This window comes from Lygodium microphyllum, chromosome 3 (genome assembly GCF_053477565.2).
Source record: "Lygodium microphyllum isolate KBCC chromosome 3, Lygodium_microphyllum_v1.1.10, whole genome shotgun sequence".
Taxonomy (NCBI): Eukaryota; Viridiplantae; Streptophyta; class Polypodiopsida; order Schizaeales; family Lygodiaceae; genus Lygodium; species Lygodium microphyllum.
The window spans coordinates 13,871,362-14,015,540 of record NC_141137.1 but is presented as its reverse complement, the minus strand read 5'-3'; the positions used below and the strand labels follow the sequence as shown (position 1 = coordinate 14,015,540).

General features: G+C 40.2%; 1 protein-coding gene across 3 annotated transcripts; it reads right to left on the bottom strand.

Moving 5' to 3' along the window:
• Positions 1–63,954: 63,954 nt before the first annotated feature.
• LOC148038070 (peroxisome biogenesis factor 10-like) lies at positions 63,955–143,959 on the bottom strand. Of its 3 annotated transcripts, none has more exons than XM_087668618.1 (12): positions 143,863–143,959; positions 143,564–143,741; positions 116,776–116,807; positions 85,344–85,433; positions 84,393–84,484; positions 84,133–84,256; positions 83,934–84,003; positions 83,771–83,849; positions 65,003–65,136; positions 64,676–64,761; positions 64,471–64,553; positions 63,955–64,298 (listed from the first exon to the last, which is right to left on the bottom strand). In XM_087668618.1, the coding sequence occupies exons 2-12, from the start codon at positions 143,676–143,678 to the stop codon at positions 64,196–64,198; spliced, it is 1,008 nt and encodes a 335-aa protein (XP_087524744.1). In that variant the 5' UTR covers positions 143,679–143,741; positions 143,863–143,959; the 3' UTR covers positions 63,955–64,195. The 3 variants fall into 3 exon arrangements, with proteins under 3 accessions (XP_087524744.1, XP_087524736.1, XP_087524750.1); XM_087668610.1 differs by having other exon boundaries at positions 143,815–143,925; XM_087668624.1 differs by lacking the exons at positions 116,776–116,807; positions 143,863–143,959 and having other exon boundaries at positions 143,564–143,702.
• Between the last annotated feature and the right edge of the window lie 220 nt (positions 143,960–144,179).

The window sequence follows — 144,179 nt, the reverse complement described above, 5'->3', positions numbered from 1 at the left end:
TGATGATATCTAAGCCAAAAAGAGGTCGGAGGGGAGACAAGTTCTCTGTAATGAGTAAAAGCTTCCTACACACAATCCATCAATGCTGTAACCTTTCCACCTTGGCAGCAAAGGCATCACACAACCTAGCCTCTTTCTGTAAATTCTCCAGCTCCTCCTTAGAAGGCACAATAAAAGGAATAACATGAGTAGGAGGGGGAACATAGAGGTAACTATTTTAGACTACAACTAATCAATATGCTTCAATTGAGATTCCACAATCACTAGGATATGTTTTAATTCACCCTCACAAACACTAATCTTTGTGGTTAAAGTAAGCATGCCAAAGCATCATTCTTCTCTTTAGTAATGGACACCTTATCTACCTCTAAGCTTGCACTTTAACTTCCAACTCTCTAATAGTAGCTTTATGAGAATCCATTAAAACTATAGCTCCTTGTATTTGTTATGTATGTCACTTAGGGAAGACCTTTCTAAAGCCAAATCTTCTAGTGCCTTGCTCAATTGACAGGTCAAGAAATCCACCTTGCCCTGTAAAGAGGCAGAAACTCTTGTGTAGATAGACTGGAGACAAGAAGTCAAAGTTGTTTTCATTATAGTTTGGACATTGGACATGAGCTAGAAAAATAGGATGCCAATAATCAATGTCTGGAGGGATGAAGGAATTTGTGAATCTAGTGTACCCTCCCTTTGTACTACAAACAAATTAGGACATGCAAAGAATGAAGGAAGGGAGCTACCAGACACCTCAAGTATCAGGATCTGGACCATAGGCAATGGAACAAGGGCAGGATAAGGAGGACCTTGTGTGTGGCACTTCTTACGAATGAACCTGATAGGGGGCATATCTATTGAATTTGAGTTGGGTTGCATAGGAGGAGGAGAATGAATAGAAACAGGATACTATTGCGGAAGTGAAACAGAATCAAGCACAGGAATGCCACCCAAGGGAGATGCCAATTGAATGATCTTCTGTAGAAAAGCCCCATAGGGAAAAATACTTACTGAGTTGACCCTTCTTTACATGTTGAAAATGTTGATCCATTTTAGCCAACAGAAATGTTGTCTAGTTAAACTTAACCCCTTCAAGGATTTTGACAGACACAGGGAATAGTTCTCTAACAATAACTTAGATGTATGCTTTCCCAACATAAATCAATCCTGGAGAAATTGGCATAATTGCTTCCATAAGGGAGATGAAATATGTGCCAATGATGCTCTTGAATTGGTGATAACCTTATTCGCTACCAAAGGAGTAGAGGTCTCGTTCTGCAATAGGGAAAGAATCTCTATAATGGATAATAAATGATTACCACTAGGCACAGGGGAAGCTGCAAAGGGTAGGAACATGGCCTCATTGACAGTGGGGCAGGGGAGGATAAATAGAATCGAAGGCCATAAACCAAGCCCGAAAGCTTATTGTAAGTCTCCAAAAAAGAGTAACAAAGTTTCACATCTATTGGAGGGAACTTTAGGGCCACAAAAAGATGAAGACCAGCCCTGCAAATATAATCATCATGTAATAGGAGAGAATGATCATGGACCAAAAGGGGAAGATGCTGAATCACTAACGTAGGAGGTTCAAGAGGTGCCATTCAGACTATTCAAGAAAAAATACACAAAACCAGGAAAAACAAAGGAGGGAATTTCTACAAAAAAACCAATACACAAACCACAATCGAGATAGAAAAATTAAGGAAAATTTTAATATTGACAAGACTAAAGAAGAAAACCCCAAGCAAACCACAGGCTACGAAAAAATTTTGACATGACCTACATACACATGCGATCGAAAGCTCAGACAAACATGCACCCTAATCTCCCCGTAATCAAGCAATCAAAATAAAATATAAGCAAGTCATACTGTATCCCTGACTTGGACTTAAGCAAAGAAACCATAATAGACCCATGATAGAACTACTGACAACAACAGATAGGATTGACAAGACTACCATTTTGACTGATAAACCCCAACCCCAGTGCATGTCGTCCAACCTATAATGCGGTGATGTGGATGGGTGAAAACTACACGAATTCCTTTTAGGAGATGATATTAGCAATAGTTCATTATAAAATTATGCCCTTAATGCATAACGAGTCATAGTTCGCAACCCAAAACCCATGTAGACTAGATTCAACTAGACGATGGTCTCTATAAATGCACTTCCTTGTTACAAATTAGATTATGTTTGGCGCAAAGTGCATGCATGAGTGACGAGGGGGGATTAATTTTTATTTATAATTTAAATGTGTTTGTAGTGCATGTGCATGTGCAATGTGAACATTAAGGGTTAATTTTAATATACAAAATTATGTGGGTTATTGTATAAGGTGCATGTGCAATGATGGGGGTTCCTTTTACAAATTAATAGTCAGTTGATTTTAATTTAAAATTTTATGGGGGGCATTCTATTAATTTTGTGGATACAACGATTGAGTTAATTTTATTTACAAATTAAATGTGTGTTATGGTACACATGAAGAAAAGAAAAGGAAATGGAACCTATCGTGTGTACGTGTGGCACTCTCAAGGTTTGATGGCATAGTGGAAAAAGAAGCAATGTGACTCTTGCGTCCAAAAAACGCTGCAAACAGGAGTGCAACAGGTTGACCAACAAAGAGTCGACCTCTTAGATAATGGTAAAATAAAACAAAACCATGATGGCTAATACCCATCATACAAAACAAAACAATAAGAGGGTCTAGTTTTGTTTGTTAGTTATGGTTTTTTTTTTCATTTTTGTGGTTTTTTTCCTTTTTAAAAAAAAGCGTGTTTATGTTTTTTTTTTCATTTGTGATTTTTTTAAAAAAAAGGTGAGGTTGTACTGTCATTTTTTTGTTGTGGTTTATTTTATTTATGTAAATTGTATATGAGTTGAGTTATGTTTTATTGGGTTTTTTATTTAAATTTTTTTGGGTATTGTGTTTGTGTTGATGTTTGTTTAGTTTCAATGGTGATGTCATGTTGGTAAAAAGAAATATTCAACTAAAAATGGGTGGAATTTATGTAGGGGAGTGTGTTAGAAAATTTTAACTTTTTAAAGCTATCTTTGTGATTTTTAACGGATTTTTCATGAATTTTACCAATTTTGATCATAATTTTCAAATTTGTTCTTGAATTTTGAATGTAATTTTTCATTTGAAATGGGTTGTCCCAATTGCCAAATTTTTTTAAAAAATATTATAAAAGTTTACTAAAATTTTCCATTTAATTTGAATTTAATGGATTTTTATGTGTTTTTAGATTTTTAAAGTTTTTTAAAAAATAATAAAAAATAATAATGCGGGTATCGGCTATATGACGTGTGAACAGTAGCAAATCCACTGCACAAAGACAACCACATGTCGTCCTCACGCATGAACGCAAGCTTAGATGGCACGTGCACACGAACCAAAAAAACCATGCGTGAACGACCATGTAGTGTAAATGACGTAGAAAGTCGCCCGTTCGAACGAGGGTATGCACAAACATGAGCACGACACGAAGAAAAAAAACATAGAATAGGCCCGACATGATCCTGTACGCTAATGCCCGCTACGCAACACAAGGGCAACCAAAGGGGGGGATAGAAAACGGGGGTGGAGGGGCCAAATTTGGGGGTAGGGACCAAATTTGGGAGAGGTCAAATGTGGAGGTGGTGGGGGACTAAATTTGGGGAAAAGTGCCAAAATAGGGGGCATTGATACATGGGGGGGGGGGGTAAGGGGATGAGCGGTTGGAAGGGGGATAGTGGGTGCGCGGGTAAGCAGGGTGGGGGGTAAAGCAATCAAGGCGGGTAGGGTAGGAGGTTGGAAGGGGGGATGATGGGAGAGGTGCAAGGTAGGGGAAGTGGGGGAGGAACCATAGTAGGTGTTGCCATGGAGGCAACGGTGGTGGCAGAAGGGAGCAGAGAAGGAAGAGAGGGAGGAGAAGGAAGAGCAGAAGTAATGGAGGGAGAGGAGGGAGGGAAGAGGAGGCAGGAGAATAGATGGAGGGGGAGGTGATGGCGAGGAAAGAGAGAGAGAGAGAGAGAGGAGAGAAGAAAAGAGAGAGAGAAGAGGGGGAGGAAATTTTTAATTTTTAATTTTAGATTTTTGTCTTGTTTTTTTAAAAGTAAATAATCAAAAAAGAAGTGCCCCTTGTCTCGCGCACCTATGGGGGTGGGGGTAAAAAAAATTGTTATGATGGGATCGACGGGAGTGGGAGAAGCATGCTTAGGTTGGATGTGACGACATGGTGGATGCTCGACATGCAGTGCGAGTTGAAAACCGGCGTTCACATGGCAAAAGAATAATAATATGTACAAAAATGCACGTAAAAAATTAATAACCTAATATCTGTCGATCGAAACGAAGTGCAAAAAGAAGGAAAAGTGTCTGGGCAAAGGTGTCGCATAAGCTTGTCAAGTCAAAACACAATTTCAACAAGAATATGACACATTCACATGGAAAAAATAGAAAAATAAACTTGACAACGTAATCGAAAATGAATAACAAAAAATCGGGTGGTTGGAATGGAATGTAGCAAGAAGGAAAAAAATTTGGTTTGACGAGACAGATTAGGCTATTAAGTTGAAACATGGTTTGATGACAAACAAGGTGGGTTGCATGAAAAAACGACCACAAAAATTTGAACAAAAATTAATTTGAGACAATCCATCAAGCGAAACAAGGGGCAATGAAAAGGAAAGATATCTAGGGAATAGAATTTGATAGATTTGTTAAGGTAGAATTATATTCTGGTAGAAGAAGGGCACATTCGCATGGAAAAAGAGGTAAAAATATGTAGGAAAACCCAATTAAAAATTAATAACAAAATTTTAGTGGCCCAAAATAAGGGGGAGGAAAAAAGAAAAATGTCCAAGGGGACCAACAGCTTGAGATTATCCAAGCAAGATGCCATTCTAATGAGAAAAGAGCATGTTCGTATGGAAGAGTAATGAAAATCACATTAAAAAAATTCGATAAACACACAAAAATAAATAACGGCCACTCCCTGCATTGAAAAGATGGGCTATAAAAAGAAAATGTGTTCAAGAAAAGGGAAGATCAGGGATATCATGTCAAACTACAGTTTCGGTGTAAAAAAGACAAGTTCTCATGGAAACACGCCTGATTCATGTAAAATTCTTCAAAAATTATTAACTGAGGAATTGTTGCTCAAAACAAAGGATAGTAAAAAGGAAAAGTGTCTTCAGAGGGACGAACAGGGTTGTATGGTCAAATGCCAATTTTGGTGAACATAAGGGGCATTCACATGAAGGGTGAACAAAATGATAAAACAACCGAAAGGGCAAGAGAAGATCATGGAAATGGGTTAGAATAGGACAGGTGGGCGAGGAAGGGATCTCAATAGGGTATAAAGAAAATATGATATCATTTAAGAATCAATTAGCAAGGTGTTCATGAATGTATGCAAATGAGATGTGTAGGGATGCGTCCGCAGACTTAAAACGTGAACAAATCGATTTTGACTAATCAAGAGGGGCCTAATACATGAACATGACCTGTACCCTTGTGTCTCCACACTTAAGACATGACATACACATAAATAAACGCAAGAGGTAGGGTTAGAAACACTTGGTCCATTTAGTTGGTCAATATAGATTGTCGTCGGAGGTACCATGGTTCGCCACAACATGGGTAAGTATGATGTAGCAGCACCTAGGGAGATAACATCTTTGATGAAGACTTGGTAAGCCATCGATGGCGAAGAATGCAACACTCAATCTCGACAGTCACTCATGTTGGGATGATAGATTAGTCGCTCGCCCCATAACTTACGTTGCTTGGAGAGGAGTGGAATGGAACCCATATCTCATGCTTGCTTTAAAAATCGACAAGGGGAATGATACAAAGGAAGTATGCCAACGTGCATAATTGATGGTGCATCAGTGTGTCCCAACCCATTTGGCATAAGTGCAAGAAGGAAGACCAAGGAGCCTTGTAGTGCAGTGCACAAAACAAAGTGATGTATCCTATGATGGTGAGAGAGGCATGTCATGTGTGTGCATAGGGAATGGAAACATACCTAGCGCTAGTGTTGTAACGTCCCTCAAGTCTCACCTCTCTGTTGATTAAAGGAAAAACCAGTCATGCTCAGTTTCCCCTCTATCTCATGCTCTATTAATTAATATAGGAGGGCAACCTGATTCCTGACATCCATTGATTTAATCCTCACTGCCACTTATGTGAAGTTATATGCATTGTGTGCGATTGATGGTGTAACAATGCATCCCGCCCTCTGCTGGCATGCATATAAGAAGCAAGGTCGAGGAGTCTTATAATGATATGTACAAGAACATATCATGCTTTGTGCATTGAGAGGCCCGACTCGTGAGTGCAATGCTCCATTCACACATCTCACCTCTCGTTTTAATTGAAGGGCAAGGACTGGTTACTTATCCCACCCTCTGTCTCACGCTCTATTGATAAGTACAGAGGACATCCCATACTCACATCCCCATTCGGTTAGGATGAAAGCTCACATCACTCAAGGATTTGTCGATGAAGATGAGCTTGGGCTTGTTCATGATGTCGAATAATGTCTATTGAGAGAGAGGCGTACCTAGGGAGGTAGCCTACAGATCATAAACATGTTTTGGATGTAGGAATTTTTGTCTATTGGAGGAGTTAGATGCTGTATAGAGAGTTGTAGCACAGTGCACCAAGGGTAGTAGCTTCGGAATTGGATCCTAGAAGTTTGATTAAGGAATGAGCTTGTTTGGACTATGGGGTGTTACCAACTTTTCCACAGCCAGCTTTCCACCCAAAGGTATTTGCCACCTTTTCTTGGAGTGTGACCCATTATGATAGGGAATTGCTTTCTTTTCTCCCATAATAGTTTTTGTTTGTTTTATTTATAATTATTATTATTGGTTTTGTGTTTTTTTTTTTCATAGGGCTAGAACATTACTTATAAGAACCATCTATGCCACGTCCATTGGATTGAATAGGAAGATAATAAAATAGAAGATAGAGGTGGAGGTGAGGGGCTAACAGAATGGTGCCACCCCTTCAGACTGTTGAGAACGATGGATATCGATAGCAGCATAAAAAGTAGGAAGGAGTGACGCCTTCGAGAGAGAGGAACTATTGGATGTGGTGATTGTTAGGATCCCTAGGGAGGGAAGAAGTTCTTTAGGCAATGGAAATTGATTAGGAATGGATATTCAAAGGCGTCCAAAGCTTGTATCTAAATAGAGCCGTTAGGGTTGATAGCAAGTACCTTGTAAGGGCCCATCTAGCATTGTTGGAGCTTTCTTGGGAACTTGCCAAATCTTGAATCATAGGCGAGGATGAGGTCACCTTCCTTGAATTCCTTATGCTTGATGAAGCTATCATGGTAAGCCTTCTATCAACAAGCTTGGGTGGCTTCCATACATTGTAAAGCTATCCTTTAAATTTCGTCCAGACATTCCAAGTATAGAAGACGGCGTTGCAGTGACTCAGTATCTCCCAAGTGCTCCAGATGCAAAGAGGGTAGCTCTAACTCGACAAGGAAGACCGCTTCAGTGTCGTCGTACAACACCAGCTGGAAAGGTGTCTATCCTGTAGTAGTCTTATGGGTAGTTTTGTACACCTAGAGGGCCTTTGTAAGTCAATTGTCCAAATCATGGCAATGTGCGGCAATTGTCCTTGTCTCATGATTTAGTAGAGGATACAATTTGTAACTTTGACTTGGCCATTAGCTTTGGAATAGTAAGGTGTGGACTTGCAATGGCATATCTTGTAAAGCTTTGTTAACTCTTCCATAATCTTGTTCAGAAAATGAGTACCTCTATCATTGACTGGCTCTAAAGGACTACCAAAGCGTGTGATGATATTCTCATACAAAAACAGGGCCACGCTATTGCCATCATCTCGTTTGAGAGCTTTGGCTTCACACCACTTCTCTCACATAATCCATATAGACCAAAATGTATGTGTTTTGCTTTCTTCTGATTAGCGGATCGATGGGGCTGACAAAGTCGATGCCCCTCTTCTCGAATGACTTTAGGGGAAAGATGGGTTGTAGTGGTATAACACTAGATTTGAATCACAACGTTTGTAGTAGCAATCATAGGCATCTTTGTGTAATGTAGGCTATTAGTATCCTACGAGTAGAGGCTTTATGGTTATTTCTTCTCCTGAAAGTGTCCTCCACAAGGCTTGTCATGGCATGCTTTTAGTACTATCCCAATCTCGTCTCGTGCAACACATCTCTGTAGCACTTCATCTTTGCCTCTCTTGTACAGATCACTGCTTAATAGAGTGTAGGGGGCTGATTCCAACAGAAGGTTCTTCTTCTCACAGATAGAGATGATAGGAGGATATTGTTGAGTGGCCAAGAGGTTGGCTATGTTTACATACTAGGAAGTTACAGTTTCAACTAGAAACAATGAAGCATCAGGGAGGTTTGGATCATCCTACTTCTCTTTGTTGCCCTTTGTTGCCATTTGAGGGATACACGAAAAACAATTAGCTAAGACATGGGAGTGACTGAGTTTGGTAACCACTTCAAATCAAACTCTAGGAATAGAAGGAGCCACCTCATCGTTCGGCCTTTCACATGTACCTTGTTCATTAGGAAGGATAGTGCCTCATGGTCCACATAAAAATTGAAATGCGTCGAGAGCAACATGTAGTGTCAAAATTTCTCTAAAAGGCAAACACCATTGTGAGGCACTCTAACTCCGTCAATTGCATAGTTTCATTCTTGATCAGTGACCTTATGGCTTGTATAGTAGATAGACTGATCTAACTTTGAGGAGCCTTTTTGATATAAGACTGCATCTAACCCTTCTACAGATGCATCAGTGTGCACATGGGATTTCTTTGTCTAATCAGGAGGTTGCAAGATGGGTGCTTCAATTGCACATTGCTTCAGAGTGTTGAATGCTTCATCATAATTAGCTGTCCATATAACCTCTACATCTTTCCTCAGGAGCTTATGGAAGGGGGCTACCTTTGTTGCAAAATATGCAATGAACCTCCTGTACTAGCCCACATGGCCAAGAAATCCCCTCAACTATTTGAGGTTGGTTAGTGCACTTAGAGCTACAATCTTCTCAATCTTGGTAGGGTTTGTTGCTATCCATTGTGTAGAGACAATGTGGCCTAGAAGAACTCTTGAAGAGACTCGGGGTTGAGGGAGATCCTATACTCTCGACATCGATCAAAGCATTGCTCCAAGTGTTCCCAATGCTCACATATTAGGCTATAAACACAGAAATCATCCATGTTTACCTCAATAAAATCATGCAGGTGATTTTGGAATGCGGCCATCATCACTCTTTGAAAGGTAGGAGGGGCATTACAAAGCCCAAATGGTATCACTATATAAGCATAGGTCCCCCATTTTGTTGTGAAGGTTGTTTTGGATTGATCTTCTTCTGCTATCTAGACTTGGTTGTACCCACTAAATCCATCTAAGAGGGAATAGAGCTCATGTCTAGCCACCAATGTGCCCAATAATTGGTTTGTGAAAGGGATAGGAAAATGATTTTTCTTTATCTTGGAGTTCATATTGCAAAAGTCCACACATATTTGCAACTTTCCATTCATCTTGGGTACTACTGTGATGGGCGAAACCCATTCTCTATTAGCCACTCGATAAATAAACTTAGCTTCAAGGAGCTTCAACAATTCGGCTTACACTAAGGGCTAAGTAATTTGGAATTATATGCCTCTATCTTTGCCTCACAATTTTGGCATCAGGCTTGAGGTCAATGTGATACTGACACACCATGTGATCAATCCCCTTTAGATCTTTATACGACCATGCAAACACGTCCAAGTTCTCCTTCAAGTAGATCATGCAGGACTGATAACTCATCTTTTGGAAGATTGATACCCACCTTTAGGTGACGTTCAGTGCCATCTATATCCATAAAAGTTAATTGCTTTTAACATTCCACTTTGTGGATGAAGGCCCCATGGACTACTTCTGGGTATTTAAGGGAGTGGCCTCCTTGTCTGATGCTCCACTAGAAGCAACTTCTTCTTTCCATGGGGACTCTACTGACTCTTTGGGATGCTGAAATGATATCATGGTTGTTTCAGATTTTATGGAAGAGTTAATTACTTCTTGACTTGAAGACTCATCTTTTGAGGAGGCCTCCATGAATGTCACATAACATGAACCATCTAAGTTTTGTTTGGGTTGTAGGACTAGTGTTTATTGGTAAGGGGAATCATCATCGTCCTTCCTTGAGAAGGGGAAATTAGGGAAATAGGGGCCACTGCTAAAAGAGGGCCTATTCTACTTAATCCATTTCTTATGGAGGGTTTACACATGATGTGACTCATTAACTAGTCTAAAGGATACTAGAGTCATTCTGTCTTATTTCATGGGATCTTCAGCTTCAACCGCTTCTAGGTCTTCATCCTCATTAGTATTCTCCTCTGGTTGTATAGCTTATTTCACGTCGCTTTCATTATCTTCATCTTGACTTACATCCTCATCTTCAACAAACTCTATCTTTGCCTTGGTAAGGGCTTCATAGTATAAGAAAAATAGACTCTTTGTTGTATCCTTTGCTTTTGCTTATGCCTCTAGCTCTACTCTCATGTCTATCTTGTCTCTGCTTTTGCTTATGCCTCTAGCTCTACTATTGTGTCTATCTCTGTCTACATTTGCTTCTGCCTCTGCCTCTGCTCTTGTGTCTGTCTTTGTCTCTGACTCAACTATGGCCATGTAACAAGGAGAATAGTACATCCATGCCTCTATCTCACTATTAGAAGTAATTTCAGAAGTCATTTTGGGTTCAGATAGTAGAGGTATTCACCCATCGACAAGGACTTTACTTCTTTTGGGAATTGGCTTGTCAAGGACGGCGCCTCTATTTTCGATGGAAAGATCTGTTTGATGGCCTCTTTGTCTATTGATATACCATTTATTACTTCGTCGGAGGAGTCTGTTAAGACTTCGACAGAGGTGGATCCATTACCTTTTTGTAAACTATACAACTTGATTACCACCTTGTTGGGTCCTATACCTAGGTTTAGGGTTCCCTTGAACCAATCCATTCATGCTTTTGCTTTAAAAATCCATGGTCTTCCCAATAGAAGAGGGTATGAGGTCCCATAAGAATTTGGTTTTACCATAAGATATGTTAGCTAATAGTCTCATTCTGTGAGAGTTGTCTTCACATATGGGAGAATATCCAAAGGCTTAATTCTACTTTGGTATGTGAGTCTAATAAGCCATTGTGTAGACTGTATGCCTTGCAGGCTTATATCCTTGATTGTCACATTTGTCATTATATTCACTGTTCAACCACCATCAATCAATTTATCCGCTATAAAACATCCTTCAATCCAGACACCAATCTCTGGAGTATCAAGATCTAAGAAGGTGTTAGCCATATCCACTTCTTTCACATGCTCTAGGGCTTTATTAGACTTAGGGACAATTGTGGGGGCAATCCTTAGGCCTCTTCTTGTGAATATACTTCTGAATTTCTTTCGACAACAGCAGCTGGGGACAACATCAGCAATTGTCAAAATGTTAGGTTTGGTTTGAAGGTGTCTAGGTCTTTGACCAAGTCATACTCTTTGATAGGATCCACGGGCTTTCTTCTGACATGGGGAACATCTGCACTCCTTCCATCAATGGGAGTACATATGCATCCTCCAACTCTTGGACCTCTGGTCCTATCTCTATAATTGTCTATGTATCCTTCTGTGATACTGAACTGCTTTGTAGTACTGTAATGTACTATTCTATTTCTCTTTTGAAAGATTGAACTTTACCATTTTGACAAAATGAACATTCTCTTTTAGAACTGTGGATTCTCTTTTCTTGGTGCATGTCATTGCGGCAACTTCCAATTCCACCAAGTTAGAGGCGAGTTTGGGTCTTCTGTTAATTATCAGTGGTGTTGGATTTCACAGGAGCTAGACTTGGATAGTGTTGAATAGTGTGTTCTCCTCCTTTGCTTCGACTGCATAAGGGTTTGTAGTCCATGGACTTTCTAAGGTTTGGACAATTTGGTAAGATATATCCCTTTTCTCCACATTTGTAATACTCCACTTTTGATATTTGGCCACCTCTAGAATGATGTTCTCTCTATAACTTTGAGAGGAAAACCTCTGAACTCTCTAGGCTTTGATCCTATATCCTGGGTAGTCATCTTGGATTTCAACAAGTTGAATCTTGCTTTTTTGTCATTCTTCCTTTGTTCATGCATCTCCTTCAAAGAGTAAATATCTTTTGTATGGTTCTTCCTTGAATAGTACTACAAACAGAAGGCTCCAGGGATAGTTAGTTTTTGGGTACATTCAGTGGCTAAATGTCCTGTCTAATGACACTTTTTGCACCATGTATTAGATCACATTTTGATTTAGAGCTTCTGTTGAGACTAGTGGTTGTTTCAGTTGGTAGAGTTCCATTGTTGTTGTTGAGTGGCCATTGGGGGAACTATTTGAGGCCACTATTGTTGTGGTTGAACCATAATTTGAGGTAGTGTTGTCTGCGGTGGCCACTGTGGATTCGGTGCACTATACTGTGGCATTGTGTGTATCTGAGGATAGGGGTAGGGGTGGGGAACAACCCTTGGGACTGCATTTGGCAAGTATACTATTCTTGACATGGGAGGAGGTAAGACTTCTCTTCATGAGATCATCGACAACCTTGCTTCAACTTTATCGTACAGTCTTGCACCTTCCACTGCAACTTGCAGGTTGATTGGTCTTCTCAATTTCACAAAGTTACAAACTTCTGGTTGTAGGTCTCTAAGAAAAACTCCCTTTTGGATGTATTCGTCCAAGTGATGGTTGGCCCATGTCTTCAGTATGGATTCCATTCTAGAGACATATGCTTCCACCCATTCACTAGATGAGTGGCTTAAGTTCTTGAACTCCTCTTGCATCCACTCTTCAAAACATTCATACCTAAATTTAGTGAGGAATGCCAACTTCAAGTTGTCCCATGTGCCAAAAATTCTTGATGCTTGTCTCTTATATCACTGAAATGCTGCACCTTTGAAAGTGGTGGGGAATATCACCAACCAATGCTCGAGGGTTCTGGCAGTGTTGGCTACACAGGCTACCATGAACTCAACTACATGAAGATTAGGGTCTTCATTGTACTCCCCCTTAAAGATTAGCAATGGGACTACATTCATTGGCATGTCATTAATATTTCTAGGATAGATCTGACTAGGAGGGGAACCTTGACTTACCATTGGAACTTCTATAAAGAGTACTGCAAGGGTGTCAAAGAAGGCTTCTATTGCTAGCTTGTTCTCGGCTTTGATTTTCGCCTTCTCTCTTCTCACATACCTCAGGACTCATTCTAGTGCTTGCCTCTTGATCATGTCATTGCAATATTTCCACGCAATAAAAGTTAGTTGGTTAGTTCAAAATTTAGTTAGTTAGTTTAATAAGTTAGTAAGATTACTAACTAAAGACTAACAAAGGTAAAAAACTAACTAACATTAATAACTAATAATTTTTATTTAATTAAAAATATATTTTAAAAAAATGAGAGTCATAAATTTGATATTTTTCTTGGATTGACAAGGACCATAGCCATCCTTCACGAAAGTTACAACGTAAATGAGACTTATGAGCCATATTAATCACTAGTATTAATGTGTATAGTTTGGATGGTCCAAAATTATTAGATTTTTGGGCAAAAAACTAGTATATTTTAGATATTATCCTAAAAAGATAGAACAAGATGTCATTTAAAAGAAAAGAAAAGTGATATTTTAGTTAGTTTTGGAGATTTTATAAAAAGAAAAAAAGAAAAAAATATGATTGGCGAAATCATGCACGTCGCGATCGCAGTCTACAAGCAGTAGACAACACTTCAAACAGAGAAAAGAAGAAGGAGTGAACTGAGAGCTTTCTAAGCAAGTCTCTTGGAGTTTTACCCTACCCCTTCCCGGGTATGGTGTTGATACCCCCAATCACTCACTTGCCGATCTTAGGCATCACAAGCAAGCTTTTTACCATTTTTTGCACGATTTTTGCCCTGTTTTGCCATGTTTTGCAACAATAAACCCTATCCTTCTCCGGTGTGATTTCCTAATCCTAACCTACGCTAAATGCAACAAGAATCGAAAGCAAAAAATTGAAATAATTTCTCCATGTTTCCCAATCATCAAACAAACAAAATATCCCAAAATACTTACTTGTTTTGAAGATCAAAAGCACCCAAACTTCCTACCTATCTCAAGCTCCATTTCGGGGATGAATCCCTTACTTCGATGCTTGATATGAGGCGCACAAGTGCTCAAGCTTGAATCCGTTGGTCCCGGCGACAGAACCAAGATGTAGTGGAGAGCTCACGCTCAACCACCAAGACCCACGGACCGCTTATTGCTTCAAGCGTTTCAAGCGAGCTCTAATGGCTATCTCTCACCTAGCCGACGCGCCGTCGATCCTATGAGTGTAGTGAGCTTACCTTCATGCCGATCGAGTTGCCTCCTCTCCCGCGCACTCCGATAGCTCCACGATCCAAGTGCAAGCTTCAAGCACACTCCATCCTCAAGCTCCACGCTCCAAGATCCATTGCCGCGAGCAAGAGAAGAGAAGAGAAGAGAAGAGAAGAGAAGAAGAGAGGAGAAGATGGAGAGCTTCTCCTCCCCGGTCCCTCACCCTCATACACTCACTCCCTCACACTCTCACACACACTCTCTCTCAAGCACAAGCTCAAGCAAGCAAGAACAAGAAGAAAAAGAAGAAGAAGAAGAAGAGGAGAGCCACTTTTGGCCACACACAAGAATGAGCTTCTCATTCACTTTTCAACTTTATATACAAAACCCTAAATCCCTTTTGGGTGGTCATTCCCTTTTCCCCTTTTTTACATGGTCGGCCGTAGCCTAGGCCCTTTTTCCCATTGTCTTTCTATCTTCCTAGCTTCCTTTCCACCGCCCGTGTCTACATTTACAAATTGCACGGGTGAGAGCCCAGCGTCCTTGAATTAAACCATGATGTGCTTGCACTCTTTTACAAAAGTTTTGACTTGCACTTTTCCTTGTGCGCCTTTCTCCCTTATTAAGGACTTTTCTCCTTGTGCGTCTTTGTCTTTCGTTTCTCTTTGCCTTGGCCTTTGTCTTTGTCTTGTGGTTTAGCTTTTTCGGATTTTCCACCTTCGTTCGCTTGAGGGTTAACAACAGTGCATCCCTCTCGTTTTCCATTCTCTTTAAACCAAGTGCAGCATGGGTATGCTTCGGCTTGGGTATCTTTGCATAAAGTAGGATCTTTAGGGTTCGATGCTAGAATGTTGTTAGGAGACCTTGGCCACTAGGAGCCCAAATTTCAAGTCGATCCTAGTGGGTTCAACCGTGAATGTTCCATTGTGAGGCGGATTCGGGAAACCTTAGGCAACAAAACTTGAAACATTCCATGGGAGTACCAGGCAGCGACGCTTAGATTCTTTTCTCGATAGACCACTAAAATTGTGCTTGGATAGCCAATGTGGGACACCTTACAGTTGGTATCAGAGCGAAACTTCGTAATGATGCGTGATTGATTAATGTGGTTCATAGACATATCCTAAACAAAATAATCTAAGTGGTATGACTTGATTGTCAAGCACATTCTGCATCCACAAATGCTAACATGCAAGAGAAGAATTTTCTTCTCAAGCAAATTAAGGCACCCGAGTTTGATGGAGAAGGAATAGACATTGTAACAGAGGCAGAGATATGGATTGAGTCGATGGATGATTATTTCTCTACTTCGGAAACTGCTACCACCAATCGAGCAATAATAGCCAAACTTAAGCTAGTTGACCAAACTTGGATATTCAAATACAATAGTTTGTTGTTTCAAAAGACCACATGCTTATGAGTGATTAGAGTAGTGTAGCGAAAGTGTGGTGGGCCCATAATCCACAGGTTCCAAAATGATAACCCCAGTTTCTCTCGAGATGAGGACATCTCGATTTCTCTAAGGGGAGGAGGATGTAATATTTCCACACAATAAAAGTTAGTTGGTTAGTTTGAAAGTTAGTTAGTCAATTAATAGGTTAGTAAGATTACTAACTAAAGACTAACTAAAGTAAAAAACTAACTAACATTAATAATTAATAATTTTTATTTAATTAAAAATATATGTTAAAAAATCGAGAGTCGTAAATTTGATATTTTTCTCGGATTGACAAGGACCGTAGCCACCCTTCACGGAAGTTACAACGTGAACGAGACTTATGAGCTATATTAATCACTAGTATTAACGTGTATAGTTTGGATGGTAAAAAAATACTAGATTTTGGGCAAAACTAGCATATTTTAGATATTTTAGATATCATCCTAAAGAGATATGGAGATTTTTAGAAATGGATGTCATTTAAAAGAAAAGACAAGTGATATTTTAGTTAGTTTTGGAGATTTTATAAAAAGAAAAAAATAAAGAGAGAGATTTACAAAATCGCACACGCCGTGATTGTAGTCTATAGACAGAAAACAACACTTCGAACAGAGAAAAGAAGAAGGAGTGAACTGAGAGCTTTCTAATCAAGTGTCTTGTGGTTTTATCCCCCTTTCGGAGCCAATGGAACCATCAAATTTATGATTTGAGCATCAGATCACTAATTTTTCCAAGATCCCCCTCCACAAAGAGCTCCGCTTCTAAGCCACAAGCCTCTTCTCTAATTCACTATAAATATGAGGCATGGGGAGGCACAAGCAGGCATAAGGAGACCCCGAGAGGCTGCGAGAGAGAGATAGAGAGAAGGACACCCCTCAAAGAGAGAGAGAGAGAGAGAGAGAGAGAGAGAGAGAGAGAGAGAGAGAGAGAGAGAGAGAGAGAGAGAGAGAGAGAGAGAGAGAGAGAGAGAGAGAGAGAGAGAGAGAGAGAGAGAGAGAGAGAGAGAGAGAGAAAGAGTTATCCCGAGAGGCTGCAAGGGAGAGAGTTAGATTAATTCTCTCTACCTCAATCCTTGACTTAGCTATCTTCTCTTACGCTCCCATCTCAAATCTATTCTGCCTTCTTAATCTCTTGAGTCTACTTGCGGGGCGGACGATGGTCTCAAAGAATGTCACATGTGGATAGCAATCCCATTACCAACAATGAGGCTTCGAGTGAAGGCATCACTGTCAGTCCCATTGCGGTATTGGTCGTAAGTAATATATTTCTAAATTGATAGATGCTTGTTTTGATCCTCGTATGAGGTACGTTAGGCCCTATACTATGATGCACAAGTATAGGTCATTTCATCTCACGTATTCAAAAGATTGAGCTTGCAAAGTGCATGTATCAAGGGAAGTTAATTGCACCTAGTTGCATATGGATTATTCATTGATAGAGCAATTACAAGGAAGAATCGGTTAGGGGTTATGAATGGCATAATCATGACATTAACAATTATGCATACAAGTGTTAAGTAAATTTTACATAGAATCACTCTTTGATCCCAAGGGGGAGAGCAAATAGGTGATGGAAATGTTATTGTGACTATTCTTGCATTGTTTGGGAAGAATACAATTGGTTTTTTGTTGGTTGATCGAACAATATCCTAAATGCTTTTACATTCAATTGGTTGTTAGTTTGTTGTTTGGATGATTGTTCCAAGTGCTTGTGATTTATGGTAAATGGATGGCAAGGGTCTGCGATGACAACTTGCCATGGGGATAAAGGAATGTTTTCGTAGTAAATGATATTAGGGCTGAATGCCTTGTTGTGCTGGATTCCTAAAGGATTTAATTAAGGAAGGATATTTTGCACGGGTGGATCACCTCCATGATTACACCGCAGATTAACCCAAAGAGGGCACTACTCGATTCATGGGCCGAAGGTTGAGTGGTGAAAATGCCAACCACGGGAATGATGTTTCACTCCTAGACATCTGGGAGTCATGTGGAGCTATGGACACCCCTTGCTAGGTCTAGAATGGAGTTGAAGACCTCCGTGGCCCCCAACGTCTGGGCATGTTGGGAGATCCTATTCTAGATAAAGGATTGAATTTATGATGCCATGCGATTTGGACCAGCTAATTCTGCAAGGTAGAAGGGATACTTCTGTTGGACACAAGGGATACATAATTTCTCATGTATGGGCGGGAGACAAAGATTAACTTGAAGATAAGTTAAGGAACTTGTTTGAACTTGTTTGTCAATAGATTGCTTTGCTCTGTTTTCGTGTCTGTGTTGTAAGTTATGTGAACGAACCATGTTCCCTAAAAGGCTTAATTAATGAAGCTGTCTTTAAGTGTCACACATAAATGTGGTAGGACCTAATTAGAAAACTAAAGCTATTCAGGGAAGCGGGTGGGTGGAACCCCCGATGGGTCCATCCTATGGCAGGGTGGTCTGAGAGAACTGGGAGGCTTCTCACAAGATTTTACCATCGTTCGACCTTTAGGTATTGTTAGGTTAGAAATGAATTCATGCTGTTTTAGGGGACCAGAATGGGACTATGCCCTATGGATAGAGAGGTTGAGCAGTGCATCCCTCTCATTTCCCATTCTCTTTGAACCAAGTGCAGCATGGGTCTGCTTCGGCTTGGGTATCTCTGCATAAAGTAGGATGTCTAGGATTCGATGCTAGAATGTTGTTAGGAGACCTTGGCCACTAGGAGCCCAAATTTCAGGTCGATCCTAGTGGGTTCGGCCGTGAACGTGGTTGTGAACGTTCCGTTGTGAGGCAGATTCGGGAAACCCTAGGGGACAAAACTCAAAACATTCCATGGGAGTGCGGGGCAGTGATGCTCAGATTTGTTTCTTAATAGACTACTAAAAGTATGCTTGGACAGCCGATGGGTAGGCACCTTACAAATTCAAAGAGCCCATTATATATGACATGTGTAGCATAAAGGAACACGACAAGAAAAAATGGAAAAAGGAACCTGATATGCATTTTAAAGATTCAAATTTTAGACGAATTTTAGATATTCCATTGTCGAGAGTCTATACCTTCATAATGCATGGTTTGTGCAAAATCATTGAGAAACTACTTTTCTTGTATATATGTTTTACATGGAAACATGTAGATTGAAATGAATGAGAAAAGATCAAAGGATGGTCAAGACATGCCCGAGTAAAATTCCATTGCAGATGGGAAAGCACATATATTTTTATCCACATTAACCTCAGATAATAATTCTCATCAAGGAAAATAGTTCACTCAAAATATTCAATACAACATGTGGAAGTGCATCCATACATTGTAGACCATACTGTTAGTGGTGAAGCATGATCACACAAAGCTAATGTTTGTTGGAAGTATTTAGATATAATCTTTTCTATGATATACAAGTATGGAATACATTTGAATATGATGCCTTTGAAATAACATTAGATGAGTTCAAAAAGTCAATGATTAGTGCATGGATAGATCAACATATCACCCACTATGTGATACTTTGTCTTCATAAAGTTTCGTAAAGTTCAATTGTTGAATTGCAACTCCTTTACTAATCCACTCTTGTTTATACTTTGATAACACATTCTATACAATCACAACTCTTGGTTTGCCAAGGAATATGGTAGTCTATCAATGTGGTGAACTCAAGGAATGGAGAAAATCCATTTTGAAGCTCGTATTGGTTATTTTAGCCATATAAGACACTATAGAGGAGAGAGAAAGCTAGTAGTTTAGAAGAGTTGCACCAATGGACCTACTCAAAAGCTTTTCTATAGAGCTAACATGAAAGAAGCATTAAAAACATCTAAAATTAACAAAGAAATGTAACATTTTGGAGAGACAAAGAAGAAAGGAATATTGGTAAAATTCTACTACACTAATTAAATATTCTAAGTAGCAACAAACTAGACAAAGATAAGGAAATGCTTAGATTCCCATAATCAACTGTCCCTCATAAGCTCGTATACATTAAATACTTGAGAAATTTTGTAGAAATCCTAATACATTGAAACATTTAAAATCATCAAGTTAATTTGCTATTCCTGGCCTTTTTAAAGATGATCTAGCTTCATCCTATAATTTTTTTGATGATTGTTGCTCTAGCTCTTCTAACGATTGTTACTCAATTTTTGAAATTTAAAGCTAGCAATTTAGAAGAGCTATACCAATGGACCTACTCAAAGCTTATCAATAGAGCTAGCAAGAAAGAAGCATTAAGAACATCTGAAATTAACAAAGCAATGCAACATTTTGGAGAGACAAAGAAGATAAGAAGATTGGTAAAATTCAACTACATTAATTAACTATATCAAGTAGCAATAAACTAAACAAAGATAAGGAAAGGCCTAGATTCCCACAATCAACTATCTTTCAAATACTTGAGAATTTTTATAGAAATATTAATACATTAATACACTTAAAATCATGAAGTTAATCCACTATTCATGGCCTCTTTGGTTTTAATGATTGTTGCTCTAGTTCTTCTAATGATTGTTGCTTAATTATAAAAATTTATCTAGATCTAAGTAGGTGTTTTTTTTCATGTTTTGCAAGAAAATTGGGATCCTTGATCTTGCACATCATGCCAAATGATGCATATGTGGTATTTACTTCATCATGTATGGCAAGGGTCTTAAAAAAGTGATTCTTTCATTTGAATTTTTTCAAACTAATTTTGGATTTTTTGTGAAAAAATCAAAATGTTTGAAATATTCGGAGTTATTTTGGAGCTTTCAGAATGCATTGGAGTAGTTATGAGGCTACTTTAGGGTAAAAAGGTAATGATGTAGAGAGATACAATGTTCACATTGTGCTCTCTATTGTACTTATTTCAATAGGTGAGCTAAATAATTAATAATGGATAATAAAGTCATGCATGTGTGTAACGAGACCTTGTGCATATTTAATGCATCGTAAATATACCACTCAATTATATCCTTCAAATCACATAAGAATTTTCATTATTCATAATAATAAATAATGCAAATATTGATTTTCATTTAAAAGTGTCATAATCTAGAGTGAGGCTTGTAAACACAAGAGGTCTCATTATTCATAAAAATAAACCACTCAAATGTATGGTATTTTTTATATGCTATATCTTCGTGGTCTTAATAGTAGTTATAATGGCCAACAAAAGTTGGATCCTAGGCAAGTCTGTGGCTCACTAGAGACTCTGTCACACCTCTTTGATCATATCATCATCCAACATGGTTATCATGCCATAGCTATGCATGTATCCAACTTCAATGGGCATGATCATCTCCAACATATCCAAATAAGCCATATCAGAACCTTCTGTGCTTTTAATTATATTTCTAAACAACTAGTCCACCTCCCTTATGCTTTCAGGCACTTGGCATATCCAATCTTGGTCATCATAATTGGCTTTTTCTAGCATGATAAAGAGAGCTACATTTGTTGTTTTGAGTGTTTTTTTTATTGAGACATCCTCTAGCATTGGAGGCACCATTCTACAAAAAGGGATAAAATGCAGAGTCTGATGGTTAGTCCCCTATTCCTAAATCCCACCACTATTGTAACCAATCTCACAATAAACATATAAAAAGATAGGTTATGCGGGAGGTATGACAATAGTATACTTACAAATGATCCTAAAAGACAATGATTTGTTCTCCACATAAGTCTCAATTCTACATTAGAAAGGCAAAAGTGTTGGTTTCAAAATATCAAATTCAGAATACCAAGTGACTAGTATGATTATTTGCATGACATTCATAAATTATGCCTTTCTACATTGGACAAAAAATATGAACAACTTGTTTTCATTAATATGTGCTTGGCCTCTTTGTAGGAGAGAAAAGGCCCATTAAAAAAGGGGGTTCCCAATAGAAACATATCCAAAAAAATAAAAGGGACAAAGAATACGTGTTAAAGCTAATGACACTCCACCACAATCTAGTGGAGATCTTTGAATTATCTTATCATATTCTAGAACGCAATTCTGAATACACAACAATTGCATAGACACACAAAAAAGAAGATTGAAAAAAGATAGGATGTTATATAAATGATTCTTCAATCAACAACGGGAATACATGAAGTAAATAATAGTTGTAATTTGTTGATAAGCTTTCATAAATATTTGACAATATCAACATGGCATAAAATTAGTTACAATATTACCATGTCAAGGGAAAATGTTACAAAATCGAGATAAATCCAAGCCTTGAGAGACTAAATATGAGCTCAACCATTGATACTATACCTATCTTTGACCTCATGGACAATGCCATTGCTTTAGTTTATTAAGAGACACTAGACCTCAATCCTATTAACACTACGGATGATTTTATTTTCCTAGCCACTCTTCCATAGGAAGACTAGATTTTCTCATATTGCTACAATAGAAACTACACATTTTAATGCTTCAAAACTCATAAATGAGGGAATGGAGGAGAAGATTCAGACACTTAAGGATTAGAGAGCTAGCACTTTTAGTAACCTTCTTGACTATATTGAAAACTCAATAATAGTTGATGGCCATGCAAGTAAAATTGGATGGAATTTGGAATATGTGATGAATGCAAGCATGATAGTATCATCTACTCTCTCGGACCTTGTCCAAGATAGAATCTTTGACCACATTGATTTACTTATAGTCGGAGGTCACATGGCTCATGCTTTGTGGATCAAAATGGACAATACACTAGCACAAAGAGACAAGAGTAAGTACCCTTGATAGCCGAGCAACTTGAAACATATCGAGCTGGGGATGATGTCTATAGCTTCATTGAACAATTTGAGCATGTGCATGAGGATAATGACCTCATTGAGGGTTCCAAATAGGCATAATCATTCAGTCTGTGCATGGGCGGGAAAGGATGCACATGGTTTATAGGCCTTGATGCCACTAAAATTTCCCTCTTTTGCAACCCTAAAAGGCCTCTTATTTAGGCATTTCACCAAAGTGGACGGTATAAGAGAATAGCAAATACAAAAAAGCTACCACCAAGGCAATCAAAGCTTTCATCAAAGGAATCCATGATGAAATGTTCTATGAGGAAATGCCTAGACACTCTATCCTTCATTCATCTAGACATAAAGGGAGTTTTGGATGAAGCCATCATGATAGAGGATTTGCATAAGGAAAGAAGTAGAGACAAGAAGGATAAGAATCCAAAATCAACATCCCAATATAGCATATTCAAGATTAAATTTGAACCAACCCAAATAGAAAACCTTATGATAGATGATCCCTTAAAAAATTGTGTCCTTATAGATAGAATGTGTAGTGCATACATTATATGGTTGATCATCTCCCATCCAAATGCTCTAGATACACTAATTGTGGATGTTTTGGGCATGATGCATGCTTTTTTAGAGCCCTAGGTGGCATCCATATCTTCCTCCATATGCTAATGTTAGTACACAAACTATCTAATTGAGGAATTATTTATCGAGGTAGAAGCAAGCAGCATTGCTTTCTCTACTTGACTAGAAGCTAGTAGCTCCTACACCTAACACCAATCCCTTAGGCATCCCATGGCCTCCTAGACTAATTGTAACTCATCCCCCCTAGTGATGATCTAGTGTATTTCAGTAAAGTACTAGTTAAAGATAAGGAGTACACTCATTTGTATGTCTTATATGACGAAGAAGGCAATGTTGTTCTCATGGACTACTGCTCAATACAAATCATGATGTTGGGATGAGGAAGGGGGTGAGTAATGACCTTGTCTCAAGATATTTTTGCATGTTGGACTTGCAAACAATTGCAACACATATCCATAAGATGTCCTCTCACAACAACAAGGACAACCTAAGGAAAATGGAGACAATCAAAGATGTTAGAATGTGGAACCACCCACTTATACGTAGACTGTCCAAAACAAAAGGCCAATGCTATAGTAAGGCATGCATTCAATGCCCTTGAGCTCCTTTGTATAAAGATGTTGAATGATAAGGAAACCATTCCAATTCCAATCAATGCTATTGCTAGAGCTCAAGCTAAGAAAGCAGGAGTTAGTATTCTCCTTGGACCTTCATTAGCTTAATAAAGAACTTGACAAGGAGGATGGATGAATTTTGTGACTTTACTTCATTCAATAACTCTTGTTATAATAAAGAGTTAGTATGGTTCAATTTGGTACCTAGTCAGGTCCCTCCTAGATGTTGTGTAATTTGATATTGGTATTGTTACTCAATGGTAGCTTTGCATGGTAGTTGATTGAAAGATGTCTAGGTTTTCCACACCATAGAAACAAGTAGGTTTGAATCTTTTGTGTTGGGTCTTAAGGTGGTAGTTATTGGTTTCTTTCCAGTATCCTAAAATTTTTTCCCACTCCATTTCTATCAGAAGTTGGTGGCTATATCAGTGGAAGAGAGTTAGGTGGAAAAGAGGTGAAGGGTCTTTTAGGGTTGTGATTATTACTTATGTTGTGTATTGTTGAGCTTGCTTGGGTTGTTGACTTCAAATCAGTTGAGTGATGGTTTGAAATTCCTTTTTTGCATCACGGGGATATGAGAGATAGCATCCTAAAGAGACATAGGTTCAACAAAATTGAGCTTATCTTTGATGATGACTTGAAGACCATCTTCATCTTTACCTTGCATTGTGCTCTTTTGAACTTCCTTGAGCATGCAGAGAAAAACAAGTCATTGCCAAAATCTTTTCATATAGATGACCACATCATCACCTTCTTACTAAGATTAGCCCAATTTTACCTCGCATGTAGGTGAAACTAAGGAGTAAGAAATGTTTCTTTCATTTTGTTCTAAAATTCATTCTGTGTAGTAATCAAGAAATCAAATCCATGATGAAGTACAAATCTAGCAAAGCAAAGCTTTGTTTGTCAAATAATTGGTCACACACTTGATTATGACGCTAGAAGAGAGAGCTTTGGGTCTTGGGAGATGGCCATTGTTACTTGATTAAGGAGGTGAGAGCCTTGTTAAATAGGAAGGCTCCTATCCCTTCTATTAAAAAAACAATGGGCGACCTTTTTTCTAAATAAATTAAGGTTAAAGTGAAATCATTTAAGGTTTAGAACAAAGCTTTTAAAGCTTTGACAAATTGTATCTTCCTCACTAAATGAAGTGTGGGTGAATCTGTCAATCACTATCAATTCAAGGTGAAAATGGATGGCAAATTGATAGGGAAAACAAAGCAGTTTCCAAGGCATGATCCCAACACAAATCAATCTATGGCCATGAATTTGGATTTCCTCCCTTCTACCCAAATGCTTCTCTATCTATTGCTAACACTCTTATGAGTGGTTTTTGCTTTGATTCATGGTCTTGAAAAGAGGGCTCCTCTAATAATTGTTCACACTTTTGTCTACTTTGGTAAAAGAGGTACAGCCCCTATCTATAATCCACAAGGTAAAGCTTTTGTCCAATAGTTAATTAATGGGGGCTTAATGTGTCAATGATGATGACTTCCAAGGATGGATTATGGCTCTTCCTTTATATTGAATTGTAGACCAATCACCTTGCTTTGTTAGCAATGTTGTAGCTTTTCACCATATAATAATGATGCCCAAAAATCAAGAACTTGCAAGTAACATAAGAGAGAAAATAGAAATCGGAGTGCACAACAAAAGAATAGGTACAATCTCCTCCCAAGCATTAGTGAGCACCTCTCTCATGCATGTGTTTATGGATTTGTATTTCTGAACTTTTGTCCTTGAAATTCATGAAAAGTATCCTTCTAGGCTTTTTGCTTTCCTTGCATCAATGACATGCTTTTGGCTACTTATTTTCTCTAAGTCCATTTAATAGACTTATTCTAAGGTCACAAAATAAGTGTCTAGTCCTTATGCTTTAATATAAAGGTTTAGATCCATAGTAAATAAATTCACATATGTGTACATACAATCATAAATAAATTCACACAATCGAAGCACATAAAAATAATAGTAATTCCTGTGTATATCAAAATGCACTCTTCTAAAATAAAAATACTTTATTTGGATAACTCCATCTAACAATCTACTCACACCAAAAATACAAATTACATTAGTTCCTTGCCATCTATCTACCAAACACGATGCGATTAGTACTACATGTGATGCCGTGCATAATTAATACTATTATACTATAAATAGGTCAATGAAAATCCATGAAATTGAATTGATAACATCTTATTTTTGTCGTAATTGATGTAACAATTGTAGTATCAACAACCAAGTTTCTAAAAAGAAAGTTAGGTAAGAATTTCAAAAAACTAATGAAACTACAATGTCCAAATACCTATCATTTTCTAAAGTACCTATGGTGGCTTACAAAGTATCTATATTTCTCTAAAGTACCTATAATGGCTCACAAAGTATCTTAGGCACAACACCTATAAAGCCTCAATAAGTAATCAACAAGAAAATAAAAAACATGAGAAAAAGTAGCTTTCTTTCTCTAAAGTACCTAAGTTAGCTTATAAATTACCTTAGACATAGCAAGGTAAGCATAAGTGCCTCAGAAGCATCTAACAAGAAAAGTGCTCTAACGATAATACCTACCTTTTTTGAAATTACCTTGGAAGATAGGCATATGTATAGCAAAATAGACGTAGGTACCTCATCGATACCTAATAAATGCTTAGTAAAATGTTGCTCTTCTCTAAAATTCCCAAGTTATCTTTTAAAGTCCCATGGGCACAATATAAGTATACATAAGAACCTCAAAATACCTAATAAACAAGAAAAGTACTCCATCATTAATACCTATATTCCTCAAAACTAGCTTATAAAGCACCTTGGCATAGAAAAATAGGGACATGTACTTCAAGAATATATACCTTCCTCAAAACTAGCTTATGAAGTACCTTAGCATAACAAAGTACATGCAGCTTAAAAGTAACACCTTCGAACAATCAAAGTAGGTTAAGGTGCTTTGGAAATTTAGTCATTAGGATTAGATAGTTCATATTATAGCCACTTATGAAATACCACATTGCCAAAGGTATCTTAAAAGCTACTACTAGTATAGAAACTATCCATGCCTTTTACAAAAATGTGCAAATTTTCTATATTTGAGCACTCTTAATAAACCTATGGTAAAATCATTGTGCCAAAATAGAGTTAACAAAGCTTTACGCTAAAACATCCCTACAAGCACACTATGAAAAGCCCCAAATGCATACACCCTTTAATATATAGTGTTACAGATTACCACCTTATAGTAGAAATGCTTACTTCACTAGATACATACTCATTTATAGTAGCATGCAAATAGGAAAGATCCTATAAGACTCCTCTTTTGTCTCCTCCATTCATCCCTTTTTCTCCCCTTTTTCTATTGACATGACTTCACTCAAAATAAAAACTAACTATTGATAAGTTTACTTTTTTAATTCTTTTCTTAGCACATTCATATTCACATTTAAACCTCATTTCAATATGCACTAATAGAGACATTAAAGCACAAGTGAAACATTATCTGTCGACCACATTTGTATAGGTGTATTTTAGCACAAGCATAGATAGGTCCACTACAACATGACTATCTATATTTTCCTCGATTAGATTGTATATGAGAATTGCACAACAAGAAGAAAGAAACCAAGCCAATGAGGTTGAAGATGCTAATCTAAATCTAAATAGAGGAAAATGACTGATAACTTGTGGAGACAAGGAAAAATGAGGTTTCTAGTAGAGAAATCCCAAGGGCATTTGGACAAATACACTCTCTTGTACTAGGCATAACCTAAGGGAGGCTATACCTAAGGTACATGCCCCCAAAAGTAAATTGGGCACACCCCCAATTTAAGATACTTCTACACCAATGACAGCCTGGCTTGCTTTGTGCAATTGGTTTATTCTATGATCTCCTTTTCCCCTAAGATGTGATCGCACTCCAAATTTAAGATCACTTTTGCACTAGAATTCTATCTACTTTTAGACTTTTGAACCAATGCAACATGGCTTGCTTTACTACAATTGATTTATTCTATGATCCTCTTCTCTCCTGAGGTGTCATCTCCTTCTACCACACTAAAAACTTGCCATTCATCCTAGTTAGGTTTACTGTTTTGATATATTTCCAAAATCTAAATATATTGACCTTTAACTCATACGTCTACCCTATTATTTCTTTCATATTAAAGTCTAGATAACTTGAATAGCATTTGAATGTATATCATCTCTTCCACTAGGGATAGGCCAAGGACATATATTGCTTACATGTGAGATGTATGAAAAGAATTGGAGTGAGTATCTCTAATGGCAAAGTTCAGACCATATGACCAATTAACTCATACACTAAGAACGTAACATCCAAGAAATTCCTCAATGATGGGATCCAAGAAAATTCAAAGGTGTGTTTAGAGGTGTTTGAACATCCTTGACATCATCCAGGTAGTCCATTAACTTTAGCTTTTTGGAAACAACTCAAGTTTTGGTGAATGAGGTAAAAAGATGGTATGATTTTGCACAAACATTGACTCATTAATGTATAACCCAAGTAATTGTATAGAATGCTAAGTAGTAAAAAAATTGTGGGTTTATTAGAGATGATTTTTCATATGCTACAGAGCATAGGATGCCAAGCATGCACTATTGCATCTTATCTTCATGTGAAACATCAGGAGCAAGCATAAGTGGAGGTAGGAGACATAAGATGCAATAATCCTCATCTAGTGTGGAAGAAGGACCTGAATTATTATAGAGCAGATCATAAACCTTTCCATGCCTCCACTATTTTTATTTTATTTTCTTAATTAATATATGAACATTAACACAATATATGCGCTTTGAATTGCAACTTTTGTCAAGCCTTTGTAGGAAATATTAAAAATTCAAATATACGAACACTAACACAACATCCCCACTTTGTAAAACCTTCTTATTAAGGCATGCATGAGATGCTTGACATGCAAAATCTATTCTAACTATTAAAGATAAGTTCAAAATCATTAAAAGCCTTTTTGAGCTTGAGTAAGTCTCAGCTCTTTTTTATTTTTTAAATCTATTGATGACATTAGGAGAAATATTTTAAGGCTTCTCCACATTGGTACAAGAAAGAGAAAGAAAGAAACTCTAGCTCATCTCTCTCTCTCTCTCATGTACCCACCCCTAGATTCCCATTCAAAGTGGACAACGTCTTAGATAGTCATCCTAGAGAGCAATTCCAACACACTACCTCCTAGATTTCATGGAACTCTTGAGATTAGGTGGTTGGATGCTCCTAGGTCCACCTCATAGGGGAAGCACTTGGCCTAGCCCACAAGAGGAACAACTACAAATCCTAAGGACACTCTTGGTATCCTAAATAGCATTATAGCATCAAGCAAGAGAGAACACTTATGCATACAATAGATTCTTGAAATGGGGAAAGCATTGCACTTGGCTCAAAGAGAGTGAGAGATGAGGGAGATTGCAACTCAACCCCTCTACCTAGAAGGTAAAATATCGGCTCCGACCCCCTAAAACAATGTTATGTCAGTTCTACGATGACAAAATTGTAAAAGTCATCATAATCAAATCTATCCTATCTAAGTTATGGGAAACCACCTATCTTATTGGCTCCACCTCACTATAGGATATTCTCATTGGGAGAATGCCTTGTCCCTTCCATGTACAAGAGCAATTCTTTAGTTTTCTAATGACTTACAATACACTTAAGTGAGACATATAAAATCAGTTTCCTTAATGATCATTGTTAGCATGGGTTCCTTCATGTAACTTAAGCAGTGACACAAAAACATTACTAAACAATCTTTTCTAAACAAGTAATCTTTATTCCAATCAATACATACAAAACATTCAATACATGATTGCAAAACTCTACCCATTCTAGATGGGGAAGTACAACCATGCCATCCCATACTAGCCCACTAAACCACCCTCTAACTAGTATGGGGGTCTTCTTGAATCCATCGAGGCTTGTAGGATGTCACCTCCTTCTGCAATGTTATGGTAGTTACTAACCAAAGCCTTATAGGTCATTGCAATCCTCAACAAAGTGGATACCCTTATTGATAGGACTCTCAACAATAGGCCCAGTCCTAGCACCTGTGCCAAAAATTGAGGCAGGATCTTAAATGATGTGAGTAGAGGAAAGGATGAAGAATCCAGTGTAGAAGTTGTATGTAGAAGATCACAACCATAGCAAACAATGGCTAAGGTAATGTAAATGACCCTTTGAAAATATTGTAGTAGCTACATATTCACCTTAGCACAACTGTTTTTACACAATCACAATGATTGGCTGCTCTTTTCCAATTTATTCAATCGAACAATCTAACCCTACTTATATAATTAGAACCCTATATGATTCAAGTAATAATTCCTTGATTTATGAACATTAGCATGCAATGAAACTAACTTCAAGGAAGTGATGTAAGAACAACAAGAAGATAGTCTAAGTAGTCTAAGAGTCTAGATATTGGTCATGGTACACGTGGTGTATTAGTGGCAGTAGAGATAACAAGGGTAAAGAAGTCATGTTCTCCACTGAGGGTCAGGGTGCCATAGTCATTGCACTATGTGTGAATGGTTGGGTTGGAACAAGAGCTGTCACTCTCATGGTCCTTGCACTATGTGTGAATGGTTGGAACAAGAGGTGTCACTCTCATGGTCCTTGCAGTATGCCTAATACTAGCTAGAGCACGTTTTTTTGGGGCCATAGTTCTGAAGCATGTGAGCAATAGGATTCCTCAAAGAGAGAGAGAGAGGAGTTTGAGGGGATGGGGAGGAGGAGGGTAACCAAGGGTGGCAAGAATTTGATGGAAACTGGCATGATGTGGAAAGATGAAGAGGTCCAAAGGAGTGCATAGAGAGAGAGAGAGAGAGAGAGAGAGAGAGAGAGAGAGAGAGAGAGAGAGAGAGAGAGAGAGAGAGAGAGAGAGAGAGAGAGAGAGAGAGAGAGAGAGAGAGCTTTCAAAAAAATAGGCTTATAAAAACTATATTTATAATATAGAATAATAACAAGAACTAGCTTGATGGATAACCACTTGGCAGTTAAGTGCACTTGGGTCATGATACTGCTTGGATGAGTGACCTCTTGGGTTTTCCTACAAGCAAACAATTGCACCTCATGTGCATAGTCAATGGCACCAATGAATCCTTCATAGCCTCATTTGCAAGGTGTACCAAGTCCAAGATGCCAAGTCCAAAGGAGGGAACACCTCTAATAGGTCACATAGCACACACATTATCTCACAAGCACACTACCACAAGAACACCAACTCACTAGCACTAGCATGCATAGTGCACTAGCACAAGCACACACAAAATCATTAGTCATTAGCATGAGCACTTAGCCATGAGTGTATTTAGACTAGATGCACATAGAGGATGCTTCTACAATATACCCAATTTTTGTAGGTCATTAAAGCCCTAGGATTGGTTAGGTTCTTCATATGTGTACACACATCTAAGTGCATACCGCAGGTGGTGGCCGCCTATCACTTTCATCTTTATTCCTTATTCTTTACTATGATAGAATAATAAAAGGGAATGCAAGTCACCTATTGTGATGATTGGAAGTTCCCACACACTTCCTTACTCTCTTTTGTTCAACCCTCCATAGCTCTTGCTCTTGCTTACGCTTGTGCTCTTCTCTCTCACTCCTTTTTACCCTTTCACTAAGGGCCTCCTAAACCAATTATAACTTAACCTCTACTTATGCTTCAATGTGTTTCAATAAAAAACTAGTTGAAGATAAGGAATATAATAATCCATACGTCTTGTATGATGAAGAAGGAAATATTATCCTCTAAACTATCACCCAATACCAATCATGATGTTGGGATAAGAAAGGGGGAGAGGAATGATTGCATCTCAAGAGATTTTTGCCAGTTGGACTTGCAAACAATCGAGACACATATCCACAAGATGTTCTCACAACAACAAGACCAACCTAAGGAGAATGATGCTGATCGAAGATGTCTAGAGTGTGGAATCATGAACACACAGATCCTATCCTAAAAGTCCTCTTATTTCCTATGACACAAAAGTGCGTCTTCTTGGAGTTCTTCTTTCCTATCACAGATGGAGAAATTTTATCAAAATCCTTTCATGCTCTAATGAAGAGGGATTTATGATAGGAAAGAGGAACTCAACGAAAAGAGCTAAGTGAGATTCATGAAAAATAAAAGGCAAGGGATCAATGATCATACTCCCAATAGTTTCTTCAAGTATAGAGCATCCCACTTCTATCCCTTGGATAAACAAGACTACAATAGCCAAGGTGGGTGAATGTCATGATCTAGCACATCAATTGAAGTTGATCAATAAGGTAAAAAAATGGATCAAGGAGGCACAAGTGGGCTACCATGTCTTCTCCCATTCCCCCCTATACCTTTGGACTTGTCACAAAACATGAAGGAGTTCAACAACCAAAGCACTTTGGTGGCTAGCCTATGAAGTTTAAATGTCAAGATATTGAGCATACTACCCTAGCCTCCATAATTGTTTCAATCCCATTAGGCACATTATTTAAAGAGCTCCTAGAGATTTCGCAAACCTTTTGGAATTCAATTGTTGAAAGTGATTATAACAAGAAACCCAAGGAAACTTCACAAGAGAACATAGCTTACCTACTATTGACTCCAATATTTGGGGCCCTAAGTGTTGCCACATTCCAGAAAGGTGGTAAATAGCATTTTGTTCTTCCCATGGAGGCCCTTGGAAGTGTACTTCTTTGACAGTGGTCGGTGGAGGCCACTCTTGGACATCCTTAACCTTTGTAGGATCTAAAGAGATTCCTTCTTCTGACACTATAAATCCAAGATATTCGATCTGTCTCTTGAGGAAGGCACACTTTTTCTTCTTAGCACAAAGCTTGTGTGTCCTCATGGTCTCAAGGACGATGCAAACTTGAGGTTCATGATTCTCATCTTCCTTGGAATACACCAAGGTGTCATCAAAGAAGACACGTGCAAAATCATCAAGATATGGTCTAAAAATGTCCTGCATTAGCCTATTAAATGTGGCAGGGACATTAGTCAATGCAAAGGACATTACTGTGAATTCAAAATGACCATATCTGGTATTGAATGCCGTCTTAGGAATGTCCTCATCCTTGACGCAAATCTGGTAGTATCCTGACCTCAAGTCAATTTTGGTGAAGATTTTTGCTCCTTGCAATCGATCAAGTAACTCGTCTATCCTTGGGATAGGATATTTATTCTTGATGGTTACTTGGTTCAGGCCTCTATAATCGATGCAAAGGCAAAGTGTACCATCCTTCTTCTTTTGGAATAAGATTGGAGCCCCCCAAGGAGAACTGCTGGGGCATATGTACCCTTGGTCCAATAGCAGTTTGAGTTGTTCTTTTAACTCGATAGCTTCAGGAATGGACATCTTGTAGGGCCTTTTTGCAATTGGTGCAACACCTAGCATCAACTTAATCTCATGATCCAGAAAATGAACTCAAAAATGGCTTCATAGGAAATTGATTAAGAAACCTTAACTTGGATTAGTTCCTTGAGTGTGGTCATAATCACATGTCTTTTTGTCCCTTAGGCCCCCCACATTTATAGGCTCCACTTGCTTTTTGTGGTGGAGCTCACCCCAAAAGAAGGGAATCCACCTTTCTTTTTACCCAAATAATAACACTTTTCATCCTTTAATATTTATTTCAAAAGGTATCCAATCATATTGAAACTTGAAATATAGATTTTTTATCTTCTATTTTGCATTACAACGCCTCCAAACAGATTTACCTTTTAAATCTCCACACATGTGATATCTATGATCCTCTAGAGGTAGATAAATATTTTATGCCCCACTAGTTCTTCCCAAGTACCACATTAACATGGCATGCTACTTTTGGCCCCAAAAATTGAACTCCCCTCCCTCTTCCAAAAAGTGCATTTTCCATCTAGAAAGGCATTTAATCATATTGCATATTCATCTAAGCATTTCACATGTTGTATTTTTTGCTCTAGTCCTTCTAAACCAATATTACATTAATAAACTATCTTGATTTACTTCTTATTGTCATCTGCGTTTCTTTTTCAATAACTTTTTTGATGATGTTGGAGGCCAAGACAGGGCTCAAAAATTTGAGCTTTTGAGTGCAATGTATTATACCATGTGGGATGACCTTTCAGTCATGCATTGATAAGTTGATCCCTTGCAACCCTTTTCTTGACCCCACAGGGTGTTGTAAGCAATTTGCTAGCATTTATAGAAGTATGCCTATTCCCACGAACTAAGGTTCAGATCTTGTAGAGTACCCATAGGTCCTACTAAGGGCCTTGATCAGTTTTGGAGCTCTAGTTGGACCCTACAAGATACTTACAAGTCAAAATAGGCCTCCTACAGGTGTAGATAGGGTACGGACTGCACAATACAACAGTACTTTTCCTATTACATAATTTTTTGTATAAAACTTGGGAGCGCATGCTTATGCTCAATTCAAAGAAGGCATCCTTGGCTTCAAGTTGAACAAAAAATTAGGTCAATCAGAGCTTCCTAGCTCAAGTTACGGGCAAAACAGTGACGAGTGGTCTAACGGGACTGCACCTAACCATGGTAGGGAATAGGGGAAAAACCAAGGCCAATGAAGATGTTCATCAACAAATCAAGGATGCATGAGAATGAAGGACTGAGAATAGCCCTAAAACAGATTACGAGGAGTATCCTCATGACATTGGAAGCCTCGGTGCTCTTAATGATACTCTATGCATGCATGAGACAAGGCATAATCAAAGACATGAGGCTATTTTGGAAAGACAAGAGGCTATACTTGCAGGCATAACAGCAAACACAGAAAATCATGGTGAGATGATGAAGGAAATGCATCAAATGAGAGCCACCATGGACACACTTAATACCAAATTCTCTAAATGGTTGGAGATTCAATTGAAGGGAAAAGAGCAAGAAGATCGGTCACATGTACATGCTGAAAGAACCACCTTCCCATTAGTTAATGCAAATTCTCAAGGCATTTTAGGAAGAATGGGCATTCCCAACAGTAGCTTTGAGCTTGGTGAGCCTTCTCATAGGCAAGAGGACCCATTAGGAAATGCATCACGGGGAAATTCTTAGCTTCCATTAGCCCCCATGCCTTCAACAAGGTTTCAGTAGCCTTTTGGCAGGAATCACTCTCATAATAGTACCATTTTGGCACTCAAAATGTTCAAGTTCAGTTGAGATAGTTTGGACGCACCACTCCTCATGAATGAGACCTGAGAGATAAGATTATCTTCTCCAAATTTAATGGCCAATCCTCTTCCCCAGCTAAATTGGAAGAATGGCTTTCAAAGCTTGAAGACTACTTTGATAGATCTACTTCGTCTTGGGTGTCCCTGCGTAAAGTAGGATTCCTAGGACCCGACGCTAGAATGTTGTCAGGAGACCTTAACCCCTAGGAATCCAGATTTCAGGTCGATCCTAGTGGGTTCAGTTGCGAATGTTTTGTTGTGAAGCGGACTCGGGGAAACCTAGGCGACAAACCCCAGAACATTCCATGGGAGTGCCGGGCAGCGACACTTAGATTCGTTTTGTGATGGACCGCTAAAAATGTGCTTGGACAGGGGCACGTTACATTACAATTGGATATTTCAAGGTGCGATATTCCCTCAATACACTACATCCATTCCTGTAAGAGTGGTAAAGACTTCCTCACTAACATAGTGAAGGTGTAATAAGAAAAACATAAGCATGCAAGATAGAATCCAATGATAGAGAAAGAAAAGGCCAAGTAGGTGCAAAATCTAAGGAAGACAAACCAAGCCTTGCTTCCACCAAGCAATCTTCTAGGGCATCCACAAAAGGAAAATGTCACTTTGCTATAAGAACAATCCCAAAAATTGATGGCTCTAACTATCCAAGCTATGATTAAACAACATTTTGTCACTCCACAATATCTAATAACTCCAATAGTGCAAGTGACACAGACAAAACAACTAAATAAAATAATAGTGCCAAAGGCCCCATAAGAGTAAGAGGTTGAGTGAGAGATAATGTGTGAGGGAGAGAGGAGATACTAAGAGGAACCAATAGAGAGAATCATCTTCTCCATCCTCTTCTTCTCCTTTGTCTTCTCTATTTTGGACACTAATTATATTGCAACATATAAAGGCATTCATCTTATTCACACATGGTTAGCTCTTGGACGACACATTTGTACTACAAATTGCATAATGTTTATCCTTTGTGATGGCCCTTATGTTTTTTGCTTCCCATTTTACCTCCTACAGGATGGTGAAAAAGACCACTCCATGAGCTAGGTTGGCTATGGCAGGATACTCATAACCTCTATCTCTAAGCTTATACCCTTCTTTTTGTATGAGTCTTAATGTTAAAACTAAAATATTATGGGTACCAAGGAGAAGAGGTGATGGCTTAAGGAGCAATGCATGAATTGTTAGACCACAAATAATAAGCTTTTCATGCCCTTTTAGCCTACAATATGGTGAATGAAAGCAGGTGAGCCTACTACATCTTTCAATCTCTGGTTTTCTTTGTTCATGAGGAGTAAGAGAGGAAGCTTAGATAGTTTGGAGTAAGAATACAAGCCATAGGTGAGAGATAGATGGGCTATATATATCTAGTTGTTGGAACAATAAGAGTTTTCATCCAATATCTCATTGTTGATTTCTTGTAGAGTTGAACATTTTAGTTCTATTGTTGGGACATAGAATGAAATCCTTTCAAGGTCCTAAAGCCCTTGTGGTATTGTCGTGATGAAATAGGAAGTACTGTATGCTTGATAGGGATGGAATAGAGAGAAACCAATCTCCCACGCATATGGGTTGCACACTTTGAAACACTCATGCTAGTTAGGAGACTATATAGGAGATGAATCACTTTGAAGAGTAGAAGTAGATCAAAGCATATTAAAAAAAATTAAGAATCATAGAGAAAAAATTAGAAAATAATTGAGAATTTTAATTTTTCAATTTTGTGTGAGCAATGTTGTGCATTGTTAATTCATTTGTTGCTTTCATAAGATCAGTTAGGCTTCCAGCTTGGCATCCTTTAGAGCAAAGTAGGTGTTTAGAAGTGGAAAACATTGCTGTTGAGCACATGATAGTGAGCAGAGAGTTCAAGCTTGTCTATCTACATACTTAAGCTTTCCCATAAGACAAGTGGAGTCTTGTCTACTTGTCTATCTACATACTAAGGCTTTCCCACAATTGATAGGTGGAGTCTTGTCAACTTGTCTATCCACACTTGGACTCTAGTTAGTTAACCAACCTATCCACACCTAGATTAACTAATGTTAGCTTACTTGTTTGTTTGCATGCTAATGGACCAAGAAATAAAAATATACACAAACTAATTGCACTATATGTCAATCAAAACCCTCTAAATCAATTATCTTTCAGCCCAATAGTTGCGATATCATATAATTATCTAAGACTATAATGCTAAATTTCTCATATGACCTATCTCAATTTGAAGGTTAAACCTTAATCAATGTGATGAGTATAATAAAGGAAAAGGTGGGTTGTGGGGTAACGGGGTGTGCCTTAAGGCATTTCCTCTTCCTCTTCTCAACTCTTTATGTGTATCATATCTCACACATTCCCTTTCATATATATATCTCAAACAATTGAATCATGTGATGATGGAAGTGAGGATATAGATGATATTCCTATCTTTCTTTCTTGACAATGATGCCTTGGATAAGCATATATTTTACTTTTTAGTTCAAAAGGAGCAATGGAAAATGATATATGCTATCAATGGAATAGGGCGATGCTAGGTTTTAGTATCCATTAGGGGAGATGTGTTGCCTTGAAAATGCATTGTAAGAGATCCTAGAGAGAAAAAATATTATTAGAAATTTTTAAAATATAATTTGATAAAAAACATATCTAAAAAATTCAAAAGGTCATTATTTTAATATTCTCGTGGTGGCTACATCAAATGTAGAAATGTAGGCTACTGTAAAGATGATGATGATGATGATTGATTTAATAAGGATCCTATCTTGTCTTGATAGAAGTGAAAGCGAATATTCAATTTGAATTTTTTTGATATCTTACCACCTCCCTCCATCCTTGTTCTCTCTTTTTCTTCTTCTTCTTCTCCTTGTTAGTTACTTACTCATTCTTCAACCTTTTGAATTCACACAATAGTCTTATTCAGAGTTGCAAATCACATCTTTAGCTATGGATCAATCACCAATGATCCTTATAACACCAATAAAAGAGCTTTCTGTCACCTTCATGTTGAGCTAGAACATGAGTATGAACCAATTAGGAAACGAACAAAACAAAACACTATTTCAAAGTCCATGAACCATGTGTTTTGATTTGAAGGGGAACAAAATATTAATCTTTGGTTGGATGGAAGGTTATACACCAAATATCTGATAAAAAATATTCCTCCTTTTTACAATGGCTCCTCACTAATGCGGTTTATTGGTGATGGTTATGATAGATTTTTGGGCTATACATTTACTCTTATTATAGAGAAGGGTGTTCTTAAATTGGAGAATCACTTGTTAATAAAACATAGAGGTGAGTTGTTGCAAAAACTATAGGATTGTCAATAGAAGAATCATTCATTTGGAGAAACTCATCAAAGCACATACCAAAGAAAATAAACTATTTTAGGCCTTCAAAAGTGACAAAGATCTCTAAGGAATATTGAGCATCTCAAACAAGGAGAAGGTGGTTGTAGTAAAAGAATCCAAGCAGTAAGTTATATATTTTTACTTAAGAAATGTTAAATATAATTTTACTACTAATAGTATCTGAGTTATGATATTGATTTTATTTAGGTCTCTTCTTCAACCAAATATGAGAGAGATGCTTCAAAGGTATCTCTGTCTCTTGCCTTCAGCAATGTCACAAGATATTCTCGAGAAGAAAAAGTTAAAAAGAGCAAAGAGTCAGTGCTTGAGTTCTTTCATTAGGTATTATGCTTTGGATTCTGAGCTAGTGTAACAAACTTTGAATAGTATTGGTATTAGTCGGGATGAATATACACAAATTTTAAGCTAATGCAATAGGATCAGAAACGAAATTGTTTACTTCCAAGGCCATCCATGGTGAGGACTATTAGACAAAGAGTCAATGGCAATGTGATGGAAGTTTTGGGTGATCCTTTTCATATCAAGGCCAACTTTAAGAGTAAGAAGAAAGAGGTTGTTTAGAATGAGTTTAACAACATTTTCCTTGATCTACCTATCTTGCAATGTTTGATGATCAAATTCTATGATTTGTCTGTAGAAGAGGCACAAGGAGTAGCCAAGTTTGTAATTAAACTCGATGAAAGTGAGATTTTAAAGTGTATAAATTAGAAAGGGTCTCCATTACTTTGATAAATAGAGCAATTTAATCAATTCATTGCAATAATTCAATGCTATTCAATGTTCAATTTAAACACAATATTTGATGGTTAGGGAATTTTCTAAAATACATAGGATTTTGATATATTGTATTAAATTTTTCATCCAATTTTAATACTTGATGTGATTAAGAGCCAATAAGCAAGAGAAAAGCAGTTTGTCAAGGGATTTGGAAACTACAAGCTTGAATGGCACATAGGTGGTGACTTAAAGATACTCAAATGCACGTACAATGTGTGTAAAGGATCAAACTCTAGATGTCCATACCTATATTTCATGTCCCTAGTTGCACAACTAAGCTCAAGGAACTGGGATAGAGTTCCCTCCAGACATATCAAAGACCCACAATCCAAGCTAATTTTAGATATTCCTTTGGCCAAGAGGTAAAATTGTTATTGAACTAGATCTTCAAAATTCCAAGGATGGAAATTGTATCCCCAAAAATTCATCTATTGGTAGGGTGAAGGCTAGAAGATTCCTAGGTTTTCATGGAAATCTTGGCAAGATTAACTCTAGAAATATGGGTTTAACCATTAAGTATAATCAATGAAAATCCCTACATAATGTAATTATGAATCATATTGATAATAGATAGGCTTGGAATAGAAAATCCAAAGTTTGGGAAACATTAGATTAAATATTCCTTTATTGTGAGAAAATTGATTAGAAAGATGACGTTCTCAAAGACTTTAAAGACCAATTAAACATTTTCAAAAAAGTAATAACAGAAGCTTCGAGTAATCAACACTTCACTCACTATATGGTAAGAAGTTCTTATGCTTATATGGCAAGAAGTTGCTATGTTTTTTCATTGTTTAACGTATATAAGATTTTTAACTACTCTCTTTGTTTTTTAACTGTGCAATATATTTTATACAACCATGCTCCATATTTTATCAAATAGTGTGAAAGTCTATCTATCTAATCAACCCAAGATATGAAAAAATCACATTATGAAGCAAGAAAAAAACACTTTAGATATACAAGACATGGAAGAGGAAGAGTCAAAGCAAACAATTTATTAGAGGTCTTTCAATGGTTTTACATACAAATTTGGCATAAATTCAAGCTTAAAGATACAACCATATCATGCAATGCATCATCTTTGGCAGAAACCATACACATGGTTACACAAAAAGAAAAGAGGGATATCTAAACTATTGTGCAAAGCATAGGTTTTTAGAATGGTTACATAATAAATAAAGAGAAGGCAAAATATGGATTTCAAGAAACCCTTGATTCTTTAAGATCTTTCAGTCTGTCTTTGTTGTATAGGAATCTTTGGATTCACCCCACTCAATAAGACCTCTACATTTCAAAAAATCTTGCTTCATGTAGCCTAGACAAGCTTAAAATATTTTGCATCTCCCACATGGGAGAGTAAATAGGAGCTAAGAACTCCAAACTATCCAACTTTAGATTCATTGTGACCAAGCATGTAACAAAAAACCCTTATGGTATCTTTCTTCTTTACCAAAATTATATTCTCAACTTCTCTATTGAAAACTTTAGATGCAATGACTTTACAAATAGCTTTTAAATCTATCATTGGCAAACGTGCAGAGCTTGAGAATCTTTATGATAAATTGCAATAGTTTGATTATTTAAGCTTCCAATATAATGACCAATGTGACATGCCCACCTATTGGCTATCCAAGCACATGTTAGCAGTCCATCAAGAAATGAATCTAAGTGTCACTGCCCGGCACTCCCTTGGAATGTCACGGGGTTTGTCGCCTAGGGTTTCCTGAGTCCGCCTTGCAACGGAACGTCCATGGCCAACCCAATAGGATCAACCTGAAACTTGAGTCCTTATTGGTCAAGGTCTCCTGATAGCATTCTAGTGTCGGGACCTAGGCATTCTACTTTACGCAAAGCTACCCAATCCGAGGAAGATCCATACTCTACTTGGTTCAAGGAGAAGTAAAAATGAGAGGGATGCATCACTCCACCTCTCTGCCTGTAGGGCATAATCCCATTACGGTCCCTAAAAACTGTATGAATTGTGGTATTAACCCGCACTGCCTAAAGGTCGAATGACTACAAAATCTTGTGATGAGAAGCCTCCCAGTCCTTTGGGACCACCCTGTCGTAGGACAAACCCATCGAGGGTTCTGGCCCACCCGCTTCCCTCAGTAGGCATACTTTAGTTATCTAATTAGCCCTATCACATTTATGTGTGACATGTAAAAGCAACTTTCTTAACTAAGCCTCTTAGGTAGAACAGGGTTCGTTCACGTAATCTTATGGCAATGGCACGAAAACAAATTCAAACAGGTTCCTTGGAAGTGAACTTAATATTAGCATTTTATTAGAGATACAGGTCTTGTTCAAAAGGAACAATATTTGCAATCCGTGAGGATGCACTTTATTTCCTCCAAGATTCTGCCTTGCACTATTAACAAAAGCCCTCGAGAATCTATCTCGAGTTGTGCGGATCGTTTGAGTAGGACCGGGAGGCAGGGAATTTACAGCCACCAGAGCCCCTTGGCATCCAAGCGTCCTCCTACATTCAAACCAACCCGCAGAGAGACCTCTCGTGGTAGGTTTGGTCCACGTTCCCGTCACGGCTATTTAGAACCCCCTTGGCTAGGGTTGGCGGCTAGCTGGGGGTGGTTTGGCGTGCCCTCCAAAAGTTCAACCTTATTCATTTTTCCCATTTCTTTTATGAGTTTGGGGTCACACAATCTTTTTACAAGCGGTGTTCCTAAATTTACAAGCACAAACAATGGTGCACATGAGTGCTCGTGACATTTGCTAAGGTGGGGTCCCTCTCTTGATGCTTAGCGTTTTTCCTTCTTGCCTTGGCGGAAATTTCCAATATCCTCAGAGGGCTAGGGTATACCTTCTTTCTAACCCCATTGCTATGTGATAGGAGCAAGAAATTATGCAATTGGATCTATATCCGATAGTTCTCAGATGGTAGCTGTCCTAGCTTGCTAGCCTTTAGTCCAGGGTCCTAGCCTTGGAAAAATGACGACCGAATTTTCTTGTATTAACATTGAGTTGTGTCATGGTTAAGGGTGATATCATCAAGGTTGTTTTGGCTTTGTCGGGGCCAAATGTAGCATAGAGACCAATGAATGTTTTATTCATCTCCAGGTCCTCCTATGAATGTAACAATAGTTTGGCTCATTTACTTATAAACCTTAAATAAGTCGAGTTAAGCCCTATCCTTGCATATTTAGGACTTATCCTATTGAACTTCCCTAGGTACATAAGTTTAGCACTTCATATGCGTGTCTAATAACTATCTTTAAGATGAATCCCTAGCAGTGCAACTAGGACCGTCCATGATACCATGCAATCTAGATGCGGGTCCTTCTTAGGACGATGATGCAATGCGGAGTTCTACTCTTGGGAATTTAAAGACACTTTGTTTCACTCCTTCTAAACTCTTTGTTAATAAGATAATACCTAACAATCAAAGTTATCCTGGGAGCATTGGTTGCTTGGATCCCATCATTAAAATATACATAATTATCAATTAAGAGAGACTCTACATGTGTAGAATAGAACTCTCTATACTCCCTAAGCTTCTCATCAAGATCTCTCAGTAGCTTTTGTAAATCAAAAGGGACATTGAACATATCAGTAATGTATTTAAATTTGGATGAGTTTCTTGTCTTTTGCAAACAATAAAAAAGCCTATTATCACAATTATCCTCAAGCTCCTCTTGCTCCATTTCCTCAAGGGAAAGCTTTCTCTTTGACATTCCTAAACCCTGCAATGGTAAAAAATATGAAATCATATCCTTAACAAGCAAAAAAATTGAATAACTAAATTGTATGCCAAAAATCTAATCCCTGATGATGAAATGTGAGTTAAGTAGCATGCAACATATACCAAAACAAATGAATTCGCATTTCATACGACAATAGCTTGGCAAATGAAAATTCTAATCTTATGTAATCACAGGTGACCATAATCAAAATTTTTGTTGGTATTTAGAGGCCTGATGTAAAAAACACAATGTTTTAAGCATACAAGAGTCAACAACATTAGTTAGTTCTCATTTCATACGACACATTCACAAGCACTTTGATGGGATAAAATGCAATAATAAGTGATGAAATGGAAAGAAGAGGTGCACATTTTATATTTTGTTTGTTGTGAGAGTGAAAATGAGTTGTTTTAGCCACTTACAATATTTAATTTCGTTGTATATGGTTGCCTTTGCCTTGGATAGAGCACAAGAGAGCCTAGCTTCAGTTTGATGGAGATAGAAGAGATTATATGTGAAAATAGTTGATGATTGCAAGATACTACTTTTAAAGGACTCCCAAAATTATATTTAATAATAGAGCTATCTTTCTCAAAATTTATTCTAAAAAGGATGTTTCTCACTTGAAAAGGGGAAACTTAAATTTTTGCTATTTTTGAAGCTACTTTTAGTATGTGAGAACTCTTATTAGGCCTAAAAAAGTGATTAATGAGTCCACATTCTATCAAATATCACTTTAATCAATAATTACAATGCCAACTCAAGATTTAAATCCAACCCCTCTAGTAAAGAATCATTTTCATCTTCCCATTGCAAGACAACCTCATTTGGAATGCGGTAGGTTATTGATATATAGCAAATGCACTGTAGCAAGATCAACCACCTCTATTAGAAGGAATTCATACTCCAAAGCAAAATCTTTAGCAATCAGGTAGGTTTGCATATATAAATCTACATTTTTGAATTCTTTTCTAACAAATTGTTAGATTAAATGTTTCTTGACTACTTACCTTCATTATTATGCTAAAATGTGATGTTCAATGCCATATTAAATATGAAATTAGTTGCTCTCCTTCTGATTCCTTTGACCTAGACTCGTGTTTCATTTGTTTTCTTCCTAGTCCCCATCGTCGGTTTCTTGATATTCTAATATCGTATCTACTGTGAGATTAGTTACCTTTCTTCTGATTGCATCAACCTAGATTCGTGTTTTATACATTTTTTTATTGTGACTTATCTGTTGAGAGATAGACAGAGATAGAGAGAATAGTTGGAGCAATAGAGAGGAGCCGTATGCTCACACTCATTTTCATCATATTCCATTACCCATATAACTAAATTGAATACAACACTCTAAGGTCTGTAAGACCATTCACACCAGGTACAAACTAAGTCTAAAGTCGCTTACTTATTTAATGTCCGCATGTGGTACAGCTAGACAAGCTAAGTGTCGGGTACACACAACCTAAAGATAGTAGAGCTAAGCTTGAAGTCTTAACACTTCCCCTCAAGCTCAAGACAACATATGTACACCAAGCCACTGTCTAAAAAAACTGAACTTAGCTTTACCCAAAGACTTGGTAAAGATATCAACAACGTGTTCATCAGTCTTCACATGCATAAGGTCTACTTTTCTTGCAAGAACCATCTCTCTGATAAAATGGTAGTGTACCTCAATGTGTTTAGTCATGGCAAGGTATATTGGATTCATTGCCAAGAATGCACTACTAAGACTGTTGCATAACATGGTCACTAGAGCATCCACCTGTATGTCCAAATCAGCCATAAGCTTGAACAGCCATGTAATCTCACATGCTGCCAATGCAACACCCCTGTACTCAACCCCAGTACTAGATAATGCAACCGTAGGTTGCTTCTTGCTACTCCAACTGATCATTCCACTTCCAAAGCCAAAAGCATAACCATTCGTAGATCTACGATCATATGAGCATCCTGCCCAATCTGCATCTGTGTATCCAACTAGTGTCAAGGGCTTATCTTTCACATAGAACAACCCATAATCTACAATGGAATTAACATATCTCATAATCTGCCTAACAGCATCCAAATGTGGCTTTTTGGGCTTCTTCATGAATTGATTTATGAGCCCAATAGCATAACTCAAGTCTGGCCTAGTGATAGTCAAGTAGATTAGACTACTAACCATCTGTTTGTACATAGTCACATCATCAATTTCAGCTCCACTGCTAATGTCCAACTTGACATTCTGATCAAGAGGTGTATCCAATGGTTTACATTCAACCATGCCATATTTCTTTAGCATTTCCATGGCATAGTGTTTCTGCATCAGCCATAAACCATTTTCAGCTTTCATCACCTCAATACCCAAGAAATACTTTGGTTCACTTAAGTCTCTCATGTCAAATTCAGATTTCAGCATTTGCATAACATGTTGTATCCCCAAGCCATCATCACCTGTGATTATCAAGTCATCAACATAGATTACCGGTACTACCAAGCCTTTGTCTGTCTTTTTCGTAAACAGACTGTGATCAGCCCTACCAATAGTAAATCCCAAACTTTGCAAGTAATTATTCATGATAGGCTCTTGCAGTCTGCTTCAGCCCATATAACACTTTTTTCAGTTTGCATACATAATGCTAAAAATCAGGGTGTACATACCCTTCAGGCTAATCCATATAAACATCCTCTTCCAAGTCACCATTGAGGAACACATTCTTCACGTCCATCTACTACAATTTCTAGCCTTTAGGAGCAGCCAATGCGATCATTGTTTGTATGGTTGCCATCTTGCCAATAGGGCTGAATGTTTCCTTATAGTCTAAACCATACTGTTGAGCATATCCTTTAGCAACCAGCATGGCTTTGTACCTCTCTACATTGCCATCCGACTTGCATTTAATCTTGTAGATCCATTTGCAGCCAATGGTCTTCTTTCCTTCTAGCAATGGCACAAGATCCCGTGTTCTATTTTCAGCCAAAGCATCTATCTCCTCATCCATAACCGTGCACCAATTTTTTAAAATCCATCACTACTTCAGCAAATGTGATAGGTTCTTTGACCTCTATCACCTTTTTCATATAAGCAAAATTCTTCGTAGAAAAACCACTGTAAGTCAGCCTATCCACAGGGTACACAACTCTCTGCAAGTGTCTAAGCTGTGGTGCACTACTCAATTCCCCTCTCTAATGAGGCGGAATGTACCTGTTTTGCCTAGTACTAGGTGAATACACTGTCGAAATACCAACTCACTGTCTAGACTATCAGATGAGTCATAGCCTAAAGTCATCATGCCAGGTGTCATCACACCGGATACATCATCTTCAGAAGCTTTTTCTTTCCCTTTGCTATCCATCACATCACATCTCTCCCTCACTAACATAGTGGTGTTAGTGGATGGTGAGCTAGAGCTCCGTAATCTCCCTGTCCATGGAGATACCATCGTACCATTAGGGTCTGTCAATGCAGTACTCTACTGCTACGAGTCAATTGCAGGAACATGTGTAGAAGGCATATCCGATGGCACTATAGCCGGTGATGCATACAAGAGGCCATCTCATCAAAGATAACATCTCTGCTTACTAATGTATCCTGAGTAGAGGGATCATAGCATTTGTATGCCTTCTTCTCCTGCAAATATCCAATAAAGACACACTTATGTGCTTTTGGATCTAGCTTCTTCCTCTTCTCATCAGGAATATGCACCTAAGCAAGACAGCCAAATACTTTCATGTGACTAACATAAGGTTTGTAGCCATACAGTTTCTCAAAATTGTGTCATCTCTTGAATACTTGCAGTGGGAGTCTTGTTCAAACTATACATGGCTGTCATAACAACCTCAACCCAATAATAGAGTGACATAATCTTCTCATTCATCATTGATTGAGCAGCTTCCATCAATACCCTGTTCTTCCATTCAGCTACCCCACTCTGTTGAGGAGTGTAGCTGCAGGTAAGCCGCCTACGTATGCCATTTTCAGCCAAAAAACTGAACTCATTTGACACATACTCCCCACCACTATCAGATCTCAAGCAAGAAATGTAACAATCAAATTCCTTTTCAACCTACTTTTTAAAATGTTGAAAAACAACAAACACCTCATCCTTTGTTTTCAGTGTATAAACCCAAGTATAGCGACCGAAGTCATCAATAAATGTCATATAGTACCTGGAGCCTCCCATGGATGCATTATGGGGGCTGACCCCCACACATCAGAGTGAACTAATTGCAATGGTGGCGTACTATTTCTTACATGTGTGACAAATGGCAACCTCGACTATTTACCAAACTAGCAAGCATCACAAACATGACCAAGATCTGTATACTGAAACTTGGGTAAACCTGTCACAAGCCGTTTCTTCTGCATCATTTGTAGCTGTTGAAGGTTAACATGTCCCACTCTCTTATGCCATATTTCCAAGTCTCTAACTATGCTAGAGCAATGGGCAAACATTGTTGATTTCAGTTGTGGCAAAGTGGCATCAAGAGTAACATTAGAGAATTTTAGTGGTCAAAAGAAGGGAAAATAAGAGGAGAGAGGAGTAGCGCATCCAATAGGATGGAGGCCAACGTTATGTTGGATTTTCTAAAAAATTACTCACAAAATAGCAAACAATACTCGAAAACCTTTTTTTAAAAAGGAGAATACCCTCTAAATGTCACTATCTATGGACAATAAGAAGATTTGGAAAGATTTTGGAGGTAGGTTTGGGGTGGTTTTTCAAAAAATTCCCGCCTTCTCCAAGCTACCGAGACCTTCTCCTCCTTCTAGAGCTCTCTGTAGAGGCTGCCATCCACAATATCTGAAATAATCTAAATCGAAGCATGACAATGGAGTTTTGCTTCCCTCTCCTTCCACCTCCTTCAAGCAAATGGGGGACTGAAAAAGCCTTTTGGGAAATAAGAGAAATCATTAACATGGGCTACCTATGCATTTTTATTATACAGGCTGAATCAAAGGTTTGATTGAGAAGTAAGAGCCAATTGTGTATCAAAAAGGGGAAGGTGACATACATGTGAAGGTAGCCTTTGCATTTGAAGGGAGGGAGTTGTTAAAGGCTTGGACAATAGGGGGAAAGAAAAAGATGAAGCTCTAGCAAGAGAAACATAGATAAGTCAATGGTATTGAAAGCTACCAAGTTGGCTTAGATGCGAGGATTTCTATTGGCCAACACGTAGGGTAGAGGATTGCTTCATTACTCCTTTCCCTACTAGTATCATAGGTACTCTATCCACTTATGACACCTAATTCAACATAACCAACAAATGCAAAGGTACAGGAACCCTAGTTATTGAAGACACACACCAATAATGTCAGGGATCAAGGAGCTGCTAGCATATTCCATGTTGAAATGCTCTCTCCTTCTTTCCAATCAATTTTTGTGCATGCTCCAAGTGCTTGGCCTATACAATCTCCTTTCATTATTGTTTATGCATAGACAAATACCTTAATGTATATTTGTTCATTTTTTAAGGAAACATTACAATGTTTTTCACAAACTATGCAAAGAGAAAAATTAATGTTGTTGATTACCACAAGAGATGTTGCTAGGTCAAAAATTATTATCCCCCCCCCCCCCCCCCCCCCCCCTGAGGATGGCAACTTGCATTGTCCTTGGGTTGAATGCTTGGAGCCATTGGCGCACCCATTATATAGAAATTTAGATTTCAGAATTGATTGAATTTGCTTTACATTGTTTCTCACATGTCAAGCACCTTAATGGAAAGTGATCAAGGTGTCCCAATGCCCCAAAGATGTAGTAAGATGATCCCGTAAATGTGCATATTCCGGACCAAGATTTAAGGGAGCTTTAAGGTTGGGAAATTTGGATGAAACAAAAGACATTTGCATATCACTATGCTTCAAGTTGACATCATGTTTGATGAAGAATGACCTTTTTTTAGGATGACCTGGAGCATCAATTATGTTGATCCAATTGATATGGTTGGCATGGTGATGTTGAGCCAAAGGATAGTAGAGGCATGCCATCATTCTCAATTATAAAAAGAATTTATTTTTGTAGACAAGAGTCTGTGTGAGTGAGTGAGTGTGTGTGTGTGTGTGTGTGTGTGTGTGTGTGTGTGTGTGTGTGTGTGTGTGTGTCTCCCCCACATCCTTTATGTGCACATATAGAAGATTTTTGCAAGATATGATGATGTGGTGGTTGTAAGGCAACAAATGTACCATATTCCTTCAACAAATATTTGTTTAGATAAATTAGCCATATAAGCAAAACTTATTGATAACTAAGACAAATCATGCATGTTTATAAATGCCATTGCAAGTGTTTCAGATCATTTACATGATTATATGATTGTTAGTGCTATTGCAGTCATGGGGTTAGTGGGCACACGTTTGTGAATAAAATTTTGTGTGTGTGAGCACTTATAGTGATCTGAATTCCTTTGCTACTGATTAGAGTATGCATGTAGATAGAACCAAATAGATGAAGATTATATGATCACGAGTTGTTGTGCTGACCTAACCTAGAAGTCTGATTTGAAGCACTCCTTTGCTGAATGAATGATGGGGAGATTTTCGTACAAGGTCTTGAGATAGGTGCAAATTATGTGAATTACTACTTCATGCATGCACCGAACTTGTAATAGATACAACATCAATGTCACAAATGCTGTTATAAAGGTATCATTGTCAAATAAGCTATGCATGTAAACCAATCTCAAGGTGGACCGATAAGTTATCCATGTTAGCTAATGACTAGAGAAGAACACGACCAATCTTGATTTGAAGAAATTTTTATGAGAAATAGCTCCATTTCAAGAGGAATAAGTGTATGAGAAGGCTCACAATACATGAAAATTTTCCAAAACTTACAAACAAATGGCACCAAATGTCCAAAGCAAGATGTTTGGAGGTCTTTCCCTTGATTTTGCAAATTTTTGTGTTACATACCACAATAGTACGAATAACTTGGATTTAGGTCTTGCTCCTTTCTCACATTTTGTACCATCTGTCAAGCATCTATATCTGTTGTATTCTTCTATACTAAAATATGCATCTTGTCAATTAGATTAGTACATTCTTCCTCTCTTTCTTGTTAATTATTAACTAATGTGTACATGGTAGGGGTTGATTTGGTGGAGGTCATGATGTTGTAGGGGTGGTAAAGAGGTTATATAAGTAAGCATGACAAAAGGATTGAGGCAAATGATGGAGTAGGGACTCTCTCTCTCTCTCTCTCTCTCTCTCTCTCTCTCTCTCTCTCTCTCTCTCTCTCTCTCTCTCTCTCTATCTTTGTCAGCACATATCTATAGTTAACGGTCCTTTGATGACATAACCACATGGCTTTAATAGCCATTTGATTCCTGTATGGTAACAACTCCAAAGGGAATGCAATGACATGCTTGGGACTCTAATGGTTAATCTAGGGATTATGCAAAATGCATATTTAATGCTCTCCATTTGTAGCCTCTATCACACACACACACACACACACACACACACACACACACACACACACACACACACACACACACACACACACACACACACACACACACACACACACACACACACACACACACACACACACACACACACACACACACACACACACACACACACACACACACCCCCCCCCCCCCCCCCCCCCCAACCCACCCAAACATGCAAGTCATGTAGGTGGAAGCTAGAGAATATGGTTCATGAAGATAAATAGATTTTTTGTGCTGGGAAGTGTTCATGTAATTGATATTTGTGTGGGGTTGACAATTGCAGATTTATTGAATGCATTTTCTTATTTTGATTAATGTAATTTTCCTATGGCTCTCTAGTTTATACATGCATAGCTATTGATGTAAGCAAGCATGGCATAAGGATCAAGGCCTCAGAGACACAGTAATAGTTATTGGTAGTGCTGGTATGATGCCACCATGTTTGTAGGTATATTTAAATTGTATATGTAGTGACTTATGTGGAGTAGCAAATTTTCAATGTGCTAGAAATCTCTAATTTCTAAGATAGACCCATAGTTAATGAAAAGTAGCTCTACAAGATAAAGACTTGTGGTAGAAAATAGGACTGCATAAAGGCAATAGGATGCATAAAGATACTCTAAAGATAGGGTTTATTCAAAATGACATTTATATAAGCACTGTTATATGTATGCAAAGTGTGTATGCTTATGAAAGAACAATAACTATTTCAGAACTATATATTCTTTCTTGGAATTCCTTAAGTACTGGACTAGATTATGTTAAGATGATAAGCTCAACATGTGTGCACATTGATGAGAGACCACCTGGTTAGATGGATCTGCACATCTATACTTAGCACATTGATGGTCATGATGATCCTCACATAGCCAATGGTTTATCACTTATTATATTTAGTTTGTCGCACCTACCTATAGTAGGCACAATTATAGTATCGGTCAATTAGCATAGTTAGTTATGCACTGTTTGACTTAGTAGGCCACTTTTCTTTATGTTGTATCTTATCTATACTTTGTGTCCATTGTATTGTGGATGAAAGAAAAAGAAAAAAATAGCAAGAAAATGTTTTGGCCTCCATCTCTCTTCTTGTGCTTTTGAGTGAGCTTCCTCTAGTGTGTATGATGTGCGTTTGGCATAGTAGCTAAAGCAAGTCTCCCCACCATGAGATTCTTGACATAGTATCAAAGTAGCACCATTGAGAGAGGCTGGTTTAGAAGGCTGAAGTGAAGGAGAAGAAGTAAGGATTCAAGCAAGTAAGCAACGATTAAGAATCTCTCCCATTCTTCTATTATTTCTCTTGAATAGAGCTTGTGGAGGCACCGAAAGCCGGGTAAAGCAAAACTTTCAAATTGCTATGAGATTTGGTATGTAACTAGAGAACTATATATTTTGCAAATGAGCCCTTTTGGACCTTCTTGCTTCTTTTTTGGCCGTTTGAGGCCATTTCAGTCCCTATTTTAGACCTGCAAGATTGCGGACATTAGTTTTAGGGTACATTGCAATTTTTATTGTGTTGACCGAAAGTGGGTGCATAGGTTATAGATTTTGAATTTATAAGTTTTGAGGTGTTTGTAGGGAAGCAAGCAAAAGTTATATTTACAAATAGATTGCAAATTACATGTTGCGTTGGGAATCAGTGAAAAACGCTTCTTAGTATTATTATGTACTTGTTATGAAAGGTTGTAGAAAACTTGCTTGCTATTTTGTATCAATTTTATGATAATGACAAAGAATAGTGGACATTTCATCATTGAGAAACTAGAAAAAAACAACTACCCCTCATGGAAGTTTTGTGTAACAAAGTTCCTTATTGGAAAAAGGCTTTATAAGTTTGTTTTAGATGAAGAAAATGAGCCACAGCTAAGTAATCATGCCACGACTGTAAAAGAATTAAAGGTGTGGAAATAATAGAATGTAAAAGATAAAAAGGTGGTGTATTGGCCATCTGCAACAATCATTGATAATACTATACTAGGATATATACAAAATGCAAAAACTTCACATATAACTTGGATAAATTTTAGAACATATTTTCATTAAATACAAAGGCATGGAAGATTCAACTCAACCTAGAGTTGAATACTTTAAAGAAAGAGAAAATGTATGTAAATGAGTATGTTTTGAAAGTAAGAAGCATTGCAGATGCCTTAGCAGCTATTGATACAATGCCTAATGATGATGATTTGGTTTCATCTACTTTGGGTGGCCTTGTATTTCTTGGAAAATTGGAGCCTAAGTGGAATGCTCCCTAGAGAATAGTTAGCATAGGTAAAAATGCGTCCATTGCATTATTAATAGATTTATAGGGGGTGGAATTTAAGAATAAGATTAATCTTAACAAGATTAAATATTATTATCTATAAGCATAGTAATGAGATGAATGCCCTTGTATTGTGTACCTCGTTGATTTGAAACCTGCAACAAGTTAAAACAGGTCGCTGGGGCAGCTAATTTTCTATTTGGAGCACCCATATTTGAAACAAAGATACTATCAGGGAAGGCTTGTTTGGTGGAGCAAAGAGTATAAGGTGATTGAGCAAGAAGACTGGACTTGGGCAATCAAGATCTTTTGCCATCACTGCTTGAGTAGTCAGATAAGTATCCATGTAGGTTTCAATGAAGAAGGTGGGATGAAACTTTTCATTCACCCTCAAAATATACTGAATTTCAATTAACATAGTTATGAATAAAGGCATTGCCGATGGCCAGTTATGTAAACCCTTTATGGACCTATACATTGTATTTTGATGGAGCATCCAAGGGTCCTAATAAGAAAGGGAGCATTATTGGGGTAGTCATCAGGGATCCTCGGTCCGCGATTAAATTAGTTGCCTATCTTGGGGTACAATTTGGTAACAATATGGGATAATATAAAGCTCTAATAATGGGACTCAACATTGATAAGAGAGGTGGTATTCACCAATTATTAGTTAAGGGGGACTCCCAATTGATATTGAATCAACTAAATAGGATGTACACATTACACAATTTTATCATTCAAATGTATTATGGCGTTGCTATAGACCTAATTGACAAGTTTGAAAGGGTGTTTCCTCAACAGATCCCATGATATTGGAACCAGTTTACTAATTCATTAGTGAATTATGCTAATGAAGAAGACCGCTTTTTCAACTATGGTCCTGGCTGAGATATATCTTTTGATAATGGGAAAGTACCTAGTCGATTATGGGGACTTTTAATTGAACATGTTTTATATGGTAGATGGTGACTAGTTTGGGCAATGCAGAAAGTAGATACGACCCATCTGCCATTATTATTTGGGATCCATATGCTCATCATATGGCATCTTATACATACATCTCTTACTGTATATGTAAGAGGTCTGGGTCATAATTTAATGCACCTAGTTAGGGCTAGGAGCCCTATTTTCTCCTTGGAATGGAGCATCTTGTTGTAGGTTCAACACCACTCCAAGGGGGGGGGGAGGGGATGTAGTGTAAGCTATATTGATTTATCACTTTAGGCTAAGAGGGTTGATTGTTTGGATCTAAATGTTTCAAATTTTTAGAAATATGTCAGAAATTAATGCAATACAAAGATGTGTAAAAATGAATTCTAACTCCTGAAATAAGAATATAAAGAGAAAAAAATTAAAAGCACAGATGTTCATCACCCTGCGAAATCTTGGTAGGTTCGTAAGAACAATGGGGCTAATGCCTTGCCTTCTTGCGGGTAGCATCTAGCCAAAGGAAAATAAGAATGGTTGGAGCAAAAATAAAGTGAGTAGAAAAAAAGGATTTAGTGTTGTCTCATGAAAACTTGGTAGGTTCTTGGGTACTAAGACTAAACTTGAGACCGATGCCCTATTTTTCTTGGGTCACAATACGCTCAACTCTCTCATTTTTACACATCCAAGTATCAAGTAATGAAGCATATAAAACGAGAAAAATGAAAAAGTATATAAATTCAAGTGGACTAGGCTATAGAAGTACTCCCCTAGTAGAAGTTCTTGGTACAATTATCCTAGGTCATATAGGCAGGTCCAAACCATCACTTAGGGTGGCCCCTTTGATAGGTCTTTTAGCCAGTCTATGTTGGAGTAGTTGGTTAATGACTAGATCTTGATCTCTTTGTCAAATTATGCTTAGCCTATCCCTCATGTAATTCATGCCTTGATCTTTGTCAGGGGGTATAGTGAGAGCTATTTTTTATGTTATGTTATGTATTTTATTTGAAGTAGCTTGATGCTTTCTATGTTTTATGTGTGTGAAAATCTGGTGGATACAACAAGACGAGTCATCCTATCATGTGGTCACCAATGAGAGATGTATTTAGGTGCTAAAACTGAAGTGAAAAATGGAGCATTTGCAATAAAAATTAAGAGATGTTCGAGTTATCTAAGTAAAAACGGGTGGCCCAAAATACATTAACTTGAGATGAGTGCTTGTTAGCACTAAAGCACATTGCTCAATCATTTTGCTGCTAGTATTTACTCAATCTGAGTTTTTTCATCAGAAAATTAAAACCATTAAGTGCTCTACTTCATTTTGTAAGGCTATGTGTACAACTATAAACACATAGACCATCCTATCCTAAACTTGTATTGCATATCATGTGTGGTTTTTTCATATCATTAAAACCTAAAAAGACCATTAAACCTCGGAAGAAGATTGCACATAAGAAAGGACCACCAAAGTCATATTTTGAAATATTACATATGTATGATTTTCATCCTTTCTCCTCATTACAACTTTGATATCAATTGTATGTAAAGGTGTCCTTGATTGCTTTCGCATTTAGTGGCAAGGTTGTAAGGGACTAGACACTGCCCTTGTCCTAACAAGTGGAAATAACTTCCCAATGGCTACAACATATGCTGATGTCCGTCCTCAAATTCGGAAATTTAATGGAAAAATTTTCCATCCTTGGTAAGTCTTGGTCAAATACAAAATGATGGAAAGAAGATACTGGCCCTTCATAAAAGGGACCAAAGTAATTGACCCATCCAATTCCCTTGATGTAGAAGATGATGAATGGGCTCAAGCCATCATCATGCTTCATTTAGATGAATCTTTAATTCATCACATTAAACAACTCTCAATTGCAAAAGAAAAGTGGGATGAGCTTGAAAGGCTCTACGGTACTATAGGGAAGAACTCCAAGATATTTCTCAAGATTGAGTTTTTTAGCTTGGAATACAAACAGGGAGAAGATCTAAGCAAGTTTATTTCACATATGAAGGGGCTTATGGTACATCTTGCCTCTGTTCAAGCATCCATCCATGATGAAGATGCTATTGCCATCCTGCTCAAGTCTGTGAAGAAGGTTTTTCCAACCCTTGTGACTACCCTAACTAATATCCCGAAGCTAACTTTAGCAAGCACCATCCAGTCATGCCTGGATTAAGACAACTGCAGTGGCAACCTGAGATAGATGATCTAGATATTCTTGAATGGTTTCAGAAAATACTAGAATATCATCTATATATGTTAGACAAAAAGTAAATTTCCCAAAGATTGCATCAGTCCACTCCTGAAATTTACTGGGTGCAACCTTAATGCCGAAGGAAAGAATTGTCCATTGGTAGTGTCCATGGGGGACACAGAAAGTTGTTTTATACATTTCTTCCTTTTTTAAGGGCAATTGCCAAAAGCCAGATTTAAGATCAAACTTGCTAAAAACATTAGCCTTTTTTATTCTTTTTAGCAGTAGGTCCTTCAGAGGAATAGGATGACCATGACCTATGAGATACTTGTTCAGAGGTTTATAATTGATAACCATTCTCTTTTTGCCTCGTGCTTGTTGACATAGAATGCCTGACAAGCCCAAGGGGAAGTTTTTGGTTCTATCAATCCTTTTTCCAGTAGGGATTGTATCTCTTCTTTGCAGAGCATTAAATCTTCTTCTTCCATGCCTTGGTGTACATCTTTTGTAGGTATAGCATTTGGCTGAATGGGTAGACAAATAGCATATTTTTTACGTTTCTCCTTGTACATCATGGGGTCCTCATGCATGATCTGTGTTGTAGTCTGTTCTTCATATGTGTGATTTGATCTTCATGTTTCTTCATCTCTTGCTTTATCCAGAATTCTCTGGCAACTGTTTTGTCATGTCCAGTGGTCTCTGTGATTGAATAGATTGTTCTACCAATCCGAGGGAGCAGAGGAAGTTCTGCCTTTTGGTTTTTGTATGTGATGCCAAATTTAGTGGACCAGAAAGTGTATGGAACAAGATGCTATAGGATATCTATGCCAATCAAAAGGTCATACCTCATTTGCCTCATGAGCTGAATTTCAATGGGCACTTTGATTTTATCAAATTGAAGATATGCCTGTGTAACATGGATAAGTATAATTTTCTTATTATTGGAGATCTCTACTATAATGAGTGTAGTAACCTTTATACATTTTCTGGGAAAGAGCTGAAAGGGGGCAATGGTAAGACTTGATCCTGTGTCAAGTAAAGCGTCAACATTCAAAGAGAACTGTGGCATGTTCTTGAGTTGAACACATACTATAGGAATGGGTCCACCAGTGTCTAGGGCATTGACTTTGAATGTGCGTGCCTTATGTAATCTGATCTGGTTCACTGGAGTTGTAGGAGTAGGCCTTCCTTGAGAAGTAGAACGCAATTCTTGTAGTTCCTTTAAAATACCAGTTGTACCTTCTGCTAGGCCTTTCTGATTGGAAATAATTCTTCTGTAAACCTTGCATAATGACTTAACTTCTTGTTGCATTTGAGAAAATGCATTTATCATTTCTTCTACTGTATGCCGAGTAGCAATGGTTGTTGGTGTCAAGGATTGTAACAACTGGGATGCAGTTCTTGGTTGATGTAGACTTTCCAGCTTGTGTGGTATAAACATATTTGCCTGATTCTTCGTTTCTGGGGCCAAAGTACCTGGTTTAGGCAAATAATAAGGGTTAGAGAAGAACTCTTTTCTTATTTTATCCTTATTCCTTTTGGTTTTGGAAGAGGATGTGTCAGTATCGGAAGTGTCTGATGATTCAGAGGAATCATACTTCTTGTGTTTTCCTTTTAAGTCTTTGGGGTAGGAACTAAAAGTTGAAGCCATGAATTTTTGTTTCCTATCTCCTGGGAAATAGGACTTGTGAGCATTTACTGGATGAAAGTTATATGGCATGATTGTATCTTCACCCAAGACTTCTGTTGCATCAGAAACAGTGTCTTCTTCTTCTTGTTCTGCTTGTTCTGCCTCTTCTTCCTCAGCTGTGTGCCAAGAATTAGAAGATTCTATTGTAGCGGAGGCTTCTGAGTTATAAGATTCTATTTCAATACCAGAATCAGTGTCATACTCACTATCATAAGAGTACTCGGTGTCCGAATAGCTGTCATATGAGTAATAGCTGTCATAGTCAATGTGATATTGTAACATATTGACTTTGGCTGCATTTTCTTGTTCTTTCTTCTTTGGACATTTGTTAGCCAGATGAGATGGACTGCCACAAATGAAACATTTCAGTTCCTTCTTCTTTGATTCATTCATATGCTCCTGGCTGTACTGGGGCTTTCCTTTTGGGTGTCTGTAAGACTTTCTTGGATACCTTGAGTGCCTTGAGTATCTAGGTATTGTATCATCTTGTTTATCGAAAAAGGATTTAGCATGAGAATAAGTTCTACGATACCTGAAGGGATGGCGATGTCTGTGGTGTCGATGTCTGTGCCTTGAGGCATTATCACAGCTACATTTGTCACATTCAAAATCCATGTCAAATTTATGTGCCTGCTTTTGCAGATGGATTGGGGAAACCTTTGGTTTAGCTGAGTCATCTTCTGGTGGTGACAAACTTCTTTTACTATTTGTTCTATAGTCTGAATAATCTGTCCCACATTGTCTGTGGTCTCTGTTTTCTGTCTTCATTTTTTGTTTACAGTAAAATGGAATGGGTTCTGGGAAGGAGCAAACAAGGTGTTCCTTCATGGTGTTATCATGAGCTCCTAATCCTTCATATAAAAGATCTTGCATATAGATCAAGTATTCTTTATACATGCAGGGGTCGCAAAGCTTGGACTTGAAGAATGCTTCACGAGCTTCTAAAACATCATCTAGTTTATTGCCTACTAGTTCTCCTAGGAGTAATTCAAAAAATATTTGTACAGGGTCTGGGTCCTGTGCAATGGCGACTTTTACTTGGGGATGGATAGATGTCCACCAATGCTTGATTCCACCAACAAATCCATGTGTGATAGCATTCAGTACATCAATTCTACTGGTTTGTGGTTTATCAACTATCTTTTGTCCTGCATATGCATACATCATGTAGATTAGCAGTTTAATCTCTTTTGGTGTCTTCCCATCAATGGACCAAATAGGAAATGAACCAACTTTCTCTAGGACACCAATCTTCTTGTAGAAATTGTTGTGGGATGGTTTGGATGTAGAACTAGAAGTAGTTGCATTCAATGAAGCAGTTGGAATAACAGAATGATGTGCATTCATTTGTGCACGGAGAATGCTAGTGGGGGATTTCGACCTATGAGGATTAATAGGTGTGAATTCTTCCTCAATCACACTATCACCATCTTCATCCGAAGATGTGAGGGTGTAGGCTATTCTTTCTTCAAAATAAGCTTGATCCTGAGCATACCATGCAGGTGTTTCTACAAAGGGTAGATTTGGTGGAGTCTGTTGAATACTCTCACCCATATATCTGGAGTTTAGTCTATTATGGACATGTCTGGTAAGGTATTTGTCATCCTGTTGCTCAGGGTCTATGCATAGGGGCATGTTTTCAAGAACGAGATTTTCTTCTCGCACTCTTCTGATCTTTTCCAGGTCAAGATCAATATCATCAAAAACTAATTTGTAGTCAGACTTTGACCAATCAGGGAACGTGAATTCCAAATATTCTGATAGTTCTCGTGCTATCGAGCCTGGTTGTATTGTCTTCTGAAGCAGTGAGGGTTCTGTTGTAGTCTGTGACCACACGAACTTGTAGGTTGACAGTAGATGTCTTGGATTTGCTGCAAGATGTCTTCAGGATAATCTATATCTTGTAGGTTTTCATAGCATGATTTGTCGTGGTTGATTGGTTTTGGCCAGAGGTTCTAGAGATGGTTCTCATTACCCAGTGCATGTCTCTCATGTGGGAGATTCTATGGTTGCAGTTACGAGGATACCACATGCATTGTTATGGCATTATTACCTAGGCCATATGCACCACAGAGAGATGGAGCTATTATCTTGGATGTGCTCCTTGTTGCCTCCTTTGTCACATGCAGATCTTGATGCTTGCCCTTATTGTACTTATGGTCCTTGCAGAGCCCCTTTGCCCCTTTAGCTCATGGCGATCGTGAGAGGCATGATCCTCTAGATCTTGTCCATTGTGCAATGTATGGACCTATGCATTCCTAGTCACTTGGTGGAGCGTTGTACTTTATGACCTTCGTGGATCATGCTACTCACCGTATTTGGGCTTTTCCCTTAGTACGGATTGAGGATGCCACAGTTATGCTCGACAGGTTTATGGATTCTACTGGTTGTAGGTCTAGGTGCTTGCAAATGGATTATGAGAGTCATGCTATCTCTCCCAGCTTTCAGTCCTATTGTCAGCAGTCTGGCATCGATTTCCTATGCCCATGGTATTATGGGATTGCTCATGGCATGTGCCTAATTCTACAGGCAAAGGTTTCTTCTATGCTTACCACAGTTGCGTTATCATATGGCTTTTGGGTTGAGGCCCTTATGATGGAAGTCTACTTGCTTAATAGGACGTCATGTCTAACTTTGGATGGTATTACACCACACGTGGCATGGAGTGGCATGAGACCCTTCTATGATTACTTGAGGATGTTTAGCTACTAGGCATTTTTATGTATGCTAGATATGCCTATGTCACGCAGATGTATCCTCCTTGGTTATGGAGATGGTGACTTTCAGGTTTACAGGTTATATGATTTGGATGCCTAGCAGGTTATATGCAACCGTCGTGCTGTCTTTTATGAGATGTAGACATCTCTCAAGCCTCTTGATGCCCGTTTAGTGCACTTTATGGTTGATGCTACAGTCGTATGTCAGTCTTCCGCTTCGTTGAGGTCGCATACTATCTTGAGGACCCGTTTGTGTTCGAGATGCTAGCCCTTCTTCTATGATTGACTTTGGAGGGTCTATGTGCTCTCAGTTGTCTCTTATGCGCCACGTTGATGCTATGCGCTACTCTGATGCTTATGCATTACAACCTTGCACTCATGAGTTGTGCTTGCTTCATGAGAAGCATTCTTGGACTGCTCTGCTATATGGAGTTGTGGGATCACTTCTCTCTTGGATGTCATGGACTTGGGGATGCTTCACTCTTCTACAGAGGTTCCTGATGCTTATTGCACAGCTCACTTTCCAATTAGGTGTTGGGTGAGATGCCATGATTCCTCACCTTGTCTCTTTTCTTTTTTCTTTGTTTTTTCACTCCCTAGCCCATTGGCCTTTTAGTGGGAGGTTGTTGGGGTAAAAGGTCCTTGGGCCTACCTGTGTATAGTGACCGCCCATATTCTTTATTCATATATATATGAGATAGTGCAATAAGGCTATCATATATCATTCTTGACAGCACCTACATTGTGTGTGCTCTTCTCTCCCGCATCTTTATCTTCTCCTTCTCCACTTCCATTGCATCCCCTTCATGTATGATGTATATTCCCTTTATTCTATTGTTATATAAAGAATAAAGAATAAAGTGACAATGACGGGTGGCGACCACTTGCAATGTACAGGTGTGTGTGCAATAAGTACAAGTAAATGTAGACAGCTAGGCACATATGGCCTTTAACCCCCAACATTAACAAGCATAGTGAAAGTGGTCATAATTGTAGCTATCCTATCATTAAATTTCTGAATGGGAACATTGTATAGTGAGCGACAAAAACAATTACTAGATCACATTTGAAGAGCAAAAAAAAGAGAATTTTTACTACCTCAATTTTTAGTGGCAACTATTCATATATGGCGAGAGAGAGTTGTGGATCCTTCTACTGATGTTATTGACTCTTGTGACCTTCTAGGTAGAGTACTTTTGTGCATGCAAGATTTCAATATCCCTAAGTTTGTGTAATTTTCTATTTTCTTCTTACCATGGTTCAATGCACAATGAATGTTCTAGCACCCTCGGAGCCTCTAAGAGGCATGATCTCAATGACCAAGGCCCACATTAAACACATCTGTGGTGACAACAAATCGGGGTTGGAGTAGGGATGTGACAAGTGGCAAAAGGAGACATTGAACACTACATTGGAAGCTACTAATGTCATAGCTAGCTCCATTGCAGAGATAGCCTAATCACTTGCCATTTGATTCTAGATAAACCTTCATTCATATTTGGTCATGATAGTTAGAGTTCATTTAACTTGAAAATGTAAAACACACAAGATAATTAGTATCGTGTGCCTAATTTTTCACACTTATGTGTCATGTATTGGACACATGTTTCCATGTCTTTATTTCTGCCTTTTAAGTGATAGTGTTTCTTTGCATTGCACAAAAATTTTCACATTGGGAGGAAATAAAATAGCAGTATGTGTTTCTTTTGGCAATCAATTCCTACTTATCTTTTCCCTACTTGGTGTCATATTCCAATGTTTTTCCATGTTTCTCTTTCTATGTTTCTAAAGTGATTGTTCTCTTATACCTTGCACAAAATTCCCACATTGGAAATTAATTAAATAGCATTACATATTTTGTACAATGATTGCAAGCCGAATTTGATGAATTTGTCACCTCAAACTATGATTCACAAAAGAATCATAACCTTGAAACAATGTGATTTTGTTACTTAAGTATGATGCAAGCAACTAAAAATGGAATAAGAACTTAATATCCATTGTAGGCAACAGTCCTTGATTTTGGCATAACCTTGTTTATTTAACATAGGAATATTTGCATGCTTGAACACATAAGCACACATGGCAATAGCTAAAATTGATTGTAATTTGATCACATTGCAAAGCAAGTTAAAAACAAATATTGGTTGATCTTGCAACCATTATTACTGGCATTCAACTTATCCATAGTAACCGGCAATATTATACAATATGTCTTTGCTATGATGTTGCGGCTAGGGAGCCCTTTTAGAAATGATTAGCAATATTCCTTGATGTAATTGTATGTGATTAGAGATCCTTGCTCACAAGATCTTGTTAATGCCACCTGCAAAGGGACTTGTTCAGAGCACCACCACATGATCCTAGCAAGCTTGGTGCGTAGAATGGATTGTTAGTGTTAGAAGATGATTCACATACTAGTTTTTCACTCCATTCACCCAAGAAATCTCATTAACAATTTGTATCTGAAGTGTTGCACATATTGATAAAATATATGTATACTATTCATGTAAAAGTGGAGCAAAGTGGTTCATGTGTACCAATTTTATGCCAACGAATGAAGTCTATCAACTTTAAGGGGGACAATGAGCACATTAAAGTTTGAAGCTGTACGTGCTTCTACCACTGTACACTTATTTACAAAATGCAATTGTATAATGCATGGAATTTATGACTACTATATATCAATGATATAAGAGAATCAAACATGCGAACTTATTTCCCACCAATGCCTCATAAGGTTATCCCTCATAAGGTTGGCATACTCCATTACTATCTCTCTTGGTTGCTTTGCTTGCCTTACGTAGTCCTTTCTTTTGTAACACTTTCCTCCATAAATCTTATTGCAATCAAATGCTACTACTCCAAAAATCTTCACCTTAAAAACAACACAATAAGCACATTTTCCTAGATGCTCCATTGGAATGATCTCTAGGGTTGCAAGAAAATCTTATCATCCTAGTTGAAGTAGTGGAGATGGGGATTTCCAATAAGAGGATCATTCAAATCAACATGGTCAATGCCCTCCACATCATCCACATCATGGTCAATTAGTATATTGTGTAGAATGCAACACACATTTATGATCATGGGCAGAGATTGAGTCAAAATCTTGAATGCTCTTACCAACATACAACCATGATTACTTTAGCCTCCTAAATACCCACTCCACCATGATCCTTGTGGGAGACATGTAGTTGTATCTACACCTATCATCGATAGTCACCTCATTTATCTAAAAATGTGTGATTAGCCAAGCAAAAGAGAATATCATCCATCCCCAACAATGTACTATTCGGTACAAAGGTCGCCAAATTCAAAGGAAGCACCAATTGATCTTTGCCTGTGGCAAAGCTTTGAAACTAATTGATTGGATATTTGTGATTGGCAAGGTCTAGGATTCTACCATTCGGTCTTGAATTGATTGCTAAGAGTGTTGCCAAGAACTTCTATCATTACGGTTGTAAGTATAACATAATATTTCAATTTTTGGGTTCTAATCCTACTTCCCCTATAGCTTTATTATAAGTTTATATTAAGAGTGCCCAAATTCTTAACTTTGTTGTGAAGTTGTTATTTTATCTACGACACTTTTGAATGACAATAGTGGTGTTGTTACTTGGTTAAATCCACACTTAATATTATGTTTTAGCATTCAAAATTTATTTAAAACAAACCAAATCATACTCCTTTTGAGGTTAACTAGTGACCAATTGTAGTGGTGTTGTCACTTGGTTTTATTGTACACTTCAATGTTTAGGATATTTTACCGTCCATCGTTTGAAGTAAATCAAATCATGCAGTTTCCATCGTTTGACGTAAATCAAATCATGGAGTTTCTTGCATTTCCCATCAAAAATAGGCAAAATAATCTCGCCATATGATGCTAAATCGCACGGTAAGAATTGCGCCAGCACTAAGCCCAAAGTTCCAAAACACCACGCATGCCTACATGACAAAAGAAGAAGACCATGGTCCTCCGCGGGAGATTTTGCGACTAGGACTTATTGAAAGATAATTTAATTTTTTAAGGAAAAAAAAACAGAGATCGGAGAGTATCAAAGTTTTATCACAGCAGCGGATGAAATGCCATCATAGTTGATCACGGTATCAGATAAATTATATGTATTTACAAAGGGGGTTATAGCCCTTAAAGATCACGTACGCTCAGCTGCAATCGTTGCTTCTTGGGCACTCTTCCCATCTGGACTGCCATCATAGAGCGAATAAATGCAGGTCCTGAAAGCCTTAGAAATCTGCATTATAGATGGGTACCAATTGCGAGTGTGTTACATGTTGTCTGCAAAGAGGACATTCTAATTTCTCATTGCACCATTCTGCCACGCAATTCCTACAAAGGTAGACACAAGCAAGGAAAATGACAATCATGAAGCATGTTTTCAGCTACAATTCTGCCATTAACAAGAGCAACCAGACCAATTCCGATTGTGACTTGCAGAAAATTGACAGTATATCTCTACAGCTTCAAATCGACATTACCAATGAGTCATGTAAGGACCTACCAACAGAATACATGACCACATGGCGTTGCTGTGGGCCACTGTTTTGGACACAGGCAAAGTGGACACTTACTTAACGCCACATTCTGCTCACAAACCCAAGAAAATGCAGTGTCTTGTCTCAGGGTAGAAAAAAACAACCCAAGAAAATGCATCATTATAGAACAGAAGTGAGCATACCATCTGTAAGAACCAGGGTATAACTTACTTCAGATGCAAAATCCACATTAGGTGAGTCAAATCTTTCACTTATTGGTACTTCGTCCTCATCCAAAACCTTAATGCCTTGCCCACCTAAAATGAGTCAACATCAGTTCATTATGAGTTTGCAGTTATTCACAACATTGCAAGGAAACGATTCACACGTCACAAAGCTTCCATGTATTCTCATGTAAGTAACATGTACTTCAGAGCTCTTATCTAAGCTCAGCGTGAATTCAGATGAAAGTTAAAAGATGGAGACTTTTCTATATAACACTTCAAATCATCAATATTTGTGAAGTGTATCATTAGAAAAGACCAAGCAAAGACTCGCCTCTTAGAGGTGCAGGTTGACTCGATAAATCTCCTTGCCTGGACGTTGGTAGAGCTGGCATTATATTCTCCTGAAACCATTTGCTTCCAGCTATGCAGAGCTGAATCAACAAAAAGACCCCCAACAGATGATACCTGAAAGAATACCCCCATGTTTTCCTTCAATGATGCAGCTGCCCACTTCATTAGGAGACCTTACTGCACTTTTATAAACACCAAACAAAACATAGTTCTCCTAAACCATTTGACATGACATATATACACAACACCCTTACATTAAGCATTAGTTTTCCTCTAGTAAACCTTTAATGCATACAATTGCACCTTGAGATAGTGATTGGAAGGCTAAGCAGAAAGCAAACCAAAACCGGGGCACATTACCCCGTAAAAGTCATGTATTGTAGAAGTTGGGGGTGGCAACAATGAGAAGAAAAGGAAGCTGAACAATAATGAATCAGAACAGAGGTTAAATGAGGGGAAGTGCTTTGTTTGTGGTAATAAGGGATGCATGCTTCTTGCCAAAAGCAATGGATGCATGCTGATTCCAAAACAAACTCACTCCAGTAGTTAAACCAAAAGACCGATGACAAAGGGAAGGCTGCTACAGCTACTATCGTGACAAAGAGAAGTGTGACAGCACTCCCAAAGAGAATTCAACCAACGTCAACTGAGAGGGCGGAAAACAAAGATAACAATGCATTTTTGTGGACTTACACACAAGTGCTTTACATTGAATAAGCTTATAAGTCGGAGCCCAAAAATATTGCCAATGATGACTCCTTGGATTTATCTAGGGGTTACAAGTGACTAGGTGGTATCCTCCTAGAGCAGCTCAACAAGTTCTATATGGGGGAGTGGGGCTACACACAAGAAAGGCAGGTGTGAGATTTGGCAAGGACCACCTTATCGGCTCATGCTGCAGTTCTCCTCACACATGATGCCCAAGCTTCAGCCCTTGATCCCTACTCCTTTCGTATCCCAAAATCAACCTACAACAAGAGGAGGTGAGGAGACAAATTGTTCAGCTCTGGACTAGGAAGTTGGCACATGATGGATGAATTGTAGAGGAGATAGCAGCAACCCTGGGGCAGTCGAGTAGGATTTGCCAAGAGGGAACTCTCCAAGCTCGATAGTAGTGTTGGAAGGAGGAGAAGGCCCTTTGTCAAGACTTAGCAGCCATTCACAGGTTCCTACAAGGGTCTCCTGGCAATCCTATCCTCCACACCTAGGAGCTCTGAGCACAAACAGCCCTTCAAGCCTAGAGGATAAGAGAACAGAGTTCTCTTTCCACACCTCAGTTGCTTTCTTGGTGTCGAAAGGGGACACTACCTGTAGAGAGTTCTTAAAGATACACCAGCCATGCACCTCAGGGGACCAGATCTGCATCCTCCATCGCCAGTACGGGAGGCTTTGATCATGTCATGAGGAGGTAATGGGACTCGCCTCTACAGACATTTTCCAACAGGAGACCATCTCAACTCAGGTGATTTGATGCAGGCATAGGCGCGGGGACTACATCCCATCCCTAATGACAAATGACATGAGATGTCCCTCCTTTCCCCTTTTACTGATGAGGAGCTTTCCCAAGGTTTCTAGTCATAGGACAGGTAGAAATGCCCTGGAGAAGACGGGTTATCCAGGATCTTTTCCTTCACCTATTGGGTGGAGATGAAGGGCCCCCTATTATGAGCACTCCCAAGAGATCTTCAATTCAAGATGGATGCCAGCAGCATATCAATAGGCCTCATTAGTCTCCTCTCCAAGGGGGAGACCACTTGGAGCTCTCCAAATGGTGGGTGATCACCTTCTATCAGTAGCCTACAAAGTGCTAGCAAAGATGATTAGCAGCCAACTCCACCCTATTTTCCCAAACATCATTCACTACCCACACAAACAAGCTTCATCCAAGATAGGAGCATCCTAGACAATGTATTCACCTTCAAGACCAAACAGTGGGCTCAGCACAGTGGCCAGCATGTGGATGTGCTCGTTTTGGACTTCAAGAACGCCTATGACAGGGTTAATTGGGACTTCTTGGAGGGCACCATGGCACAGCTAGGCTTCCCTCAGTAGTGGATTAGCATTGTGCCTACACTATACAGGTCAGCCACCAGCAAATTGATTATTGGGGGTGGAGAGGGCCACAGTTCCGATTGGAGCAGTTTGTTCATCAAGGCTGCCTTCTAGCGCCTTACCTCTTCCTACTCTTTGTGGAGGCAATGTCCTATTTCGTTCAATCGAGAAGAAGTGGCCTGTAGGGCCTCAGGCTACCAATGAAGCATCAGACAAAGCTATTGGACTCAAGAGTATGCAGATGATACAACCCTCTACATTGAGGATGATGAGGTGATGCTGGAGAGAGTGGGACTAGCACTAGAGGTGTTCTGCACATCAGCAACAACTGCAAAAATCAACTGGCTGAAGTCCATTAGTTTTCTTACAGTCCCAGAATCTAACATTGAGTTGGGCCTCCACTTGGGTTTCCAATGGGTGAGCAGTGGCCAGATAGTCAAGTACCTTAGTTTACGAGTGGGACTCCACATCATAGCAGCCCAATAGTTCATCCTAGTGCTTGAATCCATCCAGTAGAAGCTGACCTACTCAGGCATGATCCACCTCTCCTTAGCAAGCAGACCCCTAGTGGTCCGCAACCTGGCACGGAATTTCCTATTGGCCAGACCAGAATGGGTCCAACAAGTCCCGTGCTAAGGTGGCTTGGGAGTGTTGGGTTTGACTCACGCCTACGCTCACGTAGGAGTGTCGATGATCTGCAATAGGACACTTGAGCACTTTTTACTCTCCGTAAGAGAGGTTTTTCCCCCGATTACATTATTCTCTATTTGTGTGTTTATGTTACACAGTTCGGTCACTTACCACACTTTCGAGTGTGAACACACCTTAAGGAACTTATACAACCCTAAGGCCTAAGGGTTGTACTTTTGTACTTGCACTTACACACTTGTGAATGAATTGTGTATCGAGCTAAGTCTACACTCTCACTCTCACTCTATTGTTCACTCTGTGTCCTGAGCTTGGAGCTACCATCTCCATCTTCAACATTTGGTATTAGAGCTTGAGGCTCGCCCTGTCCAGCTCCTCGTCAGCTCTCCAGGAGCTGCCTCCTATCCAGCCTCCCTCAACTAGCGACACCTGGCCAACGGCCGTCCTACAGTGCTAGCGCCACTAGCCAGTTCAGTGGCCAATGCCTGCCACCCCTACCTATCGTCAGAGCAGCCAGCTCTCCCTGTGCTCCAGCCAATGCCGTGTGTGCTTCAGCCTGCTCTACCAGCGCCAACAGCTCTGGGGCAGTCTCACCTGCATTTCCGGCAATCACAGCTCGTCTTCGGCTGTCACAAGTATATTTTATCATTTCATTCAAAAAATCAGAGCTACAGCAAGGGGCATCTACAAGGAAAGGTGCATTTCTGCTTCAGCAAGTGCTTTTATGCACAAGTTGCAGAAATTTCTTGGAATTCGGGTCAAAAATTTGGGGCTTTTGCATGTTTGGCAGACATTGGCACATGTACTGAAAGCTCGGTCTGAAATTGGCTGAAATTATGCACATTGGACGGTCAAATTTCGGGGCTTTTGTGTTTTCAGTACTGCTAAGCACTGTTCTTGCATTGGACAGCATGCTACTTGCTGAAATCTGTAAAATTTTCAGCACATTGGGATAGTAGTGATCAAGTGTGAAACAGTTTTATTAATTACAGCTTGGTGTTTGCTGTAATTTCTGGAAATTTGCAGATTTCCAGGTCATTCCAGCTTTGGTTATTGCTCTTGTGCCTTTTGGAAGAGTGACATTTATCATGGCCAATCAAGGACAAAGTGATGTATTCACTTATGTTTTGATAGATTGGATGGCAATAACTATTCTCTGTGGTTCTTCATGATGAAGAATGTGCTCGTTGCCAAAAATCTCTAGGAGTATGTTAGTGGTGAAAAAGTCCGTCCTAGAGTTGTGGCTCCTACAACTCTCCAGCTCAACCACTACCCCAAAGAACAGCTGCACAAAAGGCTTGAGACACTCGGGATACCCAAGCATTGTCACTTATTGCATCGGCAGTTCAAGGGTCCATAATCCCACATATATGGTCTACTACCACTTCACGAGTAGTATGGCTTACACTTGAGCAAATGTTTGTTGGAAAAAATGAGACACGCATTTCTTTCTTGAAAAAGGAGCTTGAAAATGTGAAGATGGACAAACTCGATGCTATGCAAGATCATCTTAACAAAATTCAGGACTTAAGTGAGCAGTTGATGAATGTAGACAAGCATTATTCTGATACACAGATGATCTTTACTACTTTGAATTCCTTGCCATCTTATTTGTCTTCATACGGCATTGAATCTCACAATGAGAATTTCTCCACAGCCACTTACCTTTCTTCAATTGGTTAGTTTGCTACTAGAAGAAGAGCAAACAAGGAAGAACTATGGGGTGGATGTTGTAGCCTCAGAACAGGCTTTTATGGCAAGACACAAGGGCAAGGGCAGTCAATCTAGAAATGCTCTACACAGTTCTGGAAGTTCACGCACTTCACAAAACAACAAGAAGCAAGGGGGCACACAAGCCAAGAAGGACGAGTGCCATTACTGTAAAAAGCCAGGTCACTACATTACAGAATATAAGAAACGCATTGCCAAGGAGAAAAAGAAAGAGTCTGGGATGTCTATTTCTGATGCAACTATTGCTACTGCTACAGAGTCCACGTCGTTTGTTGTTGTCTGTGACTACTGTTTTTACACTTGTAAGAGCATTCAACTCTACAGAGCACTTGGTTCTTTGAAAATGGTATTTCTAAGCTCATTACACCCTGTAGGGATTTGTTTACCTCTATTGTTGCAACTCCTATTGGTAAATCTATGCAATGTGCCAACGATGCATATTATCCTGTTAGAGGTATTGAAAAGATTGTCTTGAAAGCCATTGATGGCTCTACTCTCCGTCTCCATGATGCATTATATGTGCCAAGAATAAAGAAGAATTTTTTGTCCATTTCTTCTTTAGCAAAATGTGAAATGCAAGTAACATTTGATGATGACAAATGCATGGTCAGAGATAAAGAATTATTGACTTTGACACTTATTGGCATATTATGTCATGGACTCTATGAGTTAGATGCTCATTTGATTTATCAATCAGTCTATTTGGCATCTACTATTACTCCTGCTATGTCACAAACAAAGTTATGGCATGCTCGCATGGAGCATGTTAACTATGGTAGTTTGATGCTTATGCAGTATACTCAGATGTTAGATGGTTTACCTCTCTTGGAGAGATGTCCTAAGCATATTTGTAAGGGATGCATTTTTCGGAAAAATGCATTGGTTCTCTTTTCCTCCTGATGTTGCTTTTAAGGCAACGGCCAGGTTGCAGATTGTGCATTTAGGTGTATATGGTCCCATGCAGACAAAGTCATTGGGTGAATGCTATTATTTCGCCACCTTCACTAATGAATTTACTCGCTTTTATTGGGTTTGTTCATTGAAAAAAAATAAGTTTATGATGTATTTTTGGCTTTTATTGCACTTATGGAAAATCAATCTAGTTGTCAAATTAAGACTCTCCATTCGAACCAAGGGGAGGAATACATATCTTCTTTGTTGAATAATTTTTTGAATTAAAAAGACATTGCACATCAGTATACTACAGCATATACTCCACAGTAGAATCGGGTTGCAAAAAGGAAGAATCGGTCACTCATAGAGATGGCCAAATGTATGTTGAAAGCTAAAAACTTGCCACATGGTTTTTGGATGGAAGCAGTTATGTGTGCTAGTCATGTTTTAAATAGGTGTCCTACTAATGCATTGAAAAATGTTACACCTTTTGAGGCTTGGAACTACCGTAAACCTTCAATTGGTCACTTCCATACTTTTGGGTGTCTTGTATATGCTCATATTCCCAAAGTATTGAGAAAGAAGTTGGACAATAAGGCTATTAAGTGCATATTTAAGGGGTATAGTAGTGAGAGCAAAGGGTACATATTGTACGATCCTGTTTTCAAGAAAGTCTTTGTCAGTAGGAATGTGATTTTTGATGAAAGCTTAGAATTCTCTCTTGCTGGTTTTGACACACATCAAGCTGCAAATAATGTGTTTGAAGGGTTGCTGCCTATTTCTTTTGGTGATACAGCTGGGGCTTCATTAAATGAACATAATGTTCAGCCAACTGCTCCATAAAATAGTGCAAAAATTCACCCTATGGCTGATCTGAATATTCAGCAAGATACTGAACTTGAGATTCATCAAGAGCATGTACATAATCAAGAGGCTAGACAAATGCCTAGATGGTCCTTGCAGATTTAAAAGACAATCACTTGGATGCTCCTCTTGCTGCTCGTACTCGAAGACAAGCACGTCTGCATGATCATGCTAATACAATTGAGTTTGTTATGGCAGCAAACACACTTGATAATGAGGAGCCTAATTCTTTTGAGGATGCACAACAGAGTGCACACTAGATGGCAGCAATGCAAGTTGAATTTGATTCTATCATGAAGAATTAAATATGGGATTTAGTTACACTGCTTGTTGGAAAGAAAGCCATTGGTACTAAATGGGTCTATAAGCTGAAAAGAAAAGCGGATGAATCCATTATAAGTACAAAGCCAGACTTATGGCGCATTGATTATAAGGAGACATTTACTCCTACATCCCGTACAACCACCATTAGATGTATGGTTGCTTTGGCTGCCCATTATGGTTGGATTGTGCACTAGCTTGACATTAAAACTCCATTTTTACATGGGAAACTTTAGAAAGAAATGTATGTTCAACAGCCCATGGGTTTTGCAGTTGAAAGATCTAAACACTTGGTATGCAAGCTGAACAAGGCTTTGCATGGTTTGAAGTAAGCTCCACGATCTTGGTATGCAAAAATTGATGCCTTTTTACTTAGCCAAGGGTTACTTAGCAACCGAGCAGAGTATACACTTTATGTATATAAAGAGGGGGGATCTTTGCTGGTCATTTGTATTATGTGGATGATCTTCTACTTACAAGGACACATGCTGATCATATTTTAGCATTCAAGAAAAATTTGCAGCAAACTTTTGAAATGTCAAATTTGGGGCCTTTGCATAACTATTTGGGCATTCAATTTATTCATGATGCTAGAGGCATTGGATTGTCACAGTCCAAATATATTGTTAGACTCCTTCAGAGATTTGGCTTCCAAGATTGCAAGCCAGTTAACACACCGATGGAGACTCGACTCAAGTTGTCTTTGCATGATGACAGTGATCTGTTTGACATTCATACATATGCTCCGACAGTTGGATGCCTCATTTATTTATGCAACTCAAGGCTAGATATTCAATTTGCAATTTCAGCTCTGAGCAGTCACTTACTGCACTTTCGGATGTGAATGCATCTTCAAGCACTTACACAACCCTAAGGTCTAAGGGTTGTACTTTTGTACTTTCACTTACACACTTGTGAATGAATCGTGTGCCGAGTTGAGTCTACACTCTCACTCTCTCTCTCTACTATTCACTCTGTGTACTAAGCTTGGAGCTGCCATCTCCATCTTCAACAAGGAGACCATCATCCATCATCACTCCAACAAGGGCCTAAGGATCATTGATCCAAATTATCAAAGTTAGGCCTTGTTGAGCAAGCTAGTGGTTTCAAAGTTACCCAAAGTGGACACAGAGGGGCAGTCCTCTTCCAAGATGGATTTCAAGACCTCAGCTAGGTAGGGATTGGAGACCGCTCTTGAGGAGGATATTCATTGCAACACCAACCACACTACCTAGTTCATCCTTCCTTCACAATTTGTTACAAGTCTAGCAACATACATAAGACCCTCAAACAGTATCCCCCCAACATCCAGGAGCGTCTAGAGCCCATAGATTCAAGATCATGAAAGGTTGCCGAAAGGAGAGTGCTCTCACATCTAGTGGGCTGGTTGGGAGACTAGCCATGCACACTCTGTCAAGCTTTGGAGGGATGTCTACAAGATGGCGTATGAAGACATCCTACAATAATTTGCAGGAAGCCAAATAGGATAGATGCCAAACGGAGGGAGATTGATGCAGTGATCTCTCAGGTTTGGTTAGCACCTCACATAGAACGGATGTATCAAAGAGAAGTGTGGACAACACAATTCTCCTATGGGCATCCGCTTGCAAATGGAAATAGACTCGATGGTGCCTTCCCATGGACCCTCTTCTTAATACATGAGGATGGCCAACTAGCTATTGACAAAGGAAAGTAAAGTGTGCCTCTCTCTGTCATCCCTTGGAGAAGATCTACATCATCAACCTCCATGCGAAGACCTAGAGGCTAGACCCATAAGTATACTAGTCTGAGATCTAGGAGTGGCGCCTCTTGATTTGGGAGAGCCATCCTCTAAATGAGCTGGAATGGGATCCAAGAGAGTATCTTTGGCTGGATTGCAGTTGCCAAGCAACTGCAATGCTTTTTGGCCTACATAGCCAGGATTGGCAAACACATTCTAATGCAAGAGGATATGGACTAGGTCCATAACTAGGTGCCCTCACATAGGAAACATTGGGCAAAGCACAACATCACAAATGCTTTCCACCAAACCTTCTAGTTATGCTTGTGAGATAGGCCGAGGAGATTGTCCTACTTCATTTGGTCACACATGTGCACCTGGCAGTTGGTTGGCCTAGATGCAACAAGATGGAGTTTGCAAGTGTTTTCCATTGTAGCCTTCCAAGACTCCAAAGCATTGCCTTTAGTCTTGCAAGGCAACCCAACTGGTGTGGAGAGGTGTCTACAATCTTTGTTGAGTTGAACCTAGCTTGGGGTGGATATGATGGGGGGCTTTCTACTCACAATTAGTTAGCCATAGTTTCCATCTACTATATGAAGCTTGGGGTGCAATCTTCATCATTGAGGCACCTCTTGCACATAGAAAAGAACAGAAAGAAGAGAGAGAGAGAGAGAGAGAGAGAGAGAGAGAGAGAGTACAGCCAAAACAGGAGCACAAACTGTATGGTGGATTCACACGCAGTGGATACAAGCTGATCACAAAATCTCCATGCTGAAATCAGAAAAACAGCCAAAAAGATGTCGCCCAGCACTGAATGCATTTAACACAAGAGCTGTACAGCCAAAACGCAGATTAGGCAGGCATTAAATGCAGTGAATAAGCAAAAACATCAGCAAAAAATGGAAATGAAAACAGCTGGAGCATAAATGCAGCCTGCAAACAGAGCGATTGGAAGAAGACAGCTGTCACCAAGCTGGAAGGAAGAGACAGCAATCAATGGACGATCAGCAGGAGCAATTCGCAGGCCTGTAATCAGCAAAAATCAGTATGCAAAACGAAGATCCCAAAATCTGATACCATGTCAGAAGTGGATGCAGCAATGAAAGCATAAATAGATGCTGTAATAAACTGCTAAAGACAAGGACAAAAAAGACAAACAGAAAAGATTACTGCAAAGAATAGAACTCAGAAGAATGCTCATGAAATGGAATCCATATACCAAACACAAGAATGGCATGTACAACAATGAGTCACTAGCTCATAGGCACTGGCACCAGCTCCCTCTCTCCACAAAACCTCTAGGTGATGATGACTGAATGAGGGAGCCTGATATATAAAGCACAAATTAATGCCAAAATAGGAGCAGGTCGGCCAGCATAAAATGCCCCAAATAAACATCATAAATGCCCCAATAAAATGCCTAAAATACCAAGCTATGACTGCTGGCATGGGTCAAACTCACACATGAGCTGTCTGAACTCTGGACTGCTACCAGGCCCTACGCAGCAATACATTCCCCCTCCATGGCTTGTTTCCCAAATACCCCCCGACCGCCTTGAGAAGCCTGTATATATGATTGTTTTGTGATTTTGAGACAGCTGCAACTAGACTGTTAAGCACATGTACTTCATTGTCAAATCCTTCTGAGTAATATAATTAGCCACAATTTTCATCACAAAAAAAAAAAAAAGGGTAGTTTAGGCCTTCAAAAGTTAGCCCACACTCATCTTTCCACCTCCCTAATTAGGTGGATGGATCCATTGATTCTCTCCACATCTTGGTGGCTTAATAGAGTCCTACTTTGATGGAAACTGTTAATGTGTATTACAGCACAACCAGCATCACTGGCTTAGCATGTTACCATGCTTTGGACCTAAGGTTCTATTGATCTACATTCTCAACAGGTGCTGCCATTACCGTTTTTTTTCCAAGCCTTCTTCTCAAGCCTTGAGGAGTACCATATGACATGCAACAAATCCTCTTGAACATGCAAACAAGATTGGCAAACAGTCATTTACACCATACACTGAGAACTTTGATGTTAAAAATACCTGCTACTCACATGCAGCAATCTCTAATGAGCAAGAGGTGTATCACCTATATGCATGCCAAAAAATAAGCCTAATTATAGCAAGGCATGACCAAATAGCTTAAGAGAATAATCCACCCAAATCCTATAAGTAAAGGAATCATATTGTTGAGCATGAAACATGTATCATCTCTCTAATCTACCCAAATAGTGATTTAAAGCACTCCGATGACTAAAACCCATCACATATTGCTACAAAACTTTCCAAAGATCCACTACATGAAACAACACACCAAAGATCCACTATAGGCAAGAACACAAGCATATTATTCCATTGTTGCATTTCAAGTCATATACAATGCCAAAGAAACCAAGGCGTAGAAACGAGCTCTATCGCCCGTCATCGCTGACCTGCCACCGCACTCCCGCAACCCCCGTCTCTCCTATTGACTCGCCACAGTGCCCCCACGCGACCCAACCGTTTTGCCACCTATCCCCTCCTGTGACGCGTTGTGCCTCTCCCCCCCCCCCCCCCCCCCCCCCCCCCCCCCCCGGCCAAACTGACGTGCCATCGAGCTGCTTCCCACAGCACTGCTCCACGCCCATCACCCCCCCCCCCCCCGCTCTGGCTCCGCCAGTAAAACCTCTTCGCACCAACCTCCCCTCCGCCCTAGTTCCAATCTGACGCCCAAACCCCCCTCCCCCCCCAAATCCTGCGCTGACCCCCAGTCAGATGCCCAGACTGACGTTCTCCTTTGTTCCCACCATTCTGACCCCTCTGCGCCTTCCAAATCTGATGCCTAGCCCCCCCAACTCCCATGCTGTCACCCGTCCCTTTCAACCAGTAGCTCCAGGCCCCTCACCTGCACAACTTCAGTCTGGAAACATTTTTTGTGGTGCCCGGTGCCTCCATCGTCAGAAAACAGAAACCCCCCCCTTCATCGACATCGCACACCACCCCCCCTCCCCCGGGTTGCTCCCTCCATTTGAAGCAACACTACCCCCCCCCCCTTCCGGCAGTTCAGCAATGTGATCAGCACATTTCTCAGTAGGGACGTGCAATGGAAACCTCTCATCAGACGCCGACGCATTCTGCGAGTGCCCCCCAATCAAACACCTTGCGCGTCGTCCTCTCTAATGAACAGCTCTTAGCAGTTCGTGCCACAAAGCTAGAGATAAAAAAACCGCGATCTTTGGTCAGGTCGTTGGGCACTCCCCATCGAGGGCCCAGCTAGGGATTGGCTCCACTCCACGCTGCGCATTGGCACAGCGCAAATTGTGGAGGCAGTCCTTATGGGCTGAGGGATCTTCATGGTTTGACTCACCTCTGCAGATGTAGCTCGTGAGTTAGTGGAGAGATCGCCCTATGCCTCCACGAAGGGGGTCATCTACATGGTTCCCTGGTATAGCGGCTTCACTGTGGAGTCATTTGCACTCCACAACAGATTTCTCAGCCACCCAGTCACTTTACTTTTCCCCGGACTGGCGGTAGAGTACCGCCAGTTAGTGGAGGACTTTGGAGGACTCTTCGGCACAGTTCTCCCTACCTCCTTTGTGAACACAATGACAGCTACAAGAGTCCCAAAGGTACGAGTGGCCGTGAAAGACACAAAGTATTTCCCAAAGTTCCTGGAGATCAAGGCAAGAGGGCACTCCTTTAGGTAGTAGGTCAGGTGACTGGGCAACCAGGGCAATGCTTGCGCTACCACGACTTTGGGCATTAGGTAGCAGATTGTACGCGCTTTGGAGCGAAGGCAGCTCCATTGACAAGCATGCAGGTGGACGCTGACGGCTTCACATGGGTCCAGAGACGACAGAGAGGGCGACTGCAGAGGGGGCCGCAGCCAGCTTCTCAAACGCAGCCCCGACAGCAAGGAGGAGGGCGAGCGACACCCCCTCAGCAGCGCACGCCACAGCCCGCCCCACCCGGCAGGACTACAGCCCCCCACAGCCACCACCCGTGCCACAGTCTTTCCCTCTTGAGATCCCATAGCCCCCACCCCCAACCTCCCAAGCTCCCCCTACTAACCCTGGCCCATAGCCCCCCACCTCTAGGGCCACCAGTTCCCCCTTCCCCCTCCCCCCGACACTCACCATGTACCTCCGACCATCCCACCATCCCTCGATCCTCTTCCCCCCCACCACCCCCCTGATCCGTACCCGTTTCAGGAGATCCTCCTCGCATTAGCAGTGTTCCCCCTCCCACACAACCACCAGCTCATCTGCCCCTGCCGCCCGTCACACTTTCCCGAGATAGGCACAACTATTGCCACAAGAGTTCTTCCGCAGTGGCCCATGGTCCTATCTGAGAGTTCCAGAGTGCAGAGAGTTCCCACTACCTCTAGAGGTTGGGATCTTCGCGGTTCGTACGTCAAGGAAGGAGCAAGGTCCATCTACTAGCACCACCAGATGGACAACACTACACCTTTTTCCTTTAGTCCTCTCACTCAAGGGATTGGACGATGACACAGATTAAGAAAGAGTTGAAGAGTTAGGTGGTGAACCACATCTCCTAGTGGATGGGAGAAGAAGGACTAGCACTGTCTGCACATCAGTAGCCTGGTTGCACGATGGACATTAACTGGTGGTGGGCTAGAGCCAAGGTACCACACTTGAGCATGGTCTTTCGAGTCCCCCCCACAGTGGAGAGCTTCGAGGGATGTGATCGAGTGGCCCCTAGCTTAGGCGGCCCATTTCTACCAGTGTACAAAGTCACAAGTCTCAACATGTCTGATAGACACATTGATAGTACCATCTGGAGCATCTATCACCCCTTTGGTTCGGCTGAGGGCCACCATGGGGGACTGGAGTTTGCCGTCCATACCTGTGGCAAAGTGTACTTGCATGCCCCATAGTTGTTCCTCATTAGCAGTCTCCACACCAAACAGATGCCTGTTCGGTCAGTCGCAAGTTTTCCCATGAGCTTACACCTTGCATGCTAGAATGTAAATAGTCTCTACTACAATGGGGCACGTGGTTCTAGGAAGTTGATTGTTCGGCAAGAGCTGCAGCCTGCCCTTGCCGGACGGATCAACATCTTACTTCTGCAGCAATACAAGCTCACTCCCACCCAGGCCTAGCGGGTTGGGAAGGTACTCCGGGGCAGCTCGCACACCTACTGGGAGCACGCCATAGGTGCCCACGGCAAGAGTGGAGGCATATGCACCTCTATTGGCTCGGGTCTCACCGCTTGTATACGAGACCATGGAACGATAGTGGCAGGGAGGGTTCTATGGATAAGATTGGATATTGGGGACTCGTGCCTTGGAGTCCTCAATGTCTATGCCCCTACAGAGGTTAGGACACACAGCAAGTTCTCAGTGGAGATCGCAGATGGACTCCCAGAGGTGGACTCCTGGATCGTTGGAGGAAACTTCAACAACCTGGAAGCTTTGGAGGACTAGCAGGGCAAAGGCAGAAACTACCACGGCATGGCTGGAGAGGAGTAGGAGGCATGGGAGGTCTTTCTACTGGCAGTAGGAGCACGCGATGCCTGGAGAGACCCTGCCTTCCATAGGAGGGAGAGGTCGCTAGACTTCTCTTGGAGATACAGGCAGCTAGGTGGAGTCCTACTGGAGCGGTTGGACAGGTTTTATGTGAGAGAGTGGGGTGGCTCTCGTAGAGGCCAGATTGGGCAGTTGGTAGGCACCAGGTTGTCCGATCATTGCTCGGTTCTCCTGACACTAGGTACCCCAGCATCTACTCTAGACACACGAGCTTGTCAGATCCCTGACTCGATCTATAGGAGGGAGAAGGTGACGAGACAGATAGAGCAGGTTTGGACCAAGGAGTGGGGCAAGAGGGACCTCACAGAGGAGGTTGTAAAGGCCCTAGCCGAGTCTAGTAGAATCTGTCAAGAGGCAACCATACAAGCCAAGCAATAGAGCTGGGAGGAGGAGAGAGCACTCCGGCGGGACCTTGCAGCCATGTAGAGATTACTACAGGAGACACCAGGGGATCCCACCCTCCACGCACAGGAGGTGCATGCACGAGCAACCATTGCTGGCCTAGAGGACAAGCACTCGGAGTTCTCTTTCCGCACCTCAACAACTTTCTGGGCGCGGAAGGGAGATACGATGTGCAGGGAGTTCTTCCACGTACACTAGCCTCATTCCTCAGGAGAGCAGATATGCAGCCTTCGAGATCAGTATGGAAGGACTCGTTCTAGCCCAAACGAGGTGATGGAGATTGCCACCGACTACTACAGTCACCTATTCCAGCAAGAAACAGCCTCAGCTAGAGGGCAGTGATATAGACAGCAGGTCTGGGATCACATCTCGTCCCTCGTCTCTCAAAAGAGATGGGACACTCCCTCCTAGCCCCCTTCACACAGAGAAGGAACTAGAGGAGGCTTTCCATACACAGGACGGGCAGAAATGCCCGGGAGAGGATGGCCTCTCTAAGGCCTTCTTCACTACCTACTGGGAAGTGGTGAAGGACCCCCTACTGATGGCCTTCTAGGAGATCTTCACTTCAGGACAGATGCCAAGGAGTCTTTTGGCAAGCCTTATCAATCTTCTCCCTAAAGGGAGAGACCGGTTGGAACTTTCCCAGTGGAGACTGATCACATTATTGTCAGTGGCCTATAAGGCATTGGCAAAGATGATTGGTAGGTGACTATGCCCCGTCCTGCCAGACATCATCCATGACACACAGACAGGCTTTGTCCAAGATAGGAGCATCCTGGACAATGTATTCACCTTCTTTGAGGCGACAGAGTGGGCTCAGCATAGCGGGTAGAGACTAGGCGTACTACTCTTGGATTTTGAGAAAGCTTATGACAGGGTGGACTGGGACTTTCTAGAGGGCACCATGGTGAGGTTGGGTTTCCCCCAAGCTTGGATTCGCAAGGTCTCCGCACTTAACAGATCAGCCACCAGCAAAGTTCTCATAGGTGGTAGGCATGGGGAGGAGTTTCGGCTAGAGAGATTAGTACGGTAGGGCTGCCCCCTAGCCCCGTACCTATTCCTACTCTTTGCAGAGGCGATGTCCCATTTCCTCAAGTCACGTGTAAGCGGATTACGCGGCTTCCGACTTCCAATGAGAGAGGAGACTGAGTTGTTAGACTCAAAGTATGCAGATGACACAACACTCTACATAGAGGATGACGAGCTGATACTGGAGAGAGTGAGGCTAGCTCTTGAGGTGTTCTGTCTTACAGTGGGGGCAAAAATCAATTGGCGAAAGTCCGTTGGTTTCCTCATAGACCCGGACTCTAGCACGAAGTGGGGCGTCCACCTGGGATTTAGATGGGTGAGCAGAGGGCAGACCGTCTGGTACCTAGGGTTCCAGGTGGGACTTGACATCACCCCCACCCAGCAGTTTCTTCCTGTCCTTTCGAAGGAAGCTGACCTGCTGGAGCATGGCTCACCTCTCAGTAGCCGGCCGAGCCTTAGTGGTTAACTAGGTTCTCCTAGCGATGGCCTAGTATATCGCCTTGTGTTGGTGCTTCTCCTCATCTTGCGTAGTGCAGCTTCGCTGCCTAGTGCGGAACTTCCTTTGGTCAGGGTCAGATGGCTCCACGAATTCCAGGGCCAAGGTGGCGTGGGTGACCATCATACGGCATCGATCAGAGGGAGGGCTTGGGATCATAGACCCAGAGTACCAGAGTATGGCCCTCTTGGGCAAGCTAGTTGTCCGCGGCCTCACACCAAGTGGGCAAACGTGGAAGGTTTTATTGCAGGAGGGTCTTCAGGATTGTAGACCGAGGCTTGGCAGGGTGAGTGGAGACCGTCCCTGAGATGGATCTTCACGTCAGCCCAGATTACCCCCCCCCCCCCAAGATCACCTTTCCTACGCAACTTACTTCGCATGTGGCAAGGCCTCCGTAAGGCCCTAATCCAGAGCCCCCCAAGCTGCTAGGAGGAGATAGACCGTCAGCCGGTGATCTGGAATCCTCAGGTCAAAGATCGGGAAGGGGCACAGATTGGCAAGCACCCCCACATCCATTGGGCTAGTTGGGAGACCGACCCGGCTCGTACCATCAATACATGGCAGGAGGTGTATACGATGGCAGACAAGGAGGTGCTGCAATGAGTATCAGGCTACCAGAGAGGAGTGGAGTTGAGGAGAAGGGAGATAGATGTAGCAACACCTTTGGAGTGGCTTGCTCCCCCGATATGAGTGCCGATAGAGCCTGGGGAGATATGGGCCGCTAGGTTTTTCCCAGCAAGCATCCCCCTATAGGTGGCAAGTAGAGTGGGCGGTGCCCCGCAGGGGATCTTCTTCTGCGTTCAGGAGGGGGGGCGTCTAGCCCTTAACAGAGGGCAGCAAGATGAGGGGATAGCTGCCCTTTCATGGAGGAGGATTCCGGTGGTGGGCCTTCAGGGAAAGCCATGGCGACTGGACCCCTATGTTTTCAGGAAGGAGCTCAAGGAGTGGCGCCTTTGGATCTGGGAGGGTAGACCTCTTGATGAGCTGGAGTGGGATCCAGGAGAGTGGCTATGGCCAGCCACTACAGTCGCCAAGAAGCCACAGAGGTTCTTGGAGTACACTGCCAAGATTGGCAAATACGTATTGATGCACGAGGATATGGATTGGGCGCCGTCATGTAGCAGGCACTAGGTGGAGCACAGCATCACCGGAGCCGTTCCGACGGACCTTCTGACGTTGCCTATGGGATAGTTGGAGGCTGAGGAGGGTATCATATTTCTTATGGCTGGTGGCACATGGAGGCTTGGCGGTGGAAAGTTGGCTTGCCCAGATGCAGAAGGGAGGTTGTAAGCGCTGCACACAGGGATTTAGAGGGGGATTTTCTTACTTTGACCTCAGAGGGAGCTTTCAGTTCTTTCGCTTCAAAGGGAGCTCCTACTCTAGATTCCGAGGGGGACCCTACATGCCATGAAGTTCTTCATCCACCATCTTTTACTCCCGAGGTTTGGCTCTCTTTCGAGCAATTTTACCTCTAGTGATACCCAAGATCTAGAGGATCTACCTAGTTTGAGGCCTTTGGATCTTCAACAGACACCGCCTTGGTGGCTAGGCCTTCATATTCCTTCCAGCATGGAGTCACGGAGCTAGTAGCTTCTCTCCCGAGGTTGAGATTCGGGTTCTATAGCTCATCCTATCTCCTGACCATCCTCATAGGTCTCCTTTCAAGTGGAATTCTCAAATTCTAGGGTGGATCTTCTTTTCTCTTCTCACTCCTCTTTTATGCTCCTTTTTGGAGCTTGAGAGGGGGTGTTGAGAAACCCTTCACTCACAGTTTGCGTTCTGCGTTCTGTGTTTAGGCTTTCGCACAGTGGACAACCCCAAAAAGGGGTTGGGCACCCACCATGTGGCACCACCCTAGACAGTTGGCGCCCTCCCTCCGAGTGCCACCCTAGACAATCTCTTGCCTATTTATAGGTTGTCTCTGTCACTCATTCTGTATGGTTGATCCTTCAGTCCGTCACTCCCACTCTCTCTCCATCAATCTTCTAACGCTCTCTCCTTCCATCACCTTCACCTCCGTTCTTCTGCAGCTGGCAGCCTTCCTCCATCATAGGCATCAACATCCATCATCATCAATGGCAGTTGCACCTTGCGTTTTGGTTCCTGGCTGCTTCTCCACTCATCAGATGTCACTCCACAGCTGGCGTTTTCACTCACAGAGGCTGTCTTCATCTGCATTTTCAGCATCTGCCTCATCCTCACCACTTGGCATCACTACCAGCAGCTTCCGTCAGCTCTTCATGCTTGCCTTTTGACGGAGGCTTCATCAGCTCTCTCCTTGCTTGTAGGTACCACTCTTCATCCCTACGTTTGTAGATTCAGAGGCTCCTCACCCTTCGACAACAATCTCCCTAGTCCAAGCGACACCTCCTCATCTTGCATTTGTAGACTCAAAGGCTTCTTTGGCAGTCTTCCTGCACTCCAGGGCATCCTTCCTTGCAGCACCCTTGTATCAGATTCACTTCATTAGCATGATTCATTTTTCACCATCTTTCTCAGTTTCTTTTCTCTCTCAATATTTTCCGTACACACTCTGTGTTTTCCCCCACAAACCCTATTGTCTCTCTGGTCACTTAGCCATTTGGACACTGGATGTTGAATCCCCATCAGGAGCTCATGGGGAGCCTTGCAAGATGGCATATCCAACCAAATGATTTCCAGTGGGTGAATGCCCCTTCCTGAATTCTATTATTCATTCACTTCGGCAACGCTGGGAGCAACTCTGGGATAGTTCACAGCATCATCAGGAGCTTAGACAGTTATACCTTCACACTTGGGAGTACCATAGCTTGTTCTTCATGATATGATACAGGATGGCACTCCCGAGTGAAGTTACACTCCCCCACCTTGGCTTTTTCCCACCAATCTTATGTAGATCAACCCGAGTATGTGATGTAGATTGTTCACACATGTACTTCTGTGTTTTTTCTTAGTAACATGATCATGCACATCCTCTTTTGCAAAAGCAAAGTAAAATATCAGGTTTGGTTGCCTCACCTTCCATGTTATATGTGGCAAATTCTATATCAGTAATCTTGTGTATTAGTGATTCTTACCTGGTTCTTTGCTGAGGTAGCTTTCCCATATAAGCATATTGAACACTGGCCATGCGCTTTGCCACAGTGTAATAAACTCCTACAAAAGCAGATACTTTCAAACTAATGCCCGTCCTTCTCAAAGGAAAAACTAGATCACTTCGGAAAAGCATATAAACCACACCTCTGAAATAAAAAAGCATCAAATTTGCTCGTCCAAGTATAAGCAATGCCTCCTTGATGGATGGAAGAATCTGCAAGTGTGAAAGAGGGAAGAAGGGCCTGAGCAAAAAGCTTACAAGCATTACATCTACAAAATCTGTTGTATAGCTGTTCTTTTACAGATTACACATTAACCAACACAAATAAATATAAATGACTACCAATGGCCATTGTTGCAATAAAGAGCTTTGGCGTGACTCATTGTAGGAAGCAGAATTTTCCTGCATGCCTGCTGACTGAAAATTTTGACTAGCATGGAGCATCCCTCTTGCAGCAGCTCTGGAACTGTACAACAGCAACTTCAAATTACCCATATAGAAGTGCTCTAAGATGAAGTTTCTATACTGCCAGTGAAGTTAATTTTCCACCACTAAAATTAAAGCATCCTCTCTGCATTGCATTGTAGGAGAGCATATGTAACCTGAGCCGTTCTGCAAGACAGGGAAGAATCTGAACAAATACAAGAAAAATACGCCTTGCTGGACTCAGAGGCAATCCAGATTGACCAGCCACCTGTGCATTGACATCACAAGCATGACTACTTAATGTTGTCAACTTCCTCTGCATGAACACCATCATGTATTAAATATTTTCATGCCCGTGTGCTTTCATGCAGCATTTAACAATCAAACCTCTCTATATTTCAAGAATCATGCTATATTTTAAGAAAACACATGCCTCCTCAGTTTGACTTGTCTTTCCACTTTACATCAATGCTCGAAAAAGTAGAAAATTTTATATCTTGTTTAGCATGGAAGAATATTATGAGAAGGCACTGTTCTGGCCTCTTTGACAATGCTCCTAGCACCTTTGGCCTCTCAAATTTCATGAGGGTACCCACCCTGCCTGGCTCACATGTCATGTGCAGAGTAAGTTCACCTTCTTGTTCAACCTTGTCTCTTTTCATGAGAAAAGCTCTCCTTTCAACTTTCAGACATTTGATATCTTGATCACAAGTACTACAGAAGAACATGGTTAGTGCAAGCATCACAACTTGTGACCAGACATTAGATATTTAAGTATCATAAGTAGGCATGCCTAATGGACAAACCACAACAACCAATAAACACTAGGCATATGCAATCTGGAACCATGACAAATAGATGTTGACTCATGCAACTGGTGCTTCAAAGATTGTATACTTGACTTATTCACTTCATTGTATGGAACTCTGGCGTAGCTATTTCAGATGGACACAGCTAACAGGAGCACTGAGCATACCAAAGCACATAGGACTTTGATGACCCTACAAATCATTAAAATCTCTTACTCAAGAATACAATAGAATGAAACAACATCCAACGATTTCGAGATGTACTTCAGCCTAAAATTCTAATGACAAAAGAAAGGAGCTAGATGTATGAAACTACACCTGGGTTATATTACTGTACTCCTCCCCAAGTGTCTGAATACCCATACCAGTGGTAAGGAAGTAATACAGAGCCTGACCAGCCAGCCTTATCTGCACAAAATAAGTATTCACTGCTTTGAAATAGACTTCAAAGTTTCACATTATTATTAAAGGTACCCCTACAAGTACTTATTGGTGAGAACCCTCAGCTAGCCCTTCATTCTCAAAAAACCCAGGACTAAGACGTTTGATGCAATGAAAACTGGAATAGCTATTGTTAATCTGATGTTAAGATATTTGAATGGATCCAACCCAGCTTCTTAATGAACCTTAAAAAGATTTGAACAAATCCAAACTTCATTTTTCTGGAAAATAACTTCATCACAAGTCAAAAGCCAAGACATTCATGAGCATCTCAGGCAAGGCTGCTCGGCATTCTCTCCATCCATCTGACACGTATTCCGAGCCTCCACTACACAGTCCACACACCCTGCTCCTGTCACAAGCTCTCCAGAGGCTGCATTTACAGCTGGCAACAATTTTCTGACCGTGTTTGCTGCATCTACTGCATTGTCTACAGCTACAAACCAAGTCTGGGGCTGCGTTTCTGATTTCTGCTCCTATATGGACTGCCATGTCAAAATCCATCAAAAAACGAGCATGACTGGGCTACACAGCTTGCTCCTCCATCCTCCCACATGGTCGAAGAGACTTCAGACTACTATGAAGTCCATGGACCATACAAGATTTCAAAAGCTGAATATGACCTCATTCTCATGTATAGGGCTCAAAAACAAATTGAAGGTAAATTTGAGTTTTCCCCTTAAGAAACGGTGAACTGGTCTAATGATTTTGCAGGAAGGACAAAAGCTCCAAAAAGGACCAGCCATCCTGACGTGGAAACTAGCATGGAGTACAAACCCTTCATCTCTTTATCACTTTCATCTCCATCTCTACTTCTTTTATCTATGCCATTTACATCTCCACTTTCATCTCCATCTCTACCTCTTTCATCTATGCCATTTACATCTCCACCTTTATTTACTCATATGTCAGGTACGCAAAACAGCACTTCTCCATCTTCTGAGTTTTCTTCCTCTTTTCAGCAAGATGTAGGTGATCCTTATGAAGAAGGAACTATGCAAACCCGTTATTGGTTCATAAGTCCTAAAGAATAAAGAATTCTGTTTCGAAACACAAAGAAAGGTGATGACTCCAAAAGATTAATTCAAACACCTGCAAGTTCTCTCTCTTGTTTTCCTTCAGTTTTTCCTTCTCAAGGTCATTTTGAAGTAGGTGAACCATCTTCACTTTCATTCAATGTATTTAATGGACAAAAGAAACCAAAGTTATTTTCAACAACTGCATCAACTAATCCGCTTAATCTCCCACCCATCCCATTGTCTTCTTCTGTTGCACCTTCCTTTCGATCTCCATTAAGTGCAGATCATATTTCTTCTCACATCACACCAAGGGGTCCTAATCCACTTAATCTCCCACCCATCCCACTGTCTTCTTCCGTTGCACCTTCCTTTCTGTCTCTATCAACTGCACATCATATTTCTTCTCACATCACACCAAGGGGTCCTTCACCCTTAGGCAATCTTTAGGACCTCATATTTTTCTCAACCAAGTGGTGTACACATGACGGAGGCTCGTCCTCCCAATCCCACGCTTTCAAGATTTTTACAGCCAACAGTGGTAGTGGCAAGGCCAAACAGGTGTTGCCACCGGTTAGCCATCATAGTCTACATCCTTCTCAACACCAAAGGGCACGTCAAATTGGTTTACAAAGGCCCACATCATCTCTATAGAGACATTTGAAAATGTGAGTCTCATCCACATCTGCAAGTTGCCTCCCGATGCTGTGACTACAGAGGCCCGCTCATCACAATGAAGTACTTGAAGTACTCCTTGGATTGTGGATAGTGGAGCTACTTATCAAATGACCCCCATCTTGAACATTTTCATCTCCCAATCCCATATAGCCAGCATAGTCCATGTTGGAAATAGCTTCTTGGTCAAGTTCAGGCTTAAGGTTGCGTCAGTTTTACCACTAACCAAGGCCTAGATCGTGCTACACTAGATGATATATAGCACCTTTCTCAGCTTTTGATAAACTTGTTATCCGTTCAACAAATTTTTCGGTTGGGACGAGCAGTCTTTTTCACAGCAACCACAGTCGAGTTCCTTGACTCTCAAACTGGTTTAGTGACTACTCATGTGGAGGCACAACCTAGTGGCATTTACCACATTACCCCATTCCTTTCCATGCCACTAGCTGAGGGCTCTGAGCTCAACCGCTTCCAAGCTTTAGCCACCACACGATAGCCTACAGACATTAACCATCTCTCGCATTTTCACTTAGGACATCTTGGATACAACTTTGTTTATAAGTTGTAACATCAAATGGTTGAAGTCCTTCCACACTTGAAGTTATCTCCTGATATCTGTAAAGCATGTCAACTCAGGAAACAGCACCATACCCCAATCCCTCAACATTCCACACATAGAGCTAACGTTTCTCTTAGAATGTTTCATGTTGATCTTTGTTGGCTGACATCCATTGCCGCCTTGAATAGTGCACTATATTTATTTTTGATAGTGGATGATCATTCTAGACACATGTGGATATACTTTCTTAAGCATAAGTCCAACACATTTATCTATTTCTCTGCTAGAGCCTTGGGTGTTGCTACTTCATAACCAAACTAATCGTCATGTAGGATGTATAAGGAGTGATAGTGGTGGCAAGTTTATCTCCCACAAGTTTTTTAAGTTTCTACAAGAGCATGGCACCTCTTGCTAGCTTACCTCTACCAACTTCCCCTCTCAAAATGGAATGGTAGAGCATAGGAACCAGACCATCATGAACATATCATGCTCTATGATATTTGCACCAGAGCTCTCCGAGCGCCTTTGGGTCGAGATTGTTAACACTTCAGTGTATATCCTCAATCGGTACCCACCGGCTGCGGTTGTCCCTAAAAGTGAAAACAGTCTTTCTTCTCTAATAGAGTGGCAATTCCCCGATCAAGCAATTAATTACAACAATCAGTAAAACATAAACTAAAAATGCTCAATTTACCTTGAAATTCTTAAACAGTACCTTGTTGGCCCCAAAATTTGACATTCCTTTTGGTATTTCTTTACTTTATTAAATACTTATGGCATGGGTCCCAAGGTGGCTATTAAACCCTAATTTCTACAGAAATTAAGCATTTATAGCACAACTCCCTCAACTGTTCACAAAATTTGGCTGAGATCTACTCCAAATGGCTAAGATAAGTTGAGATCTCCTGAGAATGGGCTAGAATAGGTGAGAGAATGTAAGAGAGAGAGAGAGAGAGAGAGAGAGTTCAAAGATTCCTCGTTGGAAATGGCTGAATTCTGCCTGTAGCCTGTCAAATTTGCCCTTGAAGCTGCCACCAACTACCACAAAGGCCCAAAACTACTATCGCCAATCTCAAGATACTCTCCTCCTCCTACTGGCGACTGATCCCCTAGGGCCTCTATCTCTTGTCTCCTACAGCAAACTGCTGAAAACTAGTCTTAATTCTAATTTGTAGCACCTTCTCTCTCTCACACACAAGCTGGAAACTCTTTGAATTGTTGAAACCAAGCCCGAAAAACGTTTTCTAAGTTTACATGGGTGTTTTTGCCAAGTAGCAACCTTCTAAATCCACTTTTCAGCCCATAATTAAATCGGCTAGGACATTTACAATGCGTAGTGGTCCCCAACCTCTATTGACCCCTAGACTGGCATTAATTAATTAATTAATGCTAGTCCCTAGTGTCACCAATGATACTTATTGGCCAAACAACTATCCTAGAGTGAAAACTGACACCAAATAACCACCAAAGCCCAACTGGCATAACTTATCACAAATTTTGCCTTTGGCACCCACTGCATCCTCGAGCTCCTTGGCATGTTACCATGAAATAATTACCATGTGCATCACATGTGCTAAACAACCTTGCATATTTGATTAGTAACTTAATCAAATGTTATCAACAAGATTAAAGCATCTCACAATTTCACATCCCCATAACAAACATCCCCCTTCAAATCTTTGTAGTCGTCCTCGATTGCACTACATTGTGCCAAAGGAAAATCATACTGCATTGGAATTTTCATAAGGCATCACAATGAACATTTGCCATTGTTGTCTAACCATGCTATATGCCCTAAACCTGCTGTAAATTTCCAGCCAGTATAAACATCAAATAAAACTAAGAGACAATCTAGAACTGTTGCTAGAAAACCATTGGATGCATCCATAACTCGTGTTTCTTAACTATTCTGACTTCACAACCATAGTAAAGCATATTCTCAGCATAAACCACGGCTAAAACTATCAATGGCATTCAGTAACGTGTCGCTGCCCATGGAACCAGCTGTAAATCATCAAAAACTGAGCATAATCAGATCATAAACTGATCACTTGCTAATCTAGAAACTGCTTGCAAAGTGTTGCAAATGTGACCCCAAACTGATCACAAATTGATTGCAAAAACTGATCAGTAAGATGCAACAACTGATGCAGAACTGATCCTTAAAGTGATCATAAGCGGATCTCAAGCTAATAAAAAACTAAACTGAAACTTATTGGAATTTTGTCTCAGAATTGAGGAAAAAACTTATGCCAAACTGATCATAAACTAATGCAAAAGCAGAGTTTCAATGCCCTGGTGAAACTCGTACTCGTTTGCATATATTGCACAATGACTAGTGCACTAAGTAGTGACCTCATGACAGATATACTGTCAGCATAGTACCTTGGATGCATGCTGAATACATCCAAGATCCACTGCATACGAGAGCTGTCTAGTGGAGTGGAAGTGCTTCCTCCCCCTTGAGCATCAAGCAGTGCTCCGTACCCCTGCTCTGCTCAACCTGATTAAGCCCAAACCAATGTTAGCTCTAACTGAAAGGCATCTAGGTAAAGCTATAAAAATTGAGGATGGTCTACCAAGTCATCCTCTTCCATCCATTTTGCGTCCATTAGTGAATAGTTCTGAAACTTCATCAAATATCTCATGGGAACTTTACCTCTAATCTTTCTTTCCTTATGTGAGAAAATCTGCACGGGTAACACTATCTCATCCAATTTCTCAAACTCAAGTTGAATTCCACCAAATATATCCTCTAGCACATCACAACGAAAAGGCCTCAACAAAACTAACATAAAATGCATTGTGTGTCCACCAATGTAGAGGTAATTTCAGCCAATATGCCACATTGCTAATCTTTTCCAACACCTAAAAGGGCCCATAATATTTCATAGTCAACTTCAGATACAATCTCTCTCTTTCTTTCATCTTTTTCAACCTTGTCTTTTCAAAACGTAGCAATACATAATCGACCTCTGCAAACTGCAAAGCATGTCTATGGCAATCAGCAATCTTCTTTTGCTTTTCATGTGATTTTTGAAATGCATACTTTATCTTTGTATGGGTTGCATCCAAATTTTCCACATAACGATCAACCTCAAAGATTTTATCCTTGGTCTACAAGATAGCTGGTACCTTCCTGCTACCCTCAACCACCTCAAATGGAGCTTTGTCAGTGGACAATGCACCATATTGTTGTATGCAAACTCAACCCATGGCAAATAATACTCCCACTGTGTCTTGTGGTTTGAAACATAGCACCTCAAAAGATCCAATACTATAGAATTTTCTTCTTCAGGCACACCATCTGTCTACAAATGGAAGGATGATGAGAATTTCAGCATGGTATCCATATTCTCAAACAATCCTTTCCAAAATAAACTCATTATCTCAAGGTCTTGATCACTCATTATCAACTATGGCATACCATCGTACTTAAAGATGTACTGTGCCATATGATTAGCCTTAAATTTCTTGCTCACCGGAATGAAATGGGTATATTTGCTAAACCTGCAAATGATAGTCCATATGCCATCATTCCCTGTAGGCATCCTAAGGAGCTCAAAAATAAAATCCATCCCAATGCTCTATCAAAGCCTATCTAGAATGCCCAAGAACTACAACAAGCCCGACATCTTTTGTCTATCATGCTTTGCCTTCTAACATACAATACATGTCCTGACAAACTGCTCTACATCATGCCTAAAAGCTAGCCAATGAAAGAAATGCTCCACTGCCATGACTATGATATCAATGTCTCTCCTATATATGGATGAGCAAGACTTTCAATGATGACTGGATACCTCAACTGCTTTGTGACACACAGTTGTCCATGCATCATCAAAAATCTATCTCTAAGTACAAGTGTTCATGTTGCTGGCCATTGCAAAGCTTATCATAAACGTTAGCAAAGTTTGAGTCAACAACATACTCCTCTTTCATGGCATCCAACTCAATGTGATAAGCCATGCTAATGTCTGAAATTTGTGGCTTACATGACAATGCATCAGCCACAACATTTTTTAACAATCAATATGTACAATCTCAAAATGAAACATAGAGAGAAGATTTCCCCATATCATATGCTTCTTTGATAACTTTGTCTACGTCAGAAAGTACCTCAAAGTTTGATGGTCTGTCTACGCTATAAAATCAATCCCCCAACAAGTAATGTTTCCTTTAGTGAATGCATGAATTACAACCAACAGCTCTTTCTCATAGACCTGCAAATTCTTCTTTGCATCGTAGACAATTCGACTCTTATAAGCCACAACTCGGCCATTTTGCATAAAAATAACCCCAATGCTATTACCACATGTATCACAATGAACCACAAATGACTTCCTAAGATCAAGCAACACAAGCACATGATCTGAAGTCATCTTTTTCTTCAACTTTTTAAATGTTGAAATTTCCATTGTTCATCTAAATGATAAATTTTTCTTTTGCAAAGCATACAATGGAGATGTAATTTCAGCAAACCCACATACATACTTCTTGTAGTAAGAACACAAACCCAAGAAGCTGTAGATCTTGTTGGCCCAAGAGTGGAGTGATTGTGCAATTAATTTAATGAAAAATGAATGAGAATGAAAGAATTAATCGATGCACAATAATACTCAATCACGAATAAGTAATTAATTCATGAGAGAGAGAGAGAGAGAGAGTACAACACTCTAGGCAATCACACTGAATAATGCCACATTTGTGCAAAATGAGGCATGAAGTGTCTTTAAATAATAAAATATGAAACCCTAACGGCTCAACCGTTGTAGGAAACCCTAAAATAAACCCTAACCCTAAAGTCACTCAGTGCTAGAACACTAGGGGCAACAACTGCATTTAATGAAAATTTAAATGCCTAGGGAGTTCGAATCATGCATCAAAGGGCATCAACGCGTAGCCCATGTGATGGCCTACAAACTCCCCTTCATGAAATGGATGGATTAATCTAGGAAAAATGACAGAATCCTAGAAAATAAAAAGAAACATGAGATCATGGTTGCACAAGTTCATCCAAGTGCAAATAGCAGCCTATGACAATATAGACTATGACAAATCATGGAACAAATGGAATCAAGTTCAAGGCTTGCCGAAAAGCCTGGAACTTTGGTTGAGGAAGAGCCTTCATGAAAAGATTTGCCAAGTTGTCTTCGGCGGCTATATAAGACAACTCTATTTCTCCAGCTGACATCTGCTCACAAACATAATGATAATGAACTTCTATATGCTTTGTGTGGGCATGGAACATTGGGTTGTGCACAATGGACAAAGCACTCTTGCTATTAGTGTGGATAAGTGTCGGAGCCGTCTGGTGCACATGAAGATCTACAAGTAACTTGTGGAGGCAAACACACTCCACTGTGGCTGTGAACGCTGCTTTGTACCCAACTTCACAACTAGAAGTAGCAACTGTAGTTTGTTTCTTGCAAAACCAAGAAACAAGAGATGTACCCAAGAAGAAGCAGTTGCCACTATGAGAGACATGAGAATCTGAAAATCTAGCCCAATCATTGTCAAAATATCCATGCAAAGAGAGTGAAGAATCAGCCTTGTAGAAAAGGCCAAGATCTTGAGTGCCTTTAAGACACCGAAAGACACGCTTCATTGCCTACCAATGAAGTACTAAAGGGCTCTGCATATATCTGCTCAACTGGGAGACAACAAATTGAAGATCAAGCCTCATGTGACATAGATAAATCAAGCATCCAACAGCCTGTTGATATAAAGTAGTATCAAAGGATCCATTACCATCATCAAATTGGATACCCAAATAATAGTGAAGTAGACCAAGATCTGTCATGGCAAATGTTTGCTGTAAATCTGCCTTAAACGCAGCAATTTGACAAGCATTGGTCCCAATGACAAGCATGTCATCAACATAAAGCTCAAGAATAATAATAAAATCAGATCCCTAATGTTGAATGTAAAGAGTAGCCTCAATAGGGCTATTTTGAAATCCAAGATGCAATAGATGAGAATGTATACCAGCGTATCAAGCCCATGGAGCTTGCTTTAAACCATACAAAACCTTCTTGAGATGACAAACTTTGTGCTCAGAGCCTTTAAGTGAAAATCCTGGAGACTAAGAAACATATACCTCTTCAGTGAGATATCCATGGAGAAATGATGTCTTGATATCTAGCTGATGCACCTCCCAATGAAAGTGGACAGCAAAAACAATAGTACTCCTAATGGTAGTAATGCAAGAGATGGGGGCAAAAGTCTCCTCAAAATCAAGTTGTTCGGCATAGCCCTTGCAACAAGGTGGGTTTTGTACCTGTCAATAGAACCATCTGACTTTCTTTTAATTTTATAAACCCCTTTGGTGCCTATGGCACGCTTGTTCTGAGGCAAGTCACATAGCTCCCAAGTGTCACTCTGATGGATGGAATCAATCTCTGCCTTCATTGCTTCCACCCAACGACCCTTTGAAAAAACATCTTTATAACATAGGGGTTCTTCATTGTATGTTTAGTGACCAATGCACATGCAAGAAGATTACCTTGATCCTTGCGAGCAGAGGCTCATGTGCGGGTAGCCAAAGGAATTCTCTGTAAGTCTAGGCATAGCACATTCTTTGAAAATGCAAGAGTGATATAAACTGCTCCATTCCATGCAAAGGAAGTCATTTTGGCCTCTTCCACCTGTCACCTACCTCTTGGAGCTGCCACCATCATCATGAAACTTTCGTTCGCTATTGTCAGGGCCTTCACTCACTGTCGCCATCATCTACATCCGTCGCCATTAGTGGGAGCTATCACCATCATCATCCTACTTGCGTTTGGAGTCTCTCTCTCCTGCAACTATTGTTATTAGCATCTCCACTGTCACCATCAGTTTCCATCTATCACCCATTAATAGCCAGCTTGCATTTGCCTGTTTTGCACAATCGCTAGGTTTTCTCTCTCCTCTACAATTTGTGTTTGCTGCATATTCTCTCCTACTACATGTTTGCATCAAATCCACTCTTTTGTGGCTGCATTTACTAGTGTTCAACACACTAAGGTTGCCTTGTTACATTTGGAAGAGTGTCTAGTAACCAGCAAGGGACTCTTTAAGGGTGCTGAATTTCAGCCCTTGTATGCTCAAATTGATCCAAAATAGGGGGCTTCTCTTCAGACAAGGTATCATGATGCTGTTGTGGCTGTAAATCAGGCTGAATAGACTATTGTAATGTATCCGTAGATGGTGGAAATGAAAGCTGAGAAGAAGGATCAGCCATGGAACCATTATGGAAAAGTGATAGTAAGCTGTCAAAGGTGACTGAAGCATCAATAGTAGGCTGTTTTTGACAGTCCAGTAAGGGATGAGAAGCATTTTCAGCAAAGATAACATCTTTGCTGACAATAACCTTGCTTGTAGAGGGTTGATAAAGATGGTACCCTTTACTTTCAGGACTATATTTAATAAATGTGCAGTGAACAGACTTGTCATCTAGCTTATGCCTTTTCTGAGAGGCACATGAGCATACGCCAATGATCCGAAAGTCCTCATATGAGAGAGAGAAAACTTGGAGCCAGTCCATGCCTCATAAGGAGTGATGGTGCATAAAGCTCTTGTGGGACATAACCGGCACATAGAATAGCATCGAACCAAAAGGAATTAGGTAAATTCTTACTCTTCAGCATGTATCTCGTCATCTCCATGAGTGACCTATTCTTCTGCTCTGCTACTCCATTTTGTTGTGGGGAGTAAGGAACGGTGCATTGATAATGAAGTCCTCGAGATGCAAGATACTCCGAAAACTATTTGGCAAGATATTCACCCCCCCTGTTGGTGCAAGGGTCCAAATGTGAAAGCCGCTTTGGTTTTCCACCATAGCAATAACAATTTTGAAGCAAGGGAAGACTTCAACCTTAGATTTTAGCCCATATATACCCAAGTAAATCGGGACTTGTCATCTATGAATGTGACAAAACATAAAAATCCACCAATGGATTTGGTCCGCATAGGACCACAAACATCACTGTGAAGAAGATGTAGAATATATAGCGAATGAACATGAGAATCCTTAGGAAAGGAGAATCGATGCATCTTACCAAGTAAACAACCTTCACAAATGTGATTTGATAGCAAGTGAATTTTTGGAAGATCTTTGACCATATCCTTTGACTAGAGCTTCATCAATGCTCGATAGTTTATGTGACCAAGCCTTTGATGCCATAAATGTGTATCGTGAAAAGATTCCTTTGTTAATAAGGCACTGTCAATAGGATTTTCAGCAAGTTGTTGATTATAAGTATGAAGACAATAGAGACCTTTAGTGAGGGTGCCTATCAAGACAATCAAAGAAGAAATCTTATCATCATATACTGCATATCAAGGGCCGTCAAAAATGACACGAAACCTAGAAGTAGCAATGGCTGAAATGGAGATAAGATTCTTCTTGATGCTGGACACATAGAGAACATCATGCAATGTCAAAGGAGTGCCCAAGATGGAGACAACTTGCACATGTCCAATTCCTTTAACTGCATAAGAGGCATTGTTAGCACACATAAATATTCCCCCCTTAGGTACATTAAACATTAGGCAAGAGGTGATGTACTTAGATGCACCACTATTGAAATACCAAGTAGAAGCCACATCAATAATAACAAAAAAACAAGTATCATGAATAGAAGGATTATACTGACACTTAATGAAAAAGGTATAACCCTTAAACTGAGAATAGTTCACAGTCTCATGTGCAAGAGCAAGACCAGACTCCTTCTTCTCTAATGCAATTCGTTTACAACATTCAATGATATCATGCCCTGTCTTCTGACAATAATTACACCTCTTAGCTTTGTTGATTGGACCCCTCGAAGGATTGAAAGAGGATGGACCAACATGGAAGGGTGTCTTCGATGTAGAAGGGATGTAGGAAGAAGGGCAGAATGAAATTTTCTTGTTTTTTGACAAACAACCTTGTTTTTTAGGTTGGGTTTGGGTTTTCCATGATGATGGGTGGAAAAGGCCAGCTCGGTTGCCATGGTAGCATTGCGGTTGAGACAGCTTTGTTCCTCCTATAACAAAAGAGACGCAAGTTGGTCGAAGTTGTAGGTAACTTGGTTGCCCATAGTTATCAACCGCAAGGTGGTAGCAAAACCGTGATATGATTCCGGTAGACCATTAAGAGTGATGGAAACAAGCTAGTTACCAAAAAATTCTTCACCAATATTTCATAGTTGCTCGTTAAGATCTTTGATGACGGTGAGATAGCCATCCATATTACCTCCTCCTTCCATGCGAACATCTTCCAGTTGCTTACGTAGGTAAGCAACACACACTTCATTGTGCACTTGATATAATGATGGAAGCTTATCCCAAGCTTCCTTGGATGTCTTGAATGATCAGATGTGTGGAATGATGGCTCTCTTCACACATAAAGCAATTAGGCCATACGCTTGGGCATCATGGCCATCCCATCGAATCTGATCTTGAGTGGGAGGCGTTATCGAAGAAGAAGATGATTCAACATCATGAGAGCCACCTCGTGATGTGGCAGCGGGAGGTGGTGCCGGTGTTGGAGAAGTCTCGGTGCCGTTGGCTATATGCCATAGATTCTTCGCGACAAGAACATGTCGCATCATGTAATCCCACATTGGGTAATTGGTGCCATCGAGCTTATCCTCCACACCAACCATGCCCAACAAATCACTATTATAGCTGACCATGAGTGATGATCAGCCATAAAATAATATTTTCCAAGTGAAGAGAGAGAAAATAGATGCGCGAACAATAATAAATCATTGATAGAAGATATGTTGTCCACCTCGATGAAATCGAATAACATGAAGAATAATCATCTCTCTTGTTTTTTTTTTCTTGCTGAGGAGAGAGAAAAATATGCGGAAAATAAATAATTTCAGAAATAAATATTACCCGATCAAGGCGGTAATCAGCAATATGCTGAAATCAGAGAATAGTGGTTGGAAATGCTCCAATGATGCAAACAGCAGTAGAATATATTGAAAATTCGCCCAATAATATGCCAAAATGATCAATTTTGTCTTCAATGTCAGGAAAGAGCAAGGCGAACAGCCGAATAATATGATTTTAGAGCACATCGAGGACCAAGAAGATGAATTGAGGAAAAAGCCCCAAATTTTGGGCGCCTCGTGGTGGAATTAGGCAAAAGTCCCAAAATTTACCAAAAAAATGAAGAAATTTTGAAGAAATTGGGTAAACTTATTACCCAATTAATGCTGAATGCCGCACCTTAAGCTTGATTGAGCCTCAATATTGATTAAATTTAATTAATTTCAGAAAAGCCCCAAATTTCCAATGAAATTGGCATGAAATCGGGCTCAAATGACGATAAGCCCCAAATTTTATTGAAAATTTGAAGAGAAACTTGATAATTTTGCAAGTTTTTACCCGAAAGATGTTGAATGTCGCACTTGGTGATGAATTTTGCCTTAATGTCAATGAAAAATGTCGAATTCTTAAAAAGCCCCAATTTTGGTGACAAAATTGGAGTGAAATTCAATCAATTTGTTGAAGAGCCCCAAAATTGATGAAGACCAATCCTAAATTTCTTTCAATTTGATGAAGAATCTAATAAAATTGATGGAAAAGCACCAAATTTTGATGAAATTTGAATCAAATTGTGGATCAATTTGATGAAAACCCCCAAATTTGGTCTAATTTGTGTTTATGAGCAGAGGTGTAGAAACAACGGCCTATATGAAGTGAAATAAAATTTGAAATATAGACAATTGATTTGGAAAAAGAAATCATGTGTGTTGGCCCCAAGGCGGCAAGACTATCGTGTCGATGTGGCAATGGGCAGGTGGTCATTGCGCCCATGTCGATGAGTGGGAGAAGACAGGCGGCATCGTATGCGTGTCGGCTGGGTAGACGAGTCTGAAGGATAGGACGCAAAGCAACAAGCTGGCAACCAGGCACGTTGGGTGGCAACGTGATGGGTTAGACAAGGCAAAGGCGGAAAATTTGACGTGATGGTCACAGCGAAGGCAACACACTGCCTGTCAACAAGCAACCATGACGTTGGACGTAGGCGGCTCCAAGAGTCGCAATTAAGAGGAGGTGTGGCTTAGGGTGGCAACAAGGGCAAGGCCATCGACAGTATGCAGGCCCGTAAGAGCTGGAGTCAAAGTGTGTCTTGAGCACACGTTGCAGACAACACCCCAATCAAGGAAGATTGAAGATTTTTCTCGAAGAAATTAAATGGAAATGGCAATGGTGGCACGATGATGTGCAACCGTCAACAACCATTCGTCAAGGGCACGAAGGCCGGCACGATAGCAATGAATTCGGGTGGTAGCCGGCCGAGATGTTGCTAAATGGCAATGGCTACGAGTTAATGATCGCGAGCAATGGCGAGGACAATAAATGAAAGCCACTCTAATACCACTAGTTGGCCCAAGCGTGGAGTGATTGTGTGATTAAATGGAAAATGAATGAGAATGAAAGAATTAATCGATGCACAACAATACTCAATCATGAATAAGAAGTAATAATCAATTTGAGAGAAAGAAAGAAAGAAAGATCTATTAACGTCTCTAAAAGGCCAGAGTGGCCTATGAGACCATAACCAATACAACTGGTATCATCATATCTCACCAAATAAGAAGAGATAAAATTTATGTGTAAGTTTACATGGTATATTGGAATGAGATGTATGGAAACTGAAAAAATTGAAAAAACTGAAAAAAGTTGGAAAAAGACCTAAGTTTAAAAAGATCAAGAGTATAGGGTATCACCCCCTCAGTCTATGGAATCCACCAAGACTCTACAAGCTACCTCTGACTGAGTCATCGCGCCAATCTGCCTCTGTACCAAGCTAGTTTGATGCGAATGTGCCGCATATGGGCACGCCTATGTTGTCGTGTAGGTACTCTAGGGTGTCATGCTTTGCGTAGCGTTGTAGCTCTGTGAACTGTGATGCCTCCTGATGTTGTATCTTGGTAACGCCTATCAGGAGGAGATGTAGTGTCTGGGGTGGTCGCGGCTGGGGGTTCAGCTATGCTGAAATAGTCTGTAACTGCTCTCTGAAGGGGTGGATGATGCTAGGGTCGCCTCCTGTCCTGTAACAATAATGCTCTGCATCATTGGAGCTCCAGCAAGAAAAGGCCCAAACATCTTTGGTCCTCATAGTCCATCACCTATCTTAGTCGTCCAAACCCCTCCTTAAAGAGGCAATGATAGCGGCCTCGGATATCATAGTATACATTACATCTACAAATGTAGTGCTCCTCCATCTCTGGCTCCCATCCACAAAGCTGGCACATCCTCTCATCGGCTGCAATATGGCTCCATCGACCTGCCTCAATTATCAACTAATGCAATGAGGTGCGGATCTGACCAATAGCAACTCGGAGTCCATGGGACAGTTAAGCATCCATGTATCTAGGCCTCACTATGAAATCGTCATGAGAAAGCTGCAAGAAGTGACTTTGGTATTGTGCCATTTTCATGCCTAATGGAAAAGGGGGCTTGGACCAAGTCCTTTCTATCTCCACTTTAGTGATGTCTGCCCTGATCACACTATTCAACTCTGCACGACTAAGGCTCAAAGTAGGGCAGTCGAGGCTGTAATCAAACGGTGGTAGTCTATCTGTACTCATGCCATGCAAATTCAGCCATATGCTCATGTGTGCATACCAACACTATCTATCTCCCTCTGCTGCAAGCTGTCTTGAAGACTCCAGTGCTAGTCTAGGATATCGGTCTTTAGTGAGCTGCCATATCCTTTGAAGGAAAGTACTTGCTTGGAATAATGCCTCAACTACCATGGATGCAACGCCTAATTCTGCCTGGATGATCTCCTGTGGTACTGAGGTTTTTGCCCTTATCATATGTGCTATCATCATGACTAGCGGTCTTTCCATGTGTTCCCATCCATCATAATGTTGTGCTTCCGGTCCATCATAGTCCATAAGTGGCATCCGTCTAGTATGATAAAGGCTTGGGCCCCAGATGGCTACCCCATAGAGCAGTGTGGGCTTAACTAAAGTGTCAAAAAGCCACAATTTGGTACGAGGCTCTTGAAACTGTATGTGTGCACACTGCCGCTCTAGAGTACCGAAAGCTGCATATGCCCCTGCAAGCCTAGCCTCTGAAGTCTCCTTCCATGAAAACTGTGGCCCCTTGAAAGTGACCCCGAGGTATACATATTGTCTAACCATTTCCACAGGCTAGCCGTCATACATAAAGTAATGCTCTGAGTGTGTCACCCAACCTATAAGGTGTTAAAGACCATGATTTTAGTCTTTCCGAGATTAACCTTGAGACCTTTCTCTTCACAGAACACATGCAATGCGTCCAGATGCCTTTATAGTCCCTCTGGTGAATTGGAGAGAGAATACAATGCCCTAGGTAATCACACTGAATAATGCCACACTTATGCAAAATGAGGCATGAAGTGTTTTTAAATTATAAAATATGATACCCTAACGGCTTAACTGTCATAGGAAACCCCAAAATAAGCCCTAACCCTAGTGTCAATTAGTGCTAGGACACTAGGGGGCAACAACTGCATTTAATGACAGTTTTAATGCCTAGGAAGCCCGAATCATGAATCAAAGGGCATCAACGCATAGCCCATGGGATGGCCTACAGATCTCATGAACATTCTTCAAAGGTGGCCATAAGCATTTTGCCTTAACCTTTGCAGGGTCCATACAAATACCATCAACTGATATAATGTGCCCCAAAAAGTGGATCTCATGCAAAAAGTATTCACTTTTCTTCTCATTAATAGCCAGGCTATGCTTACGCAACTCATTGAACACAATGTCCAAATGTTTGATTTGCTCTACCTTATTCTTTGAATAGACAATCGTGTCATCAAAGAAAGTACCTACAAATGCCCTATGGGACCTGAAGATGCCATCCATCATCCAATTAAAAGTGGCAGGAGCATTGGTAAGCTCAAAAGGCATGACAAGAAACTCATACAACCCAAAAGGTGTTCTAAAAGTTGTCTCAAGACACATCCTTCGATCTAATGCATATCTAATGATACCCACTTTTCAAATCTATACGTTTGAATATGGATGCCCCTTGCAATCTATCCATAACATCATCAATCCAAGGGATCGGAAATCGGTTCTTTATTGTGCTCTTGTTCAAAGCACGATAGTCAATGCATATATGCCATGAAACATCCTTTTTCTGTACCAAAAGCACTAGAGAACAAAAGGGGATGAGTTGGGCTGAATCAACCCTTATTCTAATACCTCATTCACCTAACTCATAATCTCCTCTTGCTAAGCTATATTGACTCTGTAGGGTGGCTTAGTAGGTGAGCTACTTCCAAGGATAAGATCTATTCCATGATCTTTAAGCCTTTCATGCGGTAGCTGTCTGAAAGTGACTAAGAGAAGCAATTAGTATACATTTTCGAAAATAATATGCAATCATTCTCACTATCATATTCCAACATTCTCACTATCATCCTTAAACCAAGTACACTAGAAGATGATTTTTCATTACTTTAGAAATGGCAACTACAAATACAACAAGGATCGATTCCCCTTTCAACTTTACATCAAGTGTGAGAGTCTTTCCCTTGTGCTGAATAGCGAGTCTTTCCCTTGTGCTGAATAGCGATCTCTTTTGCACATGAATCAATCATTGCATGCATACGATGATACCATGGGATACGAAGCAACACATCACAACCCTCGAGTGGAGCAATAAAGAACTCTTCGTTATCCACATATCCCCGTATATGCAACCAAAGCTTAAAAATGAGCGGTGTGATGGGCTCTACATAACCCTTACATGCCATTCCCCCTTGGGTCCCATCTCATATTCTCTGATGTCTAGACATGCTGCCATATCTACAAAGATGAAGTTGACTCATGCACCATTATCAAAGAAATCAATGCACACCAATCCCTAATTTTTTCCCATGCTCTACACAACTTAGTAGCATCATCGTTGGACTGATCACTAATAACATCGAGCACATATCCCACTAATGTTTTGGGCTTCTTTCCCTTGGGATCTCCCTGATTTTTTGATTTTCCAACTTGCTACCTATTGGGATAGTGCCTTGCAATGTGACCCTCTTGTTCACAAATAAAGCATTTATAAGCAATCATCAATTCTCTACGTTGTGCCAATGTTTTTGAGCCCTTTCTATGCTGTTTTGGCCTCTTTTCAGACTGATTTTTATATCTTTCCATTTTCTCAACCTTAAACGACTTTTTATTCAATTTCTCCCCTCTCTCTAGGAAGCCCAAATCCTTCCCATGCAAAAAAGTATCTGCTGTAGTAGCAATCTCTATGAGCTGAGACGTACTAGAGACCATGGATTTTATGCAAAAATCCCTAATTCCTTTGGGCAGCCCACAAACATATTTTTCCACTTGCTCATGAAAGGGTACGAAGCAATAAGAAGTGACGGGCAGCAATGCATCCTAAAACATCTTTTTTCTATTGCTCAAAATTATTGCATTCCTTGGCATCTAGCTTGTTCCAAGCTGTCATGCTGTCCGCCTCAAAGGTACTGGTCAGCCAACTCGATGCACATATTTGCTTGTATTGTACTCATCAAAAGTATGGACTACCACTGCAATGCATTCCCCTTCAAGAAAGTGGTTGCCTTTCGAATCTTTGAAGATTCGGTGAAATTTCCCCTTGAATAGGCTATATCAAACTCCTAAATGAAAGTCAAAGCTTTCAACCTATCTTGTGCATCACTGAAGAACTCAAACTTCATTGCTTTTTCACCCTCATCATAGTCCTTTGCTGCCCCTTTGGGTGTCAAGTTGTCATACACCGACTACTGTAAAAAGGGTGCATTAGCTAAATTTACATCAAAACCAACACCAAACAGAGCACTTGCATGACCAACACTCATTCATTGAGCCCCATAAACATTCGAGGGTGCAAATGCATTACCAAAAATGCTACTTTGTGCCCCAAGCATCAAGCCAATGTTGCCATATATAGGGTTTTACACATTTCCAACCACACCCGAATACAATGGACCTTGCACACCATGCATTGGCTACTGCATACCATAGGGATTTGTGCCATACATTTCCATATGTGGTTCCTATCCAAGCATTGCATGAAATGAAAAATCGTGCTACCACCAAAGTATCCTAGCTGCCCCATCATAGCATGCATGCCCCGCTATCCAAGATCCATTGGATTGGCACTTCCACATTGACATTGCATTTGCACTCATTGCCCCATAGGTACCAACAATTTTGCTTCATTGGCCTCTTTTGGGGCTTCAAGTGAAGGATTTGACACTACCTTCAATGCACCTTACTATTCTGAAGGTGCAGAAGATGGCTTCGTCTTCTTCTTGCCCTTACTATCCTTTTTCGTCATCTGATTTTTGAATTGGTCATCAAATTCCTCCACTTTGCTGGTCATTAGCCTCATTATGCCTTGAAGGCCCTACACCTTGCCCAACAACAACATTTTCAACTTATTGTCCATGGTCTGAGCCTTGTCCAAGAGTAGGCACTGCCTTTCCTTCTTCGCCATGTGAATGTCCATATTGAGAAGCATCATTACTACTTGATCCGATCTCATTGGATGAAGACATCTTGCTGTAATTTCTAAGCAGATCATAAAAGCCAACACTAGCACAAAGTTTCGGCTTGCAATCAACACTAGGACAAAAAGCTGACCACAAAAATCAACACTAGCACAAAGCTTCAGCTTGCAATTAGGTGCCTAGGACCCACCAAATCAAAGGATTGAGTGGTATCCCAACAATGGAACCATAAAACCAACCTTCCTTCTTGAATAAGGTGGTAATTCCCTAATCAGGTACTTAATTACAAAAATCAGTAAATAAACATAACCTGAAAATGCTCAATTTACCTTAAAATTGTTAGACAGTAGACACCCTGTGTTGGCTCCAAAAACTGGCGTCCCTTTCGGTATTTCTTTAACTTTGTTGGAAGAACACAGACTCAATAGCAGTTGAAGGAGTATCAAAAACAAACATTACTGACTCCTCTTCCTTGGCGATGCACTTTCTGCACTAAGTGATGTAGTGGCCTGTGGCTTCTTGCAATAACGGCATTTGCCCTTTTTGGCTTGTGTGCCCCTTTGTTTTTACTTGCATGTGATGTGCCAAAAGTCCCAAAACTTTGTGGAGCATTTTTTACTTGGCTGCCTTTGCCTTTTTGTCTAGCCATAAAAGCCTACTCAGAGGCTATGGCATCCACACCACTATTTCTTCTTGTTTGCTTCTCCTCTAGAAGCAAACTGAATAACTGAAGAAAAGTGATTGGCTGTGCGGCAATCCTCATGGTGAGGTTTAAGGCCGTATGGAAAGCCAAGTACAAAGGAGGTAATGAGTTCAAAGTGGTAGATATCATTTGTGCATCCAAATAGTACTCATCAACATTCATGAGTTGCTCACTGATTTTTATTCAAGTGATCCTGAATAGAATCAGCTTCATCCATTTTCAATGTCTCTAGCTCTTTCTTTAAGAAAGAGATGCGAGTTTCATTCTTGCCTGCAAAAATCTACTCTAAAGTTAGCCAAGCTTCTCATGAAGAAGCTGCTAAACGAATGTGGGGGATGATTGACCGCTGAAGTGCCAATGCAATCAGCAACAACGCCTATGCATCCCGTCTATCCTATGCTTTTTGAGCTATTGATCTTTGTGGAAGTGGCTAAGGTTGAGCAAGCTGAGGAGCTCGTTGTGCACGTCCTCCTGGAGGAGTAGCTAGAGCCAAAACTCCAGGTCTAGCTTCTTCTCCACTGACATAATCCCAAAGATTTTTCGCCACAAGTACACTCTTCATCATGAAGGACCAAAGTGAATAGTTATTTTCATCCAATCTGTCCTCCTTGGATACATAGGTGAAGACATCTCCTCCTTGATTTGCCATGATAATCAATTACCAAAAGAGGCAAAAGAGCAATGTCAAAGTGAGACCGCGGGAAATCTGAAAATTTCTAGAAATTGCAGGAAATAACTTTCTGCAATTAGTATACAGAGGTGCACTCTGTCAAAACTGTCTTTAATGCACAAATCCAAGGTGCAATCAGTGTTCAGCAACACTATATCAGCAAAATCCCCAAAATTTCTTGCCCTAGATTTGTTCAAAACAATCTATCAATGACCATAATTGCATTACATGTGCCAATGTCCTCAAAAAACATAAAGCCCTAAAATTTTTTATAAATGTGCCCAGAAATTTACATCCAATGTATCCCAGACACGTATCCAGAAGTCTCCTACTTACATAGAAAAACCCCTTTTCCAGAAATTTATTCCGGAATTTTAAAAAATTTTAAAAAATACCTCAAAAATAACGGGTTGACACGAGCACATGGACAGGCGAGCTGGCAGGCGTCAGAGCTATGGCAAGCTGGCGCAGATTCGTCAATCGCAGTCAGGCAGGTGGCGCAGTAGTCTAACGTGGCAGATGGCGAACGGGCAACCTGAGCAAGCTTCGAGCTGCAGAGCGTGGCGTGGCGAGCGACTGCCTTCTACGACTGACATGGCGAGCAATAACACACGTTGCGTTTCCAAAGACAAGCGGCACTAGCAACTACTGACGAGTGACACAGAGGACGTGACTGACGGGTATGACGTCTGGTAGATGGCATAGCACGGGGATGGACAGGGGGCAATCTGACGGGAGCAAGACGACCTGCACATGCTGGTGGCTGTTGTGGAACCTAGAGTTGAACTAAGCCAGAAGCTTCCAAAGGTTCAATGGATCTGAGGAGAACCTGAGCTTCAATTGAATAGAGCCAATACTACTCTGATACCAAATGTGAGATGAAGGCAGAATCAAAGTTCAGCACAGAAATCAGTAGACAGCATGAGAGTGAAGCACAACACCCAATACAATAGACTAAAAGAGTGTAAGCTGAAAGTACAAGGTACAACCCTTAAACCTTAGGGTTGTAGGGGATGTTCACACCCGAACACGATAAGTGCCCGTAAGTGTGTGTCGTAAGCACATACGAAATAATACCATAAGTCTAGGAAAAAAAACCTATCCTACCAAGAGTAAAAAGTGCCCCAATATCCTACTGATCATCGATACTCCTGTGTGAGTGTAGGCGTAAGTGAGGCATGAGTGAAATACCCAACAATCAATGCCCTTCTTTTGTGCATAGCCTTTTGCTAAAAGCCTAGCTTTGTACTTATCAATGGATCCATCCGCTTTTCTTTTCAGCTTATAGATCCATTTAGTACCAATGGATTTCTTTCCACCAGGCAATGTCACCAAATCCCATGTTTGATTTTTAATGATAGAATCAAATTCAGCTTGCATTGCTACCATCCAATGCACACTCTATTGTGCATCCTTAAAACAATCAGGCTCCTCATCATCAAGTGCGTGTAGCCATCAAGAAGGGTATTAGTGATGATGAAGGAAGTATAGAGCTATGTGCCATGTGCTGCCACAATATATTGTCATGTAGATTACCATATGAGATGCCATGAATATAGTGGATCCAAGGTCGATGCAAGGAGTTTTCGACCTTGGATAGGCACCAAATACACGTTTTTCCCTCATACACAATGTTCCATTAACAAAAATACAATGTTGTGAAGACATGCTAGGATTTGCATAGAGAAAACACAAAGTGTAGGAATACGACTAAAACACAATAAGCACAAAACGTAAAAACATAAACACAAACAAAAAAGAAAGAGAACTCTGAAGTGAACAAATCAATGATGCAAATGAATGAGAGAAAGTACGAAATGCTCAAGGGCAAAACTATCTGTCTTCGGTCACAGACTTGGGATCCGTCTTCGGTGGACGTCACACTCCGACAATGCTCTACCTTTGAGCACACTGTACACTCTTACATTCATTTACAGCATTCATTCACTTCACAGTTGTATTCTCTCTCTCCCTTCTTCTGTTTGTATTTGAGTTTTTGTGTTTGAGTTTTGAGTTTTGTGTTTAGGGTTTGAGTTTTGAGTTTTGCATTTAGGGTTTGAGTTTTTCCCTCTATGTCTGTGTCTGTGTCTTTGTATTTCTGCCGTGGTCGTACACTCTGTGTGTCCTCAATGCAAACCCTAGCAGTCTTTTTAACACCTAGCATTCACTAGATATTTCAAAACATCCTTGCAATAGGGCTAGGGAAAGGTTTTAAGGTTAGATTTGACGTAGAAATTATGTGAACTTGGAGATCAATATCTACAAGATTTCATCAAATATGCCCCTCCAATATTAAATAAAAGTTATGAAGGGGAGCAAGACTGCCCAGGTGGTGTGCACCGCAAGAATGGAGTGTGTTCAATAGTAGAGAGTGTATAGAGAGTAGAGACTTGAGTTGGGTGTGTACCAGTGTGGTACACACAAAGAATAAAAGAATGTATTAATACTTAGGATACGGTACACACACACCCACAAGGGTGCAGTCACATGTATAAGTAAATATATACACGGAAAATATAGCAAAAGGCCTTTACACCCAACGATCTCCCACTTAAAGGTCTTGAGCAAACCTTTAACCAACTCCCACTAGTCGAATGCAATGCTCATGTTGAGCCTTTGCAAGACTCTTAGTGAGAACATCTGCAAGGTTATCTTATGTTTTGATCTTAGTTAGTGTGACTAGACCATCATCTAGAATCTATCTGATAAAGTGGATACCGCACATCAATATGTTTGGTACGTGCATGAAACATGGCATTCTTAGCCAGGCATATAGCACTCTGGCTATCACATCCAAGCATAAGTGTTTTGATGGGCAGCCCAAAATCCTTGACTAAACAACCAAGTCAAACAACTTCTTTCGAAGCTTCAATGGCTGAAATATATTCAGCCTCAGTGGTAGAAAGTGCTATTAATTTTTGCAATCTAGAGCACCAAGAAATTGCCCCTCCATTCAAGGTAAATATGTACTCACTAGTAGACTTGCGAGTATCCAAGTTGTCTGCCATGTTTGCATCACAATATCCCTATAGATCTAACGTACCCTTTCCATAGCAAATACATTTTCTTTGTGTGCCCTTAAGTTACCGTTCGATGTATTTCGCTACCTCCCAATGTGCTTTGCTAGGATTTGACATAAACCTGCTCACAACTCCCACTACATGAGCAATGTTAGGTCTAGTGGCAACCATAGCATACAAGAGTGACCCACAAGCTGAAGCATAAGGAACACCCTTCATAGAGCTGGCTGCCTTTTCATCTTTTGGGTAATCTGCTTTGCTAAGCTTAAGGTATGGTGGTAATGGTACACCAAGTGGCTTAGCATCTGTCGTAGAAAAATTATGTGTATAACCCTTAGCCACAAGCCGGGTTTTGTATTTGGGTTTGCCATCCACACTTGATTTTGTAGACCCATTTGTTAGGAATAGCTTTCCTATCTTTGGGCAACGGAACGGAATCCCAAGTATCATTCTGATACAATGACTTCATTTCTTCTTGCATAGCTAGCTCCCACTTTTTCTTTAATTCACATGATAATGCCTCTTTATATGTGAGAGGCTCACCCTCATCTGTAGGTAAAATGCAGTCCAAAGAGGGATCAAACCTTGTATAGGTCTCCTGACATGTGTAGACCTTCTCACCAAATGATCTGTGTTATCAAGCAATGGATGTACATCTAAAGGAAGGTCAATGACCTCATTATTTGGCTCTGCTGAACTGCATTTTCAAGTTGCTGTGAAACATTTTCAGGCTGGTGTAATTCATTTTCAGCATGCCAATTTCCCTTTGTTGCCCATTTTTATCAAGCTCAATAATGACACACTAATTATCAAAACCAGCATTAAATAGAGCTGAATTTTCAGTGGCTAATGGCTGTTCAAGTGGCTGATCATGCTGAAATGTCACTTTCTTTTTCTTTTAAATCACTAGATGTGACATTTTTCAGCAAGTTTGATTCATTAAATACCACACCTCGGCTGCGTAGTACCTTTTTCATGCTTGGAACCCAAACTCTATAAACCATTTCACCTTCATCTCCATAACCCATGAAGATGCCTCTGAGAGATTTCATGTCAAGTTTGGTTCAGCTATCAACAGGTACATATACATAGCACTCACAGCAACCAAAGACCCTTAAGTGGTCGTATGAAGCAGGTTTGCCACACCAAACCTCTTCGAGGATGCCACTTTCAAGTGCACAATGTGAAGATCGGTTGCAAATAGGCACCACGGTTTTAAGTGCCTCTCCCCAAAACGATTGCGGGAGATTAGTTGTGGATAGCATGCACCGAATCTTCTCACATAAAGTGCGATTCATTCGCTCAGCCACACCATTAGATGACGGATTACAAGGGGCACAAAACTTATTGAATTCTTTACATACATACTCTCCTCCATTGTCTATTCTTATGCATTTTAACTTTAAACCATTTTGAGTACTAACAAATGCATAAAACTTTTTAAAGGCGACCAACACCTCGATTTTTCACTTAAGCAAGTAAACCCATAGCTTTCTAGAGTGGTCATCAATAAAAGACACAAAATAACAGAAACCACTATGAGTTTTTATTAGCAAGTACATACATCAAAATGGACTAAATCCAAAATACATGCCTTCCTAGAGGCTCCATGAGAGTATGAACTCTTTACATGTTTTCCCAAAACACAGTCGTCACAAAAGTCAAGCTTTAAGTTTTTCACATCAACTCTTCCAAGTAAATAAAGTGTCTGCAAGCCCTTTTGACTCATGTGTCCAAGACACTTGCGCCATAGCTCCATGTGTGACTGTACTTCTATAACAAACTTTCCACGAAGTGCCTTGCAGTGAAGATAATATAAGTTCCCTTTTTACCGCCTCTAGTGACAAGTATGAATCCTTTCTCTATCTTTCACATTCCACCACCAAAGATAGTGAAGTAACCCTTGTTATCTAACTGCCCAACAAAAAGCAAGCTCTTCTTAATGCCACCTACATGCCTAATATCATGAAGAATCAATTCTTGGCCATTTTCAAGAGCCAGGTATATAGTGCCCCCTCCTTCAATATCACATGTATGGTTATTCCCTAGGTGAACTTTCCTAAGGTTACTTGCTGCATATGAAGAAAAACACTCCAAAGATGGAGTTACATGAAATGAAGCACCATTGTCAACAATCCACGATTGTGATAAACTATCATGAGCAAAAAACAATGCATCTATCACATGCCTTTTAGTGATATACATGTCTTCCACTGTTATACCATGTGGATCTAAGGATGCAACCAATAAATCGGCATCTTTATTTTCTTATATCTCCTCAATGACAACATTAGATACCACATTTGGCTTCTCTATTTCTTCACGGGTAGAGCTGCCATCCTTCTCATTCTTTTTGCCTTTTGCATTTGTCTACTCCTTGCATTCTTGCTCCCTTTTATAGTTCCTGCAATCGGGCTTGTTATAACCTTTGCATCCACATTGATAACAAGTGACATCTTGCTGTTTTTCCTTGCTTTTGCTGTGATTTTTGTGTTTACTTGCAACATTTGACCTCTTTTCAATTCATCCTCTTCCATTATAGGTTGATCCACTCTTTTCCCCACTTGCCTTGCCTCTAATATTCTCATTGAGAATAGAACCACGCACACCATCAAATGTCAAGTTGGGGTTGTTGCTCAATGACACAACCAATGCTTCCCATGAATCTAGCAAAGTCATGAGCAAGAAGATAGCCTTCAACGTAGGATCAAAAGCCGGCAAGCCTACATACTATAACTGACTCAAAATACCAATGAATGCATTTAAATGCTCTGAGGAGAGCTTAGACTCATCAAGCTTCAAGTTGACCAACTTTCGCATGAGATGGACCTGATTGACAGGAGTAGTATTCCCATACGTAGCCTTGAGTTTCTCCCAAACTACATATGCAGTAGTCAGTCCCTTAATATCAACCAAGATATCATCTATGACTGCCATTTTGACGTAAGTAATTGCTTTCGTATTCATTTTAGCCCAATCCTCATCTGACAAAGCAACAACCTTATGTTCTGCCAAAGCATCATCACAATTCTTCAAAAAAAGTATACCCTGCATACGATCTTTCCAAAGATCAAAGCCATTGCTGTCAAATTTGCGAATCTCAAAAAGATTATTTGTGTTAGATGTAGATACACTGCCAACCATTTTCAGCAATTAAAAAAACTGCAATAAAATGCTGAATGCTTTCAACCAATAGCAAGGTTGCAGAATATAACAGCAAATACGCAAACTTGCACTTCCAAAAGTGACCAAGAAGCAAATATTTTGCTGCAATTTCAGTCCCAAGGGCTGATTACAGCATATACATGAGTCAAATTTGATACATATGCATAAAAGACAACTCCCACTTCAATAATACATCACCATAACGCCCAAATGCAATTGTACCACTGTTTCACTACACAATGAGCATTCAGCAATACATGTACCGAGAGAAGCTGCCTTTTTTATAACATTTGATACATCCCAAGTCTAAATTTCTCTCACTCAGTAGTGAATCAGCCGTAATTTCATTGTCAAAGCACAAATTGACTCAAAATACATCACACGTGCGAAAAGCCCCAAAATTTTTGCAATAAATCTGCCCCAATCACATTAATACATCATCCCAAGTGTCAAATATCGGTAAATGTTGCAGAATTTCACAAATTCTGCAAAACCCCCAAATTTTGGGGTTAAAATGTGCACGAATTTCAGTGAAATTGGCTCAGCTGAGAAAAAATTCACTTGTACATGAAAAGGCCCAAAAATTTTGGAGCAAATGCGCACAACGTCTGCAATTTTTGGGTCAAATGCCTCTGTTATGCATGAATAGCATCAAATCTGGGAAAAGTCCCAAATTTCGGGCACAAATCTGAGAACTATGCTTACACGCGCAAACCCCTGTCAGTAAGCAAGGGAGCTGCTTGCAAGAGAAGCAGGGAAACTGCTTGCAAGAAAAATAATTTTTTTAAAAATGACAATCTGCCCTGGAAATGTGTCGAAAATGCTGTTGTTGACCTGCCGACAGCCTCCTGTGACCTGTGCCTACCTGCCAACAGCTTTTCCTGCTTGAAAAAGTTGCTGCCTACTGCCATGCTGTCACCTACAGGCTGTCACTTGCCTATGGGAGGTGACGAATTGCTGAAATGTGTCGCCTCAATGCACGTGCAAACCTTTGCTAAAAAATGACCTGATGTTTTCTTCGCGCGTACAAGCTGAAGCTAAACTCGCCTTGATTTCGAGAAGCACGCACACCTTCACCAAAGCCCTCATACCAGTTTGAAGGGGAGCGAGAGTGCCCAAGTGGTGTGCGCGGCGAGAATGGAGTGTGTTCAACAATAGAGAGTGGAGACTTGAGTTGGGTGTGTACCAGTGTGGTACACATAAAGAATAAAAGTATGTATTTATACTTAGGGTACGGTACACACACACCCACAAGGGTGCGGTCACATGTACAAGTAAATATATGCACATGGAGTGTAGTGAAAGGCCTTTACACCCAACAAGTTAAGGCAACCACTTTTCTTGAACCAATTACTCACGAAAAAGAAAGGCCACACCATTGAAGAGAGGATACATTTACCTAAGGGAATATTTTTTTCACAAATAGTTTCTACAATGGAAGAGAGATTTGCTTTTCTTGATCTACTAGATCGATTACAAAGACAAAGGGTTCGCCACATCAAAGGGGCTAGAGACATGATGGAGAGCATTAGGAGGTGAGGCCCTTGGAGTGGAGAACTGGCACAGACACTTTCTAGACATGGATTGGGCCTTTTGCTATAGGAGACATCCTTCTCGCATTGCTAGCTACTAGTGGAGAGAGTGCTTACTTCTTAGTATACGAGGATAGCAAACTCAAGAGAAGATCTCGATTAGCAAAAGTTTACAAGATGCTCCCACCAAAGAATCAAGGTTGTGGCTCATTGTGATAGGACTTGGTATTTGAACCCAAACCCTAAGACATGTACAAGGGATGGCTAGAGATATGGTGCATATAGCAAGAGGCCTCATTTGAGACTACAGTGGGATCTTGAGGGATGGGTATGAAGCGATCCGTTTGCAGAAACACCTAGTGATGTTTCCTTTTTAAAATACACAACAAGATTGGAAAGGAGAATTCAGATGATTAGGATCAGAGCGATGCCAAAGCTGTCTCCACATTGGACTACATAAGGCACATCATCGCCTTTTCTTCCTGACTTTTAGAGGAGATTGAAGGACAATCTTAGACCCGCAAAGATTCCACACTTTCTATGGTTGCTTGGACACGAGTTTAGCAGTGGGTACATGGCTTGGTTGTGACATAGATCTTGTTCCTTGTGTTAAATACCAAGAGCAGAGTAGACACACAGACCCTGCATTTAGGATTGCCCTAGGGCTCAAGAGATATGGAGGAGAGTCCCTAAGATGGTCTTTCATGGTACTGCACAGCCTATAATTATGACATTGGGGATAATTGCTCAAGTCACAGATAGATGCCCAAATGCAAATAGGAGGATAAACAAGGATTTCAAACTTACCTTGTCTTGAGACAACTTGTGAGCAAGATTGGCATGCTAGATTTCTCATGGACAGTGTGGACTCAAGGCCATTGTCATTGATGGAAGCTCATAGCCAATATTATCACTTGGTATATAAGGACCACTGAATGCAACCATGCTATAGATTTATTGAATATATCCACTACGGATTCTCTATCACGAGGATGTGAAATTTTGATACTTTGCTTAGCATTTGATTAGGTATTAAACAAATTATGTGGGATACACATGTGATGTGCAAGTTAGTTGTTTCACAATGATGAGCCAAGGACCTTGACAAGTTAGTGAGAGTCAAAGACAACAGTTGTAATAAGTTATGTCAGTCACGTACTAGATGGTGCTTGGTGAAAATTTTTGGCTTAGAATATTTTACTAGCCATTAATGCCAATGGTAACATTAGGAACTAGGCATTAATTAATTAATTAATGCCAATTCAAGTGCTAATAAATGCTCAAGAATACTTGGACAACAAATTGGCTTAGCCAATTTGAATTGTTGGTTGGTGTAACTAATTTTCTAAGCAAGAATTAATCATTAAACTAATTTTTAGAATTAAATTTGACTGATTGAAGAATGCATTTAGAAGCTACCACTTGGCAAAACTTGTCCATGCCGCGAGGGAAAGATTATTAGAGGCTATTGGAGCCTCATTCCGACATTGTGGAGGTTAGGAGAGGAGGAGAGAGAGCTATTGCTGCAATTTTCCAACCATTGCTAATCAGCCCAACCATTGGAGGCTGTCAAAGAGCTGCTCCTAGCTGATCAAGAGGCCTTTGGAGGCAGTCGATAGCCCCTATAGGCTGTCTATACGCAAGTAACAACAAGTTTCAGGCCCACAAGGGCAGGTGGCTGCATGTGGAGCTCTTCTTGATGCTGGTCTGCAGCATGCAGTGGCTCTAAGATCCAACTCCTCAATGGTAGAGAATTTTACAAGCACACTATAATTGCTTTGTTCAATTGGAGCAGCAGATGTAGCTGTGCTGTAGATTTTGTGGACATATACATTGCAAAGAATCTATCCAGGACATGGACAGAGATTGTCCACACCATCCAACAGAGATGGGAGAAGTTACAGGGTGATCCGGAGACTATAAGTAGAAGGAGATATGCATTTCTTAGTATCAGGAATTCTGACACTTTCCATCATTCTGAGTCACACATGCTCTAGACCTCCTAATCGGTTATTCACTCAAGCCTTGTACTGGACTTGCTACTATTTTGCTTTATACTTAATATATCTTGGAAGCCCATCACACAACTCTTGAAGTTTACCTCGGAATATTCTATTATGAGGGATCTACAGTAGGATTATATCTTCTTGGAAAAAAACAAACTACAAGGGAACTCTCGACATTTCAAGTTTCAACCAAGTCATTTCACTATGATGCCAAGATATCCCTAGAGTAAAAACAGTACACCAAAATCCTAAAGTCTGCAGAAAGTCCAACATTTTCATTCTGCAGGTCTGGAGCTCCTCAGATGTAGTTCTAAGTGACCATAGAAGTACTAGGGCCACCATTACTGAAATCCCAAAAAAAATGTCTAAATGTTGTTTTCAAATGAAACATTTCGATGCTGGACAGCCTGCAACAGATGCACAAAAATATTCATGCATTTAAAATATGAGCCTAAATTTCAAACTAACATATTCAATCAGAAAGGTGAGAATCTGGAATTTCCCCTCCCTAATTGAAAGCCCAAATCTGAAATTTAGGGTTGGGCCTAGATGGACTTCCTCCACCAATCTGAAATTTGGGATTTCTGCCGTTTCCAGTTTAGAGCCGACAGATTGCAGAGGGGAAACTTGAAATGTGGCAAAGTTCCCTGCTGCCAAGTCTAAAATATCAGAGTTTGAGCAAAAACCAGAAACAGAGGCATTGTTAAACCAGGTAAAGTTTATATGCACTCATCAATGACCTTTGAGAAACAAGGAACGATCTGTCTTATTATTTATCGGGGAACATATATCCAGAATATGACTTTCTCTCAAACCAAACAAACATTTCAGTGGATCGTTTCACTATATGCAATGGAACATTTCAGTTGGATTCCAAATTTCATGTTTCATTGCCAATGAAGCACCTTTCATGGTGACCTGCAGATCACAAGTACTGAGGTATCTCGGTTACAAACTCCCTCTATATATGCGACGATACAGCCTATTTTGCAGTACAGTTCTGCAGCTGCACTCCTTATGTACAGATGGATTCTCACAACCGTATTGCTAGCAGACACACTCCTTGTACGTGATCACAAGCACACAATGGATAGATGCCTCTTGCTTTAATGTGACAGCGGTATGGGATATCAGCATCTTTGGCCATAGCTCGTGGCTCAATAGGGTGGTGACATTTTCCATATGTGATCCCTTGGTTCTTTTAACCTTCCTACTCTAATTTGAGTAGTGTATACAGTAGAAGCATGTTGATTGAGTTTAGAAACAGGGGAGATGAGTAGAGAGTTCAAATTGGTGCAGGCCAGATCTGTAGAGATTGCATTGGTGCAGTCCAGATCTGTTGCATCATGAGTAAAATCAGGAAAAACAAGATCCCTCAGGTGCTTGCACAAGCATCCTCACATGAAGTATTACTTTAGCCTGTTCAGCAATTGTCTGATTTTATTAGCAAAAACTGTGTAAATTTCATGTTGACTGTCCTGCCCACCTCGTGGTGATTAAATATGGCCCACCTTGTACCTGGATATGGCAACCATGGTTAGGAAAGCATACAGCAAAACCATCTCGCAATCATTTACATAAATCAGACTCATTCAACACTCATAAGCAGTCCACTATCTTCATCCAAATATCAAAGCAGAAAAAACAGAAGTTAAATAGACTTACACTTTAGAGCTTATATGCTTTCTTTATAGCTGAGCCTTGAACATCATCATCATTATCGCTTGCCTTCTCATGATTCATAGCAAAGCATCTCTCTAACTACAACAAAAGAGTAATAGAACCTTCTACTTGGCAAACCTCTGCATACGATACTTAGGTGAACCTGGAGGCTGGCATGCATATCTGGTTTGTGAATATGAAAATAAGGCACTAGAAACATAGAAACAAGCAGGAACTGTCAAGACATGGCAGGTTCAAGCAGGAATTACCAGACATGCAGAACAGGCAACTCGCAAGTACTTATGGTCCATGCACATTTGACAAGATCGGGTGACCAAGTTAAGAACCAGGATTAATGATGTAAGAGCAGCTGCTTCTCTAGGTTATAAGGTTTCCTTGGTGTTAATTTCCCTTCCCTTGCGTGTTTCTTTCGCTTTCCTTGTCATGGACTACAATTGATAGTTGTTGCATGCTAAGCTGCATCTCTCCCCTCTTCCTAGTGTCCAATGTTCTTTTGACTATGACGCCTTTGCGAAATTCCAATGCAGTATGTTTTTGCTTAGACACATTGCAGTGCAATCAGCGATGAGTGCAAGGATATCAAGGGGGAGGTCTGTCACACAAGGACATGAAAATTTGATGCTTTGCTTAGCATTTGATTAAAGAGTTAATCGAATGTGCGAATGCAAAAGGCAAAAGTTGTATAAGTTATCCTTAACATGTACCAGGTGGTACCTAGTGCTAGAAATTGGCCTAGATCACTTAATTAGCCTTGAGTGTTAGTGGTGGCACTAGGGACTTGGCAAGAATTAATTATTTAATGCCAATCCGGGGGATAATGAGTGCTCAGGAATACTTGGGTGATAAATTGGTCTGGCCAATTTAATTGTTGGCCAATCATATTAATTTTCTTCACATTAAATAATTATAAAGTTAATTTTCCGAATTACTATTCTGAAAATTAATTTAACTATGCTGGATAATGGATTAGGAAGGCCACCACTTGGCAAAATTTTCCCATGCAAGTTTTGCAAAGTCAAATTATTTTTCCAAGCATGAAATAATTATTAAATAAAATTTCAGAATTACTATTCTGAAAATTATTTTGATAATGCTGGAAAATGGAATAGGAAGGTTGCCACTTGGCAAAACTTGCCCATGCAAGTGAGGGAATTCTGGTTGGAGGCTTTTTTGGGGGTTGTTGGGGGTTGGAGAGTGGGGTTGGAGGTGTGTGCGCGCACGTGCACACGTGCGTGCAAGGGGGGAGGGGGGAAGAAGCATTCTGAGTTGGATCAAGCTCTAAAGAGGCTATAGCAGGAGATGGTAGCTAATCAGGAGTAGTTTCAGCCATCAAGGAGCTGCCAGAGAACCAAGCAACTGCAACCACAATAGCAACCAAGTGGCAGCATCTAGAGGGTCTCTGGCAATAGCATCTTGCTCAGTTCTCATGGTAGAACTCAGAATTTGGTCTCTCCTCAGCTTTGTCTCTTAACCTCCAACTCAATCTTATATTAGGTGCATGACGAAGACTAATTTCCCAAGCAAACCAAGGGACAAATTGGTCTTAAGGCTTGCTAGTCATTTGTGACAGCAAGAGGCAACTAGAGAGTGAAGGAGATTCACGGAATCTCATTGTATTCTATCCAAATAGCAATACAAGGTACAGAAATACTGCAAGGAGCATTAGTTTTGGGGCCAACAAGCTATCCATTGTATAAGATTAAGTGGCAACTTTGTATTTTCAGTTAATGTGAACTTTATGCTTGCTATAATTAGAGTTTAATCAGATTATTACAACCATATCCGAGAAGAAAGACTAGTTTCACCAACTATCGCGTTGGTAGGCTTAGGCCTTGAGTATTGGCACAAGCAGCCTGGGAACCAGCTGCTTAGTCCAAGATCTTTTGCCTTTTGCTAGTCACATGGGCCTGGGAGGGCTGTTGCATTGCTCGCCAGCCAAGGAGCTTGTCTGGCTCTACCTTGTTTCTACATCACATAAGCACTGCCTATCTGCAAAAAGCATGAGAGAAAGTGACAAAGATAGAAAGTGAAGCAAATGCCGCCCTACAACCCAGCGTACAATCTGTTTGGTTGTTCAATGCCTATTATACCTACATAGTCTACTGTGCTTGCAATGCGTAGGAGCCAACTCATGCAAAAAAGAGAAAGAGATAGAATGCGTCACCAAGTGGTGATACTTTTTACAGTTGCTTTCCTTATTTATTTATATAAATAATTTATTTTTCTTTTCTTTAGTTGCTGTTGCTTTTTACCCCCAGAGTTCTCTTGGATTAAGCCGGGATCTTTGCCTGGCCAGAAGAGACAGCCATTGGGACAAATTGAACCAATGGTTTGTGTGAGCCTTGGGACCAGACTGAATGGGCACTGAAGAATAGAATGCCAGTGGTTTAGAACTGTGTGCTTAGCCACTGGAGATAGTGCAGGACAATGAGCCTGGCCAAGACAGAAGATGCACATGTGACAATGCCCATGGAATAAAAGTCATTGTAACTGAGCCACATTACACTTTTTGATGTGGTTACAATGATAAAAGTTGCTCAGAACAACTTGAGGAATGCAAGGGTTACCATCCCTAAAATTTAGGGAGTTGCTATTTTTGGACCCCAGAATTTGTTCGCATCATTATCATCGTTTTTGCACGAGGATTAAAATTCTTTGGTTAGTACCAAGGTCAAATTTTGCACCGATCATGGAGAATTTTAGATCGGAAAGTTTAAACGGGAAAATTGTTACATGTATGCCGTGTGGCACAAATTCCCGAGAGAGAGAGAGAGAGAGAGAGAGAGAGAGAGAGAGAGAGAGAGCATTTTTTAAAAAACGTAATAGGCATAAAGGGCAGATCTGAGAATGAAGTTTTGAGGAGCTGAGGGTAGATTCCTGCAAGTACATTAGCTATGGAGAGTACTTCCTCATCTCTGACTCATGTACGGAGGTAGAGCTTTCTCCCTTTGGTCAACTCTCTCTCTATTCTCAAAGGAAATGCTCTGCTTAATGGACTGATTCCATCGAAGGTATAGTTTTGTGTTTTCTTTGCACTTCTACTGAGGCAAAAGCCTCACTATCCAAGTTCAGGAGCAGCTGTTGGCTTCTCCAATGCAGAAACTAAATAAAGTGATGACCATGCCACACAGGAACACGGTTTTTCAGCCCTAATTTAGTGTTGTTTGTGGGACTATTTTAATACTGGAATGATGCCAGGGTAAAAGGGATGTTGTTCTGGATATGCCGGGCAATAAGAACAGTAAATATAGAGTTCTGTAAACTGCAATTCTACACATGAATCATTGAGTTATGGTTACAGAAAATGCTTTCCTAAAATGAATGTTGTTCTGGATATGCTGGACAGTAAGAACAATAAATACACAGTTCTACAGACTGCAATTCTGCACATGAATCATTGAGTTATGGTTATAGAAAATGCTTTCCTAAAAGGGATGTTGTTCTGGATATGCTGGACAGTAAGAACAGTAAATATAGAGTTCTGCTTGCAGACTGTAATTCTACACATGAATTATTGAGTTATGACTACAGAAAATGCTTTCCTAAAAGGGATGTTGTTCTGGTCATATTATAATGTCCTTATGCAGCTGGGATTTACTCAGAAAAGATGAAAACCAACTGTTCACAAGTTATGTATTTTGGAACATTTCATTTTTGTAACTTTCCATCTTTTAATTGATAAAGAAATACCGAAAGGGATGCCGGTCTTCGGGGCCAATCTGATGTTAAGCTAGGTAGTGAGGTCTCTATTTTTGTGTGTGTGTGTAAAAAGACAAGGTATTAATTGAAGGAACTACCGCTTTATGTAAGTCATAGACCACTTTCAGAATAAGCAGCTCATAGCTCCTGTGCTTTGACGGAGGGCTTGAAGATGGCTCATCTAGATCAGTCTATTGAAGCCTTAGGTCTAGAAATGGATGTGGAAGAAGCTCCAATGAAAGAAGATATGGTGCCTTGCACCGACGAGATGGCTCTTGTAAAAGTGCACAACAAAAAGGAAACACAGACACAAAGACAAAGTAACAAAGGGAGACTGCAAGAAAAAGAGAAAGAAATCTGCACTAAACAAGGAACAAATACTCAATAATAGAAGGGGGACTAATCAGACTCTTCATACAACCCACAGCGTCAGTGAGGGCACTAGATCAAGCCAATGATGACGACAACATTGGAGATGGAGGAAGATGGCAGAGTCTGAGTGTGAATCTACCAAGGAAGAAGAAAGATGATCTGCCAAGGAAGTGGGGAAAGCTATATATAGCAAACTACCCTTAAATCTAGCTAACCTACACCCTGGGCCCTAAAAATGGGTCGACCAGCATTTAATGATGGTCCAACTACATTAAATGCAGTTGTAAATGTTGACATGGCAAATAAAATCCCAACAAGGATGGACCAAATCCGGCAGGTGATGGGACATTGGTAAATGCAGAAACTACCCAGAAATACACACAAAAACTTGACTAGAGGAGAAAATGTGCAGAAAGACAATGAAATGGCTGCTCTAGAATGAGCTACCTCCTCCCTCAAAACAAGTGATAGACATGTTAAAGCTCCTTAAGTCCTCGTCTAACTCAGATTGAGTCTCACAAGCAAGAGATGACAAGGCATGAAAACCATGATTGCTAACACCCCCTCTCAGATCCTAGGTGCGGTGGAAGGTCAAAGAAGCAAAAGATCCTATAGCAGCAAAAGCAATACCAATGTAGATGAAATCCATTGATGTAGACCACTGATGAAGAAACTGGAGAGATGGCAACTAAGTCAAAAGAATCATGGCCATGTCCTCTAAAGAGATCATCCTGCCAAGGAACACTAAGCTCATCCCGCATATCCACCAACCTGTTGATACGATCCTTCTTCTGCGAAGGAGAGTCATCAATAGCGAGCATCTATAATCTCTTCTCGAGAGTAATTCGGTGGGCAAATGTCTTCTAATGGTACAAAGAAGCAAGCTTTGCCCACACCTTCACAACTCTCTATAACCTATACATATGCACTAGGACAAAATCCTGTAAGGTCATATGACATGTCAGATGCACAGTGGAGATGTGATGGTTAGAAATGGCAATGGCAAAGAGAGAGAAAAACGTGAGCAGTAATAGAGAGTACAGAGTGTAATGCACCACATGTGGGTACAAAATGAGTTGTACCTCTTTTAGGTTTTTGTGAGGGATATATGTAAAGTACAAGTGCTAATGGTGCGTTCACACCCGAGCACATATAAAAGGCACCCTGGCCCTTTATTCCCAATGAACTCCCACCTAAAGGCAATGTGCCTTAAGGTTAAAGAAAAGAATCAGCTAAGTGCTAGGTCTAAGTATGTACAAAGCTGAAATACATATACTATCCAACTCCCATCATCTATTAGCAATGAGAAAACCGCTTTGCTAGAAGACCCTTCGTGACAAGATCTGCATGATTATCATCTGTATGTACCTTAAAAGCTCAATGCTTTTGTAGTCAAGTACATCCCTGATAAAGTGATACTTCACTTATATGTGCTTCATCTTTGGATAAAAGACGGGGTTTTGTGCTATCGTGATAGCACTCTAACTATCACAATGGAGTACAAGGGTCTCGGTAATGCCAAGCTCTCCCACCAAACGTGAAAGCCATAAAGTCTCCTTGAATGCCTCAGTGGCAACCACATACTCTGCCTCTGTAGTAGACAATGCAACACAATTCTGTAGCTTGGAAATCCAAGAAACTGCTCCCCCTGTGAAGGTGAATACATATTCTAAAGTAGACTTCTTGCAGTTAGCACGACTAGCATAGTCTACATCTGTAAAGCCAACAACAAATGCCTTCCGCTTTCCAAAGCAAATGCACAAACCCTTTGTGCCCTTAAGATATCTCATGATATCTTACACTGCTTTCCAATGCTTTCTACTAGGGTGTGCCATATATCTCCTAACCACTCCCACCACAAAGGCTATGCCAAGACATGTAGCAACCATAGCATACATCAAGCTACCCACATCTCAAGCATACAAAATCTTGGCCATTTCAGCCTTTTCATCATCAAATGTAAGACTGTCCTCTGCACTCAGTTTCACATATGGAGGCAATGATGCGCTAATTGCTTCCCCCCCCTCCCTATTGAAACGCTACAAAATCTTGGATACATACTCCTGCTATGACAAATAAAGAAGACGTTTTGATCTTTCCCCGAGTATATACATGCCAAGAATGTGATTTGTCTCACCAAGATCCTTCATGTCAAAATTGATGTGTAGCATGAACATCCCTACCACCAATCAGCATGTCATCCACATACAAAATCAACATAATAAGGCTGCATCTATTGCTTTCTTGGTATATAAGCAGTGATCCACTTGACTCCTTTTAAATCCTTGAGATTGCACAAATGTATCAAACTTATGATACCATTCACGTGGTGCCTGTTTCAGTCCATACAAGCTTTTGTTGAGTTTACATATCATATTTTATTGCCCTTTGGCCACAAAGCCTTTTGGTTGTTGCATATATATGTGTCCTCATACAGATCAACATGTAAGAAATCAGTCTTAAATCCATCTATATGAGTTCCATATCCTTATATGCAACCAAGCCAATATGGTTCGCAAAGTAGTCATCTTAACTACATGAGAAAAGATCTCATCAAAGTCAATCCCATGTTTCTGCTTGTACCTTTTTGCAAGAAGTCGTGCTTTATACTTTGACAAGAAACCAGAAGTGACCTTCATCTTGTAAACCCATTTGCATGGTAGGACTTTCTACCCCTTGGGCAAATGCACCAAATCCCAAATATCGTTCTTCTTTAGAGATTCTATCTTTGATAGCATAGCTTTATGCCATATCATATTGTCCTCTCTATCCATTGCTTCCTTGACGCATGACGGTTCATCACAATCTATCAACATGACATAATCAGTAACATAATTTGCACCACGGACAAACCTATCTGGTTGTTTGGTATTTCTGATCGACCTACACACAAAATGATTAGTGTTTGCGAGTTGTTCAGCCTGCAAATTTGCATTAACAACTTGCTGTTCAAATGGTTCGGCATGCTATCCTACTTGTTCCAACTGTTCTAATGGCACATTTTCTTGCTGAAATTGTGGTATATCATGGGCAACTTCTTGTTGATCAATTTCACCATCATTCCCTGCTTTCATAGTGTCATTTACTCTTGTGCAATGGGCATTACACAACCCTTTTGACTTTCTCAGTCTTTTTAGATTGTTTATGCATGTGATCTTCCCGGAAAATATTTAACTAGAAGCCCACATAATGAGTAGTTTTAGAAAGTGAAAACAAAGGCTCATGATCGAAGAAACAAATCATGAACCGATGAACCTATATAATGAAGCTCTCCGGAAGCTAAATTTGGCGACTCCTAAAATTTAGGAGATTACTATTTTTGAAAGTTACTCAAATAGAAATTTTGTTCGCGAGACAAAGGCTCCGGAATTTTGCAAGAAACAATTTTATCTTCAGCAACTATCTCAAATTCTTAAACCATTCGAGAGATTTTTAGAGTAGAAGGTTTCGAAGCTTCTTTCTCTAGAAAGGTAACCTATGGCATCTAGAAGAGGACATGTGTCATTTTGAAGAGACAAGTGTCCCTATACTTGTCAATTTCAACGAACGCTTGTCATCTGTAGCCTCTACTTTCCACCTTTGAGCACCCAAGCCTACACCTATATATTGGAGATCTCTCTCTTCATTTGAAATAAGCTTTCATGCTAAAATTTCAACCATATGCTTTGTATTCTCCTATCTATCTCTCATCCAAGAAGCATTTTCTACTTAGTTTAATTTAACTAAGCACTAAAGAAGAAAATTAACTTGCTGCTCGAGTTTGTAGAAATTAGGGTTTCAAAACCCTAATTTTTCAAAATTACAACAAATCAACCTTTTGTATATGGTTCAGACACTTAGTGTCCATGGTTTTGTTCCAATTAATTCCTATAGAGGGGAAGGGGCCATTTCTCCTCTCAACGTGGTGTTGACTCTCTCTCTCTCTCTCTCTCTCTCTCTCTCTCTCTCTCTCTCTCAATTTTCATGGTGATAATTGATCGAGTTGTCAAGTTCAAAGTATTATCATTCTCACAATCTTCCCCACACTTACACGACCATACTTCTTGAGGGACTCTCCCCCCCAAATACCTATTCAGTTGACCAATTTATCAAGTGTACGATTGTCATAACAGCCTCAACCCAAAATCCATGAGGTGATACAACATGAGACAACATGGTACGAACCTTCTCCTAAATAGTCCTATTTATACACTCTGCAACACTGTTTTGGGGTGGATCATAAGGGGCAATAAGCTCCCTCTTTATCCCTTTGCTGTCACAAAAGGCATGAAAGGCTTTTGACACATATTTCCCACAATTATAAGAGTGAAGACACTTTAATGTCTTGTTGGTCATATTTTTAGAAGTACTGGAGATGAAGAAAGATAACGGAGTCGAAGCGTGCACCTACCAAGGAAGAAGGAAGATGATCTGCCAAGTGAATGGTGGAGGTTATCTATAGCCAACTACCCCTAAACCTGGCAGACATGCATCCTAAACCCTAAAAATGGTCCAACCAATATTTAATACTAGTCCAATTGCATTAAATGCAATCGTAAATGCTGACCTCGTATAAAAAAACCCCAACAGAGATTAACAAGATCCGACAAGTGATAGCAGACTGGTAAATGCAAAAGCTGCCCCAGAAATACACACAAAAACTCGATGGGAGAAAAAAAATGCACAGAAAGGCAATGAACAGCTGCTTTAGAATGAGCTACCTCCTTCGTCAAAACAAGTGACAGAAATGTCAGAGCTCCTAAAGTCCTCGTCTAACTCAGACTGAGAGTTACTATTTTTTAGCCCCAAAATCTGTTCGCGCCATTATCTTCGTTTTTACACGAGGATTAATTCTTTGGTCTGTGCCGAGGTCAAATTTTACACTGATCATGGGGAATTTTAGACCAGAAGGTTTAAATGGGAAAATTGTTACATATATGCCATGTGGCACAAATTCCCAAAAGAGAGAGAGAGAGAGAGAGCATTTTAAAAAAAACGTAATAAGCATAAGGGGCAAATCTGAGAGTGAAGTTTTGAGGAGCTGAGGGCAGATTGCTGCAAGTACATCAACTATGGAGAGTACTTCTTCGTCTCTGACTCATGTACGGAGGTAGAGCTTGCTCCCTCTAGTCAACTCTCTCTCTATTCTCAGAGAAAATGCTCTGCATGATGGGCTGATTCCATCGAAGGTACAATTCTGTGTTCTCTTTGCACTTTTGCTGAGGCAAAAGCCTCACTGTCCAGGTTCAAGAGCAGCAGATGGCTTCTAGAAATAACCAAGCCACACAGGAACAGGGTTTTTCAGCTCTAATTTAGTGCTGTTTGTGGAGTTGTTTTACTGCTGAAATGATGTCAAGGTAAAAGGGATGTTGTTCTAGATATGCTAGACAGTAAGAACAGTAAATACAAAGTTCTGCAGACTGCAATTCTGCACATGAATCATTGAGTTATGGTTACAAATAATGCTTTCCTAAAAGGGATGTTGTTCTGGATATGCTGGACAGTAAGAACAATAAATACAGAGTTCTACGGACTACAATTCTACACATGAATTAAGTTATGATGACATAAAATGCTTTCCTAAAAGGGATGTTGTTCTGGTCATGTTATAATATCCTTTTGCAATTGGGATTTACTCAAAAAAGATAAAAACCAACTGTTCACAAGTTATGTATTTTGAAACATTTCATTTTTGTAAATTTCCATCTTTTAATTGATAAAGAAATACCGAGAGGGGCGCCGGTCTTCGAGGCCAATCTGGTGGAGCGAGGGAGTGAGGTCTCTGTTTGTGTGTGTGTGTGTGTGTGTGTGTGTGTGTGTGTGTGTGTGTGAAAAGACCATGTATTAATTGAAGGAACTATCGCTTTATGTGAGTCATAGACCCGTTTCAGTCCCACTCATTTTGCATACAAAAGATAAGAACTTTGAGGCCGACAAGTATGTCGAGAGTTTGGATGAAGCTTATGCTAAAGTAAAGGCAGCTCTCTAAAAGACTCAAACAAAACAAAAGAAAGCAGTTGATCGTCACTGCAGAGCTTTGTTACATATATGCTCACGTATCTAGAGGCTCTTTGGAGATCTTTCAATTCCATATACGTACTTCTATGATCAACCTACTAGACACTTGTGTTTCTACAGTTATGTTTGGTTATTTACTAGTGCAGTGAGTACGATTGTCATAGCTATGGATTTGTACAATTTTAATTGGTTGTATACTAGTGCAATAACTACCATCTTTTTTTTAAAAAAAATACATTGCTAGAACATGGTGTAACAACAGCGTGCTACTTGGAAACATATATAAACAACTGCACATTGACAATACATGTAGTAATGGTGGCAATATGCTTGGTTACTAGAAAACATATATTGTTCATTTAGATACCGTGTTGGATCTTAATTGCATGTAATCGGGGTCGGTTGCGATGTATCAAGAGGAGGATATGTCACCAGAATGAGATGTGAACTTATGAACTTAATGATTTAATTAAACTTCACAAATATTTTTAATTAAAATGATATTTAATTCTGATACCCCTAGCTCTTGGGATGGTAATCACTACACCGACAGTGAAGGATTTGATACTAGGCCATGCAATGGACAAGTGTCGGGGCCATGTGGTACGTGGATAGGGCTAAAAGAAGAATGTGCAATATGAAACGTTCATTAAATTGAAAGTTTGCATCTTAGAATTGAGTCATATTGAAAGTTTTGCCTAGTAAGCAACTCACTTAGGGCAATTAAGTTATTAAGCAAACCCTGAGCTAAAGTTTCTCCCAGTGAGCCACTCACTTATGATTAATGACTAAGTCATTAATTAACTATTAATAAAAAACGTGATATGATTAAGGATCAACCGGTTACTTGTTTGGAAAGCTTATCTTGGCTACATGGAAATTCGTCTCTCTCATTTTTTGAGGAACCGAAGTTTGGAAACATCCACTCTTCTCTCTCTTGATGCAGAGAATTACAGATTTCAGACATGGAATGAGCTTATAGGATAGATGAAGTATGGACAATAGCCAATTTTTCTTCTCTTGGCATGGGGATTCCATTGGGTAGCCTCATAACTCATATACATTTACATATGATACTGTTTTTAAGCAAAATATCAAAAAATCAGATTACGACCGCTATGGGCTGAGATCCTTTCTTCTTCTTCGAGATCTCAAGCCTAGTACACTTTCTAGGCAATTTTGTCACAAAGAAAGTGACAGTCTCACAGTTTCATCGCAAGAAACCCCCATGTTTATGAAAGAAACAACATGGGACTGCATAGAGACTACACAAGAGAGTTATCTCAACAATGCTCTACGAAATTGGATTTAAATGCTTGCTATCATTTTCCGGGTTTGACAGAGTAAAAAGTTCATTCATAGTTTTGAACACTCTATAACTAGCTAGAGACCAGTAATGAAGGTGTCAAGGCCATTGTGCACCCATGGATCAGTTATGTTGCAAGAAATTGCTGAAATACAACCAATTATGACCGATTTCGAGCATATTTCAATAATCTAAAAGGGGCGCCAAGCTTTGGAGCCCACAAGTATCAATGTGTGGTTAAGTATTTGCTAAAATGTGGTTTACTGCCCTTTGGGCTTTCAAAAGCCAATTTCATTGACTATCATGAGGACATGAAATTTTATTTGTTTTGCTTAGTATTTAATTAAAAGTTAATTAAATGTGCTAGTGTGACTTGCACATGTGAGTTGTAAGTTAATTATTTCATGATGTGGAACCTAAGACCCCAAAATATTAGTTAATACTAAAGGCAAAAGTTGTAATCAGTTATGTTTGATAGTGACTAGGTGGTATTCAGTGTCAGATTTTGGCCTTGCCACTAATGTGAATAGTGACATTAGAGACTAGACATTAATTAATTAATTAATTAATAATCATCTAAGGGCTAATAATTGCTCACGAATACTTGAAAGACGAATTGGTCTAGCCAATTTAATTATTGACTAGTGAAAAAAAAATCATATACTAGAATAATTATTAAATTAATTGTCAAAATTAATATTTTAAAATTTATTTAATAAGTTGGATACTGTTGAAAAATGAGATTAAAAGACTACCACTTGGCAAAACTTACCCATGCAAGTGAAAAAAACGTTTTTCAGGGCTGATGAAAGTCTATTCCAACCATTGTGAAAGAAAAGAAGGCTATTAGAGAGCAAGAAGATGCTACTGATGTGATTTGCAACCACTAGGAACCAGTCCTACAACAGGTGATAGCAGTTTGGATCCCTCCAAGTATAGGTGATAGTAGCCCAAGGTCCTTTTGGTGCAAGTCACAATATATAGAAAGGGACAGCAACTTTTCTAGTAGTCTTGTACTGTACGTGACAGCTTCCATGGCTGTTTAATTAGAGCAATAGCAATTTTTCCACCTTTCTCACGCTCAAACTCTGAAATTTCTCTCATATCATTCTCTCTCATCCTACAGTCATGTCTCAAGTTGTCTCAACTAAATCCAACCATTTGAGTCATTGGAGATGAAAATATTGGAAAATTTCTACTGTAAACCCTAATTTACAGCAAAAATTAGGGTTTGACAACCACCTCGAGATGTGTACTCGGAATTGAGGACCTAAAACTTGAATTTCAACTGGTGAAATTAAAAAATTTCAAGGAGACTCAAAAGGCCAACTAGCCAATATCAAATTTGGGGCTTAATTTGTCTTTCAAGGAGCAAGGTAAAGGCCAATCCCCAAGTAAACCAAGGGACAAATTGATTTGAAGACTTACTAATCAGTTTCGACAGCAAGAGATACTTGGATTAGCAAAGTAGATTAGAGAATCTTAGTTATGCTCCATCCATTTGCAATAAAAGCTAAAGAAATACCACAAGGGGCACCAGTTTTGGGGCCAACATGCTATCCATTGTCCAAGATTAAAGTAGTAAAGTGTGCATTTCAATTTATGGAATTAATTACTTGTTGTATATATTGATTAATCAAGTCATTTATTACCCTATCTGAGGAGGAAGGCTAGTTTCACGATTCCATCACCAAGGTACCATCAAATCCCTTGCATTTGTGGGCTCGAGCCACCTGATCGAATATCAGAAGCTTTGCTCTAGTGTTGAAATTATATTCAGCTGAGCATTATAGCAAGAATACCTTCAAATATGAGATGGAATCAAGCAGGAATGATGCCTCTCAATCTGAAAATTTCACACAAGTATTGGAGAAAATGCAATGCCTAATCTTGGAATAGGCTTAAAGCATGGGCAATAAGCTAGTAATGTTGGTTTAGACCAAAATGTAGGTCCTTCTAAGTCTCTTGAAGCTGATAACCAGCAAGAGGAAGAGCAATTTGATGACTAGTTTAAAGATACAGCTAAGGACCAGCTGAAATGTTTATGCAATTGGCAAATGATCCCTTGATCATGTGCTTTTTTAACCCCTTAAAGGAGAGCAACAAAGGCAAGAAAAGAAAATCATCTTCAAGAGCTTCAAGACAATAAGATGCCGCTTTTTGAACCCCTTAAAGGAGGGCAACAAAGGCAAGAAAAAAAAATCATCTTCAAGAGCTTCAAGATAGCAAGATGCACTGAAGGAAGAGCCAATACAACAACTTGATGTTCCAAATGTAGATGGTGAGCATAACAAGAGTGAGCCTCAAACAAGTTGCTAGGATAAATAAGTCAAAGCTATCAAACAAGACATTCAAGCAACCAAGGATCAACAAAAGGCCTATGCCAATCTAGAAAGTTAAAGAGTGAAACTTTATTCGGTTCTCACTTGTTGAGGGTAGTATGAATAGTTCCTTTCTCAATTTCGGTCGGCCTCCATAGTATATTTCTCTTATTATTCTTTCCTGAAAGTGACTGATGCAATCTTTCCTATCCATTTGGCCATTGTCCCTCCTATTCTTGCTGCAGAATTGCCCTTGATGTAAGATCTAGTTCAACTTTGGATACTCCCTCTTGAAATGTCTAGGCTCATTACAATGTTAGTGTTGTTGAGTATCACTGTTTCTAACTGTGGGAATAAAATTTCATGTTGCGCTTGTCTCAGCCCTTTTTCTTGAAGTGGCGTGCTACTGACCTTGAGCTCTCTTAATGAAGGCACATGGTCCTTTGTTTGGAACAGCAAGGTATACATGCAACGATAGGGCAGCTCGGGTACTTTGGTGATGGCCCTAGTTTCCATGCTATAGTGGGTTAGGGACTGCATATGCGGATGTATGGCACAACTCCTTATGGTATGCAACAACCAATGCGTGGTGTGTGCAATGCCCAATGTATCCAAGTATGAATGGTAATATGCATAACCCCATGTATTGTTAAGCTTAAAAAATGTATTACATGTTGATTAGCCTCATAAACAACCCCAAAACATGCTTAATTAATGAAAAACCCTAAAATGGAAAGCAATTCGAGAGAGTTTTTGTGTAAACCCTAATTTAGGAGGGTCCATCCATATCTATAAATAGACGGGCTGCCCAACATTAAGCCCATCCTTTTGTGCACATTTCTCACTCTACCATGCAAATTTCGGCCATCAACCACTTACCATTCACTATCCAACCATCACCAATTGCAACCCATCACCATTCAGCCCTAGACGGCTTGTTTCCAACCATCACCCTGCTATTTGGAGGCCTCCATCTACTGCATCATCATAGCACTTAATCAACCTGCATTTTCAGCATCTGGTGCCAAGGGACAAACTACTACCCTCTCTCCTAGCAAGCGACTACTACAGTACCTAGGTCTTGCATTCCGATGTACATCACTCTAGAGTCTCCGATACTCACCACTCTACCCTTGAGAATTCTATATACTCTTACATTCATTAACTACATTGATTCATTCACTTCAGAGTTCTCCTTCTCTCTTTGTTTATGTTTGTAACCAGCCTTCCTTCCGTGGATGGGTGGTAAATCCCTCATTACAACTTAATTACAACAGAAAACAATCAATGCAGATCTGAAAATACAAATTTACCTACTACTGATCTTGGACAATGCACACCCAATTGGCCCCAAAATTGGCACCCCTTTCGGTATTTCTTTAGCTTTATTGAAGAAGAAGTTGATTTACAATCGGATTCTCCCAATCCACTTCGCAATCCAAACTCCCCTTACTGTCCAAAGTAACCAGCAAGTCTTCAATCTATTTTTCCCCTTGATTTGAGCACCTAATTGGCCTTCACCCACTTCATAGACGATGGAAATGCCCCAAATTCAATGGCTGGCTAGTCCTCCACTTGAATTTAGCTGAAATTCAACTTCATCCCTGTTGAATCCAAGTCTTGGAGCTCCCAATTTCTGGCACGCTTCCCAAGGCTGCTACTAAACCCTAATTTCTACTATAAATTAGGGTTTACAGTAGAGAATTTGCAATTTCTTAGTCTCCAAGGATCCAAATGCTGAGATCTTCAAAGCAAGCTGTGAAATGGCTGGAAGATGAGAGAGAAAGCTGTAGAGAGAGAAAATTCAGATTTTTGTCGTGAAAAATGACTGAAAATCTGTCAAATGCAGTTGCTGCCTTGCCACAACAACTTATAGATGCAAAGAACTGAAGAAAAGCAGTCATTTACTACTACTGCCCTGTCTCAACAGTTTGTAGATGTTGTCACCTGCTGCTGATTGGTCTTCTCCTGCCCCTAATTGCCTCAGAAGTTCCTCCAATGGCTGCAAATTAGACCAGCAACATCTCCTCTCTCTCTCTCTTGCAAGCTAAATACACTAAAAATGCCTCTCTCCAGCCTCTAAAGACGTTTTTCAATCTTGCATGGGCATTTTTTACAAGTGGCAGTCTTCCCAAATGGTTTTTCCAACATTAGCCATAATTAAATATTAATTTTCGGTCTTTAATTATTAAAAAGTAATCTAATAATTATTTCGATGCCCAAAAAAATAATCTAGCTAGCCAATAATTAAATTGGCTGGGCAACTTCCATTCCCGAGTGTCTCTATGACATCTTTGACCATCAGATTGGCGTTACGTACCATTAAAAACCACTTCTCTAGTATCACCAACTGATACTTATGGCCAAATGAATGACCTAAGCCAACAACTAGCACCAGATACTACCAAGTACCTGTGCAGCATAGCTTATAGCAACTTTTGCCTTTAACATCCCGTGATTTCCTCGAGTCCCAGACTCGTAAATTTACTCTAACCCCAGTGCACCTCACATGTGTAACATTTATTTAATCATGTGATTAAAAGTTAATCCACATATTAAGCGAGGTTTCAAAAATACATGTCCTCATGACAACCCTCTCCCTTAAAATCCTTACAAATGTCCTCAATTGCACTGCCAAATGCATCAAAAGCAAAGTACTACACTGGAATTTTCCATAGGGCATCATAGTCAACACAACATTGCGCATTGTTGTTCAACCATTCCATATGCCCAACGTATGCTGAAAATTACCAGCCAACATAGCATAACATAAGACTCACAAAGAATGTCCAAAACATTGCCAGATTATCATGTGACATGCCCATTTCTCATGAGCTCAACTCATCTGGCAAAACCAAACCATAGCATAGCATAACCAAGCATAAACCATGGCTAAAACATCAATGGCATCATAACACATGCTGTTGTCCATGGAACTAGATGTAAACCATTGAAAACTAAGCATAATCTGATCATAAACTGATCACTTGCTAATCTAAGAACTGATCACAAACTGCTGCAAATGTGACCCCAAATTGATCACAAACTCATTGCAAAAACTGACTAGCAATCAATGTAAAAGTTGATGCAAAACTTATCCAAAAAGTGACCATAAACGGTTCTCAAGCTGATCAAAAACTGAGCTGAATACATTAATGATCATACGCTGAAAACCAACATTCGACAGCCAGTCCCTGATGATCATTAACTGATGCTACACCAAGCATAACTAATGCCACACCAAGCATAATTGATTACACACTGAGCATAATGGATGCAAGCGTACAACTTCAGAGCTACAGTGAAAACCATACCGATCTGCATACCAAACATAGTGACCAGTACACTGAATAGTAATCCCCTAGCAAACATAATGTTCAACTACAGTACCCTGAATGTATGCTGAATACATTCGAAATCCACTACTTCTAGAGCTGTCCATTACTGAGGAGCGGAGGTGCTAGCTCCCTCACAAGCATCAAGTAATACTTTGGACCTCTGCTCTGTTGAACCTACTTGAGTACGAACTAAAGTCGGCTCCAACTGGAAAGCATCAAAGTAAAGCTGCAACAACTGAGGATGGTCTGTCAAGTCATCTTTCTCCATCCATTTGGCATCCATTGGTGAATAACTTTGAAACTTCATTAAGCACCTTCTGGAACCCTCACCCCTAATCTTCCTCTCTTTGTGTGCCAAAATCTGCTCTAGTACCAGTATTTCATCGAGCTCTTCAACCTCCGGCTGAATTTCAGCAAAGACATCCTTTGGCACATCTCCATGAAAAGGTCTAAGCAAGCTCACATTAAAGGCATTGTGTATCGCCAGTGTAGAGCCAATTTCAGCCTATAGCATGCATCACTGGTCCTCTCCAACACTTGAAATGGCCCATAGTATCTCATAGACAACTTTGGATACAATCGCTCTTTGCCCTTCATCTTTTTCAGCCATGCCTTTTCAAATCGTAGCAATACATAATCGCCCTCTGCAAAGTGCAAAGCATGCCTATAACGATCAGCTACTCTCTTTTGCTTATCCTATGATCTTTGAAGCGCATACTTAACCTTCTGTTAAGCTGCATCCATGCTTTCCACATAGCGATCAAACTCAAAGATCTTTTCTCTTGTGTGCAAAATAGAGGGTACTTTCTTATCATCCTCTACCACCTCAAATGGAGCTTTGCCCATAAAACTATACACTGTGTTGTTGTAAGCAAACTCAACCAAGGGCAAATATTGCTCCCACTGTGTCTTGTGGTCTAAAACATAGCACCTCAAAAGATCTAACACTGTGGAATTTACTTCCTTAGACTGACCATCTGTCTGCAGATGGAAGGATAATGAGACAGCGTGGTACCCATATTCTCAAACAAGCCCTTCCAAAATAAACTAGTCATCCGGGGGACTCGATGACTAATGATCGACTTTGGCATACCATGATACTTAAAGATGTGCTGCAAAAACAATCGTGTCATATGATCAGCCTTAATTTTCTTCCTCACCGGAATGAAATGGGCTTGTTTGCTAAACCTGCAAATGATAGTCCATATCCCATCAATCCCTATAGGTGTCTTAGAAAGCTCAAAAATAAAGTCCATTGCAATGCTCTGCCAAGGCCTATCTGGAATAGGCAAGGGCTGCAACAAATCCGGCATCTTTTGCCTATCATACTTTACCTTCTGGTATACGATGCATATCTTAACAAATTATTCTACATCAAACCTCAAATCTGGCCAATAAAAGAAATGCTCCATTGCCTTGACCGTGGTATCAATATCTCTATGTCCTGCATATGAAGGAGCGTAACTTTCAGTGATAACTCTAGGCCTTAACTACTTTGTGACACACAATCATCCATGCATCATCAGAAATCCATCTCTTACACAAAGTGTCCATGCCTTTGGCCATTGCAAAGCTGATCATGAATATTAGCCAAGTTCGAATCAGTAACATATTGCTCTTTCATAGTATTCAACTCAATGTGATAAACCATATTAACAGCCGACAACTAAGGTTTACGTGGCAATGCATCACTTTTCCCACTCTTTCTTTGGAATCTGTTCCTCTTTCCAACCCTATTTTTCAGATCTACCCTAATTTTCAGCTTTATTTTCAGATTTACCCTTTTTCTCAGCCTTTGACTCTTTGACATGTGACTTGGAATCATCATTGTGGAATCTTGCATCCTTTCCACGCAGCAATGTGTCGGTTATTGTAGTAGTTTCTATAAACTAAGACATGCTGAAAACACTGGACTTAATGCAAAAAACCCCAAATACCCTTTGGCAAACCACAAATATACTTCTCCACTTGCTCATGGAGGGGTACTGTGTGATAAAAAGTAACGGGCAACAATGCATCCCAAAACTTCTTATTATACTCATCCAAGTTCTTGCAGTCTTTGGAATTCAACTAATTCCAAGCTGTCATAATGTCTACTTCAAAGGTACTTATCAACCAATTTGAAGCAAACATTTGCTTGAACTGGACCCAAGTGGTAGGTGACTTCCCTTGAATAAGAAGTGTAGACCACCAATGCAATGCATTACCCTTCAAAAATGTAGCTACCTTGCGTATCTTAGATGCCTCTGTGAAGTAGCCTTCAGAATAGGTTGCATCAAATTGCTAAATAAAAACAAGTGCTTTCAGCCTATCTTGTGCACCACTGGAAGGCTCAAACTTCACACTTTTGGCACCTTCATCATAGTCCTTCGGTGGACCTATGGGAGTCAAGTTATCATAAATGGACTGCTGCAAAAAGGGTGCATTGGCTGTATTTGCATAAAAACCAGTTCTATCTGAAGTACCTACATGATCAGCACCAAATCCTTGTGCTCCAACAGTCCTTGGGGGTGCCGATACATATCCATATGGCCCCCTCTATGCCCCAAGCATCATGCTTATGCTTCCATACATGGGATTACGCATTCCACTTGCATTACCCGGATACATTGGGTGTTGTGAGCCATGCATTGGCTGCTGCATACCATAGGGATTTGTGCCATACATTCCCATATGCGGTGCCTGTCCAATCATGGCATGAAAAATGGTACCACCATCAAAGTATCCTTGCTGTCCCATGCTTGCATTTGCTAATTGCCTTGCTGCCCATGTTCCCACGGATTGGCACTACCAAGTTGGCCATGCATTTGCACTTGCTGCCCCACGGATACCAACTGTTTGTGCTCATCAAGCATTTTGGACTCTTCTAAAGAAGGCTTAGGCATTTCCTTCAGTTCTTGTGGCTATCCCAAAGTTGTAGAAGGTGTCTTCTTCTCTTTGCCTTTGCTGTCCTTCTTCCCACGGATTGGCACTACCAAGTTGGCCAAGCATTTGCACTTGCTGCCCCACGAATACCAACTGTTTATGCTCATCAAGCATTTTGGGCTCTTCTAAAGAAGGCTTAGGCATTTCCTTCGGTTCTTGTGGCTATCCCGAAGTTGTAGAAGGTGTCTTCTTCTCTTTGCCTTTGCTGTCCTTCTTTGGGGCATTCAAGAATCAAGTAAACTAGGGATCCTTCGCCAATTTAGCAAAAAGATTTGCTGTTGCATGCATTCAATCCTTGAAGCTATCATCAAATTCTTCAACCCCTTACTGGTCATCAACCTCTTTATGCATTGACGTGCCAACATTTGGGTCATTTCCCACATTTTCAGCATGCTGTCCATGCTGAGAACCATGCCCAACATCAATCATTGCATTTCCCCCTTCACCACGTGATTGACCAAGGAGTGATGCATCCTCTCCGCTTGATCCCGTATCACCATGTGAAGACACGCTTGCTGTAATTCACTACTAAAAACAATTTCAGCAATAATGCAATAGTCCCAAGTTACAATCAAGTACCGCGAGCCCACCAATTCAAAGGATTTGATAGTGTCCCGGCAACGGAACCATGTAACCAGCCTTCCTTCCATGGATGGGTGGTAAATCCCTCATTATAACTTAATTACAGCAGAAAACAATTAATGAAAATCTGAAAATACAAATCTACCTACTACTGATCTTGGACAATGCACACCTGATTGGCCCCAAAATTAACACCGTTTTCGGTATTTCTTTAGCTTTATTGAAGAAAAAATTGATTCACAATCGGATTCTCCCAATCCCCTTCGCAATCCAAACTCCCCTTACTGTCCAAAGTAACCAGCAAGTCTTCAATCTATTTTTCCCCTTGATTTGGGCACCTAATTGACCTTCACCCACTTCATAGACGATGGAAATGCCCCAAATTCAATGGCTGGCTAGTCCTCCACTTGAATTTAGCTGAAATTCACCTTCAGCCCTGTTGAATCCAAGTCTTGGAGCTTCCAATTTCTAGCACACTTCCCAAGGTTGCTGCTAAAACCTAATTTCTACTATAAATTAGGGTTTACAGTAGAGAAATTTGCAATCTCTCAGTCTCCAAGGGTCCTGAGATCTTCAAAGCAAGGCTGTGAAATGGCTGGAAGATGAGAGAGAAAGCTATAGAGAGAGAAAATTCAAACTTTTGTCACGAAGAATGACTGAAAATCAGTCAAACGCTGTCAAAGTGCAACGGTGCGCAAGCGTAGGATTGAGAGAGAGAGAACGCAGAGAGAGAGAAGAGAGAGAAAGAGACAGTGGAAGATGAAGATCTGTTGTATAAAGTGTGCTGTATACAAAGATATGCAGATATATACACGGGCGCAGTGCGCTGGACTGCGTGTCTCCACCTCGACGATGCAACTTGCTGTTCACCTCGAAGTCTGCTGCAGTCTGCACTGTCTCCTGTCTGAAATCTGCGAACAGAGACGGAATCTGCGCGAGCCTCCAGCATGTAATCTGCGAGTAGAAGAATGTGTAGAGACTGCTGGAAAAATCGGCTATAAATAGCCAAAAACTGGGCGCAAAAAAAAGGCAGGTCGGCTGCATTAAATGCAGTCGCCTGGTGCAGTACCAGGTCGGACTGCCACGTGGCAGTCCGACTAGTCAGTCCGACTGACCAGGGTCTGAATCGCTAACAAACGCAGCTGTTGCCTTGCCACAACAACTTGTAGATGCAAAGAACTGATAAAAAAAGTCATTTACTACTACTGCCCTTTCTCAACAACTTGTAGATGCTATCACCTGCTATTGATTGGTCTTCTCTTGTCCCTGATTGCCTCAAAAGGTCCTCCAATGGCTGTAAATTAAACCGGCAACATCTCCTCTCTCTCTCTCTTGCAAGCTGAATACACTAAAAATGTCTCTCTCCAACCTCTAAAGATGTTTTTCAGTCTTGCATGGGCATTTTTTACAAGTGGCAATCTTCCCAAATGGTTTTTCTAGCATTAGCTATAATTAAATATTAATTTTCAATCTTTAATTACTGAAAAGTAATCTAATAATTATTTCGATGCCCAAAAAAATAATCTGACTGGCCAATAATTAAATTGGCTAGGCAACTTCCATTCCCGAGTGTCTCTATGCCATCTTTGACCATCAGATTGGCGTTATGTACCATTAAAAACCACTTTTCTAGTATCACCAACTAACACTTATGGCCAAATAAATGACCTAGGCCAACAACTAGCACCAAATACCACCAAGTACCTATGTAGCATAACTTATAGCAACTTTTGCCTTTGACATCACGTGATTTCCTCGGGTCCCAGACTTGTAAATTTACTCTAACCCCAGTTGCACCTCACATGTGCAACATTTACTTAATCATGTGATTAAAAGTTGATCCACATGTTAAGTGAGGTTTCAAAAATACATGTTCTCATGACAGTGTTTGTGTTTTTGTATTTAGAGTTTTACATTTTGTATTTAAGGTTTGAGTTTTGCACATCATTGTCTGTGTCTTTGTGTTTCTGACGTGGTTATACATTGTGTTTCCTTAGTGCAAACCCTAGCAATTTCTCCACATGGTATCAGAGCCAATGCTCTTGTGAGGAGTATCCTATGGATTTTATGGGGGCTTGGTTTTGTGCAAGGCACACGAACGACTCATAACCGAATCACACTATCTCAAACACCTTCTTCTTGAGAACCCATGATGTCTTATCAGGCTTCTCCATCATTGGAAGCCCTGAGGGGACATTATGGACTTCAAGAGAAAGATAACACTCCACCTTCACCTTCACCTTCTTTGTTTTCTCCTATTACAAATTACAATCACATGACAGAGAAGGAGCTTGAAGAGTACTTGCACATCAAGTATAGTTGCATTTACATCTCTCCTACTAGCTTCACTACTACAACCAGACCAATTGGTGAGACTAGCCACCTCTCTAATCATGGAGGACACATGATATTTGGGACGACTTGCGACCCATCTTTTCCTATGCAGTTACCATGCCCATGCCTAGTCAATCCATGTCCACATTCAGATCCATTGTGCACACTTCCCATATGCATGGTGGGTACTCTAAGATTAATTTCTAAGTATATGCCACTCCCCCACCCTACCCTCATTACATACCTTATCCATCTCCTAGTACTACCACTTCTAATCCAACGGCCAAGAATGCCTTCACGGATAATACTCATTTTAAGGGGTCGAATTTCACCACTTGATCAAGCTTTATGCAACAAGTGCTAGAATCTCCCGCAATACCATAACCAATGTTGAGTTAACCCAGAAGTTGCTTCCAAAGTTTCACTCTCAATTACAGCATTGTCACCTCACATCTAAGCATTGGAGTCATCTCATTGACCGCTATGGAACATGAGATTGCACTCGATATCGCAATCTCGATTTTGAACTTCAAGAGTTTTTCATTAAGAAAGAGATTATCTGAAAGTCAAGTTGGCCGAGTACTAGCAGTTACTTACTAAGTTTGCCACTGCTAGCTCCCTAAAGTCTAACGACGATCAAGTTACGTTCTTTTTTAATAAGCTAACTAAAAAATGCTTCTATTTCATTTAGCACATTATCTTGTTGCTATGATTACCGACCTTCTATGAGTTCGAGTCTCAATTCTTGCATTACGCAAGGCTGCACAATCAAGTCCACTAGAAGTCTTCCACATACTCATAATTAGAGAGGGGTCCAGTCGCCTCTTCTTCGCAAGGGGAAACCAGAGGTAGCAAGAACCCACAAGATGCGAAGACAAGACAAAACAAGGGTGACACCCCTTCCTCCAATAGAACCAAAGAAACAAAAGCCATCCAGCAATAACTCCCTAAGAAAAATCGGTTTTGCATATACTACCAAAGATTGGGCCATGTAGACGAGGAGTATCGTACCAAGGCCCACGGTCTTCCTCCTAAGAAACCCCAACAAACCACTGCGACTACCTCCACTACCGCTAGACAGTCCAATGGGGCTATGTCTCCCACTATTGTCCCATCTACTCAATCTACCCCAGTGGCTACTGGACATGTGGCATGTGAACAACCTCAGAGACCTATATCTTTCAATACTCCTGAAGGATTAGCTGATTGGTCCACTAGCTCCCCACCCATTGCACTCTTTGCATTCATTCATAGATCATCCTCTATACCTTCATCTTGGACCGCTTCTCTACCTCATTACGTGTTTCACTGGCAGAGACCTATTGATGGACATATGTGATGGTGGCCCCATCTTTAGACTTTTCTTCTTTAGTCTTCTGCTATATTCACTCACACATACACCTTCATTGCATTATTCTTTTATTTAGTTTTACTTTCTATTTTGTTTTGCTTTAGAGTATCTTACTACTAATCTCTGTTTTGCAAATGCTAACCTCTTCTGCAAGGTTTTGTATTTCAATGTAGGGCTAGCATGCATGTTTGCATCAATCCTTCCTGGGCTGGAGACATGGGATACACACCATTCCTTTCATGGTTTCATCTTTCTAGGAGATTTGCTCTTCTACCAATATGGAGGCTTCCCCTCCCGAGGTGATCTTGCAACATATCTCTTCATGCTATCATGGCAATGGCTTCTACCTTGCTCTTCCAGTCGGGGGGCTTCATCCTCATCTTCGTCTTCATCTCTCCTCATGATTCTTGGCACTATACGAAGACCAAGATCAAACTCCGCATCAACATCCAAGGTTGAGAGAGAGTTCCTACTCTTTCATGGCATTCTACAAGATTTGGCAGTTGTCTTCAATATCGACCTCCCCCCCTGTTATACATTCTTCTTTGCATTACATAATTTCATCATCTTTGTAAAGGCTGCTTGGACAAGTGAACAATTTTCCCACGAGAAACACTGTCCAAGCGGCACTTGCTACATAAGCATTCTCAACATGTAGTATACTATGCATCTCATTGTGCAAAGCACCCTTGAGTGGATCCTAAGTTGTCCCCACCAACAGTTCTTACACCACACCATCATTACTTTATCGCCCTTTTCCTCATCATCCGTATGGGCACGGTTTGGTTTGAGCTGTGTTGGATTTGACCATCTCTTTTCATTCTTCTATATGAGCACGGTTACTTAATCAACCGCAACCCATCTCTAATCACATCTTTTACCCAAAAAAAAAAAAGGTTCAATGTGGTTTCATTTGCCTTTGCACAACTTAATAGGCTACTAGGCAATCGATGTGGACCCTTTCTCCAATACCCTGGCCTCTCTAGGATGACTATTTGGACTCCCTCGATAAAATAACCATCGCCTCTAAAATCTTGGTAGGCCAGTAGACAGCCACCGTGCATCCCTTTTTCAATACCCTCGTCGCTTTGGGATAAGAAGCCTTGTGATAAAACTAGGTTGGCCTTTTTTTCTTGCCCTGTTTTGGGCCTGAGAGAGGTTTAAGATAAAAAATGCATTACATGCTGATTAGCCTCTTAAACAACCCTAAAACATGCTTAATTATTTAAAAACCCTAAAACAAAAAGAGGTTCAAGAGAGTTTCTATGAAAATCCTAATTTAAGAGGTTCCATTCACATCTATAAATAGACAAACTATCCACCATTCAGCCCATTGTTTTGTGCAAGTTTTTTACTCTACCGTGCAACCACCGACTACCTACCATCTCTACTGTCTAGCCATCACCGACTGCAACCCTTCACCATCCAACCCTAGATAGCATGCTTTCAACCATCACCCTATTGTTCGGAGGTCTCCATCTACTATATCAAGATTCCATTTCTTGAGTATATCGCTAAAGTTCTCCCTCTACAATGTTTTTTGTTTAATCTTTTCTCTTGTGTTTTGCACTCTATTACAGTAGTCTTCTATGCTTCCATCGTTGCACCCACTTCTAACAATAGCAAGATCCTCTATGGAGCAAGGAATGAGAGTAGCCATGAATCCCATAGATCAAAGGTATCGAGGATACACTCAACTTTGGATGACTTGACTTTGCATGACCTAAGGGAGTAGTTCGACCTATCAAATCGATTTTCTCAGGAGAAGGAAAAACTGGCACATGTATAGAAGGTGCCATCATGGCAAAACGAGGGCTAGAAGGACATGCCCTATGAAAGACGTGTAAAAAAGCAAGAGAAGAAGCGGAAGCGGCTCCGATCGTTGAGACTTGTCCAAATTATATTCCATTTCAGAACAAGATTTTAATCTCCATTCTTTATGTTGCTCTTTGGTGGCATTCTAACCGACGAGAACCCCTATCTTCAGAGGAAAAGATGGTTTCCTCATTGGAGTCATCAAACACATTGAATCGGTGGTACTCCATTTCTATGGAAAACCTACAATCGCACTAGTTTCTAGAGATTAAGCTTTTACTGCAATTCTGAGCCAATCGGGATCAGTTCCTCAAAAATTTCTAGATCAACAAGATATCTCAGTTCGAGTTGATAAATTAAATTCTCTTCAATGTCGAAAAATCTTCTCTTTACATAAAGGTTAGCTTCTGTAATACAAACCTCCACAAGAATCCCAACCAACTTAAGAAAGTTCATCGACGTACCGAAAACAGAGCTACTCCTTAAACATAATGAACAGCAACATTTTTGCATTAAGCCATCTAGTAGCATATTATTAGATGCAAAATCACCTAAGCAACGCCGCAACAGGTCCTGGCAACTTTCACACAGATAGGAAATGTACTGCTCGTCCTTTTGCTCTGCACGCATGATCTCAGGGTGGGCGGCTAAGGGAAACTGCCTCATCTTATTCTTTTTTGTGCTCCAGCTAGAGAGCGGAAGTAATGTTCTCGATCGAGACGAAGAAACCTGACGCAAGAGCTACCGAAATCAACAGAGCCTGAGAGAGAGAGAGAGAGAGAGAGAAGCATTTTAAATCGACCTGTTCCCTCTTCCATCGCTCGCTTCCTTCCTTGAATGTCAAGCTTACCTTTGTCCCTTTCTTAAACTCCTACACCCCTTCCCTCGAAATTGAACAAGGTGATGTACATTGTCACCACCAGAAAGAAGTAGCTACTAGCTATATAATATACAGTAGCTGGTGTCAATCATTTTGCCGAGCCATAGCTTTTTCTCAAAATAATTACATTCCAAACATGCATTATACATTTGCATGAACTTCAACCTTTAATATTTTCAAATCAAAGAAAGGGTTAGAATTGCAAGGCTCATTGTAGACCAACGAAAAGCAAGTCCATCAATAAATATAGATGGATTGATTGATCTAAAGTCGAAAGTGCGACAAAA

What these genes read in the sequence shown, in the direction of transcription:
- LOC148038070 (XM_087668618.1), bottom strand. Translation starts at nt 143,678, where the DNA reads ATGAGGCAGTTTCCCTTAGCCGCCCACCCTGAGATCATGCGTGCAGAG. An exon ending in CCTGTTGCGGCGTTGCTTAG is followed by an intron (nt 116,808 to 143,563) that starts GTGATTTTGCAT and finishes TGCCATATCCAG; the next exon opens with GTACAAGGTGGGCCATATTT. An exon ending in AGTACAGTAATATAACCCAG is followed by an intron (nt 84,485 to 85,343) that starts GTGTAGTTTCAT and finishes GTCAATGCACAG; the next exon opens with GTGGCTGGTCAATCTGGATT.